The sequence below is a fragment of the Podarcis gaigeae genome (genome assembly GCF_964106915.1).
Source record: "Podarcis gaigeae genome assembly, chromosome: 17".
NCBI lineage: Eukaryota > Metazoa > Chordata > Lepidosauria > Squamata > Lacertidae > Podarcis > Podarcis gaigeae.
In genome coordinates, this window is record NC_139694.1 from 10,332,919 (window position 1) to 10,477,097 (window position 144,179).

Genomic DNA, 144,179 nt, shown 5'->3' on the forward strand with positions numbered 1-144,179 from the left:
CTCAGCGGCTTTCGATACCATCGACCATGGTATCCTTCTGGAGCGACTGTCCAAACTAGGAGTGGGTGGCACTGCTTTGTGGTGGTTCCAGTCCTACTTGGATGGTCGTTCCCAGAGGGCATTACTCGTGGAATGCTTTGCAGCCCTGTGGAACCTTCAATGTGGGGTTCTGCAGGGCTCATTCCTATCTCCTACATTGTTTAACATCTACATGAAACTGCTGGATGGGGTTATCCAGAGGTTTTGGAGTACGTTGTAAGCAGCATGCTGATGACACTCAGCTCTATTTTTCCTTTACATCTGCGGGTGAGGCAGTAGAAGTGCTGGACCAGTGTCTTGCCTCGGAAATGGACTGGATGAGAGCCAACAAACTGAAATTCAATCCAGATAAGACTGAGATACTGTTAGTGGGTGGTTCCCTAGACCAGATGGGTGGGAGATCGCCAGCTTTTGGTAGGGTTACAGTTCCTCTGAAGGAGCAGGTTCATAGCTTGGGGGTACTCCTAGATCCTTTGCTGTTGCTCAAGGCTCAGGTGGCCTTAGTGGCCTGGAGTGCCTTCCATCAGCTTCGGCTGGTGGCCCAGCTACGCCCCTATCTAGGGATAGCCTTACTACTGTTGTCTATGCTCTAGTAACCTCAGGGTTAGATTATTGCAATGAGTTATACATAGGGCTGCCTCTGAAGACGGCTCAGAAACTTCAGCGAGTGCAGAATTCAGCAGCCATGTTGCTCACTGGAGCAAGACAGTTTGAGCATATTACACCGATCCTGGTCCCACTGCACTGGCTACCAATTAGTTTCTGGGCCCAATTCAAAGTGCTGGTTGCCTCCCCCTCGAGAGGTCTGGAGGGTGGCAGCACAAGAAGGGGCCTTCTCTGCAGTGGCTCCCCGCCTGTGGAATGCTCTCCCCAGGGAAGTTCGCCTGGCACCTTCATTATACACCTTTAGGCGCAAGGCAAAAAAAAAAAAATTTTTTTTAAACCATGCCTTGGGTTGGTTATTGACATCCTATGCCCTTTTAAAATGTGTTTTTTTGGGGGAGACTATTGGATTGTTGACCCATTTTCTGTCAGTCTCGTCATTTTTTTTTGTTTGTACAAGAATGCTGGCAACGGACCATTGAAAGAACAAACTTCATCTGATTATCTCAAAACAAGTTAATGCATAAGAAAAACAAATATACAGATAACAAATATACTGTTATCTGTTCCCCTCCTCAGTCTCCCAAGTGTTGAGCAGTTTCAGGGGTCCCATAATACCGTATACATCACAGGAGGGAGCAAAGTCGGGCTCTGTTTGCAAATCTGCTTGTGTATTCATTTTGTTTAAATCAATAAAGCTACTGATGCTGTTATTTGCGTATTTAATTTCATCTATTCAATTACGCATATTGTGTAGGTTAACTAATATGAACTGTATTGCAAACACTTTAATTTGCGGTGCCGAAATTTAATTCAGTGTGCGGCCCCTCGCGGCCCACTTTACTTGAGAGCTTGGCCCGCACTGGATTATATGTGGTAAGACGCACTTTAACGCACGTAAAAGCTCCGTCGCAGTGGCTTTCTGGGAAATGTAGTCTTCCCCACCGCCCTCTTGGGATTGGCTCTTGCCTCAACGCCTTCCTTATAGGAGGTGTCTTGCGGAGAAGCCAGGCCAGCCATTGGTCAGCCGGCAGCCAATAGCTGTCGAGAGTTCCCTGCGGGCTTCCCCGATTGTTGTGGCCCGTCGGAAGCGGCGCAGGTGTGCGCAGGCGCGCCTCGCGAACTCACCTGTCTTCCGGCTCTACCTGTCCGCGCTGGAGCCGGAGGATGCGGCTGCGCTCGGGGGTCTTCGCCTCCGCCTGCCTGCTAGTGCAGGCGCTGGGCGTCGGGCTCTTCCTCAGGGGCTTCTTCCCGGTGCCGGTGAGGTCGCTGCCTCGGAGCGGGGCGCTGGCCGGGGCGCCGGCGGAGCCGCCTCCCACAGGTAAGCGCTTTGCCTCCTACCTGGCGGCGAGGGGGACGGGAAAGGTGTGGGGAGCGTCTCTTCCAGGCCTTGTGGGGGGTTGCACGCTTGAAAACAACGGGGGTCGGCCTCTTTCTCATCGCCCAAGCCGGGAGTTCGTCCCTCCACACCCCTTTTCATGGGAAAGAGACGTGGGCGTGGGCGGGGTAGCTGCCCCACCCCTAAATCAAGATAATAATCGAAAATAGCTTACAAGTAGAAATAAGTAAAAAGATTTCGACAGGTTTTCCTGAGCACTTGGGGTCAAAAGAAAGGGATTTAAAATAACTGTTGTGCAATCTAAACCAAGTCCTTATTACGGTGAGGGGCCAGCATAAAAGCACCTCCATACATAAATGTAAGGGATGCGGGTGGTGCTGTGGGTTAAACCACAGAGCTTAGGACTTGCCGATCAGAAGGTCGGCGGTTCAAATCCCCGTGATGGGGTGAGCTCCAGTTGCTCGGTCCCTTCTCCTGTCAACCTAGCAGTTCAAAAGCACATCAAAGTGCAAGTAGATAAATAAGTACCGCTCCGGCGGGAAGGTAAACGGTGTTTCCGTGCGCTGCTCTGGTTCGCCAGAAGTGGCTTAGTCATGCTGGCCACATGACCTGGAAGCTGTACGCCGGCTCCCTTGGCCAATAAAGCGAGATGAGCGTCGCAACCCCAGAGTCGGCCACAACTGGACCTAATAGTCAGGGGTCCCTTTACCTTTACCTTACATAAATGTAACATGCTAGATAGGCAATAGCGTAACTGTCAAAGTAAAAAGGAAAAGGACCCCTGAACGGTTAAGTCCAGTCAAAGGCGACTGTGGGGTTGCAGTGCTCATCTCGCTTTCAGGTCAAGGGAGCCGGCGTTTGTCCACAGACAGCTTTCCAGGTCGTGTGGCCAGCATGACTAAACTGCTTCTGGCGCAACGGGACACTGACGGAAACCAGAGCGCGCGGAAACGCTGTTTACCTTCCCGCCACAGCAGTACCTATTTATCTACTTGCACTGGTGTGCTTTTGAACTTCTAGGTTGGCGGGAGCTGGGACAGAGCAACGGGAGCTCTCTCTTTTGCAGGGATTTGAACTGCTGACCTTCCAATTAGCAAGCCCTCGAGGCTCATTGGTTTAGACCATAGCTCCACCCGTGTCCCGCAAACTGCCAAAGTAGAGGGTACATTTACTCATGCTCAAGCCTTCAGTTTTAGACGTGCCGTGTCCTACTGATGTGGAGACATTTCATTCTGAATCTGCTAGACAGAGCCAGAGAGAAGGTGATGACAGGTGGGTGTCCTGCCCCCTTCCCACCATAAATCCTGTCTATGCCCATGGAAAGAGGCTCTGCCTTGCATGCAGAAGGTCGCAGGAGCAACCTCCAAGGAGCTCTGAGATTGAGCCTTTTCTGAAACCCAGGAGAGCCACTGCCAGTCAGAGTAGGGAATACTGAGTTAGATGCACCCAGTGGTCTGACCCACTACAGTGGAACTCATGTTGCAAACGTGATCTGTGCAGGAGGCACGTTTGCAACCTGCAGCATCTGTGGACACGTGGGTTGCTATTCGGCGCTTCTGCGCATGCGCAAGCGCGATTTAGTGCTTTATGCAAGCGCTGAAACCTGGAAGTAACCTGTTCTGGTACCTCCGGGTTCAGTGCGGTGCGCAACCCAAAAACACATGACCTGAAGCGTCTGTAACCTGAGGTATGACTATATAAGGCAGTTTCCTTTGTCTCTCCACAACCACCACCCATCACGTAGCCCAGGAGAGAGGGAGGGCAAGTGAGCAGGGAGTGAGCTGGCAGGTTGCCCACTTTATGCAGCAAGGTAGACAGCTGGGGATAGTATTTACATTGAAAACCAACCCTTGACTTGATGACCTACATGTCTTAAATATATTTTAGGATTCTCTTCCAACTGGACGAAGGTGCCATCGCCTCTCTTTAAAAAAGCTGTCATAGTACTGATTGATGCCTTGAGAGATGACTTTGTGTTTGGCTCGAAAGGCAAAAGGTTCATGCCCTACACAACCCAGCTGGTGGAAAGAGGAACATCTCATAGTTTTGTAGCGGAAGCCAAGCCACCTACAGTCACCATGCCTCGAATTAAGGTAAGTTCTGATATTTGGACATGTGATTCAGAACAATGTTAGAAATTAGCTGGGTGTCAGGTGTGTTTTGCAACCAGTGCGGGTCTGATTGCGGCCATGAGGAGATCTCTGGCTGCCATGTTGACGACTGACATCTCCATCTGGCTGGCCTCTCCAGCTTTCTAAAGAGGTAAGCAGAAGGGCTTATTTATTACATTTATATCTCACCTTTTCCTTTGAGGAGTACATGGTTTACCACCTCCACAGTTAATCCCTACAACAACCCTGTGAGGTAGGTTTAAGAGGCTGTGACTGGCCCAAGGTCACCCACTGAGCTTCATGGCTTTGTGGGGATTTGAACCCTGATCTCACTGGTCCCAGTCTGACACTCTAACCACTGCACCACCCTGGCTTCCTAGAGTACTTCTGCTATGGGACAGCTATATAAGTTGTGCAAGTTAATTAATAGGGGGAATGCAGAATGTCACTTAGAGAAGGATCTGAAATCTTTCTTTGAAGCTTGAATTTCTTTTATTCTGAGTTGTTTTATTTAATGTTTTAATGTGGTATAAAGTCCTTTGAGATTCTTTTATTTAAAATATAAAGCTGTAAAGAAATGAAATTATTAATAATAAAAATATTAATACATTTCATGTAAAAAATGGCCCCTAGATATTCCATTGCTGCGACCGTAACCTAGGTTTAAGGTGCCATCTGGTGATTAGCTTACATATATGAGTTTCTAATACTGCTTCAGAATTGCTTGTACTTTTTTGAGAGGACTTTCAGGTTAGCAAGCACTGTAGGTATAGGACAGAATTTCAAGCGTTGGGTATCTTTGTGCAGGACAGAGTCTTGCTAGCTGCTTCTTCACCTTAACCTCCCACTGCTTAAGAGGCACCCTGCTTTTGAACAGAGCAGAGGCTTGTCTCTTTAACAGCAGCATCTATTGAGAGGAAAACAAGCAAAACTTTGTATATGTTTGTGGTCCTCATACATTTATGTTCCTCCTTTTGATCCTGGCCATTGGCTTTGATGTTATACTGAAGGGCAGAAAATGAAAAATCTCCTGTTGTCCCATTGAGGGTGGATGGTTTATAAAGTTTTTGAAAAAATGTTTCTTGAGCGGAACCAGTAATGACTTCTGCTAAGTGTGCATGAGATCAGGGTATAATTTTATCTATATTCTTTGCCCCAGGGAAACTTGCTTAGCAACTCCTTTGTTTTCTGAGATTATATCTACATTTCCCCAAAGACTTGCAAACATACACATGTTCACAACTATGAGGACTAGAAACTAACTTTTTTTTTTAAAAAAGGGAAACAGATTGTTTAATCTGAATTATGTGATGTATCCTGTGGCTTTTTTGGGCTGCTGTATGTAGTTCCAGCCCAACAAAGTACCTACAAACAAATTGGGATCTGGACATCCAAATTCCACAAAACAGAAGAGTATAAACCAGTTATATAAAACACCTTTATATCACAAATATGAACAAATGAAGACTGACATAACCTTTAAATACTTTAAGATTTAATATGTGTGCCAGTACATTTTAGGAAGCAACATATTACTACTAGCTGTTGCAGAAGTTTTTTTTTTTTTTTAAAAAAAACCTCTGTTCTGGAGTGTTGGGGGAATTCCTAGAACAGATGTAGGGGGTGCATAATTTACTGCTACCTTTTTATATGCCACAACAGCTGTCAGGGTAGTGATTGCCACTAAATGGAAATCTCAGGACACACCAACAAAGGAAGAGTGGATTTGTAAATTAAGTGAGTATATAGAATTGGCAAAATTAACTTCAATTATAAGATAATCAAATCAAAATACAGTGAGCTGTATTTAGTATGTTGACTGAACCCAGGGACATAATTAAGCTTTCCCATCACAAACTGCAAGAAGCAGCCCAGGTTTGGTCTTAGGTTAGCTCAGTATGGCACAGTAATGAAGAAGACCAGGGAGGAGCAAAGGGACTGCAAGTTCCTGTCTTGGAGACTGCAGATTTTCACAATCCCAGTAAGCCACAGTTTGGCTATTGGCGATGTGTAAACTGTACCATACAAGCAATTTACATTAAATATAGACACAAAATGTAAAGGACACAATCGGATATTGTTAAGGAATAATTTAGAGAAAGTCTTCCAGGTATTTTTGTAACAAATTACAGCTTAAAGACAGAAAGTCAAATTCAGTAGTACGTTGACCTTGATGGGGGCCTTATTGAGCTGTGAGAAACGTGGGAATGGGCAAAATAAAATGAACTTTTCTGTTCTAAAGACAAAATAAAACATGCAACCCTCAGGAATCTCTATAGCAAGGAATGCATACTACAGTTTTACCTTGGTTTTCGAACAGCCTAGTTCCTGAACGTTTTGGCTCCTGAACAATCAGTACCCGGAAGTGACTGTTCCGGTTTTTGAACGTTCTTTTGGAAGCCGAACGTCCGACGGGGCTTCCAATTGGCTGCAGTAGCTTCCTGCAGCCAACCAGAAGTCAAATGCTTTGGAAGTCAAACAGACTTCTGGAATGGATTCTGTTCGACTTCCAAGGTACGACTGTACTATTTTGTGCATCAGGATAATAATTCCTCAGTACTAATATTAAATGAGTTTCTAATTAAATACTCTGACAACATCAAGAACTGTATTATTAGAACTTAATGAGCCGTTGCAATTAATTCATCTTGTGCCCTTAAAACTTACTGTGAAGTTTCCAAAAAAAGACATTGCAATCTCTGTCCCAAAATAGATGCCTGTGAGGATTGATTGTCTGCTTCGGAAAGTGGCCGTCATCACAATTTGTCTTAAGTATCGGTTTCTTTTAATTTTGGTGAATGGATTCTGTAAATGATGCACAACAGCTACAGCGCAGTTGATCAACTTTGTAATTTTGTGTGTTGTGAAACGGCACTCGGTGCTTGTCGTGTCTTTTCCTTGTCTCATTTTTGCTGTACAGCTGGAATCTTTCCAGGTCCAGTATTGAGGATGGGTAGAAATCTGAGGAGAGGGGAGGAATGTGCAGGCAGAGGAGGCAGGGGAGCTGGATGATGATCTGGGGGAAGGGACCAGTGATATGTGGGGTTTTGTGCAACCCATGAGGCAGGTGCCAAGGAGATCCAAGGGGAAGAGACTGGGCACCCAGAGACAAGGGGAAAGGAGGTAGGAGGAGAGATTCAGAGAGTCTAAGAGGCAGAGGGGCTGTGCCAGTCCCAGGGAGAGTCTTGCCTTTGGTCCTCTCTTCCACTGTCTCCACGCATAAGGAGGGTCATAGTGATGGGAGCAACTAGAGTGGAGTTGTAGGGCGCTAGCCCCCATTGAGAGATTTTACTTTCTTGAGCTCCATGATCACTGCAGATGGTGACAGCAGTCACGAGATTAAAAGACACCTGCTTCTTGGGAGAAAAGCAATGACAAACCTAGACAACATCTTTAAAAGCAGAGACATCACTTTACCAACAAAGGTCCGTATATTTAAAGCCATGGTTTTCCCAGTAGTGATGTGTGGAAGTGAGAGCTGGACCATAAAGAAGGCTGATTGCCGAAGAATTGATGCTTTTGAATTATGGTGCTGGAGGAGACTCTTGAGAGTCCCATGGACTGCAAGAAGATCAAACCACTCCATTCTGAAGGAAATCAGCCCTGAGTGCTCACTGGAAGGACAGATCGTGAAGCTGAGGCTCCAATACTTTGGCCATCTCATGAGAAGAGAAGACTCCCTGGAAAAGACCCTGATGCTGGGAAAGATGGAGGGCACAAGGAGAAGGGGACGACAGAGGACGAAATGGTTGGACAGTGTTCTCGAAGCTACCAGCATGAGTTTGACCAAACTGCAGGAGGCAATGGAAGACTGGAGTGCCTGGCGTGCTCTGGTCCATGGGGTCATGAAGAGTTGGACATGACTAAGGGACTAAACAACAACAAAGCCCCCATTGCATCAGACAAGGGGTTTAAAGTTAGTTGCAAGGGCTGTGGTCCTAGAGCTGCTCCATCTGTCCGAGTTGGAGTGCAGGGCAGTAGAATTAGATTACCTAGGCAGCTACTTAGCAGGGGTGGTGTGTGTTACCATTGCGCCTTAGGAGATGATGCAACCGAGTTCTTTGCCAATAAATAAATAAACTTTGTTGGGCTGGGGTTGCTCTGGACATTCTTGATCTATCTAAACTTTCAGTGTTGGATCCTGGGAACTGGGAACATTTTTCTCCTTGTTGACGGACAGAAGTTCTGTTTTTCTTAGAAAGCAAATAATCATTTGCCTTGTTGCTGGCGGCGGCTAGGGATTGTGGGCCAGGTGAGTTCCCACCTTTCCAGGCTTAGGGCTGGTTCATAACATGGGTGAGGGTTATGTAGAGTTGACTCAGCAAACCCAAGCAAAGCATCAGGCTACTGTGCTCTGTCAGGAGGAGGACTATAGATATGGTATGGTTTATTTAGATACTGCAGTTTAGCCTGAAGGCCCCCATAGTGGTGAGCATCAGTAATACCTATCAGTGCAGAAGAAATAGGCCATAAAAGTGCAATTCATAAAAAACATCAAGAAAAGCAAAAAAATATAAAAAAATATAGGGGCAGGCTTTTGAGTGGGGGTGCGAGTGGGAAATGAAATGTTCTATTACGTGCTGGTCCAAGGAATGCACTCCATATCGGAAGATGTCTCTTAGCACTATTCCATTCCTAGAAGACTTGGGCAGTTAGAGGTTCCTGTGCACTTCTGTACAACTCAGTTGCCAGCTGTGCGCTTTGCGACGCAGGTCATGCACCCCTGAAGTCCTCCACCTTTAAGTGCCTGAGCAGAAAGGAGTGGCTGGCCAGCAGATGGCAGATGAGCAGAGAATAACAGACAGCAACTTCACCCAGTCCTCCTCTCACACTTTAGCCCAACATGGCACCCATGTGTTCTCCCTCTTCTGTTCTGTTGGGTAGAAGACTACTGCCAAGAATAACTTCCATTGAAAATAAGCTCAGCTTTGCATTGTGTGCAAACTGGGAATCCTGGCGTACAACTGAATGATGAACCCGTTGTTTCTGGGTTTGCACATAATGCTAGGCCAAGATTCCCATCACCCTTGAACATCGGCCATGCTGACTGTGGGGTGATGGGAGGGAGGAATCCAGCAACAATTGGAGGATACCACATTGGCTATCCTTGTGTACATATTTAACTGAGACTTGCTTGGCAGTTGTGTAGATGTGTTCTCTCTGGGGTTGTTTTTTTTAAAGTGTCTCAGAATTGGTTCATCAAGCCTGTTACAGATGATTGTAATAACATTTTCCCCTGTCCATGCACCCTTGTCCTAAGGCAGTCTCGTCCTCTTCTCAAACCCTATCAAGATGTTTTCCCCTCTGCTTTTGGGGCATCTGTTTGCAGGCACTTACAACGGGGAGCATCCCGGGTTTCATCGATGTCATCATGAATCTCAATTCTCCAGCCTTGCTGGAAGACAACTTGATCCAGCAGGCCAAAGCAGCTGGGAAAAGGATAATCTTCTATGGTGATGATACTTGGGTTCGATTATTTCCAAAGCAGTTTGTGGAATATGATGGAACAACATCTTTTTTTGTCTCGGACTATACTGAGGTAAGAAAATGCTCCGGTACAGTGATGTAAGAAATTGCATTGTTAGGTTAGTGTGCAAATGAATACTTTGTGAAAATTTGATTTATTTTTGCCTATATGTTCTTAAAGATCTGTGTATTAGCTCATAGTAAAAAAAGCTGGATTGATCTGTGATATTCTAAAACATGTTTTAGTTGCCACATTTCTAAAATGGGTATGTTTTTCATGTCTATGTTGTTCATTTTGGTGGTTTATTTTGCAATTGGAGGCAGTCAAAGAATTGACAGGCTCTGCTTCCCCATTGTGACGAACTACTAAAAGCTCCATATGTGGTTGTCACAAAAACCGCAGGCCAGCATTCCATACTTTAGCTCAGGAATGGAGAGCTTGTAGCCCTCTAGAAGATTCCAAACTCCAACTCCCATCATTACCGAGCAGGTGCTGACTGCATCTGATGGGGGTTGGAGTCTAACATCATCTTGAGGACCACTGATTCCTCAGCCCTGCCCTAACTTGCACAAACCCTTGAAGGCTTTGGAATTGCCATTTGCAGCAAGTACAACTGGTCCAAAAGGACGTGGGTGGCCCTGTGGTCTAAACCACTGAGCCTCTTGGGCTTGCCGGTCAGAAGGTTGGCGGTTCGAATCCCCGCGATGGAGTGAGCTCCCATTGCTCGGTCCCTGCTCCTGCCAACCTAGCAGTTCGAAAGCAATGCCAAAAGTGTAAGTAGATAAATAGGTACCGCTCTGGCGGGAAGGTAAACGGCATTTCTGTGCGCTGCTCTGGTTCACCAGAAGCGGCTTAGTCATGCTGGCCACATGACCTGGAAAAACTGTCTGCGGACTCTTTTTATATGTTGCCTTTTTATATGTTGCCTTTTTATATGTTGTCAGGGCTCTTTTTATATGTTGCCTTTTCTACCAATGAACTCAATACTATTTATTTATTTTAAAACAATGGATACATGAGATACAAGGAAGCTAGGGAGAAGAGGAAAATAACTTACTTGAATATTGCCTTTTTCATACGGTTATGTTAATGACCAGGCAGAGAAGTCTCTTCAAGAGATGGTTCTGGCAGGGAAGAAACAAAATGGCGCTTTGTTCCAGCTGAGCCAATGGAGAAAGTCTAGCTTTATCAACTCTTCCTCTACCGCATCTTTATGGAAGGGTTTTTACAAGAGCCTTCTAACTGGAGATGCCAAGGATTGAGTTCCCTCTGCGAAAACCATGCAAAGATCTTTGGCTCTTCCCAGGTTGATGCACTTGACTTATTATTATTATTATTATTCAAACAATGTTTTGAAAGGTATAGTCTCTGCTTCTATGTAGGAGTTTAAAACTTCTGCACCTGTCTTGGTAGCATGAGGATTGGCAGCTTGGTCTTGTGGATTGCAGCTGAGTGTGCTCTGATTCAGAGAACCAGTTAACCTGCACATGCTGTGCTTAGAGGCTTAGAAATTCAGTTAGGTCCACATGGTTACTTAATTCTTATTAACTGGCCATCTGCCTAAAGATCCTTCTATACCAGTGTTTCCCAAACTTGGGTTTCCAGATGGTTTTTTTTGGACTACAATTCCCACCATCCCTGATTATTGGTCTCGCTAGCTAGGGATGATGGGAGTTGTAGTCCAAAAACAGCAGGCGACCCAAGTTTGGGAAACAATGTTCTATAGTGTTTCTTGGACTCCAACACTCCAGAGGAGAGGGGCATCATGTTTGAACGCTCCCCAGATGAAAACAGCTCATTGTATGTAGAAAATGAGCGTGTCTGTGAGAGACATTCAGCCTTGACTTCTCCCTTTAGTGTGCAATTTCCCCTCTTGTGTAGGAAATGATCGGAATCACTGCAGTGTGATAAAGTCCAGGAACAGCTTTTCCCCTTGGATTCTGCCAACAGTATAAACTGCAAGCTTGAAACCTGACTTTGGTTTTCCTTTCCCTCTCAAGGTTGATGATAATGTTACCAGACACTTGGATAATGTTATGAAAAGAGAAGACTGGGATTTGCTCATCCTTCACTACTTGGGGCTGGACCATATTGGTCATCTGAGTGGACCGCACAGCCCTTTAATAGGGCCAAAGCTTTCTGAAATGGATAACATCATCAAGAAGATTCATACTTCTCTCCTCTCCAAGGTGGCATGCATATATATATTGATGTAAATTTAATCATGAGAGTAGGAACAGCATATGAAGCCTTAGGTTTTTATCCAATGTCATTTATACACTTATCAGTCTTGTCCCAATGCATGCTTACTTGCAAGAAAGTCCCACAAAATGTAGTGAGGCTTACTCTCAGGCAAATGTACATAGGTTTACTGCCTTCGTGGTGCTGTCGCCTTTGAGGTTTGGGGCAAGTTAACCTGATGCCCTTGAAAATCTTGGCCAATGTGCTAAGGATACGAGTAATCATAACAATTAAAAATGTCATCAATGCATGTAGCACAATTTCAGGCATTATGCAAAGGCTGTTTTCAGGCATTAATGACTATTTCAGGCGTTATGCAAAGGCAAATCCATGTTTGCCACCCACCTGACAACTCAACACAAAGCTACATCCGATGGCAGCTCTCTCGGCAAGGGCACCTGTGTGTAATACACACAACTGCGGTACTCAGATTGCACCTTTTTTCAGTGAAATGTGTTGAGTGACCTTAAAGCTCCATAAGGGAAACGGACCAACTGCCAACTTTTACCAGGGTGTGTGTAAAAAGAAAAAAAAAAACAGTTTGTGGCTTAGTTACTTGAAAAAGTGATGCCGGGGCTCAAATCTGAGAATGCCACCTGACCTGGAAATTATTCCATCCTCCCTCAATCCCTGATGTGTTGGGGGACTCTCTGTACAGGTGCCCTATTCCTGCTCAAACGGTTTTGACTACGACCGCCTGTGCTTTCTGAGCTTAGATGTTGCGAGTTAAGGAAACGAAATGGTTAATGGAGAATGTCAAATCGCCCCCCCCTAAGCCCTTTGCAATTTCCTTCCTTTGCAGGAGGAGGGAGAGGTGACTTCACCCCACCTGCTTGTTGTGTGTGGCGACCATGGGATGTCCGAAACGGGGAGCCACGGGGGATCCTCGGAGGGCGAAGTGCGAACGCCCTTGCTTTTCGTCAGCTCTGCTTTCGACAGGGCCGGGGGTAAGGGCTGGATTCCTCTTGCCGGTGCTGTTATTTCTGTAAAGAGATCCAGCTGCTTTTATTAAAATGTGCCGCAGAGGAGTAGCTGCTCCCTTGCGAAATGCTTGTGAAATGACGCAACTTTAGAAAGGCGTGCTTAATGTGTCCTGGTAGACAGACAGTCTTATTTCAGAAAAAAAGAGAGAGTTAAAAATGTCTCAGGTCTGTGGTAGCCCTAGCATTAATAACGTCAGGACAGCTGCACAAATTATTATAGCTAGGAAGTGGAAGGGGCAAGGTGAATATAAAATGGAAGAATGGTACTAAGAACTGTGGTATATAGCTATTAATTATCAATTAACATGTGCCATTAAGGTAAGACAAGGAATACGCAAGGAGAAATGATTTTGAGGAGATAGGGAAGGTATTTTTAGAATTTGTAGTGTTAAAATGGAAAGGGGTCAAACCATTGCGAGAGGTGATGAAATTTTGGGAGGTTGGATAGTTGCAATGGAATGGCCTCGGTTGCTGGGGTGCACATTTCCCCCCCTTATTTATTTATGATTATTACTTTGTCAAAATAATAATAAATAAAAAATGTCAGTAATCGCCCTTCCCCACTGCAGGTTTTTTCTTTTCTTTTTTCCTCGGACTACCACTCCCCTCAGCTTTAGGTATCACAGTGAAACTTCTGGGTGTAGTGATTAAAATATCTGCAGGGCACCAGGTTAGAGGAGGGTGTCATCATCATCATCATCATTATTATTATTACAGCTATGAACGGCTCCAGCACTTTACTCCCTTAGGAAGGTAATAATGGGGAGAATCTTGATCTGTTTTGGTTAAAACGTGGCTCTGATAATGCCAAGGTTGCAGGTTCGATCCCTGTATGGACGAGCTGCATATTCCTGCATTGCACGGGGTTGGACTAGATGATCCTCAGGGTCCCTTCCAACTCTACAATTCTGTGATCAGAAGGAACATGATTGTGTAGCAAATACCTCTTTGCATTTATCATATTTTTGGGAAGGCAAACCAGGGAAGTCTTAGCTGGCGTCTTTCTCCTCTCAGGTCTCCTGAAACCTCCGGAGCTTGTTCAGCAGACTGACGTAGCCGTCACGCTGGCCATAGGCCTTGGCTTGCCCATCTCAAGGAACAGCATTGGGCAGCTTTTGCTGCCTGTCGTGCTGCAGAAGACAGTGAGAGAACAGCTGCGGTACTTGCATTTAAATGGGTTCCAGCTTAGCAGACTCCTCCAGGAGAACATGGCTACCTTTGAAAAAGGCAAGTAAGTTAATGTCTGTGCTTTTTATGATAGTTGTCGAAACGTTCTTAACCCACAGGGAACCTGCTTTGAAGAAATAACAATATTCTGATTGTTAGGGGATTGAAATAGATTTTTGTAGCATGACAGGAGAGAGACAGGATCAAAAGCAACTCTTGTTCTTGTGACTCAACGGTCAGGGATGGTTCCCTCCTCCTAAGGCCGAACCTGCCGATAGTCAGTTTCTGCTATAGTGTGGACATCAGGCTGAGGCATTTAGTAATTTTCACATTTAACTCCTGCCTGTGGAGGGAAATGGCAGCTCCTCTCCCTTATTTATTTTAATTTAGTTCAAACAGTGTATAAAACAAATGAGTTGTTAGCTTTAACAGTGGTTTAAAGTGGACACGTGCTCATAAACACTCACTTGGGTTTCTTTGCAAACTGTGTTTCGGATTCTGTTTTTAAAAGCGAGTTTGCAACTCAATGGTTGCAAGGGAACCATCACAGACCTTTATGTCTCTATGCAAGTAAGAAGAATCCTTTCTGCAGATCCCTCAAATAACTTTCCGGTCTGCGTTAATGTCTCTTGTGACTAGATCCTGGATTCCAGCAGTTTAAGATGGCGGAAAAATCCCACGGAAGTTGGATCAAGCTCTATTTGGAAGGGAATACCTCGGAAGTCCTCAGAAACCTTGGCAAAAAAGTTCTCAGGCAGTATTTAGAGGCCATCAGGGTCCTGAGCTCTTCCTTAAGCAAGCAAGTGGCACAATATGACACGTATTCAATGATAGTGGGAACCATCATTGTTCTGGAGGTACGGTTGAGTGGTCTGAAGCCATCAAAATTTTCAGTTCAGTCAATAAGTCACTTACACTCTCTTTTTCAAGTTGGGTGATTAACCTACTTAGAAAGTACTTTGTTCATGCTCTGAAACAAGTTGACATAGCATCAGCCTCTTGACACAAATTTAGGTGGCAACATATCGCCCAGGAGCAGGGGATCTTTCTTCAGAAGTCGCTGACCTGGCCTTGCACCTTACATGTGTTGTCTCTGGTTTTCATATGGGCAGTATAAAAATACTGGGATGCGGGTGGCGCTGTGGGTTAAACCACTGAGCCTAGGACTTGCCAAACAGAAGGTCGGCGGTTCGAATCCCCGCAACGGGGCGAGCTCCCATTGCTCGGTCCCTGCTCCTGCCAGCCTAGCAGTTTGAAAGCATATCATAGTGCAAGTAGATCAATCGGTACCGCTCTGGCGGGAAGGTAAACGGCATTTCCGTGCGCTGCTCTGGTTCGCCAGAAGCAGCTTAGTCATGCTGGCCACATGACCTGGAAGCTGTATGCCGGCTCCCTCGGCCAATAAAGCAAGATGAGTGCTGCAACCCCAGAGTTGGTCACGACTGGACCTAATGGTCAGGGGTCCCTTTACCTTTATAAAAATACTGTTTTTCTGACAGTAGCGCAGGCTTCACTATCTAGATCCACTCTGCCTATATTTGCATCGAAAACCTTGTACGTGCAAGACGCCCCATGCTGGATTGCAGACTTTCTCTGCAGTTTCCAAAGTTTTATTTTCCTATGTGGCATTGGGAAAGGGCTGCTATTTGAGAGACCCAAGCCTGAAATTCTTACGAGCGTGGGAAAATATTTTGTGTGTGTGTTTTTCCTGTCGGATCCTGGCCATAGAGCCTGCAGTAAGACTAAAGGTAAAGGGACCCCTGACCATTAGGTCCAGTCGTGACTGACTCTGGGGTTGCGGTGCTCATCTCGCTTTATTGGCCGAGGGAGCTGGCGTACAGCTTCCGGGTCATGTGGCCAGCATGACTAAGCCGCTTCTAGCGAACCAGAGCAACGCACAGAAACACCGTTTACCTTCCCGCTGGAGCGGTACCTATTTATCTACTTGCACTTTGACGTGCTTTCGAACTGCTAGGTTGGCAGGAGCAGGGACCGAGCAACGGGAGCTCACCCTGTCATGGGGATTCGAACCGCCGACCTTCTGATCGGCAAGCCCTAGGCTCTGTGGTTTAACCCACAGCGCAAATGCTATAGCATTGGGTAAAAGTCTTGCCTTTGCTCCCAAAATGCTCCCAAAATGCTCACGAGCAGTAGATGCAGAGAAACGCTGTCTTGCTTGGCATGCTGGGTAGTTTGAGAAGTCAGCCGGTCTGGTCTGTCCCTTGTGCCACGCATAATGTGAAATAATGCAGGACCCTAACTAAATATAAAAAAGACCCAGAGTGGTATAGGGGCACGAGAGTGTTGGGCTAAGACCTTGGAGATCAGAGTTCAAATCCCCACTCAGCCGTGGCCACTGGGTGACCTTGAGCCAGTCACTATCTCTCAGCCTAGCCCAGCTCACAGGGTTGTTGAAAGGGCAAAATGGAGGTGTGCAGTGGGGAGGACCAGGTACGCCCCCTTGAGGCCATTGGAGGAAAGGCAGGATGGAAACGTAAAGTAAAAAAACACACAAAAAACTGCTTCCACCAGTTTTGAGTTCTAGACTCTCATAGGATGTTCTTGCTTGTTTTCTCCTCCTAGGTGCTGGTGCTGCTTCTCTTGAGTACTGCAAAAGCTCTAAGCAGCAGGGCGGAACTGGAAGTGCCCCTCTCCCCATTGTGCTCTCTGCTGTTCTACCTGACATGCCTGATGCTCTGTGCGGTTCATGTCGTCGTGTGCACTTCGACGGAGAGCTCGTGCTATTTCTGCAGCATCTCCTGGCTGACAGCCATTGGAGTGATCATGCTGATTTCCGGGCTTCTCTGCGTCATTCTCTCTTCCCTGGAAAAGGTGTTTGTGAACCCCAAACAAATGGCAAAGGTAATAGATACAGGAATGTAATTTAAGCTGCCGGGGAATGTGGATCTGTAGTTGTCTTGTGCCTCATTGCTTCGGAAAATCACTACACCTTTCACATGGTAACTTAAACCAGTGTTTCCCAAACACGGGTCTCCAGCTGTTTTCGGACTGCAATTCCCATAATCTCTGACCACTAGTCTTGCTAGCAAGGGATGATGGGAGTTGTAGTCCAAAAACAGCTGGAGACCCAAGGTTAGGGAACACTGCTTTAAACCTTTGCAAGGAAAAGCATACATTGTGCAGCCGCATGCTGCACATTTATGTTCAGCACCACCACTTCTGCCTGTCGGTAGCCCCTGATAGGCAGACAATCCCACAATGTTCTCCTTAATGAGACTGACCTAGCACCTACGTTGCAATCTTTTCCATGCTAAGCAAAAGCATTTCTTTTTGTCCCAGGCTTTTTAGCTTGTAGAAAGTGTGCTAACAATTGCATTGGTGTTGTTACTGTATTCGAACTGCTATACAGTTAGTTGCATACTGTCCTGGAATTCTAAATAGGATGGTCTCTCTCTCCAGACCATCCCCAGGCTGGAAATGGACATTAAACGACTCCCACTTCTTTGCTTTTCCATTGCCTGTTTAATTTTATTTTTTTAAACCCACCTACTCCTCAAGATGCTAGATTGGTGAGGTCTTGCAGTCCAAGGCTGTTACAAATGATCTTAGCGTGGCAAATTGCCAACATCGATTTGCCACAGTGGTGATATTGCTGCCTGAAAGGTAAGCTGCTCTCAGTTATAATGACTAAATTACCAGTGCCTAAGAGCAGAGTTCAGGGAGATTAGTGGTGGTGGAGCTGCTGGCTTGGCTCTTCTGCAGAGCTTCAACGGGCTTCTTTTAGTCTTTGAAAATCGCTGCATGAAAGCTGCTTCTCCCAGTAATCCATGTTATCCGATTTTTATACTGGAGCGGTAATGCAAACCCTAGTTTTGAAGTCACGTCTATAGATTTCAGTTTAACTGCTTTTTAACATGCAGTTTCTTGCAAAAGCGCTTTGGGAATACAGTAGTTTTGTATAAAAGTGGCATAAAATTGTGACGGGGAAAAACTAGCACAGAAAAAGGGGAAGCACGCGAAGGAAATTAAGGAAATTAAGTGCTTGTTTCCAAGTTCGCTGCCTGTGCATGCACGAAAGCAATCTGCGTGCTTGGTGCATGCGCAGAAGTGCTCAATCACGCTGCGCACATGCGCAGAAGAGGCACTCTAGTTGCAGACTTTTCGGGGTGTGAATGGCACCCCAAAACGGATTAAGTCCGCAAGTAGAGGTACCGCTGTATGGAAACTGAGTAGGAGAAAGGGCATACAAGCATTTTTTTAATATAATACTTTTTATTAATTTTAACATTTTGATTATCAATCATACAACAGAACTTCACTTCTTATACAGTCTTTTTGGACTTCCATCAACACCTTAACGTACATTGAATTGGTTGATTTGCCTCTGGCTGACCACTGTAATCCATGTGTTGGTAACCCCAAGGCTGGATTACTGCAGTGCGCTCCCTGGGGGCCTAGCTTGGAAGCTCCAGTTGGCAAATCTGATGGCCAGATTGCTGATGGGGGGGGGGCACATGGCCAATGACGTGGCGCCCTGGTTAAAACATCTGCACTTGGCTGCCCATTGACTCCAGAGTCATGTTCAAGATCCTAGTATTCATTTACAAAGCTCTAAACAACTTAGGTCCAGGGTAGGAACTGTTTGAAACCTTACCTTCCAGCTCAGCTGCCTAGTTCATCTGCCAGAGCATTGTTCGTCATCTCCTGAGTTGGCAAGGCTTATCTGACAGCAAATGGAAACTGAGCCTTTAGTGTCATTGGCCCTGCCTGCCCTGTGCAATGCTCTGCCAATAGAAATTCAGCAGACTTCTTCCGTGCTGATATTTATGCATCTGCTGAAAACTTTTCTATACTGCTTATGCATAGAAAACCATTGTTGTTGTTGTTTAGTTGTTTAGTCATTTCCGACTCTTCGTGACCCCATGGACCAGAGCACGCCAGGCACTCCTCTCTTCCACTGCCTCCCGCAGTTTGGTCAAACTCATGCTGGTAGCTTCAAAAACACTGTCCCACCATCTCGTCCTCTGTCGTCCCCTTCTCCTTGTGCCCTCCATCTTTCCCAACATCAGGGTCTTTTCCAGGGAGTCTTCTCTTCTCATGAGGTGGTCAAAGTATTGGAGCTTCAGCACCATAATTCAAAAGCATTCATTCTTCGGCGATCAGCCTTCTTTATGGTCTAGCTCTCAATTCTATACATCACTACTGGGGAAACCATACTGCTTAATAAATAAATAAAACTGACTTGCCATAAGTGGGAGCCCCCTCCCAAACTGAGGGATTCAAGGTTGTTGTCTCCAGTAAAAATAATTATGCTTGATGTTTCATTATGAGCTTTAAGTTTTAAAAAGGAGGGCTTCAAAGAGTTTAAGTGGTATGCCCAAAGAGCAGCCTTCAGGAACCTGGTGCCCTCAAATGTTTTGAACTACAACCATCACCATGCTAACTTGGGTCTGATGGCAACTTATGGTCCAAAACGTCTGCTTGATGAAGGCTGCTATAGACAAAGTCTGAGCGTAGGTGGCAAATATTCTTTGATATACCCATAGTTAAAGAGTTATTATTCCTGATACCTTCCGGCGGTCGATTTACATTGAATGCATAGACTAGAGCAGTAACCGAATATGCAATTCAGTCTTTTTATTTCCCATATATACATCAAGATCCTTTCAAGCACTGAGAGGCCTAACATACAGCATTGAAGTCTATGACTTTGGTCAACTGAATGGCTGGATATTTTTTATATACTTCTCTCTGCATGTCTTATTAGTGTTCAGATGATATCCCTTTATTTTACTTGACTGCACTTTTCCAGAGTTGTTTTGTTTTTTGTAGAGCTAAGCCAGTGTTTCTCAAACTTGGGACTACAACTCCCATCATCCCTAGCTAGTCAGGAACGATAGGAGTTGTAGTCCAACAATCACTGGGGACCCAAATTTGAGAAACACTGAGCTAAGTGAACTTCAGTTTGCTAAAAAAGGGTGCACTCAAGGATTTCTGAAGAGCTATCCTTAAACCGGGTTACTCTACAGCAATTAACATATAAAATAGCCATTTCCGAGGTAGCCTTGCCTGGCGGCTTCTTAGGAAATAAACCCATAGCTTTAGTATGAGAAATGTAATAACCAGCGGATCAATATTATTCTTGCTGCAGCTGCGAAGCTAAATGAACAACTGTAGATGGCTGGGTTTTTTCCCTTGCATTGCAACACGCTGGAAAATGGGTAGATTTAAAGAGATCAGAAAAACGGCTCCCTACTTACCTCCTTTAGAATTTTCTGATTGCGAAAAGGTTTTCTATTTTTAGTTCCACATCGAGGCACTTCATACTCAGTCGCGTGGCTAGAGAGACAATGCGAACTTTACATGGTAATGCCGGTTATTCAGAGAGGAGCCCTGCGCACTCCTTGAACAGGAACGCGCAGCCGTTTCAGTGGCACAATTAACCGAATGTTGACAGCAACTCTGAATTATGCCGAAATTAACCTTGTTTTGGGCTAGGAATGTAGGAGAATTACATAAAACGTAACAAAAATACCGTTGTCGTTGAAGAAGCCAATGCATGCAATTTTATATGCTGGCGGGCTCTAATGATGCGTTGGATTCTTTCCAAATTATATCGCCAACACATTTTTCTCCCTCCCCTCTTCACAGAATCCAGCTGCTGCTACTTCCAGCTGGTCTGAATTTGATGTCCTTATCCTGGCAGGCACCGTTGGCCATGTGTCAAGTCTGGGCGCTAGCAGCTTCATTGAAGAGGAGCACCAAACCTGGTACTTCCTCGTCAGTACCCTCTGCCTCGCCCTCTGCCAGGAGACCTGCAGGCACTATTTCCTGGCTAAAGACTGCGATCTTCAGCTTCCCTCTTCAGCCAAAGCAAACCCTGAAGAAGTCCAAGGAGCCCACCACCAAAGGGGTGATGCTGGCTACCTGCAGGACGCCCCGAAAATGGGCAAGGCTGCCAACTCCGAGAGCACGAGGGGCTCCGAGAAGTGGATGGTGTTGGCCACTCCATGGGTTGTCCTCGTTTGCTGCCGTCTGCTTCGCTCGCTAAATCAGACTGGGGTTCAGTGGGCTCACAAGCCAGATTTTGGCCACTGGTTGACAAGGTGCGTATTTGAATCGCTCTGTATTTGTTTTTGGCAGGATGGGTGATGAATTAAGGCTTGTACATGGCAATTCACCTGCAGGGAGGTGTAGAATGGCTGGGGAAACCCCAACAGATAGGCAGGGTATAAAATAATAATAATAATAATAATAATAATAATAATAATAATAATAATAATTTAGGGAAGCATAACAAAAGGTCTTTCTTTTGGGCCACAAGCTACTGATTCTTTATGGATCTTGCAGCTTTATTAGCTGGTATTTGTAATCGTTTGCGTTTCATGCCATGCCTTGGAAGGTTTGTTCATATTTTCTTGGTAACCTCCATAACAGTGGAACGTAGGTCAGCCATCTACCCTGCTTCACTCGAAGGCTCTGAAAAGTTTACACAGTTTTTGAAAATTTGGCAGTGGAATGTTCTTCCTCTGTTCACTTTCCCTCTTCCAGGGAGGAAGATGGCAACCCCATAGTTTTCTGGGTTAATGACAACGCGGAGGGAGAAAGATGGGAATATACCATTTGAAATATGGCTGGAGGTTCCCTTACCTCTGAAGCCATGGAGCAACAGGCTTTGGCTCTGGAGCACTGTTACTTCATCCCCCCAGCCCGCACTCTACAGACCACTTTGGAAATTGCTGCGGGTTTTGTCTCACCACTCAAAGTGCTTTTGTTCTACAAATCAAGGCACAGCTTCACCACCAGCGTCACAGTCAGAACAAGCGCCATCTTATTAAAATCCTGGCGCTCATGGCCAAAGCAGCCTCTATGCCAGTCTCTACAGCGATTCTCAACCTGTGGGTCCCCAGACGTTGGACTACAACTCCCATCATCCATGAGCTCTGGCCTTGCTAGCTAGGGGTGATGGGAGTTGTAGTTCAACAACATCTGGGGACCCACAGGTTGAGAAAGGCTGCTCTAGAATGAATGAGTTCAGGGCCTAGCAACAGCTAATCCAACAACAGCCGAGGACCCCAAATTTGAGAAACATTGGCCCAAGCTAGTCTTCCCCATGACTTTCCTTTCTATCTCCAGTTAGCCAATGAGGTGCTGAGCCTGAATAGTGCGGTGTATTACTTAAGGCCGCTAAATGAGTTCACAACAGAGGCCAGATTTGAACTGGCGGCCTCCTGGTTCACTGTTTAATCATGAAGCTGCTCTAGCTCTACTTGGTAGTTAGGTGTATAGAATTGTAGAGTTCAAAGCAACCCAAAGGATCATCTATTCCAGTGTTTCCCAAACTTGGATCGCCAGCTGTTTAGTGAACTACAGTTCCCATCATCCCTGACCATGGGTCCTACTAGCTTGGGATGATGGGAGTTGTAGTCCAAAAACCTCTTGAGATCCAAGTTTGGGAAACCCTGATCTAGTTCAGCCCCTTGCAGTGCAGTTGTATCTATTTGATGCTTTGCAAAAGACTGGAACAATCTTCCTTTGCATCTGCTTGCTTTCTTTTTAAAAAGAAAGTTTCCTTTTGCATCTAGGAAATAGTTACCTGCTCTTGGGTGGAAAAATTATGCTTTCTGAGATAATTTACCAATCCTTAACTACAGACTTATTTCCAACGGAGTCGCTTGGCCTGTGAAATAAGATTTTTAAAGCAAGCCTAAAAGTGAAGGCTTAAGTGTCAGCTGCCGTTGTGTAGCAGCCCACCCTAAATCTGCAGTGAAGCTGCCTTATACGGAGTCCGACCATTGGTTTACACAACCTCACTCCAGCTCTCCAGGTTTTTGGGCAAGGTCTATCCCAGCCCTACCTAGAGACACCACGATTGGGACCTTCTGAATGTCAAGGAGATGTTCTATCACTGAGCTATGACACTTCCCTGTTATATTCATGTGCAAAAATAAGGTAGGGGGGAGGAAGGTGCCAGGCACCCAGAATGAATGCCATGGCATAAATAGCTCTCTGTGCTCCGTGCTAAAAATACAGCGAAAACTCTGCTCCAAGGCAATCGAAATTCTCTGATGCAAAAAAAAAAAAAAAGAAAGGTGAATTATGTCGCTTGTATAAATTAGGCCAGTTTGTGAGATTTCTCTAGTTTTGCATAACACTGTGCTTGATACTATTTTAATTTATTTATTTTTGCGTTGGATATTCTGCTTCCGCTAATTGTGATGAGGGGCAAGGAGCTGGAACTCGTGACTTCTGAAATTTCACCAGGTGTTGGCACTGCACTTTGAAGAATATATTTGCAACCCTAATGGCTAGAAAGCTGCTCTTTTGCTGGAGCAGGGGTGGAGGGGGGGGAGCAAAGCCCTTTTACAAATGGTGCTTGGAACATTTGACTACCCCAAGCACAATTCCAATTTTCTCAGGGTAGTAAAATTGTCCCCAAGCAGATCCACGTGTGTGATATCAGAAGAAATGTATTAAGGCTGCAATCCTGAACCCACTTACCTGTGTGTAAACCCTATTGAGTTTAGTAGGGCTTACTTCAGAGTAGACATGGTTAGGCTTGTGCTGTAATTCTTCTTTGGATTACCTTTTGTTGGGAAAACCCCCAATGGGGCAATAAATCCCAATAATTTACACTGGCTGGGGCAAATATATCTAGTTATAATTAGCTGTATCTGTATCTATCTGTATCTAAGGTTTAGGATAGGGAGAATTCCTCTGCTGTAATCAAGAGGCAATTCCATTTTTTTAAAATAAAAAAGTGTCTGGAACAATGTGACAAAATGAAGTAATATGCAATTTAGACAAAAGCATATATATCAGGGTATGAGATTTGCTGTTTTTAGGTTGAAACTAGTTAACTCTTTAGCCTCCTTCCCAATAAACAACTTTAATACAGGTCCAACCAACCAACAATTTCAAAAAATGAACTTGCAGTAGCTAAATCTGTTAAAATGGATCTAATTGAAATTATTCTTGTGTTTTTGCAGTTCTGAACATAAAGCTGAACTTTCTCTCGTGGCATCTGTATCTCTAGTTATGATTTTTATTCTTGTGCAGCGGAGATGTTCTCTGGTTTCAAAAATAGCAATGGCACTTGGACTCTTGGGAGTGTACAGTTACCGGGCAGCCATTGGAAATGTGGAATTTCCATGGCAACGAGACAGCAAAGACATTTCAAAGTAAGTTCATTAGCAGCTATGTAAATGTACTTAACACTGCAAGGTCTAAAAGGAAATGTTATACGAGCGAGCGGTGTGTTGGTTTGGGCATGAGCCTTAAGCGCTGCTGCAGGTTGCCAGGGACCATTGCAAAATGGGAAGTCTCTGTAAGACTGTTCTGCCTTGGTCAGACCACACCTGCAATACTGTGTCCAGTTCTGGGCACCGCAATTTAAGAAGGAAATTGACAAGCTGGAATGTGTGCAGAGGAGGGTGACCAAGATGATCAAGGGTCTGGAAACCAAGCCTTATGAGCAGTAATTGAGGAACTTGGGTATGTTTAGAGGAGATGTTGTTTAGTCGTTCAGTCGTGCCCGGCTATTTGTGACCCCATGGACCAGAGCACGCCAGGCACTCCTGTCTTCCACAGCCTCCCGCAGTTTTGTCAAACTCATGCTGGTAGCTTCGAGAACACTGTCCAACCGTCTCGTCCTCTGTCCTCCCCTTCTCCTTGTGCCCTCCATCTTTCCCAACATCAGGGTCTTTTCCAGGGAGTCTTCCCTTCTCATGAGGTGACCAAAGTATTGGAGCCTCAGCTTCAGGATCTGTCCTTCCAGTGAGCACTCAGGGCTGATTTCCTTCAGAATGGAGAGGTTTGATGTTCTTGCAGTCCATGGGACTCTCAGGAGTCTCCTCCAGCACCAGAATTCAAATTAGAATTTGAATTATTATAATTCAAATAATTATTCAAATAATTCTGTTAATTCAAATAATTATTATAATAAATGAATTATTATAATTCATAATTAGAGGAGATAGCCATCTTCAAATATCTCAAGGGCTGTCACATGGAAGATGGAGCTAAGTTTGTTTTCTCCTGCTCTGGAGGGTAGGACTCAAACCAATGGCTTCATGTTTTGTTTTTTTAAAAATAATATTTATTCAAATTTTAAAGGTTACAAAAAAATATAAAAATAAAAATAAAAAATACAGAAAAAATACAATCAATTAAAAAGAAGAAAAAGAACAAATCGAACCTTTACATAGCTTTCTTTCCTTTACTTATTTCCTTGACCTCCTCACACCTCCCATTTTTGTATTCTAATTCAAATTATTTCAGCAAATCCTTCCAACCTTGTTTTAATCTTAATAATTTGTCTTAATATACTATAATTTTACGTTCTCTCTTTCATCAATTCCTTTTTACTTAATCCTTTATGTCATTTCTGCCAAAACCACATAATTTTCTTTTTCCAACATCTTTCTAACAATCCTTAATTTTACAATATTTTTAAAGACCACTTTTACTTTATCCAGTCTTAACTCTCATCCAAACCTATATATCTGTACTTATTCTTAAGACGTTTCCCTAAGGTCAAAAAAGATTCCATTCCACGAATTTCCCATCTCTCATTAAGAAAACAAAAAAAATATTATATTATATACACTTTAAATTCCCAATTTCCATTCCACCAGATCCCCTCCCCGGTTTCGGTCCCCAGCAAAAGTCCATCAATCTCGTAAAACCATCAACCCGGAGATCTTAAATCCGAGGCTCTTAAATCTCTTTCATGTCCCCTCTGCCAGTCTTTTTGATAGTCTTTGGTACTGAAAACCAGATCTCGGGGAAGCTCCAACCCAACGGCAACCACATTCCTTCCTGCCAAACCTCCATGGTTAAAAATAGGGCCTATAAGATATTCCAAATCTTGTTTCACACTCCTTTCAAATCCAAAGGCCCCCAAAACTCCAACCTCCACCTGGGTCAGATTTGTAATCCAAAGGTCATCTGATCTCCACATAAGGTGATCTCTCCATCTTTCATTTTCCAATCCAGGCCAGGCTTCCATCTTCAAAAATTTGCTTCTCCTTGTTGCCATCATAATTGTTGCAACCAATGGCTTCATGTTACAAGGAAGGAGTAAACATCAGGTCCCTCCCAACTCTACAATTCTGTGATTCTATAATGCACTGTGGTGATGAGGAGGCACCTAGTCAGCTTGGAGATACATGGTTGGCTCATTGCAGGCGACCAGCTGAGTGTTAAACGACAACGCGAGGGATAGTTGGGGATCAATTTGACAGCAAGGTTCCGCAAATCTCTCCGTTTCCTAGTTGCAGCCACCTGCTCTTTCACAAATGTCTTTGGGGGCTTCTAAGTCGGAATCATAATCCGCGGAACTTTCAAAGCTGCAGGTTCCGTGTGTGACTCTTCCTCCCTTAAAGCTGATGACTTAATATCGCCATTACAGTGTGAAGAGCAGTTTAGAGGCGTGTGATCTGAGGCTTCTGAAGTACAACAGCTCTTTTTTTAAAATGCATCTTTAACTGGGTTGATATATTATAATCATTTTGTACTGTTATTTAAAATTGTCTAGTGTTTTTTATATATATACACACTACACCCACCCACACACACATATATACATACATATACACACACACATATTTATACACACACACATATATGTACACACACACATATTTATACATATACATACACACACACACACACACACACACATATATATACATACAGTGGTACCTCAGGTTACAGACGCTTCAGGTTACAGACGCTTCAGGTTACAGACTCCACTAACCCAGAAATAGTGCTTCAGGTTAAGAACTTTGCTTCAGGATGAGAACAGAAATCGTGCTCCAGCGGCCAGTAGCAGCGGGAGGCCCCATTAGCTAAAGTGGTGCTTCAGGTTAAGAACAGTTTCAGGTTAAGAACGGACCTCCGGAACGAATTGAGTACTTAACCTGAGGTACCACTGTGTGTACACACACACACACACACACACACACACACACACACACACACATATAATAAATTGTATGCCTCCTTGACTGGACTACACCCCAAAAGTTGGCCTATAAATAAGTTCATTAAAAATACAGCAAGAAACTTCTGCTTCTGAACGTCAATGAGAGCACTCATTTTAATAGCTAGAAATCTCGAGAGTGTTTGAAGCTCCTGCAGCCCATCAGAAGCCACGGAAGCCCCGTCAGACATTTGGGTTCCAAAAGAACATTCACAATCTGGAACAATCACTTCTGGGTTTGCGGCATTCGGGAGCCAAAAGGTCCCAAGTTCCAGGGCATTTGGGATTCAAGGTACGACTGTACTGCAAAAATTTAACTATCTAAATATGCAGCAAGTCATCAACATTATGACTGTGTGAGACCATTCTTCCAAATAGTACACTTTCTTTTGTTAATAACAAAATTTCTACTTTCTGTTTTCAACATTTATTTCCCCCAACTTATTATCATTATGATTATTTATTAAATTTATTAAATCCATAGATCTCAGGGCATTCAGCTTATCAGATGACAAACACTTAAGATACGTGTACTTAAGGTAGCATAGGGCAAAGCACTTTGCAGCTTTCTCTAGTATTTGATCATATATTAGTAATTTTGCTTCTACAGAAAAGAGGCAGATTTTTTGAGTCTGCAATTCTTTGTGTGCTTATCATGGGAGAACCTCCCTAAACAGAATGGATTTTACTTCCTAGCAAGCATGCTTAGGACTGCTTTGTGAATTTCATAAACACAGCAAACGGTATACTTTATAAATAATGCATTTCAGACTGATAAAGCTATAAAATAAAGGTAGGGTTTATGAGAATGTTAAATATTGCATATATTTCAGTTCCTCCCCCAAACTTGTTTTGGCAGGGATGGGTGAAGAGAGAGAAACCAATAGGTCCTTTTAAAAAAATAATGATTTCAACATTTTCAGAAAGTTTAAGTCTCTGTTATGTAAGATTTGCAGCATATTGATAGAATAGGTATTCAGCGCTGAGAATAGAAAATGGAACTCATTTAGCTATTTAATTTAGGATTGTATCCAATATTAGTCATACTCTGAGTAAACTCATAAAAATAGGCCAATTAATTCCAGTTGGTCTACTCTGAGTAGGACTTAGTTGGATGCAACCCTTCATTTAAATGACACATTTGTTTATATGGGTTGATTTATTAGTGGCATGTTTACTTTAACTTTTTGGTGGATGTTCCTTAGGGTCAAATGTTTTTCTTTCTTTCTTGAAACAGAACAGAAACGTTATAACTGCTTCACTTGAAACGAGAGGGTATTTTTTAATGCAATTAGAGTAGTGAATAACTTCTTTTTGAAATGCCTACCAAAAACCTTCTTCTGACAGCTTAAGTGCAATCAGCATTTTAATTCCAATTATCACAGACTGAAATATCATGTTGTTTTTTTAAAAAAATCTCTTATCATAGAATTGTACAGTTGGAAAGGGACCCTTTGGTAATTTGCTTAAATTGCTGGTCTTTGGTAATACAGTGGTTTTCAAGATCTCTTTAGATAATGCCAGAGAAATGTTATGCTATCAACTGGAGATGTGAAGGTGCCTTAAAGATAATGGAGTTTGCTAACTGAGCAAGGTTCGGGATACACACACACATACATATACATATATACATATACATATACATATACATATGTATGTATGTATTCCCTACCTGGGGGACGCAGGTGGCGCTGTGGGTTAAAGCCTCAGCGCCTAGGACTTGCCGATCGAAAGGTCGGCGGTTCGAATCCCTGCGGCGGGGTGCGCTCCCGCTGCTCGGTCCCAGCGCCTGCCAACCTAGCAGTTCGAAAGCACCTCCGGGTGCAAGTAGATAAATAGGGACCGCTTACCAGCGGGAAGGTAAACGGCGTTTCCGTGTGCGGCTCTGGCTCGCCAGAGCAGCGATGTCACGCTGGCCACGTGACCCGGAAGTGTCTCCGGACAGCGCTGGCCCCTGGCCTCTTGAGTGAGATGGGCGCACAACCCCAGAGTCTGTCAAGACTGGCCCGTACGGGCAGGGGTACCTTTACCTTTACCTTTATTCCCTACCTGCCCTTCACCACCAACGTCCCAGGGGGAATTGCTATAGTATAAAAAGACAATACTAAAATCCGTTAAAGCCAACCAACCAAACAAGGAACCTTCCATTTTAACATGGAGGGAAGCTATTTAGGGGGGGAAATAAAAACAAAAACACTTCCTCCCTTTATTTTTTACCGGCAGGGAGTGCTTTCCAGTTTTTTGTTCACATTCCCTGTTCATTTTGCCTGTTAGCAGCCTCTGCATAATTAGCCGACCTCTTGAGAGTTTTTGAGAGCAGGAAGTTCTTCTTCTTGTGTGCTTGCGAGGGGTTAAAATTGGCTGCAGCCTCAGGCTTCTATCCTTATTTATCAGTGTGTGTGTGTGTGTGTGTGTGTGTGTGTTTTAGGAAGGTGGAGGGAGAGAGGAAACAAAGCCTGCAAACTCTTCAAAGTACAGTAGTTGAGCATCCATTTTGGTGAACATCTGCAGCAAACCCAGAAGTACTGGAACGGGTTACTTCCGGGTTTGCCGCACGCACAGAAGCACAAACCGCTCTGTGTGTGTGTGTGCGCGCGCGCAGAGTGTCCCTTTCGTCGAGCGTCCAGGCTCCGGAATGGATCCCGGACACAAAACAAGGTACCACTGTATCTGTAAAGTTCATCGGTGCTTACCCCCGCGAAGCTGTCCAGCTTTTGTTCACCGGTATGTTGCCTTGTTGAAACACATATCATGAAGTTATTATAATCAGTGTCGGATTTACGTATAAGTTAAACTAGCTATATCTTAGGGCCCCACTCTCTTGGGGCCCCCAAATTTTTTTAAAGAAAAAACAAGCCTGGATGTACATTTCCAAAATATAAGATAAAAAACAAATAGAACAGAACCTACATACAGTTAGAGCTTAATAATTATTTCATTATTAATATACTTCTTAATTGCATTTCACTATTAATATACTTCTTCTTAATTGTATTTCAGTTCAACACTTAATTTGATAAAATACATATTTTGTTATGTGCAAATGGCTTTAGATACCTATTAGGTCCATAAATTACCATATAGCATATATTCAACACAAAAAAGCAGCGACAATTTGTTGTTGACAAAGGACAGCTGGACATATAAAGGGCCCCATTACCTTCAGTAGCTTAGGGCCTCATCAAACCTAAATCCAGCCCTGATTATAATACTGGTATGGCAATTTATCGCACACCTCTGGTAGCAGACGAGATGCTTTGAATGTTAGCATTACTTCTACTTCCTTTCAGTGTTCAGGACGGTGCGCAGGTGAGTTCTGGACACGCCACACTGAGGCATACCAGGCCTCTTCACTGCTCCTCATGAATGCAATGGGAGCCTAGGACATGCTGGCAGCTCAATGGCAGATATACAGGTTTCCTCAGCAGATAAGCCAAAGTTTTTCTTGGCAATAAAAAGTTTGAAAGCCCCTGGGTATAATGGGTTTGGCTGCAGCCATTGTTGAAACCGGCGTGTGATTTTAAGTCTAGTTGTTTAAAGCTCCGACTTCTCTCGCCTTTTCTTGCTCCGATTCCCCAAAACCATTAGAAAGTGCAATTCATCAGGTAATGGTGGTTTACAGAATAACAGGTCCTTTATGCACCCCGGTTGTGTACAAAAATCCAATTCCTGCTGATGTTCAAAAGGCATGTGAATAGTGGAAATCAGCCCGTCAACACCTTCCCCTTATTTTTAGCCCTCCCATCCCTCTTGAGGTATTTGAAGGAGTTCAGCAGGGGTCTGATTGCCTTCAAATTCAACATCCTCCTTCAAAGTGATTTCCAGAGAAAGAAAGGGAGATAAAGGCCCTGTGAGCTTGAGTCAGCTGTTCATTTCTTTGCCTGGGTGCTGGGCGCCAACTCCAGTGAAAGACACCACTGAGAACATGGTCCTTGGATGCAGGAATTGTTATTCCATGCACTATTTTTTTGGGTTTAACTGCTAAATCACATGTTTTTATATAGATTTGATGCTAAGACTAGTACTCTTTACCTCTAATATTGTTTCTATAAATTGCTTGTCATTAGCATTCCTTGGGGCGGGGGTCCTGTATCCCAAGATTCTGCTATGAGGGGTGGGGGGGTAGACCTCCCCCCCCCAAACCCCTGGATCCAGCAAGTGTTAAGATATAAGTCAGGCTAGCTTCCTGTTGAGGCGATTGCCTGGGCGATAGTCCATTAAGGGGATCAAAGGAATGGGGCTCTGTGCTTGGTGCAGGTACCTTACCCCAGTTTGTGGGTAGTTGGAAAGACAAAGCTGGGGATGAGAGCAAAGAGTTGTCAGTGATGTGAGCTTAGAAGCAAAGCAGCAAACTGGGAACTGAGAGACAGCCAGCTGTGGCTTTGGGGGAAGCAAGGCCCTCTTGGGTGCAAATGCTGTGAACCCCTTAAACAATATAACAGAAAGACACCACAGTCTCCGCTGTGCCTCATTCCAAAGGAAACCCAGATGCTGGGTAAGTGCCTGGTACCCCTGGAATTTCGCACTGCTCGCTTGGATAGTGGGGTGGCACGCAGCAATACTTTTTGCACTGTGAGTAGGAATGGTTAGGATCGCACTATAAATTTCTAGTCCTTACCAATGGAGATGTGATGGCAGGTTATGAAATAAGAGGTGAAATGACCCCAAATCTTTTAAACACCCACTCTTTCAAAGTTTGAACAGACTTTGGACGGAGCTGTTGAAACTTTGAAAGAGTGGGTGTTCCAAAGATATGGGGTTTACTCAGAAAAAAATCCTGCTGAGTTCAGTGGCCATTGTTTTTTGGTGAATGTGCACAGGATTGCAGCATTAGGTTTCGTCATGGGAATAACATCTCCATAATGGATATAAAGGCTCCAGATTTTCATAGCTGAATAAACATACAGGGTTATGGTTGAGAGTTGTAGAACAGGAAGTTCTGAGGGGAAATTTTACTCAGCATCCCATCAGGGTTCAAAATCAGCAGGGCGCTAGGCACATTTTGTGCCTAGAGATTCTCCATTTGCGAGTACCTCACAGAGTCTGGGTGCCATTTTTTGCACCTGGCTGACACTCAAGGATTACTGAAATGTATGTGCTTTGAAGACAAAATATTAAGGGGTTTTAACAATAAATTGTAGAGTGTTTTGAAAACTGAACTATTGTACCAATATTTTTTATTGTAAACACCAAATTAACAATTTCTGTTAACAATGTGATGTTAACAATGTGTCACTTACATGAATTGCATATTAATTCTTGCTTATAATAATAAATAAAAAGTGTTGCTGACCGCCCCACCCCGTGACGACTAGACATTCTGTTTGGGTGCCCACAACCCAAGTCCCAGAAGCCATTTGGCTTCTATCCCAATTTCTAACACTGCATCCCATGGGGGTACAATCCACCAGGAAGATTTCCACAAAGAACTCTGATTTATTCCTGTCACTTCTTGTTAATGTCTTGTTCCATTGGTAATGGCACCCCAAAACCCATTGCCTTACTTTGCTTCCTGGATGGGCCTCCTTTGGACTTTTCATTCCTCCAGGAATATTTATTTATTCTAGTTTTAACAGAAGCAGATTTTTGGACCCATCAGATGCTGAATTTGTTCTATCTTTTCTCTCCCATTTTAGGGGCATAATTGAAGCACGTTTCGTCTATGTCTTCGTTCTTGGCATCGTCTTCACAGGCACCAAAGACTTGCTCAAATCTCAGGTTCTCTCGACAGACGCTAAGACAAAGTTTATAGGATTGTGGGAAATCTACAGTGGGTTGGTCCTGCTGGCTGCGCTCTTACTCAGGCCTCACAACTTGCCCGTGTTGGTCTTCTGTCTTCTCATCCAAGCCATGATGACAAAGTACGTCTGGAAGCCTCTGGAGTTTGATGCAGCTCAGGTTACCATCATGCATTACTGGTTTGGACAAGCGTTCTTCTTTTTCCAGGTAAGCGCATATTGTCTTCAGAAGGAACGTACTTCCTCGGTTGTAGCCAGTTTCTTGTTTCAGTTCAGATGCTTGCCTCTTAGGCGATAAACTCTTGACCAGGAACTAGGTCTACATTGAGAATGGAATTTGGACACAGGTTGGCAGGGCCCATTGCTGCAGCTGTTGTTATCTGCACACATGCCATTTCCCTTGTGGGAGTGGTTCAAAGAGTTAAAGAGGCCAGATTCATCTATGGTGCCTCCAGTTGATTACAGTGATACCTCGGGTTAAGTACTTAATTCATTCTGGAGGTCTGTTCTTAACCTGAAACTGTTCTTAACCTGAAGCACCACTCTAGCTAATGGGGCCTCCCGCTGCTGCTGTGCCGCCAGAGCATGATTTCTGTTCTCATCCTGAAGCAAAGTTCTTTACCCGAGGTAATATTTCTGGGTTAGCGGAGTCTATAACCTGAAGCGTATGTAACCTGAAGCGTATGTAACCCGAGGTACCACTGTATTTCTGCCCAAAAGTGATCTGGGGCCAAGATACTTCAGGGGAGTACTTCTTCCTATCTGCAGGACTCTTATGACTCGGTACATCTCAGTTTTATGTGGTGGTGGACCTTAAGAAATTTGCTTGAGGGAGACCAGAATCATCAGGTTCTTTTCCATGCAAGTCTTTGGCTTGAAAGAAACCCATGTGGTAGTCCTTTTTGGACTTCCAGAGAGGATTTAAAACCTTCCTCTTCATGTTTTTTTGTTTTTGTTTTTAATATTTTAATATTTTAGCAAGCTGATCGATGGTTCGTATTTATATTTTGTTTACTGCTTAATGCTCGTCAGAATTAAATTTTTGTTTTTCACTTGCTGGACCGAAAGGCAGTTTATGGAAATGAATTACTGGGTGTTTTGTGTAGCATTGTGGCAGCCTTGGGTTTCTAGGCAAGTTCTGTTTTCATTCAAAGCATTTAAAAAGACCTCTTGTTTCTAAAGAGACTTTAAGCCACTTACCAAGAAATTTCAGCCATGGCAACAATGGCCAGATCTTGCCAGCTTTAATTCAATTTATGAAAATTCAGATTGAGTCCTTTTCAAAGGTTAATTGTAGTTCTGCTTAAATGGATTGTTCTGCTTCTTCATATGGAAAGCAGAGAAGTGGCATGAAGAATTTCTGTAGTGGCTATTGTACCTTTGTACTACAAAAATGTTTGCCTGTGGAGACTGGCAATTAAGTTTTGAAGAACTGAAAGTCCCAAAATACAGATGATCCTCCTTTATAGTGGAGAACATACTAATGTGTGTGGAATACTTGAAGTGTATGTGGTTTTAGGGGAGGGGTAGTTCCTCTGGTGGAGGACATATTGTGCTACTTCTGGGATAGTTCTTCCACCTTTGATCCCAACCCTGCACTCACCTTTCACCTGCAGCTGCCAGAAACTGTCAGCATATGACAGCGGCCACACCTTGGGAAATTGCTTTGACTGGCTGGTTAAACCAGATGAGGTTAGCTGATAGGTCTCAAACATTTGATGATTTAGGCATGCAAAGACAGGCCTGGCAGATTGAACAGACTAGACCAAAGGTGTGGGTCGAATAGTCAAGAAAGTGGTTTCTACACTTGTAAGGGGCAGATGGGGCTTGTCAAGTTGGAAGGGTAGCCCATCAAGGAGAAGAAAAACTGACCCCCAACCTCTGCTGCCTTGTGGCTATACTCATTCATGAGATCAGCTTCAGGAGTAAACCCTGAGGAAAAATCTGAACCCACTACCTTGTGGGACATCTTCAGGAGAGGAAAAGGCAAAGGAGTTGTTGTTGTTGTTTAGTCATTTAGTCGTGTCCGACTCTTCATAACCCCATGGACCAGAGCACGCCAGGCACTCCTGTCTTCCACTGCATCAATTCTTCGGCGATCAGCCTTCTTGATGGTCCAGCTCTCACTTCCATACATCACTACTGGGAAAACCATGGCTTTTACTATACGGACCTTTGTTGGCAAGGTGATGTCTCTATTTTTTAAGATGATGTCTAGGCAGAGGAGTTAACACTACACAAATCCAGAGTGGAGTCCCTAAAGCAGTTGGATGATGTCTCGTATGCCTCCTTCCAGCAACTCCTTCAGTTAAGCTGGTACCAGATGTATTGCTCTGCTTTCCTTTGGATGACATCAACATGGTTGAGAAGGGACTTCTGAGAAAGGCAACCCAGGACTTCCATAGACACTGCCCAGGTTTGCGCGGCAGGGAGATCACTTTGGTGCTGCTAACACAGCAAAAACAACACAGAAGGCAGCAGTTGTTACCGGTCACTGCAGCTACAGCAGGCGCTGTGATTCTCCAGTCATTGGACTTCGCCCCCAGAGGCGCACTCCATTGTCTTCTTGAGACAGATGGATGCCAACAACAGCATGAGGAAACGCTCTCTGGTGAATTTCTTGCATGCAAATTCACCACTCAAGTTTTTAAAAGAGGAAATGGGGATTTGCATCCCCTCCACCTGTCCGTCAAGGCACTCAGAACACCTTCTAATAAAATACACGTTCAAGCCAATTCAGAATACTTGGTACAGGATTAGTGGTTCTGGCAACGGAAAGACACCCCTTTATTTTTTCACACCCAATACTTGTTCTTTAAAACCTGTCCTGTTTCCTACTGACACACTGCTAGGCATACAATCTCTTTTGGCTTTGCTTCACTATTAATAGAAGTCCATGCCCTGCACCCAGAAAAGTCATTAAACACTGCCCCCCCCCCCGCCTCCATGTTAAAAGAAGCTTGAGCGATTAACAGGCAGTCGGTCTTCATAAAATAGTTCATGTGATCAACCCTGTAACTGAAATTGGAAACGCTTTTAGAAGCCTCAGGAATACTATTTTTGGAATACTCTCAAATTAAACTCTGTGTTGCCATTTTCTCTTAGCTTCTTGTGTAGAACTGCTGGCAATTAAGCAATGCTGGTGAGATGCATATGGTTTCTTTGCAGACTTTCTGTTGCATTAGAGGCTATAGTATATTGGTAGAGTCTTGGTTCATACTTTGGTTTAATTGAATTATCCATCCATGCACCCCTCCTGCGACAGATTGGCTAATGATCCTGAAGTTCTGAGGCAGCAAGTACGAGTAGCTTTTAAAGATCCCATTAAAACCTAATGAAAAGTACTGCTTATATACTTCCCTCCATCTCCCTGTACTTATTTAACGCGAGCTTCCTTTTAGAAAGGAAAGCCTTAAGCTTCTGAAATATTTGGAGGCCTTGCGTTTACAGTGGGGATGTAGGTGTGTGTAGAGTTTATAGGGTAGACAGGAGGATGTCTGCACACCAGACTGCTTGGATGGGATCATGGCGGTGTTAACAGGATACGGTTAGTTCTTAGGGATTGTTTACAGCAGGACCCAAACCAATGGATTCAAGTTACAAGCATGGAGATTCTGGCTAAACACCAGGAAGAACTTTCTGAGGGTAAGAGCTGTTTGACAGTGGAACGAACTCCCTCAGAAGGCAGTGGACTCTCCTTCTTTGGAGATTCTTAAGCAGGGGTTGGCAAGGTTTACCGGCCATGGGCCAGATCACTCCGGCGGAGATCGTCCGTGGGCCGGACTGGCACAGTGCGACACCAAAAATTGCATCTGCGCATGTCTGCCATAAACCACTTCTGTGCATGCCCAGATAGCGGAAAACGTGCTTGCGCAGAAGTGATTTTTGTCATCTGGACATGCGCAGATGCGATTTTCGGTATCTGCCCGTGCGCAGACATGATTTTTAGCGCCACTTGGGGAATTCCCGCACCGTGCTGCACCACTTTAGCGCAGCGTGAGGGGGACTCGCCGAGCGGGAGGCTCGGTTCAGGGGCGGCTTGTGGGCCGCATCCAGCCCATGGGATGCACGTTGCAGACCCCTGTTTTTAAGCATAGGTCAGTTGGCCATGTGTCATGGATGCTTTAGTTGAGATTCCTTCATTGCATTCTACGATTCCCATCAAGGCCCCTCAAGGAAGCATATTTAATGTCTCAGAATATCACAAGGTTCTTCCTCTGCGGACCTCATGGACTTCGGTGCATAGCTTGTCTTTGCATTTTCCTTGGGCTCTGAGGGCCTTCTGGCAGTTCCCTCACTGCGAGATGTGAAGCTACAGGGAACCAAGCAGAGGGCCTTTTCGGTAGTGGCGCCCGCCCTGTGGAACGCCCTCCCATCACATGGCAAGGAAAGAAACAACTATCTAACTTTTAGAAGACATCTGAAGGCAGCCCTGCTTAGGGAAGTTTTTAATGTTTGGTGTTTTCCGCTTTTTATTATTAATATTTTGTCGGGAGCCGCCCAGAGTGGCTGGGGAAACCCAGCCAGATGGGCAGGGTATAAATAGAAAATTATTATTATTATTGGGGCGCATGCCATAGTCCTAAAGTGGGTAAATCTGAGGAGAAATCTGATTTAAGAGATTAAAGCTTTTCCTGGCTGCAGAGAACCTTCCAACATACACTTATTTGCCCGGGAAGCCTCTCGTATCGGCCATAGAGCCCTGGAACACTCCAGAGAATGTTCCGGTGTGTTTCAGGGCATTATTTCAGGTCCTACATTATTACAATCTGCTGGGCCTCCACAGAGCCCCAGATGAACCGAGAGTGTGCTACAATGTGCTTAACCTTTCCCCGTGGCTGCACATTGCAAGGGAAGATTAATAATAGCTGTTGGCAACCGGTGTTTCAGGAAAGATTGCCCAGCGTTATTAATCTTCTTTGAGGAGCCTCGATGAGCGTCTGAGGAATTCCGAGTTAAACATAAGGACATAAGATGAGCCTGTTGTTCAGGCCAAAGGCCCCCATCTAGTCCAACATCCTATTCTCACAGAGGCCAACCAGATGTCTCTGGGATTTCTGCAAGCAGATCCTGAGCCCAACTGCACTTAGCAACTGATATTTCAAGCATTTGGCCCTCCAGCAGAGTTAACTCTGAATTCCCTGAAATGTAGTTTGAAAGATTCTTCGCCTTCGGTCCCGTGATTCTGGTTCTTGTGCCTGAGACTGCACTTTAAATTGTTTTGCATGATGTTGCAAGAACTCCCATAAGAAATTGGAGCCTATTTCGTTACTTGATCTGAAGCTTTACCACCAAGTTTGGAAATACGTGTCTCAGAAATAGATAGCAGTTCTGTTATGTACTGAAATTCTCACCCTGGGCCAGCAGGGGGATACTGTAGATAGTTTTCACTCAGGTCCACATATGCAAATAAGGGATTGAAAGTGACGTTCAGTGATTGGATAGTTCCAGAAAGTGGTTACTGTTGCGTTGTAGTGGAGCTCTATATAAGTAGGCTGGCTGAATCCTTCAGTTCAGTTCTGTTCTGGTCTGTGAATAAACAAGAGCTGTTTGAAGAATCGCTGTGTCGTCTGATATGTTCACCCACAACTTAACAAGTTCTCTACCGTAACTTTTTTTTCAGGGCTGTGGGATGGCTTTGTATTCCTTCCATCTCTTTTGTTTTGCTCTCCAGGCAAGGAGATACAGGAGGTTTTGCCCTAGGTTGAAGAACTCTTTAACTGCCACCACGACTCAACCCTTTCGTAGATGCTTAGCACTGATAGTCCGTTGAAGTGTTTATCTCTGTTTTCCCAGCTGGCCAGGCTGCCATTTTGTATTGGGGAAGAACAAGTGAAGCTCATCGCTTCTGGGGTGTGTGAATTGGGACAGTGGCTTGTAGGGATATGCAAAGAATATTCCCTTCTAAGATTGGAACGAATCACCCTTCCATTCCTTTTCCCCACTTGTGTCGTTTGAAATTCTTTGCTACCGGGGCAAGTCTGAGGGCAAGGACTGTCTTAGGACTGATTTTTGTAAGCTGCTATGAGAGCCATTTCCAGTTAAAAGGCAGGGTATAAAGGCTGTATGTAAATAATAAACACACACACACATATATATATTAGTGGGGTAGGGTGAACTATTTATTCAGAGAAGAGTTTTTATTTTATTTTTTAGTCGTCTAGTCGTGTCCGACTCTTCGTCACCCCATGGACCAGAGCACACCAGGCACTTCTGTCTTCCACTTCCTCCCGCAGTTTGGTCAAACTCATGCTGGTAGCTTCGAGAACACTGTCCCACCATCTCGTCCTCTGTCGTCCCCTTCTCCTTGTGCCCTCCATCTTTCCCAACATCAGGGTCTTTTCCAGGGGGTCTTCTCTTCTCATGAGGTGGCCAAAGTATTGGAGCCTCAGCTTCACGATTTGTCCTTCCAGTGAGCACTCAGGGCTGATTTCCTTCAGAATGGATAGTTTTGATCTTCTTGCAGTCCACGGGACTCTCAAGAGTCTCCTCCAGCACCATAATTCAAATCATCAATTCTTCAGCAATCAGCCTTCTTTATGGTCCAGCTCTCACTTCCATACATCACTACTGGGAAAACCATAGCTTTTACTATATGGACCTTTGTTGGCAAGGTGATGTCTCTACTTTTTAAGATTTATTTTTTTTAGTGTACTGTTATATTGCCATCATGGGAAGCACCATTTGGATTTGCTGCCTTGCGTACCATAAACACTCCATCTCTGGCTCTGCCTTCTGAAAACTAACCAATGCCTGTGTTTGGCACTGTTGATCATAGGAAACTGACTCGTAGCTTGTTGGATTATATGCCCACCTAGCCCACTATTGTCAACTCCGGCAGCAGCTTTCCAGGATTCTCTGGTAGTGGCCTTTCCCGTCACCTGTGACCTGAGTGTTTTAATTGGAGGTGCCAGGGATTCAGCCTGTGACCTTCCGTACATGCTTTTTGTGTGGTTATGTGCCAGAACAAACCTCTTGTTTGTGCCACATCCACCGTGCGTAGAGGAGGAATGGAGAACCTGTGAGCCTGCAGATGCCTCATTTATGCTGTGGAGCATAATAATAATAGTAATAGTAAAAATAATAATTTATTATTTCTACCCTGCCCATCTGGCTGGGTTTCCCCAGCCACACTGGGCAGCTCCCAACAGAACTTTAAAAACAGAATAAAACTTCAAAGATTAAAAACTTCCCTAACAGGGCTGTCTTCAGATGTCTTCTAAAAGTCAGATAGTTGTTTATTTCCTGGACATCTGATGGGAGGGTGTTCCACAGGGTGGGCGCCACTACCAAGAAGGCCCTGTGCCTGGTTCCCTATAACTTTGCTTCTTGCAGTGAGGCAACCATCAGAAGGCCCTCGGCGTGGACCTCAGTGTCCAGGCTGAAAGATGGGGGTGGAGACGCTCCTTCAGGTATACTGGGCCGAGGCCGTTTAGGGCTTTAAAGATCAGCACCAACACTTTGAATTGTGCTGGTACTGGTTGACATGGACCCAATGTGTGCATGCTTGTGCTTATAAGGCAAAGGGTGGATGAATGCTGAAACAAGCCCCAAAGAGTTGGTGTGCAGGCCTGCATTTCAGGCTCTAATTGTGACTGATATTGGCATGGGTGTGTGCCAGGGCTGGGCAATACAGTGGTGCCCCGCAAGACGAATGCCTCGCAAGACGGAAAACCCGCTAGACGAAAGGGTTTTCCGTTTTGGAGGCGCTTCGCAAAACGAATTTCCCTATGGGGTTGCTTCGCAAGACGAAAAAATCTTGCGAGTCCCCGCGGTTTTTTCCTGCTTTCCCCCCCTTTTCCTAAGCTGCTAAGCCGCTTAACAGCTGATCCGCTGATAAGCCGCTTAACAGCTGATCGCTAGAAGCCGCTAGACCGCTGTAGCGCTAATCCGCTAAGCTGTCAATGGGCTTGCTTCGCAAGACGAAAAAACCGCTAGACGAAGAGAATCGCGGAATGGATTCTTTTCATCTTGCGAGGCACCACTGTATATCGTCCAAAACTTGTTTGAAGTACATATCGTGATATCGGTTTCATAGTTTTTGACCTCGCAATATACTGCAAATCATGATGTGTGTGTGTGCTATGCAAAAATCATAATGTGGGGGGAAACGTGAAGCCAGCCAATGTCTCTTTATAGCTCTATCCTAATTTCAGACATTGTGATATATCGCTTTGTGGCAATGTTTAGCTGGTGATATGTCATGAAGTTGAAAACCAGGTATCGCCTATCCCTAGTGTTTGCACAAGCTAGGAAGCCACAGATTTGTCCTCCTTCCTACTGGGTCCTTTGTGGGCTTCCTCTCAAAAAGTAACACGAAAGTAGACGTTGAGTTTTGTTACCGTACAAACATTGTTGTGTTTTGCTTTTAGCCCGTTTCTGTCTACCTCTTGATATAGAACCTAGTCGCCATTAAAAATTACTGTTCTGTTCCTTTTGTTTCTAATGCATGTTCAAAAATTTATAACGAACAAAAGAGAACATTTGTCTGGCCACTTAGGCCTCCCGTTGCAGTAGATAGATATTGTGTGGCTGCTTCCTTCGCACAATGCTTCCATTCTGGCGGTTTGTCCTCTCCCGAATACAAATTTGTATACGCCTCTGAGCACCGGGCAATGGCTTTGTGAAGCTGGCATCCTCTTGGGAACAGAATTCGCGTAGCACAGCGTAAATATTTAAAATGTAATATCTGCACAGTACACTTTACCTCAAGGTATGCCGCGCTCTAAACTGCAGAATCAAATAAGGAACGAAGAACAGATTCGCTTCGAGCCTGGGGAGTATATAAAATCTTTATATAAAGAAAACTAAAAATAAATAAGCCACTTGTTTGTGATTTATACAGAAGTGGTTCGAATGCCTCTTTTAAACACTGGAGGGATCTCATATTGTCCTTTATATCCCTGAGTTGACGACAACAACAATGGATTATCCCAGGGTTTTTTTCAGCTGGAACTCAGTTCCAGCACCTCTCAGGTAGGCACCATTGCCATTCTAAGAAAACACGGGAGGTGTTCATGGTGACTTCCAGTACCTCTTTTTCTAGAAAAATAGCACCGGATTATCCACACGGGACATTTTTTAAGCCACACGAGAGCTGAAAGGCCAGCACATGGTCTCCCGCCACTGCCTGACTCTCCCGGCAAACTGATGGGATCCATGAACTTTTTAATCCAGGCGTAGGCAAACTCGGCCCTCCAGATGTTTTGGGACTACAACTCCCATCATCCCTAGCTAACAGGACCAGTGGTCAGGGATGATGGGAGTTGTAGTCCCAAAAATATCTAGATGGCCGAGTTTGCCTATGCTTGTTTTAATCCCATAGTCCATAATATGAAGAGCAACAGTTAGTCGGTTCCCTGTGTGAGCTAGGACACTAGCAGATAAGAATGAAGAGCATGATGGAGGACTCTAGAAGGCTTAGATGTGACAGTTGTAGAGATCAGATCCAAATTATCTCCTCTCCAAGCTGCTATTTACTCCACATGGCAAAGCATTCAGGTACTCGTGATCATACATTTATGGTCTCTTCCCACCACCCCTGGTAAATAGCAAATGTGAGGGGGGATTTCAGTTGGGGAAAACTGGAAGAAAGGGTTAAAACCTCACCTTTTGCAGCACTGTGTCCATGGTCAGCATCGTCTTCACCACACACCTTCCATGTGGGTAACACATTTCCTGATACAAATGGTTTGGCCTTCAAAGGCTTCTGTTGGTGCACACACCTGAGACTTAAAGGGATCTTTGCTTATGTCTGTTTAAGAAATTGAGTGAGGTGCATAATATCTACATGGTGCCTAGGGAACAACTTGCACCCTAATATCAGCAAGACAAAGGAGATGGTGTTGGACTTTCGGAGGAAGAGAGGAGAACTAGCCCCGCTGTACATCTGGGAGGGCATTGTGGAGAGAGTCTTCTCGTTTAAATTCCTAGGAGTTTATCTCAGTGAAGAAGTGAAGACCTTACTTGGAAAATCAATACAACCCAGGTGGTTAAGAAAGCCCAACAGAGACTCCATCTCCTCAGAGTATTGCAAAAGAACGATGTCAATCAACATTTGATGATCTCCTTCTACCAGTCCACAATAGAAAGTGTCCTTTCATACTGCATCATGGTGTGGTACGCTGGTTTGACATCAACTGATAGGAAGTGCCTACAGAAGGTGGTGAATACGGCACAAGATATTATGGGCTGTCCTGTGAATCCACTGGGTGACATTGCGGAAGAACGTTGCCTCAGGAGAGTGAGGAAAATTCTCAGGGATGAGTCACACCCTGGCCAGCACTTTCTTGATCTCCTGCCCTCAGGCAGAAGATACAGAAGCATGGTTAGTTGCACCAACAGGGTAAATAACAGCTTCTATCTGTGGGCTGTTAGGCTGCTGAATGAAAAGATAACAACAGGGCAACTGACTTTTGGGTTTGGTGGGTCAGTAAATGAGACTAAGAGAGCTGAGTGGGTGGTGCTTGTGTAATCTTACTGTATACAAGTTGTACAAGTGAAATAAAGTATTTCAATTTCAATTAAAAGAAAAAGTCAATTCAATAATGGACAGCTTCCTGAGGTTGGGGGCTGATCGAGTCTCCAGGTCTCTGTTACTATTAATGGTCTTATTTCTTTAGGAAATTTATATTTTAAAAAATGCACACGCACACACATAAACGGTGTACTATAAGGGAAATAAAAAAGCATAACATATAGCAGAACATATTGCATAGTGATCAGTGGCCTTTTGTTGATGACAATAATGATCCAGGAATGCTTGGGAAACAGAAAGGTTTCTTAAGAATGCAGCAGGAAACATGATATAGTTGACACCTGTTTAATGTCTAGGGCTTGAGTGTGGAACTTCCAGTCTTGTGTAACGGGCCCTAGAGATGCTTTCCCAGGCCACCCCCTTCACTGACAATGCCACACTCCTCCTCCAATTCTTCTGCCTGGCTGGAAGGATCCTTGATCTATAATAATGCCTCTTACTGGATGGAGAGCTGTACCGTATTTTTCGCTCTATATGATGCACCCGACCATAAGACGCACCTAGTTTTAGAGGGGGCGAACAAGAAAAAAAATATTCTCTCCCTCTCTACGCAGCGCTCCTTCAGTTAAGCGGCAGGAGAAACTGAGCCCCTTCCATTTCTCCTCCCGCTTCGCTGAAGGGACGCTGCGTAGAGAGGGAAAGCTGCGCAGCACCTCTCCAGCGAAGCGAAGCCAGGAGAGCAAGAGGGATCAGTGCGCACTGACCCCTCTTGCGCTCCTGGCTTCAGCGAAAGCAATGCAAAGCCTCCGGAGCGCAGCGGGAGCTCCCGCTGCGCTCTGGAGGCTTTGCGTTGTTTTCACTGAAACCATGGAGCCTGGACTCGCTCCATAAGACACACACACATTTCCCCTTACTTTTTAGGAGGGGAAAAGTGTGTCTTATAGGGCGAAAAACACGGTGCATGTAGAAACCTCTGACTTCTCTGTGGCTGAATCACAGCCTCTGGACAGTTGCCCACTAGTCGGAGTGTTGCCCTTTGGGCTAAAAGTATTCCCTGCCCCTGGCCTGGGGGAAAGGTGTAAAGACAGAATTCTGAAAGGCCTCCTACCCCTTATGACCTCGAGATGTATCTTGGATACCTTTACCTCGCAGAATAGCTTTCAAATTTTCACTGTGTGGATCTAGCTGCTCAGTATTTTCCTTTTCTTCCAGGGCAACTCAAACAGCATTGCATCTGTGGACGTTTCGGCTGGCTTTGTCGGGCTTGATAACTACGTGGAAATCCCGGCCATCTTCCTAACTGGATTTGCGACGTACTCTGGACCTTTGTTGTGGGCCGTTCACTTGCTGTGCTATTTGAGCTCCGATGTGAGCAGGTAATTTGTGTGTTTGGTTTTTTTTTTTGCACTGACCGCAGCTTTATAAATACTGCTAAATGTTTAATTTCTTTCTGGCTGTGTGCTGAATGTCACAGTCCATGCTCCAGCGAACTTCGCAAGCCTAAGGGGTGAGCTGGAGACGTTTTGGCAAATGCGTGTTCTCAAAGTTGCGTGGGCCGAGATAATGGAACGTTTAAGAGGGCAGGACTGGCAGGCAAGCAGGAGGCTCTTTTTTGTTCTGCCCACTGATCCAGCAATTGGGCTTTTAGAGTCTGGCTGGAGAAAAGAAGTGAAAAACTACTGGTGGTTGGGGAGAGAATTCATGGGCAGGGGGGATAAACATACCTGCCTGCAGATTCTGCCTTGCAATTGTCCGCATTTCTCCCTATATTAGCATTTCAAAAAGGCTTTGTTGGCATCTGTCTGTCTCAAGAGACAATGTGTGCTGGTCCCATGGGTTATCCGTGAGGCAAGGTCCGAGTCCAGTCCGAGGTCGAGGGTGCAGTATGGAGGCAGTCCATCAAAGCTGAAGCTGGGTCCAAGGCAGGGACTCGGGGGAGGTCAGGAGCTCCCGCAACTTGGGACTGGGGCTGGCTGGCTTTTATCTGCCCTGAGGCATAGGGCGGCCCCGGTCCACAGGTGACTCACCTCTCCTGGCCTGGAGGTGAGCACTCCTCCTGCGAGAACTTAGTTCCCTCCGCCTCTCTGCCCTGAGCCTCTGCAGCTCAGGAGAGGCTTGAGGGTTACCGGACCCAGAGGCAACCTCAGCTTCCTCTGATGGGGCTGAGAGTGGAGCACCTGCAGGCAGTGGGTCCTCCATCACCTCAGGAGCCAGAGCAGACTCAGCTGGTGCCTGCACCTGAGGATCCAGTATAGGTGAGGACCCTTCAGGCTCAAGCCCCAGCCCCGGCTCAGCTGGTTCTGGAGGCGGGGAATCCTGCGCAGGCTGGGATTCCTCAGGTTCAGCCTCCGAGTCCGAATCCCAGGCCATCACACAATGGAGTGTTGACAGTGGAGTCAAACTGCTGCGCTGGCAGCACCAAAGTGACCTTTCTGGGATGCAGCCTTAGGCTGTGTGTATGGAGGTCCTGGGCTACCCAGGTGACAAAACCCCACTCCCACCCCGGCCTCACTGATGTGGTCCAAAGGAAAGCAGAGCAATACGTTTGGCACCAGCTTAGCTGCAGGAGTTGCCGGAAGGAAGCGTACAAGACACCATCCAACTGTCTTAGGGACTCCACTCTGGTTTTGTGAAGGGTTTACTCCTTAGCCTTTCCTTCTCCTGAAGAAGGCAGAGGAGGTTTAGTGTCAGAAGTCTGATCCTAAGGGTTGGAAAAGGTGTGCTTTCTTTTTCTGCTTTGGCTCAAAATAACACGAATGGGATATGGCAGGCATAGGCAAACTCGGCCCTCTGGATGTTTTGGGACTACAGCTCCCATCATCCCTGACCACTGGTTCTGTTAGTTAGGGATGATGGGAGTTGTAGTTCCAAAACATCTGGAGGGCCGAGTTTGCCTATGCCTGGGATATGGCTATGTGGTCAAGAGCATTGGAGAGCCTTGATTACGAAGATCCAACGTCTCCACACCTGTTGGCTTTTCCTGATTCAGAGTAGGAATGATGGGGAGCAGGGAGTGGGATGGCATAGCCTGAGGGCACTCGAGGTACCTTCAAGCAGCATCACCCAGTTGGCCTCTGTCCCTTCCTACCCTTCCCTGTTGGGGGTGGTGACTAGGGTTTTTGGCCTGGCCAACAAGGCCATCCAAAAATTGTAGGACCCTCCCAATATTGAGTGAATGTGTATATTCACAATATAAAGGGCTTGCGGCTGAATATGTATCAGCTTTTTAATATTGAGCACTGGTTTTGAAGCTTTCTCATTATATGTAAGCTAATTTGAAGCCGTTGGCGGGGCTTCCTGGTAAAAACTCTGGAGAATAGCAAACTCAGGAGACCTTGTCACTTTTTTTCCTTTTTAAAATATGGTAGTTAATATTATTTATATATATATATATATATATATATATATATATATATATATATATATATAAAATAAAATAATAAATAAAATCACCTTCCTCCCCTATAAGGATCGTCAAAGCTGCTTATGTTACAAGTATCAAATAAAAGCACTAATAAACTCCAAAGTAAAAACTAGACGACAATAAAAACGGCAGCTTACATGCTTAAAATGACAACATAAAAATTGCCATGTCAAACTTGCCACTACCCTGTAGCCAGCTGCAAATGCCTGGTGGGGCGTTTATAGTTTTTATTATTATTATTATATTTTATTATTTTCTATTATTTTAAAAATTAGTTGCCAAAAAGAAATAAGTACTTTGAGTTACATATTGGAAAAATGACTCAACTAAACAAATGTTTAGTTAATAACTTCATAATCTATTTTACAGCAACTTAAAACATTAACTTAAGATGACTTGACAATTAAGAGAAACGTATTTACAGTATTTTTAATTAATTTGAACTATGTTAAAATCATTTAATATCGGCTCCAGAAGTAATGTTCGGACAAGTCCTAGTGGGATGAAAGTGTTTGTTTTAAGTATATAATCTCCATTTTTTTAAAAACAACGCAAACAGTTCCTATTAAAACTTAGGACGAACAACAGCAACTGGAAAATTTGGCAAAAAGATTAATTGCATTACATCAGAATGACAAATTTTCCTGGCTGGACTGCTTGATTAAAGAGCTGCAAATACTGTTCATGTTCTTAAAATAGATTCTTAGTTTAATTGGTTGTGTTCCTTTTAGTTTCCTAAAGCCTTACTAGATGGGTGAATTTCGCCCATATGCGGTGTAGTTCAGATCCTTTAAAAGGAAAATACCCCTGTTGAGGTATTGCCACTGACTAGCTAATTCAATCCTTGCAGCGACAGTCACATTAACACCAGTTTTTAAAAAATGTGTTTTCATTCCAAAACCTTTATATAGCTAAGTAGAAAAATACCCAGGGGCAGGAGAGGTAAATGAACAACAGCCACATGGCAATGCAAAGAAGTAGACCGAGGGCCCTAAAAGGATTCTGTTAAGATGCAAGTCATAATATAGTGGTACCTCGGGTTAAGTACTTAATTCGTTCCGGAGGTCTGTACTTAACCTGAAACTGTTCTTAACCTGAAGCACCACTTTAGCTAATAGGGCCTCCTGCTGCTGCCGGAGCATGATTTCTGTTCTCATCCTGAAGCAAAGTTCTTAACCTGAAGCACTATTTCTGGGTTAGTGGAGTCTGTAACCTGAAGCGTATGTAACCCGAGGTACCACTGTAATGTGAAAATATGTGAATGGCTAGAGATGCTGTGTAGTTAAAACATGTTGGTTCCTTCCTTCCTTGGTAATTTGTGCCATTGGGATTTCACGTGGAGACTCAGAGCTCAAGCGGGGACCTTAATTCTTACACCCAGAGTATAATTTAAACCAGGGGTCAGCAAACTTTTCCAGCAGGGACCTGGTCCACTGTCCTTCAGACCTTGGGGGGGGGGTGGACTATATTTTTTTTTTGGGGGGGGGGGAATGAACAAATTCCAAAGAATGAACAGGGTGGAACTCCCTGTGTCTTTCCCAGCACAGGTTCAGCCTGACCAAGGCAGTGATCCTCTTAACAACCTGCCAGGTTGGTCGCCATTATTTCCGTATTGCCGATTCCATGGGTGGGCAGGAGGGACAACATGAGGACTGAGGTCTTCCTGATTCCACAGTTCAGCCACTTAGCCTCTCTGCCTCACTAGCACACAAGCTGGGAAAATCCTGACTTGCCAGAGGTTATATTAAGAGAACAGGACCTGCCTTTGAATTACTGCCAGGTTGCTGTGATTTTCGCTTCAAAGTAGAGATTGGCTTATCAGTCTCACTACTGCCCAATATAAAAACCAGCGTTTAGGCCTGTGACAACCATTACTTGCTCAATCCAATGGCTAGTGTGTTCAGCGGCACATCATTTTGTTTACCAAGTGCTTTGGTATTGCGTCTCTACAGACTTAGCAAGCACCTACTGTGCATCAGAGAGATTGCCTGTGTGCCTGTAATTCTGTTTTGCATTACAAAACCTACAGCACATCCCCCCCCCCACTCCTCCTCCAACCCTTTATTAAACTTAATAAGCTGTTTTTTGTGCAGTACACAATTCTAGCGCCGGCTGCAAAGCCTGCATAAATACGTCCTCCCAGGACGCAGAGGCTGTGTTGTCAGAATCCCTTAACAGCCGCCACAGAATCACAAGTGTTATTCATGGTAAGGTTCATGCTCCTCACGCAGGCAAGGAACCTGGAGAGCTTTTAGCTGACCTTGGTTCATCAATAGGCTAACATTGGAGAGGGAACAAACTCCTGATAAAGCACAGTGTTCAAGAGGATTCACTTTAGTTCTCAAATTTCCTTGTATTCTGCAGCCTCCCTCTTCTCTCCCTCCCCCCACCAAAGTGTAGGGATCTAGCTGGAATTTGCAAGGAGATTGTCCTTATGAACACTGATCAATAAAAATATGTAGAACTGTACAAGTTGGAAGGGACCCAAAGGATCATTTGGTCCAACCCCCCTGTAATGCAGGAATACGGGGATCGAACCTGCAAACGTTACCAGCACCACGCTCTAACCCACTAGGCTCTGTAATGCACTGTACTGTAAGCTTCTCTGGGAGCCTTGGCTGAACTGTGGCAAATGTCTCCAATAAACAACGGCGACACCTGCCTCCTAAAATAAACCCAGCCTATAGGTATAGGGTGGTGCTGTGGGTTAAACCACAGAGCCTAGGACTTGCTGATCAGAAGGTCGGCGTTTCGAATCCCCATGATGGGGTGATCTCCCATTGCTCGGTCCCAGCTACTGTCAACCTAGCAGCTCGAAAGCACGTCAAAGTGCAAGTAGATAAATAGGTATTACTCTGGCGGGAAGGTAAACGGCATTTACGTGCGCTGCTCTGGTTCACCAGAAGCGGCTTAGTCATGCTGGCCACATGGCCCGGAAGCTGGACGCCGGCTCCCTCGGCCAATAAAGCGAGATGAGCGCCGCAACCCCAGAGTTGGCCACGACTGGACCTAATGGTCAGGGGTCCCTTTACCTTTATAGGTATCAAACATTGAAGAAACATAGGTCTGGTTTGAGGAGTGGAGAGTAGCTGAACAAATTGATTTATTGCCCCTGTGTTGACCATACATTCATAGGCACACCTCGCTTATCTTAACTGGTTCCTAATGCATGTGACATTCAGGTGCCTCGGTGCTATTTGACGTGCACCTTAATGATAGCAGATGGACCTCTCAGCTTGATAATTGGTGATGAGCGCTAGAGATGTGTATAGAATCAAAGATTTGATGTTGCCGCCCTTTAGAACGATCATCTTGAGTGCCTTGATGCTGGCGGGTGGGGGCGCATTGTCACGTTGAGTAAATGGAAATAATTGCACCTGTATTGTGTCAAGCTTTGAAGATCAAATTGGCACAAGACCAGTGGCTAGCAGAGCCAAATAGTGGAAGCTGAAGGATAGGCTTTCTGCCAGCTAGGTGGCTCCGTTCTGGAATCTTTCGTCTTCATTAATGAAGTGGGATTGGCCTGTCACCTTTTGACAGTTTAAAGCAGGCTTTTCCTCCCATCAGATGCAGTGGGACTGTGGGGTCTTTTGCCAAAAAGAAAAAATCTGCTCTTTGCACTATTACTATTTGGCCTTGAGTATCAATCTGCAAGGGACACGGGTGGCGCTGTGGTCTAAACAGTTTCTATCCAAACACGATTTTGGTTTTAAATGCAGTGTAAGGTAGTCTCCATGGGAGTATATTGTATTTAATTACTTTATTTTAATTATTTTGTATTTTATATGTCTTGGAAGCTGCCCAGAGTGTCTGGGAAAACTCAGCCAGATGGGTGGGGTATAAATAATGAAATAATAATAATAATAATAATAATAATAATAATAATAATAATAATAATAATTGTTATGATCTTTTCTGTGAACCGCCCTAAGACCTCTGGGTATAGAGCGGTATATAAACTCAATTAATCATCATCATCATCATCATCTCAACCAGGGAGACTAATTTTCTCCCAACTGAAGAATCTGACAGGCAGCTTCTCACCTCATATCTTATAAAATAGTATTGGGGTAACAATGAGGACCTTCAGTTGAGCCATATCTGCAGTATTGTGCAGTACACGGGCCACAGCATACAATGGATCATGTTTCTTATACATACATAGGCAATAGAATTGTCTTCTGACGAGCCCCTGCTCCTCTGCCGTGAAACACCTGTGCAGTGTGCAGGGAATTCTGGGACATAGACAGAGTTCACACTGGGCCCCATCAGGCCTGTTGCAAATTACCCAGCTCTCTGTGAGAACTGATAGTCAACACATAGCACTTTCCCATGGCCCCATGTTGCCAGGGAATGCCAGTTGCGCTGGGCAAGCTGTCGTTCCAAGAAGCTTGCATGCCATTACTGATTGCCTCCGCGAGGAGCCGTTGGCATGCTTTCAAGGAAACCACAGCTCCCTGGAACACACTGGCGGAACTGCTGCTCCAAAAGCGCTATTACTGCTTGGCAGCAACAGCTCCCATTGGACATGTTTCATTTTGGTTCCTTCCCAATTACCCATTCAGCGAGAGCTGTCTTCATGTATGAGCAGTCCCATCATTTCTCTTTATTCCCTGACTGTCATGATGACAAAGCCTTCTCTTTATGACAGGGCTTACAAAAGGTCATGTGTAATAGCTCTACAAAGTTAATGGGCAATAAATCTACAGCCTTGGGAGCCACCAGTATGGCTTTTTTTTTTTTTTAGTTCTCTGTGATTGCCATGTGGTGTCTGCCAAACCATCTCTTGAACTGTTAAGTCAACATCTGGATTTCTGCCCGGCACTTAGATGGTTCCCATCGTCTTGGGCCTGCTTTGGAACTTAGCAGCGGCAAGACGCCCCCTCCGAACCATCGCTTTTCTTGTACAATAAAAAAGGGTGGGTGGGTGGGTGTCCCCAGTTGTAGGTAACAGAAAGACAAAGTCCCAGGAACACAATTTAGCAAAAGAATAAATAATGAAAGTAATATGTATGTAAACATATGCACTGCAGTAAAAGAATACAATGATCTATGAATAATACAAGCCAAAGCCATCAGGATTCCTTTTAGTTTTGCGAAGTGGGGTTGCTGTGACCCCACCCCACCCCTTATAAAACTCCTTTATTGTTGTTGGCATCTGTCTGTCTCGGGAGAAGGAGTGCACTTTTGGGGGTGGAGAGTTACAGCACCTGCTGAGGCATCTATAAGAACCATATAGAAGAGTTTGGATTTGATATCCTGCCTTTCACTCCCTTTAAGGAGTCTCAAAGCGGCTAACATTCTCCTTTCCCTTCCTCCCCCACAACAAACACTCTGTGAGGTGAGTGGGGCTGAGAGACTTCAGAGAAGTGTGACTGGCCCAAGGTCACCCAGCAGCTGCATGTGGAGGAGCGGGGATGCGAACCCGGTTCACCAGATTACGAGACTCTTAACCACTACACCACACTGGCTCTCAATGAATATATCCATTGAGACTCACGCCTCCACTCGGCATAACTCCACCTGAGTTGTTATTGGCTCTCTGCAGATCAGGCTGCAATGCTAGAAGCCGGTTGTCCCGCGTTTCCTAAATCCACTTCCATCTTTCATTTATTACAGAGGCTTTCCTATGCCAGCCCAAGGAAATTATTGGCTAGGCCATTGACACGGGCTGAGATCATGTTTCGCTTTTTTTTTATTTAAAGGAATCCTTCAGCCATGGGGCATGGCTGCTTCTGTTACGCGCTGCTGCGTTCCATCCCGGTCGCCGTGTACATCGTCTTGGTCACGGGCCTGCGGTACCACCTCTTCATCTGGAGCGTTTTTTCGCCAAAGCTTCTCTACGAGGGGGTGCATGTCTTCATCACGGCAGCCATGTGCACCTTCTTCACAGCCATGGATCACAACCACTTGCGTAAAGTCCAAGACTGAAAGCAACCGTTAAGGCAGAGTCTTGCATAATTTCGAGTGACGGACTGAATTTCTACTTTGGATTCTTGCCTTTAGATTGATATTTAAAAGTTAACTGGGTAATCTATTTTTGGCAAACATGTTTATACATGCATACATATCTACACACACACACACACACACACACACACACACAGAGGTTGCATTGCAGAGTCTCTCTTGAAGTGGTGTTCCAAGCGTAACAGGCCATGCAGTCGGGAACTGTATCTAAATTTCAGTTGGACTATAAATGGTTTGTTGGATCATGTCCCTTCCATGCCAGTTTTCATTGCCTGCCTTAACTACAGTTAAGCATCCCATTGGCATAGATTTTGATTGCAATGGAAACCAGCCAGGCTCTGTTCTCCATCTTACTAAACCAGAGTTTGAAGCTGGTTAACAGGCACTGGTCAAGTGGGCATTTGGCTTGACTTAAGTAGGATTAATACCCATTGCTGACTATTAAATGGTGGTTTTAGTAATCAGTGGCAATTGATGCTGGAAGAGGTCACAGGCTGCCCCCGATTTCTTAATTGCACCACAGTTGTCTGTGTTGTGTATTCACTATCTGGGTTTGAACATCTGAACAGGATCATCTCTTGAGAAGTTCTTACTGGTCTTCATTCCTTCATATTGGAGTTTAAATGAAAATCTACCAGGCTTTAACAGATTGCTGGGGGTAGGGTTCTCTCTATCACTGGGACTGTATGTTGAAATTTTATTTCACTCCTGCACTGCATTTCTCATTTATTAATCATAACTTGAATAAGTAAAGTTTTTATCTCCTTATCAAATTCCATGGAGTGCTGGCTGATGGACCTCACTCAAAAGGTTAAAACTGTGAAGAAGGTTCTCCAAACCAATTACTTGTATTTTTGTTGTTGTTCCTTTGATATACTCTGAACATGATTGCTCACAATGTGACAGGATGCTGTGAACTGGCGATTAGACATACACACATACATTTATACACACACGCATCACAGTTATATGAATGTAGCTCTCACAGTTTCCTGTCGTTTTCTGCGAACAGCAGTCAAAGACCATGAAAGCGCTCTGGCAGGCTTAAAAGTGCTGGCATATCTGTAAATATGTGTGTGAAATTCTTTATAAGCATTACTGGAATGGGTTTTTTTATAGGAAAAAGCAACTAATTCCATTATTTTTGATAGCTGAATTGTAGCATGGAAATGTTACAAGTTATATATGTAATTATATAAATAAGCTATCGGCGTATGTCAGTATACTTGCAGCTGACAGCAAGCTTTGCTTAAGAAATGCAAAATCTATGTTTTAAAAAAGAATTATATTTATTTATGGTAACTTTAACTCTCCTGGGCGAGACCTTATTTTTTGGTATTAGCATGTGTTCAGAGGCTACCTTTCTGAGAATCCAGCCCTTGTGGGGTGAGTGGGAGCTGGTTGTGGGTGCTTAATCACATGTTAGAAGGGGTGTGTGCTGCATTTATCTGCCTGTACTTACCCTGCGACTCATTCTCAGATCATGGAGGCAGGGAAAGCCCATAGGCACAATAGAGCCTGGCCCAAACTTCATATTCTCTGTTTATAGTGTGTCAGGCCAAAGCTCGTTCACATTCTCAAGTTACACACTCAAGTATTATCCAGGCAAGCCCCATATTATTCAAGCTTCTTCTCACGTTTGGTGAAATGGTGTCAGATCTAAACGTCTAAACGAGGTATACTTTCCTTCTCCCGTGCCGTGGAAAGACAAAACGCTTTGTGCTGTGAGCAACGGTGATTTACAAGGTGTTTTCATTCCTTCCTACAGAGATGCAAGCAAGGACCGCAGAAGCACTAACAATGGGATTTAAGCAGCTTCTCTGCATTTGCAGCTGTTGATCTCTTATTGTTTTTAGCTGCACGGTTCTGAAAGCATTTGATTATTTACATGTTATTGCAAACTCTTGGAATAGCAAGCGGGAGCAGAGCAAATAACGCTGCTGCTCTGGCAAACAGCAATGCTAATATTTTTTCCTACTTTAGAAAAAGAAATTTTCTCACTATCTTTCTAGGCGGTGTTTTCCAAGTGGAATTGCTTGCCTCCAGAGCAGGTCCTCTCTCCCCACATCTCAGTGTGAGTCACTGTTCCGGTTCAGCCCCAATTGGAAGGAGGAGAAACCGGAGGTGCAATGTGCAGACTCCTCTGAGGACAGGCAGTTTTGCTCTGTACAGGGAGGGAGGCAGTTGTCAGAGGTCCCTCTGCTGGAAGCAGGGGGTGGGTGCTCACACCTGGAGCTTACCTACATGCCGTGACATAGTAGATAAGAACATTGGGCTTACAGGAGTCTTTGATTGGTTTCTTTAAAATTTTAATACTTATATTTCTAGTGCAACAAGCTAACGTCCCCCAGTGCACAATTTGGCGAATTACTGCTCCAGGGTAAATTAACAATTGAATCTTTTTCCAATAAGAAAAAATAGCTTATAAGAAACATTTGAATCATGCCACATGTAAATACAGTTTGAGTTTATCTGAGCAACCACTCTGGCCTGTATATATGCTAATATTTAAAATAGGATGGCAGTTTTTCAGTGTTTTTCATGGGTTAGATAAGAATCTTGTTTTAGTTTCAATAACAAAGAGTCTCTCGGGGCCAAACAAGATGAGATGCAGGAGATCTGAATCTGGATTTCCTGGTGTTTTTCAGCTTTATTCCAATTCTGCAACTTTGCACGCTCAACTAGACTGTGCCCGGGGAAGAGGATTTAATTCCCAGTGTGTTTCCCTTTGCTTTGCTGGGGTGGCCTTTGTATAGGTAGCTATATCTTTTTCTTCACAGGGCAAATGACAACTTACGCATGTGCTTTTGACGAGGAAAATGACTTGGAAGGGTTGACTTTGCCTTCTCCCGTATCAGAGCCTGATCCAATTCTAGAACTCTGATCACAGATATTCCCCCATCACCTCCAGTTTGGCTATGACCCTGGTTTAAAATGCAACTTGAATGCGGTGTATACATGTTTTAAAACCTTCCCTCACAGCCTCTCATAAAACAGAGGCCATGACTGCCTATCTCACACATTGACTCAATTCAGATACTGCACTTCCCATTCGACATCCCAGGTGGAAACCTGCAAACTGATACTGCAAGCCAGGATTACCTCATGATTTGTAAGGGGGTGGGTAATCACACCGAGGGACGCGGGTGGCGCTGTGGGTTAAACCACAGAGCCTAGGACAGAAGGTTGGTGGTTCGAATCCCCGCGATGGGGTGAGTTCCTGTTGCTCGGTCCCTGCTCCTGCCAACCTAGCATTTCGAAAGCACGTCAAAGTGCAAGTAGATAAATAGGTACCGCTCCGGTGGGAAGGTAAACGGCGTTTCCTTGTGCTGCTCTGGTTCGCCAGACGTGGTTTAGTCATGCTGGCCACATGACCCGGAAGCTGTCTGCGGACAGAGCGAGATGAGCGCGCAACCCCAGAGTCGGCCACGACTGGACCTAATAGTCAGAAGTCCCTTTACCTTTTTAATCACACCAGTTTCCCAGTAAGGTGTTATAGCAAGCCAGTAACTCTTGTACTAAGATGGGCGTGTGAGGAAGGGAGGAACCACACAGGGACATGGTGCATTCCCCAATCCAGGAATGTGATGGTTGAACCAAACAATTGAACTGCTTTTCTATCTAACAGAATGACCTAAGGCAAAAAAATCTGACTTCTTAGGTCAGGCGTTATCAGAGTGGCACAAGACATTATTAGAATCACAGAACCATGCAGTTGGAAAGGCTAGTCAACCCCATGTAATACAGGAATCTCAGCTAAAGATGACAGATGGCCACCTAACTTCTGCTTGAAACCTTCCAAGGAAGAAGACTCCACAACTTCCTCAGGAAGACTGTTCCACTGTTGAACAGCTCTTACTGTCAGAAAGTTTTTCCATGTATTTAGTCGGAATCTCCTTTCTTGTAACTTGAAGCCATTGGTTCGAGTCCTACCTTCCAGAGCAGAAGAAAAGCTTGTTCCCTCTTCCATGTGACAGCCCTTAAGATATTTGTAAATGGCTATCGTATCTCCTCTCAGTCTCCTCTTCTCCAGGGTAAACATACCCAGATTAGTACATTCCTTTTTCATCTCCATAGAGGACTCTTGCCTAGTAACGACCAGTCATTGCTTCTGAAAGTTTTGAGCGCTTCAAGTAAATGATTTTGTGTCATGTCTTTGCATGGGTATGGAGAAAACCAAAAAGGAACCTTTGATTTCATAGTGGCTCCTATGTCCATTTGCCAGGAAAGATTAGGACTCCAAAAATGGATTAAGAAGAAATTAGGGAAGGCATCTTATTATTTCGCTTAAGGCCTCATTGCACAGTAGATTTTAATTTGTATGCATTAAGATGTTTTCTAAGTATGTCAAAAATATAAAGTTGCAAATTCAACAAGCATGTTCACAAAAGCACATCTCAGTCCAGTAGACGTGGCAGGGAGCTGGAATTGGCTGCATTTGAGTATCCCAGCCAGTTTCACGTAAGTACCAACATATACTAATTTTAATGATTTTTGCTTTAGCAGCATCTGTGCACTTGACTTGATGCTTTGCACAGCAACATAGACAGGCTTGTCTCTTTCCTAAATAATTTTATGTACAGATGAAATTACAAGAAATAAAGAGAGAATACCCACAGTGATCCGGGGGGCGGGGGGCGGAATTGGCTGGGGCTTTTATGCTTTAACACAGCGCTGCAAAAGTATTTTGCCGTACATACATGCTTCTTTGCGTATCCAACTTTAGATCTTAAAGGCATGAACTGTGCTTCTCATACAAGTCTAGTTTGCTGCTGCATATTGTGTGCTGTCTGTTAGGCTGTAGTGGACAGCACAGCGCTAAGTGACCTTTTCATGACAACTCCCAAAGGAAGTTATATTTCTTTTGTTCTCCAGATAGGTCACGCGTGGATGTATTGTTCAACCATCCTTTGTGCTAAACGTGGTTTGTGGTCTTAATTCTGAGCGAGACCCTAAAAATACAGTAAAAAGGTAGTTCGGCTTGTCAAGATGACGTCTGTCCACATAGGGTGTGACAGCCGCTTGCCACGTTGCAAGCGGAGAAGCTGGCGGGGCAGAGAAACTGCCTTAATCATTGCTGGTTTGGTGTAGATCCTATTCTTTACCTATGGTTTGCATGCCCACATGAAACCATGGTTTATGGCCAGTATTAACCATTGTTAAGGAAAACAAACCGTGGTATAAACTACAGTATGTGCAGCTTGTTAGTTTTGTTCCATTAGAATTCATCTCTCTTCTCAGCTAAAATATCTGTTGGATGGACTTTGCTTTATGATGAATGTCAGAAAAGAAGTGTTGCTGTTTTAACTAGCTTTTGAGCTCGTGAGACCTGCTGCTGTCCAATGGCAGCTTGCTCCCCAAGAGGTTTGTAACACATCTGTCAGGATTTTGGTCTAACAAGGAGATTCTTTTGGGGAGCAGGAAACATCAACTTTGAATTTGCTGCAAAAAGCCAGATAGGCATGCTTACTGTATACAATTGTCTCTGCTGCAGGATCTCTAATAGTTTGGATGCACAACTGCTTCTCTGACACACACACACACACACACAACCCCTGGCCACTTGACATTCAGGCGGGTAGCTGCGCCAGTTCTTCAGGTCATAACCCAGGATCCCATGCAAATCTTTCAGCTCAAGATTGTTCTAAGAACTGACCTTTATTCGGTGTCCATTTGCTTAATTAGGTAATGCATTGTAGCTCAAATTCCCTGCTGTTTTGAAAAGATTCATTTTAATGGGAAAGTTTGCCTCCCTGCGGTACGATACGAGGCCCATTGATTTGGCCAGTTTGCACAATCAGACTCATGTAGCAAATGTTTTTTTCTTCTTCTGGACTCTGGAACATCAGGGTGCAGCTGTTTGCATCTGTGTGTTGAGAGAAAACGGCATATTTGTATGCATTCTCCCCCAAGGAATATATATATAGAGAGAGAGAGAGAGAGAGCTCTTTTCCTAGGCATGGTACTTAAACCGAACCCTTATTCTGTGGCAATCTAGTTCTCTGTGTAGATAATCCCCCCCACCCCTCTTTTTTTTAGGGAGGAGCAGTTCAAACTAGCCCTAAATCATATATTTCCTGTTACAAAGCTTTCTGGAAATAGACATGGAAACCATGAGGTTAAAAACAAATACTTTTTAAAGAAAGATGCAGTGCATCTTGGGGACTTGCTGCAAGTTTATTACTTACTTGAAGTCTACCATGAAATCAAAATTAACATTGGTATTGAAAAAAAGAAAGAAAGAAGTGGTGAAGAGAATATCCAGAAATTTAGAATTCTGATTTTGGGTGGTTGTGGTGGTAGCAGATTAATGGTGATGGAGGAAAGTCTAAATCTGCAAGCTTTGAAGGAGTGAGTTGAGTGTGTGTTTAGATGTTTCCAGGCTGAAATGCCAGAAGACTGTTACTTCTAGTTTTTTGATAACAAACTGAATTAGCATTTAATAGTTTTAAAGCATTCTTGTTCCTTAAGACACCAACTTTGGACAAATTGAAACGTGGGTTAATCTTTGGGTTGACTTTCACCCCAAGTCTATGAATGTTTGCTCAGAAGTGCCCCTGTGTTCAGTAGAGCTCACTCCTGGGTCATCGTGCATGGAATTTCAACCTCAGAATTGGGAAGGTGTGGGAGAGTCTTCCAGTCTGGAAGCCGAAAGGACAAGGAATACTGCTAGGCCTGAAAGGGTAGCTTTCAGGACTGAAGTGGGCAATGATGACTGTCTAGGCAGAGGAAAGAAATATTCCAAGTCCAGGGCAGAAATTGAAGGCACTTGCAAGAGTCACTACAATGAGAATTTCAGCGTTGGCAGAGTTCCCTTGTTTTCAGCTTCTGTTGACTTCTGATTAGTCCATGCTTTAATTTCCTGTTTGTGTGTGTTCTGTACACGAGTTATTTCTCCTGTTCTGAATAAAGTTTGTTTGTTTTTCTTTTGACTAATTTGGCTCTTGATTGTGCTGTTTTTAAGCATCTTGAGCACAGCTCGGCTGGTTTTTGGAATCCATCTTGGTACGCTTCCCTCCTTGAAGTTTCTACGTCAGTACTGTATATATATTTGCAGCTCCGTTTCCCTTTTCCCCTCACAAAAATGCATCTTTGTTCCATGTCAGAAGCACAGAGGGAAAGGAAGGCTGTATTCCCACAGACCAAATATACAATAACATATATATTCAAATCCTTATTTAATGGCTGGAAGGAAATGAATGGATTAGATCTCATCAGGCAAACAGCCTTCTAAGTGGAGACAGATGAAGTAAATTCAGATGACAAAGGAGCAGAAATCCACAGTCGGTTCATCAGGGGAAAAAAACACGAGAAAAAGATTTTAGGGAATAATGTGAAAGTGAAGAAAATACAAGCGGATCATGGAATAGCTAGGAGCTTTTAATAGACCTATACTCAGTGGATTTGTCTTTTCATTTTTTTTAAAGGAAGCACAAGAAATCTACCCCAAAACAAATAACTGGAAGGCAACAAAATTAATACTAAACTGTGTAACAAATATTGACACAGCATAATTGGACTACAGTGGTGACGTGGACCCACAACTAGCCTGTACAAATGACAGGTGGAAAATGCTGAAGTGAGCCAAATTATACATGCAGGACGTGATTAGAAATATCAACACCTGCTGCCCAGCATGGGTATAAAGTTGCTCATGAACCATCGGTGCTGATGACATCTCTTAATATTCTGCCTAAAACCCTGCTGGGAGACTGGTGCGTCACTCCCAAATGGATTTACCCATTATAAGACTGATTAGTTGCATGAGAAAAACCCAAACGTGCTATGTATGGCAGACATATTTATTCAAAATGGTCTGATAGCAGACCTGCACTGTAGCAGACCTGCACTGCTGTCTCACGACTTCTAAGAGCAACCCACTGAATATACAGACTCCCCCCCCTCACAATTAAGCAGAGGTTACATTTATGCGCATAAGTGAAAATCATCATATAAGTGGGGGGTGTCAGTATTTTCATCCCTCCCATTGCAAAGATCACCAGATCATGTTTGTTTTACTTTCTGAGAGAAAGGAGGAGGTGGAAACTACTTTTCTAGACTTCCGTCCCTAGTACTGTGGTGGTTTTTCTTTGATCTGTCTAGAGACAAGATGGCAGTATGAGAGAGCTGCTTCTCTCGCACATGTTTCTTACGTTCTTCTATTTGTTTAACCAGTAGAAATAAATTAGGTATGCCACAAAACCTCCACTGCTTTGCTTCTGTTACTCGGCTGCTTTTGAGGTGCTCACATCAGCAAATGTGAGTCCACTGCACCAGGACCTATTCCTCGGGAATGCTGTGATGCTGTTCCTGCGTTCCTGTGATCGGAAGGTCGAAGAAGGTGCTCCTGACACCTAGCCCATGCAGGCGCTGAAGATGTGGGCTGTACATGGGTATATGGGGGGGGGAGCCATCCCCCCCCTGCTTTCCAGCTCTCTCCTGCTTTCTCTTCACACAACTCTTTCTTCAACTAGAGTTGAAGCTCTGGGGCTGAGTGGAGGCTGGAGAATATGTGGAAACATTGCTGTTGCTTGCGTCAGCTGCTAGGCGGGGAGGCTGAGCAGCCTAAGCCAGGCATGTCCAAAGTCCGTTTTGGGGGCGCAATCTGGCCCGCTGGTTGGTTTAATTGGGGTAAAATCATAAAACTCAACAACTTCAGTACTAAAAAAAATGGTTAACAGCTTTGGTCGGCCCTCACGGCCCTTCATTTCATCAAACGTTTGGACACCACTGGCCCTAAACAAAGCCCTGCTGTGCCTCTTTGGGGCTTCCTCGACCCACACTGAAGTCTTCAAGCTCCAGAGAGGGTCTCCTCGTGAGCCACATGGACTCCCCAGCTCTTCCGCCATTTCCTGGTTTGAATCTATCTATTTTATTTCCCGGTGCTGAGCATATATGCAGTCGCACATGAGTCAAATGTGCGTAAGTGATGGGGGGAACGCCTGTATAAAATAGACATTCTGTCCTTTGTGAATGTTGGTGATTTGTATTCTAATTGGTTGTAGCTGGACTCGGGGAATTACAGGGTTGCATTCATCTAAGACCTCCTCAGAGTAGGCCCTGTTGGAATTAATGAACCTGTTAGTCATGCCCATTAATTTCAGTGGCTCAACTCTGAGTAGGACTAACAAAAGTTACAACTCTATAGACCCTCCCCACTTGAACCTTGTGCTGTGTGTTAGTTGCAAGAAGGTGTGTTTCATTCAAAAGGCAACCCATCAGTTTATCTTAGATCCATGCTAAAGCCACTCTACCAGCAGAATTTTGCAGTTTCGCAATATATAAACTATTAAGGTCCAGTACATCGCAATTGATTTGCAAATGGATGTTTTCCTGCTGCTATCTTTCCTATGAATAAGATCGTCCGAAATAAATCAATGGACCAGCCTCCCATGGGGATTTGTTCAGAATATGAAGCGATCTCTGCATTAATGGACTTTCCAGCAACTTTACATTCATGCTGGGCTGAAGATTTTGGTATTTCTGGTAATGTGCTGGATGTTTATTTGGCATTTAGATGTCCAGCATCTTTTCTGTCTTTTGTACCTGTTACTTTCCTTACAGATTACTCTTTACATCTCTATGTTCTAATTACGCTGTGTTCATGCAATTCTAGGATTTTGTTCCCTACCGTATATTTTTGGGTACATTTATTGTGCTACCAGATTTTCTGTCTAGCTGACCTCATTCTGCCTCCCTTTTCAGTGCTTGTCCTTCACTGCATCTTGCATCTCTTAATTCCACAACTTTTTTTAATGCCTTGTGAGCAGTGCCATTTTTCTACAAGGAGGTGCTAGAACTCACCACGGACACCTCCCTCGTTCTCTTAGAATGGCAACGACACCCACCTGAGTTCAGGTGAGTTCCAGCTGAAAAAAGCCCTGATTGCGAGAAGTATTACTTCCTATGCCTGCTCTCAGCTGTGTTTTAAGGAAGAAATGCTGGGCAGCTGGAGTCTTGAGTGGGAAACACTTCTGTGCCATCATGTTTCTCTTGCCGACACAAGAGACCAGTAAAAGGAAAATGATTCCATAGGTCCAGCCTTGACTTGAACATATGTCTCTCTCAATTACTTTACATCTGCAGTTTCACAACTCCTTGTCATGGATGCCACTACTGGATGGAGCCTTGCACTTGGGTATATTAAACTACAGAGCCTAGGACTTGCCGATCAGAAGGTCGGCGGTTCGAATCCCTGCAACGAGGTGAGCTCCCGTTGCTCAGTCCCTGCTCCTGCCAACCTATCAGTTTGAAAGCACATCATAAAATCATAGAATCATAGAGTTGGAAGAGACCACAAGGGCCATCGAGTCCAACCCCCTGCCAAGCAGGAAACACCATCAGAGCACCATCAAAGTGCAAGTAGATAAATAGGTGCTGCTCTGGTTTGCCAGAAGCGGCTTAATCATGCTTGCCAGATGACCTGGAAGCTATATGCCGGCTCCCTCAGCCAATAAAGCGAGATGACTGCCGCAACCCCAGAGTCGGTCACGACTGGACCTAATGGTCAGGGGTCCCTTTACCCTTTTACTATACTAGGGCAACCTTATCTTGAAGTTGATATAAGCTTAGCCGATAGATAAACGTTGCTTGAATACAGTCATTCTTAACAGCTGATTCATGCTGGCAAGTACATCATTTGAGTCCTTGATACCTGGCAAGTTGCAGCTGAATGTTTGAACAATGCTTGGCAGGGCGATTGAGATGACATGTGATATGAAACACTCTATCCATGACCTCATCGTTGACACATGCCAGTGCCATATGAAGTGATCCAGACCCTGAGATATCATCTGAGGCCCTTCTTCATGTGCTTCCCCAGCGAGAGGTCTGGAAGGTGGCAACACAGGGACGGGCCTTTTCTGAGATGGCTCCCCATTGGTGGAATGCTCTCCCCAGGGAGGCTTGCCTGGCCCCTTCGTTACATCTCTTTTGGTGCCAGGCAAAAACATTCCTCTTCCCCTGGGCCTTTGGCTGGTTAACATTCTATGACCCTTTAAATGTGTCTATGGGATACGGTTATTGGCTGTTTTTGCTTTATTATGTCTTCATTTTGCATTTTTACATTGTGAACCACCCTGTGGTCTTTAGATAATAATAATAATAATAATAATAATAATAATAATAATAATAATAATAATAATAATAATAATTATTATTATTCTTCTGGCCGGCTTCCAAGCAAGTGTTAAAAACAATACAGCATTAAATATTAAAAACTTCCCTAAACAGGGCTGCCTTCAGATGTCTTTTAAAAAGAAGATAGCTGCTTATTTCCTTCACATGTGAAGGGAGGGCGTTCCACAGGGCGGGCGCCACTACTTAGAAGGCCCTCTGTCTGGTTCCCTGTAACCTCACTTCTTGCAATGAGGGAACCGCCAGAAGGCTCTCGGTGCTGGATCTCAGTGTCCAGGCTGAACGATGGGGGTGGAGACGCTCCTTCAGGTATACAGGACCAAGGCTGTTTAGGGCTTTAAAGGTCAGCACCAACACTTTGAATTATGTTCAGAAACGTACTGGGAGCCAATGCAGATCTCTCAGGACCGGTGTTATGTGGTCCTGGCGGCCACTCCCAGTCACCAGTCTAGCTATCACATTTTAGATTAATTGCAGTTGCTGGGTCACCTTCAAAGGTAGCCCCATGTAGAGCACATTGCAGTAGTCCAAGTGGGAGATAACTAGAGCATGCACCACTCTGGCAAGACAGTCCGCAGGCAGACAGGGTCTCAGCCTGCGTACCAGATGGAGCTGGTAGACAGCCGCCCTGGACACAGAATTAACCAAAATGACGCCCAGGCTGCGCACCTGGTCCTTCAGGGGCACAGTTACCCCATTCAGGACCAGGGAATCCTGAAGTGAAGGCCCAAGACAGATGTTGATCATGATGTGAGCTGCGCACAGGTGGTCTGAAGCGAGCGAGCTACCACCATTCCTGTGGAGCCTCCTTTTATTGAGACAAATATGCAAGCCAGGCAAATACATTTTTGGGCTGTGACCTTTACACATCTTCCGTCCCGAGATTGTGGGGTGGTACGAAGTTATTTTGGCACCTGTTTCCACAGCGTCATTTTCCCCTTGCACAGTGTATGACGAAAGGAGAACAAAAGGTCTCTAAGGGAAATGTTACAGACAGGACACTGCTGACTTCTGAGACCGCAAAAGGTCAGACATGGGTGGAACGATGTACAGACAGCTGTGGCTTGTCTGGGGGGGGGTGGTGGTTTCCCTGCACCCCAAGGTCACGCGTGCAGGCAGACTGTGGCTGCCTGCTGGCGGGGAAGTGTGCTCCCTCCGAACCCCACTCCCCACTCCGCGATATCCCTACAGAATCCCCCACACCCGCACGCCCCCTGTCCCCCCAAAAAGTACTTCTGTCTTGTCAGGATTCAACCTCAATCTGTTAGCCGCCATCCATCCTCCAGCCGCCTCCAGGCACTCACACAGGACCTTCACCACCTTCACTGGTTCTGATTTGAAAGAGAGGTAGAGCTGGGTATCATGAAGAACACTATGCAAAATAAACTAAGAAGTCAAAACCTGATGACACTGCAGTTGTCATGTACTAAAACTTGTGTGGTGGAAACCCATCCTAGCTAGCAGCAGTGCTTTGGCTCTTAGCTTGAGTTTGCTTCCTGGCAGCGACGCTATATGGACACAGGTTGGCAAAGGAAGATCTGGCTCTGTGCTTTCAGCCATCAGAACATAAAAGCTCGCTTTTAAATAGCTAAATGAAGGGATTCCTTGCACAGTGAACTCTTCATCTCAATATTTACATTGGTCTTTTCCCCGCCCCTTTACTTTTGTGTGGGATTGTTTTACTAGACACAGGCCAGTATTGTGCGTTCCTAATAGTGCACCACAGAGCTATATGGTGCAGACATGCCTGCCCTGCCTTCCCAATCTCCTGCAGACCTCAGGACCCCCGTGATAATTTTAGCTCTGCTAATAACAGCTCAGTCACACCTTGCTGATGGTGATTGTTAGAATGAGGTTGAATCATTAGGGTCTCTTGAGCTCCTCTGAAAAGGCATGTTTTACAATCTTAATGAATGCCATGAACTGATATGGAAATTGCCAAATTGCTCTTAATGAAACCACCTCTAACTTCATACTGCAACGTAATTGCTTTTAATTGCTAATTTTCTTCTGTGCCGTTGTGCAATCAGGAAGCCTTTGTGTGTGTGCTTTTGTGTTTCTAGCCTCCTTTGCCCGCTGTAAAAGGGGGAGAGAAATTAGATGCACTTGTTTTGAAGTGTTTGGAGTGCAAGGACCGGGGCTTTAACCCACATTTCATTTCTTCTGCCTCAAAGTTGAGTGTTGTGGGCTTGTTTTATTCTAGGGTGTGCTTGATTCCTTATCATTGCCTGCAGAGGGACGTGTTGGAGATAGAGGAATGTTTAGCCTTTGCCTGCTATAAAATTGAGCCAAAGTCAGACTTCAGATCAATGTCCTATAAATATTTTTTTAAAAGGCTTGTTCTGCTGTTGATCTATCTCCCTCCATATCCTGCTTATCGAATTTAATTTAGAATGTCTGAGGTAGGTTAGGCTGAGAGTGAGTGATTGGCTCAAGATCACCTAGTTAGTCAGTTTCATGGCCGAGTGGGGATTCGAACCCTGGTCTCCCAGGTCCTATTCCAACGCTCAAACCACCACACCAAACCATACTGGCTCTCCAGGAGGCTTTTCTTGTGGTTTTATGAATCAGCTGCAATATGACGTAGGAGGCCTTGCTCTGACAAGTGGCGGAAGAAAGGACAGACTTTCTCTTCTTAGTCTTCTGTACGGTTCTACTCCTCCAGCGTTGAGCTGAGGCTCTGCAGGTCTGAGATTGGCGCTTGGGTGCAATGGTTGGCTGGATGATGTTCAAGAAGCTGACATCAAAATCTGCTAAGATGGGAAACCAAGAAGCAGAACTGTGGTTTCCAACACAGCTACCTATAGTAAAAGGATCTTATACAAGATCTCAAAGTAGCTGTTTTACTACAAAGGAATTTCAGAAATAGACTGGAAAGAGAAGCTGCTGAATTACAACTTATCACCAAACTTAAAACCATGGAGAAACCTGGCCTGAACAAAGACCTTGGATTCTTATCTCATTATACATGACAAAGCCATTTTTCACCTTTTCACCCCATGCTTCTTCCTGTAAGACCCATTGCAGTCGTTAAGAGTCGTCAACAGGCTCATCACAGCTATCTGTCAATCACCCATTCCCACCAGCCTTCTGAGTAATACCCCTCCCCACCTTCTCACTATATAAAAGGGTCTGGAAACTTCTGTTTCAGTGTATCTGAAGAAGTGTGCATGCACACGAAAGCTCATACCAAGAACTGACTTAGTTGGTCTTTAAGGTGCTACTGGAAGGAATTTTTTTTTGTGGTTTCCAGCAACTGGCATTCAGAAGCTTCACTGCTTCCAGCTGTGGAGGCATTGCATATAGTCATCATGGTTGGTAGCCTCCAATATCCCTCCTCTCCATCCTTGCCTATCCTTCTGCCTGCATTCCAGCCCTACACCAGGTTTCCTCAACCTCGGCCCTCCAGATATGTTTGGCCTACAACTCCCATGATCCCTAGCTAGCAGGACCAGTGGTCAGGGATGATGGGAATTGCAGTCTCAAAACATCTGGAGGGCCGAGGTTGAGGAAGCCTGGTTTACACCAAGTTGGCTCCGCCTCCTCTGGTTCCCGCATCACTGATCTATGAAACACCCTTGTTATGTGACTCGCCTTTCAGTTCTCTCTGCATGGCTATCTGCTGGTTTCTCAGGTCTTGTTTGTTCCTCTGCCACCATAAAGGGGTGGGGAGTGCACTGGGAGACTAACCCCACCTTTATTCGTAGGAATGCTGTTTCTGACTCTCTGAAGCATTTTATTTATTGGAAACGTTACAAATGTTCCGTTTACAAAACTCCCAGGGGCCTCCGGAAAATCATTAAAATGCTATCAAATACAACATGACTTTATTAAATTAGCAAAAGCAGTAACAGCACAGCAGAGTTATTAGAACCAGCGGGACTGGTAAAAAAATAAAATAAAAAATCAATTTAAACCAGCTTTGATGACATGCTGGAAGCACTGGGCAAATTGCGATGTCTTTACCCAGCACCCAAAAGACATCAGATTTGGTAACCTGTGAGCACCCCTGGAGTAAACATTCCACATGCAAGGTGCCACAACTGAGATGGCCCTCTTTCCAATGACTACCAGCCTAACTTCAGAAGATGTTGAAGAATCACCATCAAGGTTTGGGCAGGCTCATATGGGGAGGGAGCCAGTTCTCCAGTGTCCCAAGCCATTTACAGTGTGAAAGATAATGTCCATCCCTTTGAATGGCGGCCACTGGAAATGCACCGGTGTAGCAATTAACCCACTTTGTCTCTTTTCTCACTATGCTACAGAGCATTTATCAGTAGGTTTAACCGAAGCCCTCTGCCCTTTTGCTGTGACTCTTGGAATTCCATTTTGATTTATGCGCCTTCAGGCAAGGAATTCTGATGGACGTAATCTTCTGCTTGTTGTTGTTTAGTCGTTTAGTCGTGTCCGACTCTTCGTGACCCCATGGAACAGAGCACACCAGGCACTCCTGTCTTCCACTGCCTCCCGCAGTTTGGTCAAACTCATGCTGGTAGCTTCGAGAACACTATCCAACCATCTCGTCCTCTGTCGTCCCCTTCTCCTTGTGCCCTCCATCTTTCCCAACATCAGGGTCTTTTCCAGGGAGTCTTTTTCTTCTCATGAGGTGGCCAAAGTATTGGAGCCTCAGCTTCACGATCTGTCCTTCCAGTGAGCACTCAGGGCTGATTTCCTTCAGAATGGAGAGGTTTGATCTTCTTGCAGTCCATGGGACTCTCAAGAATCTTCTGCTAGCCCATCAAAAAAAAAAAAAGTGTGAGCTACCACATTACATACAACATCTCCCCAATGAAAATAGGGATGTCCCATTCCATAATGATAATTTTACTATTTATACTCCACTCATCTGACTGGGCTGCCCCAGCCACTCTGGGTGGCTTCCTAGATATATAAAACACAATTAAACATTAAAAAAACACTTTCCGATAAAGGAATGCCTTCAGATGGTTTTTGAGTTGCTAAACCAGCCGCCTTCAGCAGACTGTTCCATCCACCCCACTGGTATCCCTTTTAATGAAGGCTACATCAGTTGCTGTCAGGAATGAGTTCTGCAAAGCCATCAAGGGCAGCCCTGGCAACAACGCATTGTAGTGGTCTAAGCAGGTGGTGATCGAAGCATAGGTAAGTGAGCCTGTTTTTCAAGTCTCAGTACTGCATGCCAACTTTTTTTGGAATGACTATAACTTCACCTGCTTCTCTCCATATTGCTTCAAGCAGGGATGAGTGGGAAACTTCAGTAGAGTGAGTCACGTCGACCGGGACTATAAACACAGCCAAGTACATAAAATCCACAACAAACCAAGTTTCTGGTGTCTGAGGCACCCTAGTCAGGCATCACCCAGTAATATTGTTGGAGAAAAGAAATAATCAGTAGGACTGCGCAGGAAAGGGCTGTCTCGATTCCCATTGAGTTGTAAGGGGCAAAGTAAATGGGCTGTACAGTGGTACCGCAGGTTACATACACTTCAGGTTACATACGCTTCAGGTTACAGACTCTGCTAACCCAGAAATATTACCTCAGGTTAAGAACTTTGCTTCAGGATGAGAACAGAAATCGTACAGCGGCGGCGCGGCGGCAGCAGGAGGCCCCATTAGCTAAAGTGGTGTTTCAGGTTAAGAACAGTTTCAGGTTAAGAACGGACCTCCGGAATGAATTAGGTACTTCACCCGAGGTACCACTGTAATTTGTAGCATAGTTGAGCACTTCCTTTCCCCAAAATACTGGTCCCAGGAATGTGGTTGCAGGTTTAGCACCCGCATCCCAATGGAACCCGGCTATACCTCTTCCCATAAAAAGAAATGGACTAGGCTGCCTATAGCTGCGCTCAGAAATCCTCATCTCCTGACAAGATTATCTTAATTTGTGCTGAGCATCTGGAGAAGATTTCATCCAAGGAGGGAACTAGTTCCTGTGTCACCATAGGATGAACTAAGCCTGCTTTGAGCTTTCTGTTTCCCCTTTTGAAACATGCATTGGGAAGGCATGTAAGGGAATAAACCTTTGGGCTCGTCAAGATTTCAGAACCAACCCCCCACTCATCTAAATTAAGATTTATTCAATCTTAATTTGTATTCCAGAGTATTCCAAAGCCTCTCATATAGGCTTTGCTTGCATCCCAGATTATTTTCCTGTCTGTGCCTTGTTTTTCATTTATTTCAAAGAATTCTTTCAATGCTTCTTTGGCTTTAATTACCCTTTTATCATCTCTCCACAATTCATCATTCATCCTCCCCCTCCCCCTTGTATGTTTTTTAAATTCCATATGTAAAGGAACCCTGACCATTAGGTCCAGTCACAGATGACTCTGGGGTTGCGCGCTCATCTCGCTCTATAGGCCGAGGGAGCCGGCGTTTGTCTGCAGACAGCTTCCAAGTCATGTGGCCAGCATGACTAAGCCGCTTCTGGCGAACCAGAGCAGCACACGGAAACGCCGTTTACCTTCCCGCCGGAGCGGTACCTATTGATCTACTTACACTTTGACGTGCTTTCGAACTGCTAGGTTGGCAGGAGCAGGGACCGAGCAACGGGAGCTCACCCCGTCGCGGGGATTCGAACAGCCAACCTTCTGATCGGCAAGTCCTAGGCTCTGTGGTTTAACCCACAGCGCCACCCGCATCCCTTAAAATTCCATATGTATCATTACTAAAGAAGAAGAAGAGGGGAGCTCCTTGAGAGTTGGCTGCTAGCACCTTTCAACAATCTAGGAATCAGAATTGTAGCTGCAAAGGTCATTCCAACCCCCCCCCCCCCTGCACTACAGGAATCTTTTGCCCAACATGGAGCTCAAAACCCGTAACCCTGGGATTAAGAATCTCATGCTTTACCATGAGTTAGCAGCCAGGGTGGTGGATGTAAAAGAGGGAGATTGGGAAATGGTTTTCAGTCTATTCCTGGTAGAGCCATTGAGTGACACTTCAACTCCTGTATCTGACATTTACTGTATTTTCTGCTCTATAAGACTCACTTTTTTCCCTCCAAAAAAGCAAGGGGAAATGTGTGTGTGTGTTATGGAGCGAATGCAGGCTGCACAGCTATCCCAGAAGCCAGAACAGCGATCCCTCTTGCTGTTTTCACTGCGCAGCGATCCCTCTTGCTGTTCTGGCTTCTGAGACGCAGAATTTTTTTTTCTTGTTTTCCTCCTCCACAAGCTTGTGGTCTGGTGCATCTTATAGAGCGAAAAATATGGTGGTATTGACCCTGTTTGGGACAGCAGGAGGAAGCCTGGGACTTGCATCACACAGCTTCTCCTGCCATGCAGATCTCTGTGTGTCCTCACGACAAAACTTGTTTAGTAAGAAATAGAGCTGTTTTTGCTGAAAGCGGCAGCTGTTGATGTGCTTTCAGATGCTGGTGTGTTTTCTTCTCCTTCTGTGGGACCCGGTCATTGGGTCACAGAATGATAAAAATGGAAAGTTAGTTCAGATAGTTTGCTGATGAAAAGGAGGTTTTGGGATGCAGTGAATCAACTAACTGTTGTGAATATGATGTGGGAAGATTTTTACCATATTGGAACAGGATGAGAATAAAGAGGGGGCATGAATAGGGAGCTGAATGAAGCAGGAAGGGAATGAGATCAGTGCAAGAGGTACTGATTGAAAGGGAGCGTCTTTCCCACTGCAGCCCTTGTGATTCTGTTCAAGCTGCCAATTGCTTCCTCTGAGTCAGCGCTTAGTCACTCCTCGTTAGGGAGCCCTTGCTGGGATTGAGCTTTCTTTAGCTGCTTTCCTCACAAGCCACTGCTCTGTTGCCCGGCCCTTGCTGCTAGGTTTGAGACACCTGGAGGAAAAACAACAGCATCCAGCTCATGCTTTTGTTTTGCTTTGTGCAACCTGGGTAGACTAAGCTGGTTTGGAAAATGGGCTAAATGCTTATGGCATTCTGCACGCTTGGAACTTTTAAGGGCTCTGCAAGAACCCAAAGCTTGGTGAGAGTGACACAATATGGTGCATTGATTATTATCTTGCTGCAATTCTAGGATTTGCATATGCTAACAACAGCTGCTTCCTTGTGGTGTAATGCCATGCTGCTAAGAGTACAGCTGTTGGAAATGGCCATACTGGTAAGGCTAAGGACGTTTCTTCTTCCTTCCTGAGCACCAATATGTTTCTAGAATAATGTGGGATAACACCACAGGGAAGTGGTTCCCACATTAATGTGGATGCATGCGAGACAGCCCACCACAAGCTCCAAAACACATTTTTGTTGTTAGTCATGTTCGACTCTTTGTGACCCCATGGACCAGATTACACCAGGCACTCCTATCTTCCACTGCCTCCCACAGCTTGCTCAAACTCATGTTGGTAGCTTCGAGAACAGTGTCCAACCATCTCATCCTCTGTCGTCTCCTTCTCTTTGTGCCCTCCATCATTCCCAACATCAGGGTCTTTTCCAGGGAGTCTTCTTTTCTCATGAGGTGGCCAAAGTATTGGAGCCTCAGCTTCACGATCTGTCCTTCCAGTGAGCACTCAGGGCTGATTTCCTTAAGAATGGATAGGTTTGATCTTCTTGCAGTCCATGGGACTCTCAAGAGTCTCCTCCAGCACCATAATTCAAAAGCATCAATTCTTCGGCGATCAGCCTTCTTTATGGTCCAGCTCTCACTTCCATACAAAACACTTATATCCTGCCATTTCCACCAAGAAGCTCCAAGCAGCATAATGGTCTTCCCCGCATTTTATCTTCACAACAGCCTTGTAAGATTGGTTAGGTTGAGAGATGGTGACAGGTCAAAGGTCACCCAGGGAGATTCTTGGCTCAGTGAGGATTTGAACCCTGGTCTTCCAGGTCCTGGTCTGTCCTTCGAGCCATTCTGCCACATCAAAACCATGTGCAATGCCTGAGACTGACCCTTGGTTCTCGAGGGAGGAAACGGGTGCAGTTGGGGGTACTGTGTTTCAGTCATTCCACTCTTCCCCTGCATGCTATTTAACATCTATATGAAGCCTCTGGGAGTTGTCACCAGGAGATTTGGAGTGAAGAGTCATCAGCATGCAGATGATACCCAGTTCTAGTTATCTTTTCCATGTGAACATGAGGGATCAAGTCACCTCGATGGACCCTGAGCATAATCAGACAGACTATGAAACATCTCAGACCAAAATGGGCAGTTTTACAAAGCACCGAATCAGGGCCCAAACCAAATCTTGCCGTTGGTACACTCTGAAACTTTCTTTTTTGGTGGAGGGCTGACATTTTCAGGAATTGTCTGCCCAATACAATCTGCATGCCAAATATCTGACTAATTCTAAACCTGCCAACCCAAGCTAGTGAAATGTTGAAAGTGACCATTAAATTGAACAACCTTTGTTTTATAAGGATATGTGAGCATTTCCTTTGATTGTTAATAACATCTGTATTTTGGATGCTCACTATACATTCTGAGCGAATAAAATAAATTGATTCATGTGCCAAAGTAACCCAAATCCTTTGGCATCAAATCATAGTATGTTTTTACATCTTTCCTGGTACTCTTGAGTGTGGTTCTTGGGAGGTAAGATGAAGTTCATATGTGAAGCGTGGAATTGTGGTGTGAACATGCACACCTCACTTAATTCTGCTTTCACAGTGGAACGGAGCTATCGTGTTACAAACACAGATGGAACGTCAGGCTCCTTTAAAAGCAAAGGCTTCGCTTTCTTGGCAAAAGGAGGAAAGATTTGCAATGTGATCTCAACCAACCTGGCACACTGTAAGATCTTCAATCAAAAGTATTGACTTTGCATGAAAATACCTTATACCAGGCATGTCCAACAGGTAGATCGTGATCTACTGGTAGATTGCGGGGAGTTCCTGGCAGATCTTTGGCCCCTCAGTGATCTCCTCACCTCCCCCAGGGGGAAAACAATAACAAACAACTTAGGCTTCCTAAAGAAAGCTTAGCAACTTTGGTCCATCCAACGACAATGGGTAGATCACTGCCAGTTTTTTTTACTGTGAGTAGATCACAGTCTATTGGGAGTTGGACGTCCCTGCCTTATACTGTAGAAACTGCCAATTAAAGAGAAGCAGTTTTCCATTTACATGAACTTTGACTAATTTGAGCCCTTAACCTGTGTACAAAAAACCCCCCTTGTCTTAGAAGAAATAATTAACTATTTAGAAAATAAGGGGAGTTGTAACAAAAATGATATTGTGCCAACACCAAAAAGAATACAATTGTTATGTTTTTCTTTAGCTAAAGATGCTTGATTACACAGCACATTAATGGCTAGAAGATACTTGCTCAATACCTTCTGTCAGCCTGCTGAAGCATCCATCCTGTTTTCTGTGGGCAGGTGGCAGAGAAGTCTATATTAAAGCAATTCTCGAAAAGGCCAAGCGAGTTTCCACCATGACTACATGTTTAAGCTGCCTGTGTATATACCCCACATTTATTGGGGGAAACAATGTTTGCTTTATATGTACAAAGAAACAGTAGAGGCTGTATATTCAAAGATGAAATATACAAAGTATGTGAATTAGTCATAAATTGTATGCTGTTTCATTTGATAACGGGTGGTAATCTTATTTGAAAATATTCATTATTTAAACAGCATGGTTATAATTAGAAGTAAGAGAGTTATGTCTGGATACTGGAAATATACATTTCTCTCTAGTTCTAAGTAAAGGTGTTGTTGTTTTTAAACAACTTATGGTGTTGTCATGAACTGCCAGGACAATGGGGAGGTGGCAGAGGATTCCAGCTATGGGTTGTAGCCAGGACTGGGGCACACCAGGGCAAGCTGGCAATGAGGAAGGAGAGGTTGGTGTAGGAAGTACTCACTGGGTGACTGAGGAGGATGAGAGGATGGGAGTCAGTGCACAGGAACGAGAGCAGCAGGACCCATCGCCAGAGCCAGAGGGGCCACTGTCCCCATGAACATGGCGGGCTCTAAGGCCTAGGGAGCAGAGGGTGACATGCTCCAGGAGGCTGAGGCAGGGCCCACAGCCCAACTCACTGCCTGGCCAGGTGAGGCTCGCTAGCTCTGGGAGGGGGTGTGTGGTTCCTCAGCTGGAGGAGGCTTGGAGCAGGTGAGGGCCATCAGCCTCATCAAGCCCACATGCTGCAATCAGCATGCAAAGTACAAAAGGGCTGAGGTGCTGTGTCTGCTCAACTTCCCATATTGATGGATCTCAGCTTGGATTCTGCAGGATCTCTGTGGAACTGTGCTGACTTTGGACCTGTGGTTTGCCCCTGGACTGGAGACTTGATATTCTGACTTGCCGCCAGGTAGGCCAGGGGTTTGGGACAGATGTGTGTTTTCTTATGTACTAGTACATTGCTGTTGCTATTTGTTGGTTTGTTTGCTTTTAATTGTTTTGCATTATCTTGAAGGAACAGAGTAGCTATAAAACAGTACATGGGTGTGGGAGTTTGGGGAGCTCTCCCTTCCCTCATGTTCCAGACCCCAGGGAAACTGGGGTGCTGTGACATGTTGTTGTTGATTAAAGTGAGGGACAGGGAGCTTTGTGGGCAGCAGACTATAAGGTATCATTTGTTAGCTGGGGCTGTGAGTGGTTTACAGAAATATTTAATTTTGCAATATTGTATCCCCCCCTTTCTTCCCCCTTTTCTTTTAATAGTTCAAATTGAGATCTACGAGAATCGGGGAGAATATTTTGCTGTGCAATCCCCCCCTCCAAGTTTCCATGTGCCTCACCCCCCAAACTATCCAGCATTAGTTGTGTTGATGTGCCCCATTTTCCGCTTACAAGCTGAGTTTGTTGTGCCCTTTTCAGCTCCGTCCAATTGCCTCTTTTGTGCACTGGTTGCCTAGTAATAGACCATTTCATGTTTCCTGACTTTGCTTACTGCAGAAAACAATGAACAAGTCGAAAGACCCTTATTGAACAGCGTTTTACATAGCCAAATAACTTTTTCTACCTTGTCATGCCGTGAGTGAATGGTAATAACCATCCACACCACTCTGATTTCTTCTCAGCACTGAACTGTCCCACAATTAAACCCCTTTAGTTTCAAATGTTATAATAAGGTGCCAGCTTTTGTAAGGTTTGGAAACAGATATACTGGTTGTGGGGCGCACAAACCTTCAGCATTACAAAAAGTATTTTTCACCTTGCAAGAACCAGTTGTTTGCTGCTGTTCTGCAATGGACCCAAAATTGTTAGAGGCAACCAGATTGTGCACACCCAGTTTGGTAAATGCCCTTGGATGCTAGCGAGAGAAAGGCAGCTAAAAAAGCTGTAAAATACAAAGTTGACTAACTAATAAGTGGGTGTCTGTATTATATGGTCCCGGCGGCTGCTCCCAGTCACCAGACTAGCTGCTGTGTTCTGGATTAGTTGTGGTTTCTGAGTCACCTTCGAAGGTAGCCCCACGTAGAGCGCATTGCAGTAGTCCAAGAAGGAGGTAACACTGAATGCATGCCTGTCAGGTGTGATCCCACTAACCCTCATGGATCATTTAATATATGTATGTGTGTGTTTTTGCAGGGACGGTCCTCATATTAAGAAGACAATTGTGTCAAGTGGCAGATGCTGGAGGGCTGATTCCCTTTCTTGAGGAATCGCCTAATCTAGTCTGTAACCTCAAGTGTAATAGAGGATGGCACCCTGTCACCATTGTTGAAGTAATATTGAACGGCCGGCCCAACTAGCTTATGTACATGGAATCTGTGCCCTTTTGTTCCTTGCCTCGGGCAGCAAAACGCCTTGGGTCAGCTATGGGTTGTGCATCTGAATAACCCCCCCGAAGATCTGACATGAATGCTGCTTCATGCACCTAGTTAATTGTTTATAATAACAGTCAAGATTGTAGAACCTATGAACTGGCTGGAGATATAGGTAATCTTGAGATCTAATTATGTGTCCCTAGATTTAATGTTGTTTCAAACGCTCATTTATGTAGCTGCTCTTTCTAAGAATTGTTGCCCTTTCTGCCCTAAATATTTTAGCTGTCTCTCAATATTGTGCTATATGACAGTCACTATTTTTACATCTGCTTCCAAACCATCTTTTTGTCTCTGGTGAACTGCCTGCTACATAACTTATTTATAGTCAACCATATCAAACATTGATGGGTTTTTATGCTTCCTTTTGAAAGCCTGCCTACCAGACCATGCTTACTATCACTGAGAGATCCTTGTAAAATTAGATTTTGGGGTCTACGTGCTGCTGCAAAATGACTCATTGTGTTGTACTGAGAGGGGGAACAGAAGGAGGGAGATAACATCGAAAGACGACTTTTTGTGCTGGGAATGGGGGTGGGGTGGGGATTTTGCTGCAAATCTTGGAATCCAGCACTGTTGTTGTGTACTATTTGTGAATCAATGAAACTGTTTACTAACAACAAGAACAGCAAAAACTCTGTGGAAGTATAAAATCACCCCAGAGGAGCACTTGTAATCTTACCTGGAGCAGTGTGAGAAATACAGCAGGATGAATTTTCCAAACGATCAGAAAACCCTCGTTTTATCCTGTACCCTTGAGTGTTAATTAGCTGCCAAACATTTGCCGAAGCTTCTTGCTTTTATCAGTATTTTTAAAGATCCTTTAAGGAACCACCGGGCAAGTTGCCTGTAAATTGAAATAGAAAAGGTTTAATCCTTCAGGTTTATCTCAGAAGTAATCATGCATTTTTGTGGACTCCAATCACATACATTTCCCCCCAGTTGTAACATTTAATGGGTATCTTGTTCTTCACTGGGAATTCCACACTGAACTTTTGTAATACACACACACACACACACACACACACACACACACACACACCACACAAAAATTGTTTCCTGCACAGAAATAAGAATTTAAGCCAAGAAGGAGTTTTCATTTTCTGCTGGATTTGAGAGAATAGTACCCTGAACACAGGATCTTCTAGACTATTCTGCAACTGGAACAAGCATATTACTTGATGGCTGGAGAGACGATATCAGTCAAAATGGGATGCCAAGAAAATTGGTGAAGTTATCAATTGACATGCATTGTTCCAAGCATCCTTTGACTCTGTAGAATTGCTAGAATTACCGTATTTTTCGCTCTATAAGACGCATCAGACCACAAGATGCACCTAGTTTTTGGAGGAGGAAAACAAGAAAAAAAATATTCTGAATCTCAGAAGCAAAAACAGCAAGAGGGATCGCTGCGCAGTGAAAGCAGCAATCCCTCTTGCTGTTCTGGCTTCTGGGATAGCTGCGCAGCCTGCATTCCCTCCATAAGACGCACACACATTTCCCCTTACTTTTTAGGAGGGAAAAAGTGTGTCTTATAGAGCAAAAAATACGGTACCTTACCCAGAAGCTTTTGGTATAGTTAGCCAGCTGGATGTACTTTTCTGAATGGCCTCGGTGGCTGGGAGCTACTAGCTATTGCACATGCCTCACCTGCTTGGGTGGAAGCTGAAGGAAACAGTTTGGCAGTTGCAGGGCTGCCAGCAAAAAAAGAACAAAGCTTGGAATTCTGCAGCAAGCAGGAAAGAGCTTTGGGGCAGGGCAGGAGGACTCCACAAGAGGCTGTTTTTCTCTTGAAGCAACTTGTGCTGTTTCATAGACTGTGAGCTTCCTTGCACCCACTCCATGCTAAATTCCTTTTGTAAGCACACAGGTATTACAAAAATGCCCTCCTGCACACCAGTGCTGGCATTTTGGCCACACTGTTCCCAGATTGAGCAATGGGAAAAGGACACGAGTGGGATCTGCAACAAAATGTTGCAGCGTGAAGTGCACCTTCTAGCTAGCCAGCCTTGCCTTCTTGCAGGAAACTCCATTCCATTCCCTTGAACCCCATGGCATCTGACATATAGGAAGTGGCCCTCATTCAGACCTTTCCAAACTGTGTGTCATGACACGTTAGTGTGTCGGCTTCAGTGTGTAGTTGTTGTGTGAATGTTTCCCACGCTCCTCATGGAGCTGGAAAGGGTTAATTTAACCTCTGGTTTGCTAGTAAAACCGAATTACTGTGTTGTGAAATGATGCGTGTCCAAAATGTGTCACCAACTTGAAAAGTTTGAAAAGCCCTGCCTTAAATGATGGATCCCACTATCATGAGATACTTCTGTGATGAGTTATAGTGAGATACAGTGGTACCTCGGGTTAAGTACTTAATTTGTTCCAGATGTCCGTACTTAACCTGAAGCACCACTTTAGCTAATGGGGCCTCTTGCTGCTGCTGCGCCTCCGGAGCACAATTTCTGTACTCATCCTGAAGCAAAGTTTTTAACCTGAAGCACTATTTTTGTGTTAGCGGAGTCTGTAACCTGAAGCATATGTAACCTGAAGCATATGTAACCCGAGGTACCACTGTACTCCTTGGTGCCTAAATCCAGAAGGCCAACTGAATTCAGCCTGGCTCAGAAGTTCCTTGGGGTAAACTGGACTCTGTAAAACGCAGGCAATTTGTGTGCTTGAGTCCTGCAGTCCCTGAGCTATTAACGCTACATTTCTGCGGTTCTTGAGTCAGGCTTCTGTGCTGAAATAGATTTAAGGTACAATAGAAAACGATCATTTTCAGTACGTCCTTGGAGATTTGAGGAACTTAATATCATCTATGTTCTTTCCCCACTTTTTATGCTTTACCTGTTGGCCCCTGTATTCTCTGTGGATTCTGTTTGTACACACACAAACCTTTGGAAGCTTGGGCTTGAGCATCCAGCCAGGAGCTTAAGCAAAGTGTCTCTACAGTGCCAGCCTTATATTGATTCCACAGGAACCATGCCAAAAAAAGAGAGCACTCCTCTCTGCCTTTGCAGTCAGTTCTCATCCCGGGGAGAGTGAGCACGTTGCTGTTTCTGAACTGAAAGGAGCAGGAATCCTCCAATACCATGTGGTGATCTTAAATCAATACACCTGCTGTCCTTTCCATTTGAGCGTTTTGTTCTTTTGGAAATAAGCTTTCACCCCATTCCTCCTCGTACTACCTTTAAATTTCTACCTGAGGATGAGGGTTTTTGTTTCATTTTGCACTCAATTGCTACGTTTTCCCGGCAGGAGTTCAAGAACTACTTTTGTGGAACAGAAACCATTGATGGTCTGCAATAGCCATGCTGAGGTTTTCACATTGCGGCCATGCCGAAGAATCAAACTGAGGACTTCCTCAAGGAGCTTGGCCTGCCTGCACATGCAACACAATGTAGATGCAGAATGGAGTGTGTCGCTTCAGATTGCAGATGGGGAAATTGTATATTTTGAATGCCCCTCCATGCTTAAAAATGTAAATAGAAAACCGATAGAGCTGGTGAAGGGCTAAGATACGATGTTTCTTCCTGTGGTGCAAGCGTTATTCATGCAGGGAGATTTTTGTTCTTGCAGTGGCGTAGCGTGGGTTGTCAGCACCCGGGGCAAGGCAAGTAATTTGCACCCCCTAACCTGTGGATTTGCACCCCCTAACCCACAGATGTTGCGCCTGGTGTGGCCGGCCCCCCCTGTACCCCCCACGCTACGCCACTGTGTTCTTGTTCTTTATAGAGAGAAATGTTCAGAAACAGAGTTTCCCTCCTTCCAGGTACAAAAGTGGTGCAATCCATCCTAACATGGCATTCTCTTGCATGTTGTGGAGAAGCACTGTAGCTTTTGGGACATGCTAGCAATTAACATGAGACAATGGCAAGCCTCGCTGGCCAGGGCACCATTCACATTAGCTGAGTATGTGTCCTAGAAAAGGGAAGTAGGCAGGCTGGTTGGTCTTGGAGTTGTGGGTGGCTAATTAGGTGTGTGGGACGCGGGTGGCGCGGTGGGTTAAACCACAGAGCCTAGGACTTGCCGATCAGAAGGTCGGTGGTTCGAATCCCTGTGACGGGGTGAGCTCCCGTTGTTCGGTCCCTGCTCCTGCCAATCTAGCAGTTCGAAAGCACATCAAAGTGCAAGTAGATAAATAGGTACCACTCTGGTGGGAAGGTAAACGACGTTTCTGTGCGCTGCTCTGGTTCACCAGAAGCGGCTTAGTCATGCTGGCCACATGACCCGGAAGCTGTACGCCAGCTCCCTCGGCCAATAAAGCGAGATGAGCGCCGCAACCCCAGAGTCGGTCACGACTGGACCTAATGGTCAGGGGTCCCTTTACCCTTTTTAATTAGGTGTGTATACAGCTTCCCAAATCAGAAGTGGGAACACGCTGGATGAAGAGTAGCAGGAATGTTTACGCATAGCCACTGTTCATTCACCCACAAATCCACTATTCCTCCCCTCCACTATTCTTTGTTTTAGTAGCCTAACTCATACCCCACAAGTGTCCTGGGGTCCTGTTTGTTTCATGCAAGAGCACGGCAGCCATTTTGGGTCCCACGGTCTCGCGTGATTTTGTGCTGCGATCTCGGCCAAAATAATCTGGGGTTTTTTTGGGGGGGGTGATATTGTGTGGTGCTCACAGATCTCTAGAAGATCCCAATCTATCTTCTTCCCACTCCTACCGTTGAACATGCCTCAGAATCCGCACCAGATTTACGTATAAGCTAAGCAAGCTATAGCTTAGGGCCCCACTCTCTTGGGGGCCCTCAAAAAAATTAAAGGAAAAAACAAACTGGATGTACATTTCTAAAATACAAGATAAAAGACAACTAAAATAAAACCTATATACAGCAACAGTGTTTTGTGTTGTGTAGGCTCCTATGATGTAAGTAATGGGCCTTGCCTGCTAGCCTGTTCCCTAAAATATCACTGGTTTGTTCATTTCTGTATATAGGGTGCCTACATTCTGCATGGACTGTTATGTGCAAATGGCTTTAGATACCTATTGGTCCATAAATTACCATATAGCATATATTCAACACAAAAAACAGCAGTCATTTGTTGACAAAGGTCAGCTGGTCATATAAAGGGCTTAGGGCCTCATCAAACCTAAATCTGGCCCTGCTCAGAATCCTCTGGAATATTCTGAGGTCCTGTTTCTTGACAGATGGATCAATATGAAAAGGAGTCCCTGGAAATATAGTTTCTAAACCAATCTCCTGATGTCCTTGGCTGCTGGAGCACTTGCTGTTGGGTTTAGGTCTTTGGGTGTGCACCAGGAAAACAAACAAACAGACCCTAACGTGTGAAGTATGCCTAAACGTCCTGGCTGGGGTAATGGGATTTGTAGTCCAAAACATTGGGGGGAGCACCAGCTTGGCCAGAGCTCTCAAAATACAAATAAGAAGGGGGAAAGGGGGAGGGGAGAGGAGAGGAGAGGAAAGAAGTGAGATGAATAAGTATTGAGCATACCGGTAAATCACACAATATTCCTGGTATTGATCTTCAGCTTTCCCGTAATCCATTTCCCATAGTATATCCATTAAGAGGATTTATGACAAGCATATTTCTTATGAAAAATGAATGAAAGTGATAATGAGGAGCACAATTCAGGCTTTGCTGCAATAAACCTAAGCATAAGAGGTGTAATATTTGCTTTCAAGGACGGTGAATTTAAACAATCTGTTTATTTTTTTCATATGAAGATACTTTTGGGAAGGATGGGGACAAAAGAATATACAATGAAAACGATGTCTGGACTCGGCTTTGAAGAAAGCAGAAACTTTTTAAAAAGTAGCAACTTAATATATATTGCGGTTCCTAATTCGAAGCCTTGGAGAAAGAGCCCAACCCCCAACCGCAGCTTCTGATGGCAGCAAATTGGCATATTTAAATGTTTATGAGCCTTAATTGCTAGTATTGATTTGGTGAGGAAGGAAATCAAGGCACAATTATGAAGTAAGTTCAGAAGAGAGCATTTAGCTTCAAATAACTTGAGACGGAAGGTTCAGACATTGTGGTGAGGTTCAACTAGCAGATTGTGTTTGCGTTGAAAGTGTGTAGCACCATGAACTAGTCCTCAGTCTGCGCCGATTTCCTCCCTTCCTAGGTTAAGGGAACCTACAGAGGATGCTTTGCCAGTAGCCCCCAAAATCCGGGGACCGGTGTTATGAAATACTATGAAAATCTGTTCCGTTCTGTGGGTTCAAGGAAGCAGAAAAGTAGATGGGGAAATGCTGGACTTGAGTAGTTCAGCCGAGTTCTCACTGAGGTTGTACCTTAGCCTGTACTAGTTGGGAGCTCATAGAGTTGAATGCTCTTCCACACAAAGCAAAAAAATAAATCTATCTACATGCCCCACCCTTAGGAAATATGTTGTTAGAGAAAAAGATTATCCTAAATTAGCCTTCTCCCTAGCATGCTTAGTTTTTTTTTTTAATATTTTTTATTAGGTTTCTTACAAATATAACACATAGTACAACAAAAAAAGAAACAGCGTCACAAATATAAACCGAAAAATAAATAAATAAATAAAAAGAAACCAAATGACAATAAACAGCTAAACAACACAAATTAATTGGTTATTTAAACTTCTAACCTCATAAACATGTTTTTGGACTTCCTCTGAGCTCTTCCATCTGAGTTTCCTTGTATTTAAATGTAGCAGTTTTCTAATATCATTAAAACACAATATTCCAATTATATAAAAAAACTTTCCTTAAGGTTCTAGATCTCATTTATTTAACTGTCTCTTACTTTAATCCTAGGCCTGTTTGGTATTTTCAAGTAATTTCAAAATTTTAATATCACAGTATTTATTCAAATAGTCTTTGAATTTCTTCCATTCTTCCTGATATTCCTCTTCTTTCTGGTCGTGGATTCTTCCAGTAAGGTCAGCCAACTCCATATAATCCATCATTTTCATCTGCCATTCTTCCACAGTTGGTTGTTCTTGTGTTTTCCATTTCTTGGCTAATAAAATTCGAGCAGCAGTTGTGGCATATAAGAATAATTTTACATCTTTCTTGGGCAATTCAAAACCTATTATTCCAAGGAGAAAGGCCTCTGGTTTCTTTTATAAATGTATATTTCATCATCTCCCTAGCATGCTTGTTTTCTGTCTGAGGGGTTATGTTTTCTGCTTGTATTGTTATAGAAATCGGGGTTCACTTTTACAGCTCAGGAACTCCCACAGCAGGGGTTTAGGATTCCCTAAGGTCCAGTCTCAGACAGAAAAATAAAAGGAGAAGCAAGGCAAGCTGCTAAGCCTGATCTTTCTTGATCTCTTGCAACCAAGTCTCCCTCTCCAAAAAAAAAAAAAAAAAAAAAAGAGCCCTGAGCAAAGTGGGGAGCAACTTTTAAAACTTCAGAAAGGGTGCAGCCCCCCCACCTTGACAGAAAGACCACACGAAAATGTCACAAAATGTCATTGAATGAGGGGAACTGGAGCATGCATAAGTTACATGGTTCCCAACTTGTCAATTGTGATACTTTGTGAATTGCCCATCTCATTCTGTCATTATACAGGGGTACCTCGGGTTACAGACGCTTCAGGTTACAGACTCCACTAACCCAGAAATAATACCTCGGGTTAAGAACTTTACCTCAGGATGAGAACAGAAATCGCACGGCAGCAGCAGCAGCAGCAGCAGGAGGCCCCATTAGCTAAAGTAGTACCTCAGGTTAAGAACAGTTTCAGGTTAAGAATGGACCTCCAGAATAAATTAAGTTCTTAACCCGAGGTACCACTGTATTCCTGACACACACCCAAGAATCCCTTTAGGTATTGTAACTATCCTGTCTCCTCCCTCTCGGATCCATTCTTCTTGCTCTCATCTGTTTGACAGGTCTCACCTTTCTATTGACAGGCAACCAATTCAATCCATTGAGGAGTTTCCAATTTTCCTGCTACATAAATAGCTGCCAGGGCCAGGTACAGTATGGGCAAATCATGGTTCCTCTGTTCCCCTTTTTCAACTCACTACTGTTTTTTGGCACAAACATCATTCATAAATCGTGTAATTCACAAATATTTTCAGAGACGAGGGTTACAAATGGATTCTCTCGGGGTGGTGTGTATGTGGCAGGTGTATTCAATTTGCAGTGGGTACAATTGCTTTCCCTGGCAGGCACCCGACAACACACATTGACAGCTCAACAACAGGGCCACAAATTCACATAACATTTGCATGTGCCAATTTATACATATAAATGCAAAATTTAGAAATAATTGTCATAATTTAAATATGAAGACCGTCTACAAGATCTGATTTTTACCCAGGTGGAAAAGCAGTGGGTGTCCACCTGCTCTCACTTTCTCTGACACTGTGGAGGTGGGGTGGGGGCTCATCTCTCTTATTTATTTTCCGTTTAAATATATATATATACATTCACATCATCATTATCCACTTTATCACCCAGGCTCTTTAGAGCCTATCGACTTCCTTCCCTCCCACCTCACGGCTATCAGAATTAACCTTTATATCATTGCATTTTGTAGGTTTTCCAATTCTAATTACACTCATTACAAAATGGCTCAAAATTTAAATAAATATAGAAGGGTAGAAAATTTCTCATTACAAGTCTTTGGACAACCCCGCTAGTGATGTTAATTGCTTACAATAATCTTTCAGATATCGTATAAATTTACCCCAGTCCTTTTGGAATACTTGGTTATGCTGGTTTAGGATTTTTCCTATCAGCTTCGCCAGTTCTGCAAAGTCCATCATCTTCATTTGCCACTCTTCTTTCGTTGGCACTTCTTGTTTCTATTTTTGGGCTAAAAGAATTCTTGCCGCAGTTGTTACATACATAAACAGTCTTTTATCTTCCCTTGGTATCTCTTCACCCACTATCCCCAATGGAAAGGCTTCTGGTTTTTTAACAAAAGTATTTTTAAACATTTTCCTTAACTCATTATATACCATTTCCCAGAAACCTTTACCTCTTTACAAGTCCACCACATGTGGTAGAAGATACCTTCCCTTTCTTTACATTTCCTTTCTTTATATATATACATTTTTATTGGTTTTTTTAACATATCATTTCCAACAATCATATAACATAACTTCTTATCTTATACAATGTTTTAGACTTCCGTCAACACCTCTGATGATTTTCCGTTCTTTATCACTTATTCTGCATTTCTCTATTACTCTTAATTATCATTAGCTAATAATTCTCCTCATAGTCTTTCTTGCAATATTTCAGATAGTCCTCCTTACAAAGCGTCTGGCAGTCCTACTAGCGTAATCTGTTCATTACAATTACTTTTCAAATAGTTCATATATTTACCCCTTTCTTTACATTTCCAACACTCGTTGGTTCTATCAAGCGAGATCTCAGCTCTTGCCAGAAATTGATGCCAGTGCCAGCAACAGGGTGAGTGGTGCAGAGTGGCTGTGGCGAGGGCAGCTCTTTGTTTTGCTTTATGTGGATGTGCCAGCCCTGCAGAGTCCTCCTGAAACAGAAAGGTTTTCAGCAGAGTACAGTCATACCTTGGGTTACAGATGCTTCCGGTCGTGTTTTTAGAGTTGCAGATCCCCAAAACCTGGAAGTACCAGAACGGGTTACTTCTGGGTTTCAGCAGTTGCGCATGCGCAGAAGGGCTAAATTGTGCTTTGCACATATGCAGAAATGCCAAATCTCAACCTGCGTGTGTGCAGACGCAGGTTGCGAACGCTGCAGATTGTGAACGTGCATCCCGCACAGATCATGTTCGCAACCCGAGCACCCACTATACTGCGATGGGGCTTGCCCAGTGTCAATCAGAATATCATTGTATAATGTACAGGTAAAGGTAAAGGGACCCCTTACCATCAGGTCCAGTCGCGGACGACTCTGGGGTTGCAGAGCTCATCTCGCTTTACTGGCCAAGGGAGCCGGAGTACAGCTTCCGGGTCATGTGGCCAGCAGGACTAAGCCTCTTCTGGCGAACCAGAGCAGTGCACGGAAACGCCATTTACCTTCCCGCCATAGCAGTACCTGTTTATCTACTTGCAATTTTGATGTGCTTTTGAACTGCTAGGTTGGCAGGAGCTGGGAGCTCACCCCATCGCGGGGATTCGATCAATAGGAGCTCACCCCATCGCGGGGATTCGAACCACCGACCTTCTCATCGGCAAGCCCTAGGCTCTGTGGTTTAACCCACAGCGCCACCCGTGTCCCTCTAATGTACAGATGCTGCCATGCTAAAGGAATGCTTCCTGACAAATGTGGAACAGACATTGCATGGCCCTTGCAGAAGTGCCAGTTGTGCAGATCTTGGTGACTTAAGTTGCCCATATAAGGCAACTTCTTAAACTACACTGGTCCCAAACCATTAAGTGCTTCATACACCTTGGCCTCAGCCCAGTAGTGAAATCGTAGCCAATGCAGATCTATGAGCACAGGTGTAATATAGTGATAAATTCTCAATCCTATTACTGCAAAACGCTGCAGCCCAATTGCTAACTACACGTGCAAAGGAAGCCTTGTGTAGCCTAGTCTGGAAGCCACCAGTGCCTAAACCTCTGAGATCGAGTCGTCATACATTCATACAATTTAAATGATTAAATTGCTCAATCCAGCCAAATTTTAAGTACTTCATACTTATTTATTTAAGTAGGTGCTTAGCTCTCCTGTTGAAAATCAATAAATAGGATTTAAAAGGGCTTAGCATTGCATGGATCATGCCCTTTCTTTTCCACCAGAATCTGTAACACTCATAATGCAAATGCCTCCTAAAAGAATGAATATCTTGCAAGCTTGGAAATAAATATACACACTAGCATGCTTGTGCACACAATCCTTCTGTAGTCCAAGATGTACGTATTCAAAATCAGTTTTAGAAATGCTGTGTAGCATTAAAAAAATAAAAATGCTTTGCATATTATTGGGACCGAGTACTGAAGAATAGATTAGGGTAGTTCATTGGGTGGAATTAATTCAACCTGACCCTTTCAGGTTTATTTAAATGTTCTGGTATTTAATTGTAGATGTTTTTAGTAGTCTGCTCTATCATGAGGCACCGTAACATCTGCATTGCAAATAAATAAGTAGGAGAGGAAACCGTCTCCTGTGTGAAATAAGCAAATATGTGCAGCAGTCTTCAACAACTCAGCCCTTGAATGCATAAGACCAGTTTAAGAAGATTCGTTTGCAGACAAATTGCTTTCTTATTTTGTTTCTGCCATTTGAGCCAAGTGGGCTTATGTTTTGGTTGAGAACATGATTTTCCTTTTTCTGTTTTCCTGACGAGGGAAGGAATTTTTGCATCAGATATGAACAAAGAAATGGAAATATGTATTGCTCTGCTTTCTTTCCCCCCTTGGTTCACATTTCCCTTCCCAGAGTATTTTGAAAATAGAGCTGTAGACAGTGCTGGTAGTGAGTTTGGACTCTGCATTCTTAGAGACGGCTGGTCTGTTTAAAGGGCCATTTGCACTTTTTTGCAGAGCCCTTGGCAAGGCCAGGTTTGTCAGCCACCAGGAGCCACAGCATATGGCATTGGCCTGGCAAGTACAGCGCTATGACACTTACCCTTTAAGTTATAGATGTATGCTTTAAAACATCTCAGCTATGCAACCAAATCAAGGTGTAATGTGAGAAGTGCCCTTTTCCTTTGTTAAGTATAATGGTCTAATTGACACAGAAATGAAAAATAGCTAAGGGTATATTGCAAAAAGGTTTGACATGGGGCTATATCGAAAGCCAAGGAGAGCACTTTGAGCTCTTGATAAATGTTTAACTGGTGGTTGTTCTCTGGTAGCTAACATGTGAGTGTTGTAACCTTAGATCATGTGAGAAGTATTGGGTTGCAAATCTCCATTTTGAAGGGGGTTGCCTTTGAGTCTTTTCTCCCAAACTATCACTTGTGAAATGAAAGGGGACACAATGGATTTCAATCCCACTACATGGGTCAATTGGCTTACCATTGCCAGGATATAAAGACAAGTGTTTTTCATGAATGTCCACCATTAATGAGGTAATTATGATCTTTTTTGCAATTCATTTCTATCTGACCTCACTGTTTACAATCTGTGTCACACCCTCCAACATTTCTCTGGTGAAAATAGGGGTGTCCTAAGGAAAAGCGGGACATTCCGGGATCAAATCCGAAACTGGGATGACTCCTGTAAATCCGGGACTGTCCCTGGAAAATAGGGACACTTGGAGGATCTGTGGCCACCATGAATGAGGTAATTATGACCGTTGTCATAGCCTGGAGCCATATAAGTCATAGCACAACAGCAAGGAATGTTAGCTTCTGAAGGGGTCTTTCTTAAATGGTGGCAGAACTTGAGAAATGGGTCTGCTCACTGTGATCTTTGACCTTGAAGAGCCAGGGGAGTATGTATATAGTGATGGTGTAGAGAGGAAGATGCTTAGGTGGCTGGGTACTCTCACCTAGGCCTCTGTGTGACTTGGGCCAGGCAGAATGGGGACAACTCAAAGTGGATGAATCCAACTCTGCAGGGCTTGATGTTCACCTCTGTAATTGTGCAGCCATCAGCTGAATTTTTCCGTCTCATTCTGGGGGAGGTGACTGGCTTCATCTCATTCCATTTGCTTCTAAATAGATCTTGCTTGCTCTGTGGCAAGGGGGTCACTCAGAGAAAATGGAAAAAGGCTGACCCGTCTGCCTCCTGGGGACTAACTTTCTAAAATGCCTGGTGCTTTCTTGATGGAAAAGTTCTGGTTTACAGCCAAAAACAAAAAAACCAAACCAAACCGAAACCCCACCAGTGAAGCACTGCAGCCTTTTGATGAGAAGCTAATTGCCAGCATCAGACACCCTCCTTTATTGAAGGACTCCTTCAGATGGACAGACCAAGGCTCTGGCCTCCAGGCCAGCTGGCAGGTCTGAGGTCCAATTTTACCTCCATACAAGAATTAATAAATACGTCTCTTTCTGCACCTATGGTTTTCATTGATAGTCAAGTGCATATTTCTTAACACTATTAGCTCGCTTTTATATTGCATCCTACATGGGTTGATAGGAAGAGGGCTGAGATGAAAACCCTCACTGTTCTTCATGAATGTATTTGTTACGAGTTGAAAGTCACGCTACCTATCCCACTTCAGGGACCTTTTGTGTAGAGGTTGCTTTAAATATACAGTAGTACCTCAGGTTAATAGCTTAATTCGTTCCGGAGGACGGCTCTTAACCTGAAACCGTTCTTAACCTGAGGTACCACTTTAGCTAATGGGCAGGCTGCCGCCACCACATGATTTCTGTTTTCATCCTGAAGCAAAGTTCTTAACTTGAGGTACTATTTCTGGGTTAGCGGAGTCTGTAACCTGAAGCGTCTGTAACCCAAGGTACCACTGTATTTAAGAAGTGTGGTCCTCATTCTGAATTGACCTGGTTTAGTCTCAGTGACATCTGCACAGTGCCTGTGTAGCTAGCTGGGATTTGCCGTGTAACTGATTCAGGAAACATTCCTGCTGCTTTGAATTAGTTGTTTTGCCTGCAGCGATTTCATGTTTGGCCCATAAGAAAAATGTCAAGCCTATGGATTCTCCAGAGCTTTTCACCAGGCCAGATGGGAAACAAAGCAGCCGTTGGGTGACATGTGCTAACTTCTAGTGACTCTAGACAAAAGTGAGCTTGATCTGCAACAGGTAAACCGAGGCAATCCAGGAGCCAGGCACTGAGAGACTCCATTTGGCAGATTTGCTATCCCAATCTCTCAAAGTGGGATCAGGAACAGAGGCAATCTCCCCTTGACAGTTATGTTGCCCATTTGCCTGTTGTGACCCTGGGATAAGAAGCATCTAAGACGCGCAGGGGCATTAAGAGTCACTGGGAAATTGCCACAACTGTTTTCATGTCATCTTTTCAATTGTGGCTAAGAACACAGGAAGAGCCTGTTGGATCAGGCCAGTGGCCCAGCTATGGAATGCTCTCCCCAGTGAGATCCACCTGGTACCTTCGTTGACATATTTTCAGCGTCGGGTAAAGACTTGCCGTTCCCCGCAGGTTGACTGAGACAATGTTGTTTTACCGTTAGTGCATAGCTGTCAACTTACAGATTTGAAAATAAGGGACCAGCAGCCAAAATAAGGGATTTTCTGAGCACAGGTATGTTCAACTTCTGAGCCCCTCCAAGCCAAAGGCAGAAAGCCCAGCCAGCAGCCAAACGAAGCCTCAAGCAGTGGTTCCCACAGCGCAGCAACCCGGCAAAGGGGATGCAGCAAGCAAAACCACCGTCACCTCTCTGCTGGGAAGTGCTGAGCAAAGGCGAGTCCCCAGGTAATGCGGCTGATTTGATTGGCACAAGGCATGCAAGCTCCACCCCCCAGTCGTTCTTAGACTCCTTACTGGGTGAGCAACGCAGCCAAGCAACACAGTTGGAGCCTCCCTCCTCCCTGGCTGGCAGGGAGGGAGGGAGGGAGGGAGGGAGGGAGAGGAGCTGCTTCCTCTGAAACCCAGGAAATTTAAGGGACATCAATAAGGGACAGCAGTGGGACATGGCACTGGGATAAGGGACTTTCCCGCCAGATAAGGGACACGTGACAGCTATGTGATACCAAAGTTTCCTGCGGCTGTCAAGGGGTGTGGGGTGGATGTGAGTGTGTGTATGACTTAATGAATTACAATGTATTTAAGTTTTTAAAGATAAGCTGCTTGAAGACTTGGTATAACAACAAATGATGATGATGATGATGATGATGATGGTGCAGCCACTCATTTGACGACAATCAAACTCATCGTGTTATTTTAAGACAAGTAGCATCCAAGCGTGTTGTTAAATTGAGGAAGTCGTCATGTGATGTCAAAGGAAAAAGAACGAGTAAACAGTGAGCTCAAGGAAAGAGCTAGGGTGATGGTGGGAGGATTGGACTATCCTAGATGGCTAAAAAACCCTCTGTGGTCATGGCATTCTTAAATCTCTAATTACTGGGAGCTACAATTCAATGAGAGGAGTCAAGCCATTCTAATTACTCTATGGACTTAGAGAGAAGTGGACCAAACTGCTCTGCCATCAAAGAACATTGGGCTGACTAGGGAGGAGGGATAGGCGCCGTAACTTCCAAACCAATCCGTTTGCAGCTCTAAAGCCGTTTGCAGCTTTAGAGTCTTAGTAGCACAAATTTTATTCCTGCTCTTTTGCTAGAAGGAAGGATACAGCTCAGTGGTGCTGATTCCTAGTTGGCTGGGAGCTAGATTCTTTTAGTCCTGTACTTCATATTATGTTGTGGAAGGCTTAGGTATATTTTAAGCTCGAGGGGATGAACACTTGCTTCAAATATGGGTTGTGACGCTTCCTTCCACAGGGCAGTGAAACTGCTAGGGTGAGGCTTTGGTGTCCGCCTGTTTGGTGTTGCGGTTGTTACTCTTCTCCGAAGGAATAATGATTCCTAATTGTGCGCTGTATGCTGCAAAGCTAGAATATCATCTATCAGGAAGTAAAAGGGTAATAACTTGTTTGACTTTGCATCTTTTTTGTAAGTGGCACCATCGTAGAGATAATTTATTGGGAGAGGGTGGGAAACAGGGGTTTTTTTATGGTGAAAGAAGATTCTCAGCATGGTTCAAAGTTCTATTGACAAACAGATTTAAGATTAAATGACAAAAAAGCAGCACTTGGTTCTGGTGATTTTGATTTTTTTTTTTAAATTCCACTTATAAGGATTTAGCTCCTCCTGAACAATAATCACATGTGACCCGGAAATCAGGCACAAAGGGGCAAGGAACTGTAGTGTCTTCCCTAAAATGGTGCTGATGCGATGACATTTGAAGTATAATTCAAGTATAAATGAAAAATGTCCAATGGTGACAAAAATGAGAACTTTCAAAGACCAGTTGTTTTACTTGGTGATGGTTAGGGGACTTCTGAGGGTAGCGCTACACAGTGACTTGCAGGGAATGCCAAGCCATGGTTTTAGTGTAAAGGCATGGGCCTGTGGATGACTGGAGAGATCAGTTTTCACACTCCTACCTTGGTTCTCCTGCTGCTATGAGCTAAGCCATGGTTTGCCTTAGCCCACAGGCAGATTTGCAAACCATGGAAACCACACATGCTAATAACATTTGGCATTCTTCCATTGCTACAGCATGGGACAGCTTTCTGATATTTTTAAATAGTTCGATCGGTTGTTTAGGCAATATTGAAATGTATGCTGTACTTGGGTATGAGCACAGCACTGAGTGGACATTAGTGAATGAAGAAAGAGATGTGTTTTCACCAGGTAGATCAGTTGAGTGGAAGGCTTGCAAGCTACACCCCATGAATCCCATGTGGATGTGTGTGGGCAATCACTGGGGGACAAATCTCCATTAGCAAGGAGGCAAGAATCAGCGTAATATAGGATGGCAACTATATTGGGATCCATCTTCCGCAGGTTCAGGATTCATGCCATGGGCTTAACCACTGTGGATATAAAACAGTCTGTCCCTGCTGGAAGAACGAATTACATTGCATACATGTGTGTTCATGCACATTTCAATGAAAATTATGGTATGTAGTCCACGCATGAAACCATGGGAATACAAAAAAAGGTGTGTTCTTCCAAATCAGATTTTACAACTGTTTAAGTCTGCATTAGGGTTGTTTACTTCATTCGTTTTGCCAATTTCAAATATTTGATATCCATCCATTACTCAAATGGCCATTTTGGAAAACAGCCACCATTGCCAAACAATGATGAATTTGAATTGATCCTATGGTCTGCTTTGATCTGCTTTAAAAAAACCACATGCATTTGGGCCTGATTTCATGCTTTTACTATGACAGGAGCAATTCTTGGTCATGTTGCACTGATCAGATTTTTCTCCAGCATGATTTTATAACAGGCCCCAGTACTACTCTGATTTTTGTCATTATCTGGTGTATATAAATAGACAATGGGAAGTATATCAGGCATGCATAATAAGTAACCTTCCAGAATATGACAACCATTAACAAAATACGTGAAAGCATCAATAGTAAAGTTCAGGTTTCATAGCCCATGAAAGAGAGGCTGTATGAACTTTTATTAAGTCTACGAAGCCACAAGCCTGAATTACCTGCAAGTTACTTTTGCAGTCCTTAGTCTCAACATCTCTTGCTTGCAGACCTACTGATGTGAACAGATCAGTATTGGGGATCACAACTAGAGATAAATCGTCCCCCCCCCCTAAAATCGAATTTCAGAACTCAAGATTGGAAATGGCACAGGATGACCTAAAGACCACATATCCCAAACCTCTTAATCCAGATGTGTTATCAATTCAACCATGTTTTTAATTTATGTGTCTTGTTTGTGGAGTGATTATTTTTTATGCTGAAGGGAGCTGAACAGTCACCACCTCCCTCATCTTCCCACACTTTGTGATTCCTAGCCTGCCTACAATACGAGAAGGGGCCCATCTTCCTCCATTTCACCCCCAAGCCCTGCACCAATGCATTGTGGGAAATGGGGTCTCCTCACAACTCTCAAGCTCAGTCTTGTTCACAGTCAAGGAACACGTTGATTCCTCCACATGTAGTGCTCTGCTTCTACATGGAAGGATTTTGCAAAAAATTATGGAGGTTTGCCAGTTGGTGTCTTAAAAACTAGGTAAAGATTAATATAGGTAGTATTGTTTGCTGCCTCTTTACCTATTTGCTTTAAGAAATCTAGCTCCAGAAGCCGAACTACACATTATATGCAGATATATACAACAATGTTGGGACACGGGTGGCGCTGTGGGTTAAACCACAGAGCCTAGGACTTGCTGATCAGAAGGTTGGCGGTTCGAATCCCCACTATGGGGTGAGCTCCCGTTGCTCGGTCCCTGCTCCTGCCCAACCTAGCAGTTCAAAAGCATGTCAAAGTGCAAGTAGATAAATAAGTACTGCTCCGGCGGGAAGGTAAACGCCGTTTTCTGTGCGCTGCTCTGGTTCGCCAGAAGTGGCTTAGTCATGCTGGCCACATGACCCAGAAACTGTACGCCGGCTCCCTCGGCCAATAAAGCGAGATGAGCACTGCAATCCCAGAGTCGGTCACGACTGGACCTAATGGTCAGGGGTCCCTTTACCTTTATATACAACAATGCCCTGGTGAGGTTTTTTATGAAAGGAAAAATAGCCTTGGGAAGATGTGATTTTTCACTGAACAATTAAGTGTTTTTGTAGGATAATGCTACGCTTTAAAATCTTTTATTGTTCCTAAAATATTGGCTTTTTAATGTATTTATTAGCACCACTCCATTATGTCTAATTTTGATTGGATCTTTTCACTGCCTGTCAGCAGTTACTCCCAATTAGAAGATGGCACCATGTTAGAGGAGTCATATTCACATTCATTCATTCTCTGTTTCTCTCTTCTCCCACTGACCCCATACACACTCAAAGACTGACTATACTAAGGGCAAGACTAGATATGGCACAAGTTATACAATTAGCAATTGTGCAAATGGATTTTTCAAAGTATATTACAGGTGCCAGGGATGGCGGCTGAAGAGGACCATGGCCTGTAGGGACAGGAAGTTTTAAACATTCTTCCCCCCCCCCCACTGCAGTCGCAGTCCACCCAGCCCCTTGCACCTGTTGGTTTGCAATGGGAGAAAGGCACTATTCCAGGCTGGGTCTTCTGGGAGGGGTAGTGATGGCAAAAGTAGCAAAGTCCCCTACCCCATGCCAGGGTCCCATACTATATCAGGCCCCTAAATACCTGCAGTTAACTTTCAAAATGCCATTCAAGCAATTGATAATTTTATGAATCACATCTAGCTTGCCTCTGGGCTCTTACAGACAACTTATTTGTTGAGTATTCATCTCCATTTGCTTGCACAAAGCTTCAGCAGAAGTGACAATTATATCCAATCTTTATTGAGCATTTGTTTCCCTTTGTTTATGGGGGAGGTATATGACTAACGACAGGGATGCAGGTGGCGCTGTGGGTTAAACCACAGAGCCTAGGGCTTGCCGATCAGAAGGTTGGCAGTTTGAATCCCTACGACGGGGTGAGCTCCCGTTGCTCAGTCCCTGCTCCTGCCAACCTAGCAGTTCAAAAGCACACAGTGCAAGTAGATAAACAGGTACCACTCCAGCGGAAAGGTAAACAGCGTTTCCGTGCGCTGCTCTGGTTTGCCAGAAGCGGCTTAGTCATGCTGGCCACATGACCCGGAAGCTGTACGCCGGCTCCCTCGGCCAGAAAAGCGAGATGAGGCCACAACCCCAGAGTCGTCCGTGGCTGGACCTAACGGTCAGGGGGCTCAGGGGGCCTTTTACCTTTACCCTTTATATGACTAATGAGCATTTGTCCTGGAGTCATCCCAATTTGCCTGTGGGATGTTTATACATCTTCCTGTTAATCATTTGTCCCTCCCACACTTCAAAATACGTTTCCCCTTCACTTTCCAAACTGCAAAAAGGCCTAATTCTTTTTAAAAGTGGTGTAGTTGCACTAGGGCAACAAAGTGCTTTAGTCAACTTTAATTGTGCAGCTCTAAACTTGCGGTATGTGCTTAAATATGTGACAGTCTGGAGACACCCGGATCCTCTTTGCAGTTCACACACACGTGTAATCTAACTAAAGGAAGTACTTTTCTTCTTTAGAATTCTTATTCTCTACATATGCAAATGTATGCCACTGTGAGTAAAACTCATACAATTATATCAGCCAAGATTTCTCTTAATTACACGAAAGCCCTAATAATTAGAGTTAGATTATGTGGTTAGTGAAGCCTTTAATGTGGTAGACTTAAAAATCTCACCAAGCTGTCTAAAAACTACGAAGGCTCAATATCTTCACAGGTTTTTAAAGGTGTGTTCACACAACTGGCAAAGGCATGGAGATTCCAGGTAGCTCTTTTATCATCAGAAGAGTTCCATGCTACTATACTGATGCCATAAGAAAACATGGTTGTGTGAATCAGCCCTAGACAATAACATTAACAGTACAATCCTATGCATGCCTGCTCAGAAGTCCCCTTGTTTTCTGTCAGGCTTACTCTCAGAGCAGTGTGCATAGGATTGCGGCCCAAAACTGCAGTCCTCATCACATTGATTTGGAGCAAGGATCCATTAACATCCATAGGATTTACTTCCACAGAGACATGCTTAGGCTTGAGGTTTTTTGGGTGTTTGCCCCCATCTCATAGGAATATTTCATTCCCTCTCTACTTCATGCACGCCAGAAGAATTGGACATCATCCTATCCTATTTTCAGTCTAATCACAGCAAGCTTTTTCACATACCCTCTAACATTATTGCTTAATGAATAGTGGTGATTTTCAAAAGCTGCCAGAAATGACTAACTGAAGCCTTAGTGATATTTTGCAATCTTCTTTCTTTGTAGTCATAAATTTCTCATTGAGAAATTATTAAATACACCTACTACACCACAAACATTAATCACCTGGAACATTTGTGTGCCTTAAGATGAAATAATAATAAAAAAGGTTCATTCATCTAATTTGCCTGCCTGATTTTTTTTATTTCTAAAATTGTATGCGTGCTTAGTCTTAGTGGACCACAAACTTTTTTTTCTTTTTTCAACACCAGTGTGGCCATTCACTGCAACATATGTCTGCAATGTACTTCTTGCATTTGAGGAAGTCTATGAAATAAACTCACTTTGCAATAAGCTTGCTACGCTTTAAGGTGCCACAATTATTTGTGTTTCTTTATTTTTTGGAATCATGTTGGTTATACTAGAAAAACCAGTGGCCTCATACTGATGAATGCAATTAATAGTCCCAGATGGCCATGCATGAGCCTCCCAACAAATGCATTCATTAAATCAATGGCACTCAGATGTACATCAGCAACAACGCCAATCTCCCTTGCTGAACTGGAACTCATACATTTTCCCATTAATGATTGCATATAGATGCTATTCAACTCTCTCGCTTTCCCCCAATAAACTGGTTGGCATGTTCCCAATGATTTTGGCAGGACTGGACTATTTTCCCTTCACTTTTCTCCTGTCATTAAAACAAGCTCCTTCAGTTATGTGTAATGCCTCAAGTGTAAGGGAGATGGGTGAGAGTCCTGGATCCAATGATTTCTTTTTAAAAAAAAAAGAATTTAAGTTAAACTTTAATTTAACAAGTTTAATACTCGAGTGTAACACACAGCTCTCATGACTTCCCATTCCCCACCCCTGAGCACTGATCTTTGGAACAACTGGAGTTTTAAGACAATTTCAAACTCCAAAACAGCCACCTAAAGCATCTATACAAATAAAATTAAACTCCCTTTGCTTACATATGGACATTTTTAAAATTTTAAGTTTGTGCCTAAGTTTTTCACAGTACAGTTGATCAGAAAACCTGCTTTATTTCCCTATTTAAAGGACAGGTGCATACCTTTTTGTTTGTTTTTTAAAGTCCCAACCATGAGAGATGTATGCATGTGCTTAACTTCCATGTGCAAATCAACGGGACTTAAAAGTGTTGAGCTTTCAGCTGGATTGTGAGGTGTGGTGCCTTTTTCTGCACTGAAAGATGCTTACCACAGAAATTTTCATGTTTGGTGTTCCACTTTAATGTGCTTAATGTAGGAGAGACATGGTGTGTGTGTGTGTGTGTGTGTGTGTGTGTGTAATGCCATCTTGCTCTGTCAAGATTCCCAGAAATACTTGCTTGGCTCTGTTGGGAAAAGAGTGTTGGACCACGTGGTCCAATCTAGCATAAGCAGTCCTTTCAATACCAGGCGCCTGTTCCATCTAAAGAGAAGGACATTTAATCCCAATGAATTCAATGGAAACATTTCCAAGCACAATTCAAAGCGCTGGTGCTGACCTTTAAAGCCCTAAACTACTTTTGCCCTGTATACCTGAAGGAGCATCTCCACCCCCATTGTTCAGCCCAGACACTGAGATCCAGCTCTGAGGGCCTTCTGGCCGTTCCCTCATTGCGAGAAGTGAGGTTACATGGAACCAGGCAGAGAGGGCCTTCTTGGTATCAAATTTCAAGGAGATAAACAACTGATTTTTAGGAGACATCTGAAGGCAGCCCTGTATTGGGAAGTTTTTAATGCTTGATGTTTTACTGTGGTTTTATAAATTGTTGGAAGCCGCCAAGATTGGCTGGGGCAACCAAGTCAGATAGGCAGAATGTTGTTGTTGTTGTTGTTGTTGTTGTTGTTGTTATTATTATTAAATTAATTAACAACAATCACTAGTTTTAACCCCTTCACAATGAATAGGACAGTAAATGCATAACTTTGGATGGACACTCTCTCTCTCTCTCTCTCTCTCTCTCTCTCTCTCTCTCACACACACACACACACACACACACACACACACACACACACACCAACAAGCACCTCAAAATATTTCTTTTAAATTAAACCTGAATAAACAGTTGTTAAAAACGTTTAACTCTGCAAATTTGAGGTTACTTAACGTGAATATATGTTTTGGTTTTCTTAATGGCCACAACAACCCAGCCAAACTGAGGTATGAGTCAATCCGATTCAAAATGGAACTCAAGTCCCATCACATCCCTTTCAATAGGGTTTGGTTGTGACTGATGTTTGCTGAATTGTGTCCACTGTACTATTCCCACAAAAAGATGCAATTCAGCACAGAAGCTTCCTGGATTACTTCTGTAAAATAGGACAATGTCCTTTACCCATAATGGCAAATTTCCATGCACACACAAGACATACAGTATAGGTCTGTGACGCTTTCGCTTACATCTGTTCTTTTGGCTTGGGGAGGGAAATTTATGTATACGTGCTGGGCTATATCCAAGTAACTTGGAGTAGACCCATTTGAAATGAATGCAACTTAGTCATAGTCACTACTTTCTATGTGTCTACTCTGAGCAGAACTAACACTGGATGCAATTTGTTATTTTAAAGGCAGGGTAGGGAGACTGATATTATGTACAGTGTATTCCCATAACTGGTAGCCTTCTCTGCCCTGGTTTTAAACTCGGAAGCATAGACCTAGCACAGTCAACCAGGGAATTATCTCATGGGACTCCCATTAAAATGAATGGGAGTTGTTCAAGAGCACAGTACTATTGAAGACTGCGGATCCCCTTCAGATCAACAATGGATTTCACAATAGAGGATTACGACTTTGGTTTGTTGTTTATTTTTTACTCTGTGGGTGGTTTTCATCCAAAATAACTTAAAATGAAAGCGCTCTGTGAAATCATGAAGTCCCAAATGATAGGGTGGGACTTTATGATACATTCTAGTGTAGAGTTTCTCCAACTTTGTTTACGCTGAGCCCTCTTAAATCTGGAAGCATGCTGCCTACAATTTTCCCAAACAAAGATATTTTTTTTTTAAAAAAAGCCCCTACAAAAACAAGCCTGTAGAACTCGTGATCCATCATGCTGAACACAGTGCAACAACTCCAAGATAGATAGCTGTAAACTTCAATGATTTAGGCTGCAGTTTGCAAAAACTAGCCTGATGGGTCCTTAGAGTTCGTTATGTCTATGGATTTTGTTTTGAGGTTTTGTGTGGCTCTCACACAAGATGGTAAAATCCCTGGCCAGACCGCACCACTTCAGCTTGCTAATGCTGGAATATATGACTAAATTCTCCTGCTCACAAACAAACAAAACAAAACCCCAGCACATAAAAACTGATTAGCGAGAAAACCCTGATTAGCATGTAGGTAGATGCTCTGCAGCCACAATTAGCCATGTGAGCCAGCATCTACATTCTGAAGTAGCATAGACCAGATACGTGCTTACCTTCTCATGCTCAGCTTGAGATAATGAGGCCTCTCTCGTTTAAGGTTTTCTTTCTTTTTCTTTTTTAAAGGATTCCAGACAGAGCATCTCAATCAGCTTATGCTCTGGCTCAGTGAGATGGTTTGAGGGCTCCTGTTTAGAAGCCAGTTCCAAAACTTATGGAAGCCACTATAACTGCATTCATGCTGAAATCAGGCTAACTGAACCGTATAGGACTACAGGGCCAGCTTAAATACGACAGCTTTCTTGGAGTGTATTGCATTTCCATGTAGGAAAGAACATGTAAAGCGCAAGTAGATTGGGACCAAACAGTCTGCATGCTCGCCCCCCATATAAATGCTGTCCATGTAGGAAATCTGTCATTATTTAAAGCATTCTCATGGTCTAAACAGCTCATCACAAACCAAACTGTTCCTGGACTGCACTACTACAGGTTTCAGTTACAGGATCAGACATTTGAACACTCCATAATAAAATAAAAAATTGGAAAGTAATAGAATGTTAGCATGCCTGCAGACATGGCTAGTCTAGGAGCCATTTCCACCCTAATGGGCTTTTAACACACACACACACACACACACACACACACACACACACACACACACGAGCAGTGCTATTTTTGTAGAAAAGAGGTGCTGGAAGTCACCCTGAAGACCTCCCTTGCTCTCTTATAATGGCAATGGCGCCCACTTAAGAGGGGCCAGAACTGAGTTCTGATGTGTTCCAGCTGGAAAAAAAGCCCTGTACTTATGCAACCCTTGCCTACAATCTAAAGTGGTCTGCCTAGCCCAGGAACAGTTTTAACCACATGATTAGCTATTTGTCTGGACCTGTTCTCATTCTACTGAAAGATGCCAATATGAATAGCGCATTGACCACACCCTTTAATGTAGGAAGAAGTATGCAATGTGAGCTTTAAAAAAAGAAATTAGGTTGTTTTTATTTAGATACTTCAATAGGGATTTCAAAACTTAATTTAGGCACCAGTTTATCTTACAAAATTCCTGGCCATATATACACCCAAAATGTGGTCTGACTGCACTGTAGTTAACGGGACACGATTTGCTAGGAACTTCTCTTCCAAATATCCCTGTGAAGAAGATGGGAGGAGTACAAGGGTACAGCCATTCTGTTCCACAACTCCTATTCATTAAAATAAAATAAAATGTGTTGGAGATGTTTCTTGTGGACTGGGCCCAAAAAGGATCCACAGAGATAGAATCTATACTAGTCTAGAGAGTAAAGAAATGAAGAAGGAAGTGCAGTACTTCAAACTAGGTCTTATGCACTAGATAAGCATTGTGCTTGTTCTCAGCAAAGGATAATCTTTTACATAATTTATAATAATAATGTTGGCTCTAACCTTTGAAAAAATGTGAAGCTACCTTGTGAACTGGATTAGTTGCTTTTGATCCAGTTACCTAGGGTGCAGGTTTTGCTTAGTTTTTAAAGGTATATAGTTTTAAATGTTCTAAGGCATTATTTTTTTTTGCATTTTAGATTATACAAAGTGTGCAAGTCGAAACAACTTCAGATAACAAAGTAGTGCAGAGAGGCTTTTACCACTGTTGGACTTTTAATCTAAGGCTGCAGATTTTAGACTTTGTTCAGATCCTTAATCAAAAAATAATCTTTTGTACATCGCAAAAATAGGACAAAAACTGTTTTCCTTTAACACTGTCTCTGTTGATAACGCTCACATTCCACAGCAGTCTCCTAAAATGAATTATTATTAATATTTATATAGCGCCATCAGTGTACACGGCACTTTACAAAGTAATATAAGCAGCAGACAGGTCCCTGCTACAAGGAGCTTAACGAAGGGGTGGAATTTTAAATGGAATTCTGTCTTAACACATAGTAGCAAGAATAATAGGTGAACAATATGAGCTGAAGTCTCTCTCTTTCATCCTTTTGAACAGCTCTAAATTAAGCCTTCCTTTTTATGCCAGTGTTCCAAAAAAATAAAATAAATTAATTGCCTTCCCTGTGCTACCTGATTCATTGACATTCTCTAGCAGACTGAGGGCTAAACCACCCACGATGCCTGAGATTTGTGACCAGATCTCACAATGCACCTTTCTTTCATTTTAAAACAGGTGCAATTGGCTCTGAATTTGATAACTGCAGCGATGCTGGTGTGTGTGTGTGTGTTTGTGTTTACCCTCTCGCCAGTTTCCAAATTTAAATTGCCCTGGAATATGCTTTTAGCCTCACAGAGGGGAATTCCAGTATTCTAGAAGGGCTACATAAGCCATTTCTAGGGGTAGGGCATTTAGATAAGAGAAATGGTAAAGATGAAAACATTAAATGCTTTCCTCTTCCAGCATTGCTATTCAGAACAAGGCTGGAGCCCCTTGCACCTGTTTAAAAGCAATTGATCACGGGTCTCCTGTGTCACTCGTGGCTTTGCCTCCAAAAGAGCATTTTTGGTGAAACTATTAAAATATCTAGACAAGAGTTTAGTCACTATAATCGGAACCTTTTTAATGCAGTATTATTATTTTCAATGCTCACCTGTTGAATTCTGTCAGAATATGTTTTTTTTTACTAAACCATACTTCAAAGGAGTTTGGGTAACTCCGCTGAAAATTGTGACCATCAGTTAAGGCTGCTTAAAGCATATATAGATATATGTATATATTATGTATTTATATTTAAATAAAAACTTATTATTCAAGCTTCTCAGATTAATTAATCGGTAACACTAAAATGAAACTACTTACAAGAATAACTGGCTGCATGTGTACAAAATAGGATTAGACTGTTTCAAAACAAAATAAAAAATAAATATAAGCCCTGCTTTGCATTAAAAACACAGAACCTGTTTACAAAAAGGAATGTATGAGACGATTTGGACTTTCCTTCTATTCAATATAGCATTTCTATTGTAGTAAAGGAACTGATTTGTTAATTCTACGTTGCAATGACTTTACCAAACATTTTCACTATAGACTTTTTGAAAGCTTTTACAGTAAGAAATTATCAACAAAAAGCAGGCACATTAGTGTACAAAAATGTTGCTGTTGATTCTCTCCCCCCCCTTTTGAAAGTGCAGGTTTATCATGTGCATCTTACAAGACCAACAATGGTTTTAACTCTCACTGAATTTTAAACTTAAAACATAAAATCTCCTAGGAATACTGTAAACATAAGAGGCTTGGATCGAAACGGCTCTCGGTCTCTCTTCATGGTTAGAAATATATTTGCTTGAGAGGGAAAGATTCATCCTTACATTTTTTGTGTGTTTTTCTTGTTCTGGCAGGCTTTCTAACGACATAATTTTGTAACTCTTAAAGCTGAGGCTATCACGAAGATTCATTTGAAGGGGGCGGGGGCAGGTGTGTGGGTAAGCCAGGCTGATTCATTAAAACAAAGCAAAAACAAATCCGAGCCAAATATGACTGTGTAAACCAACCCTGAAATGTTCGCCATTCAATCAATATCGAAGAGATGGATGAAAAGATTCCACCAGACTAGGGGGAAAAAAGGGGTAAAATTAAAAGGTAAAAGCATCACCCCCAAGTAGGCCCAGCCATCTTTAAGAAACCCAAGAGAAAAATGCACTTTGCTAAAACCTCTAGTATGTAGCTATAGATTTTAGTGATAGAACCAAAAGGAGCAGGAAAAGAGAAATCTCGACAAGGACATATTGGAGAAACCTCCAACAGGTTGCAAAACACTGGCAACTTTCTGAAACTGTTCAAGACTTCTCCATCAAAGAGGCGATGAAGAGAAAGTGTGCCTGGTCTTCAGAAAAACGAAGCCAAAGTGGTCTGGACCAATGTTTCAACTTGCCACCAGATCCGCCCCAAGAGCGTGCACCAGCCTTGTCTCATGCTAGGCATCTTACGGGCACCTGCCTCTTTAGACGGAGGGTTCTCGGAGGAGTCCGCACTACTACTACTACCTGTGGCTTTGGCCTCACCTTGTGCTACTACTGGTCCTGCCAATAAAGTGTTCCTGCTCTGCCCCAATTCGCCTCCTGCTGCCCCTTTCGGTCCAGCAGGCCGATTGTCCAAAGGGCGTTGTCCGGTGGTGCCTAGATGCGGTTGGCACAGGACTCCCTGGGATAGATTTCCTCGTAGGCCGGGGGCTGCTCGTTGGGCAGCGGGTAGCAATATGGGTAGGACACCTGGAGGTCGGGGTCCATGGGCGAGTAGCCCGGCAGCTCGACGGAAGGGTGGCCCCCGCAGTGCACCTCCACGCCCGCCTCGTCGAACACGTGGAAGACCCCGACGTTGATGTACGACACGGCCTGGAAGGTGCAATCGCCCCCGGGGGACACATCGGGGTCTTCGCTGGAGAAGATGGAGCCTTGGCTGGGGCGCTGCGGACGCCGTCCAACGCCGGCACCACCACCGCCACCGCTGCCGCCCCCGGGACCCCGGCGCCTTCTCCGCCGCCCGCCTGCCACGTGGTGGTCGTGCCGTCGGCGCCGTCGGCGCCGCAGCCCCCGCTGCTGGGCTGCCTTGTAGTTCTTGACCAGCAGCAGGTTGAGCAGTCCCAGCAGGCACTCGAGGGCGTTGAAGATGGTGGAGATGACCAAGCCCCGCTGGTAGTCGCGCAGCTTCTGGCAGCGCAGCGCCGCCGCCGAGCCGTCGGGGCTGCTGCCCGCAGGCCTGGCCCGGGCGGGCGCTGCTCCTGCTCCTCCAACTCCGGCCTGCAGGAGGCAGTAGTGCGAGTACTTCTTCTCCACCAGCGACACCGTGTCGCCGTCGATGACGGCGCCGGCGAAGGCGCTCAGCACGCCCAGCATGAAGACCAGCGCCCCCAGCAGCAGGAAGTTTTGTCGCCCGTTGGCGGGCGCCTTGGGCGGCGCCTGAGGCGGCGCTTGGGAATCCCCGCTCACCGGCACGGCCACCACCTCGCTGCCCGCGTGGCCTCGAGGGGGCGCTGCGCCCGCGCCCTCGGCTGAGGCGCCGCCGTGGTCGTCGGGCTGGCGGCAGCAGAAGAGCGCGGAGCCCAGCAGCGAGAGGCCGGTGGCCAGCAGCAGCCCCGAGTAGAAGGCTCCGGCGGCGCTGCCGAGGCGGAAGGGCTCCCCCTTGAGTTCGGAGCCCAGCGAGAAGCACTTGAGGCCCACGGCGGCGGCGCTCAGCGCGCAGGCGAGCAGGAGGCAGCTGGAGAGCGCGGCGCAGGCTCCCCGGACACTCCACTTCATCCTCCGCGTCTCCTCCGCCGCCTGCGCCTCCTCCTCCTCCTCCGCCTCCGCGCTGCCTCGCCTCGTCCGCCTCCCACCGCCTGCGCCTCCTCCTCCTCCTTCGCCTCCCTCCTGTCCTCATCCTCCCGTGTCCTCCTCGGCGCCGGCGGCCTTTGCCGGGGAGGCGGCCGCCGCGCGCTGCGGGGACATAATGCTGCTGCTGCTGCTGGCGGCGCCAAGAAGGGAGCTGTCCAAATGCTCCGACGACGACGACGACGCCGTTGCTCGGGCTCTCGCTGCTACCGCCACAGCGGCCGCCGCTACTGCTGCTGCTTGCCGCTTGCCGCCGCCTTCGCCTCTCTGCAGGCAGCCGGCAAGCACGGCTCGCGCGCACGCTTCTCCCTCCCCGCCCCGCTGCTGCCTCCCTCTCTCTTATCCAAGCGGCGGCGGCTGCTGTTGCTGCCGTCGTCGTCTCCCGCGCTCCGCCGCCGCCGCCGCTGCTGGGAGCCAATGAATTATTGATGGCAGCGAGTTCCCGCTCGGAGAGGGGCAGCCACGCGCTCGACGGCAGGGGAGGGGCCGGGCCGGCGCAAGTGGGGTGCGCTGGGATGGCATGGGGGGGGGGGGAGAAAGAGGTTTCTCTCGGTTTCTCCTCTTTGCTGATGCAGACCTCGTACCACCTCCCTCTCCCCCCACCCCCCACAAGGGCTCAGTAGCGCCGTCCATTCGCACCAAAGCGGGAGGAGCGCGTCGGTGGGCAGGTGGGCAGAAGCGGCGCGCGCGCCGGGGGGGCGCACTGGAAAGTTGGAGAAAGGTCAGCCCGAAGATATTTCCCTCGAGGGCACCACGAGTGCCGTCGTTTTTCGCGTCTTCTCCCCCTCCCCAAAAAGTGGTAGGTCCGTGCCTCACTCCCCCCCCCGCCTCTCTTCTTCCACCCCCAACTGAGGTGAGAACTTCGAAGTCTCCTGCACCTGGCAAAGTCTTTCGCGCCCGAAAGGAGGCGCCCGAGTTACCTCAGCGAGAGAGGCTTTCCGTTGGGTTGCAACGAAACGCAGCCCCGGGAGAGCGGAGTTAGCTTTGGAAAATAAAAAAAGTGGGTGGGCGCGTGGGGAAGGGGGCCTTTTCATTCATCAGTAACATGGTGATGAATCTCCGCTGCCTCCTCAGAGCTACACCTGTAAAGCGCGGAGAAGAGGAAAGATTCCCGCCCCTTCGAAGGAGCTCGTGGCATTGTCGCGAGTTATTTTGATCCGCGCCGCTGTCATTTTTAGCACCGAACTAACATGCCGGGGGAGGATGTTTTAGAAAAGGGCGAGATGGGATGTATTTTAAGCATCTGGGAAGAAGCGGAAATTGGCGAGCGGCATGAGGCGTCGGGGAAATCGGGGACGGAGACCGAAAGTGCTGGTGAAGTTTAATAATAATAATAATAATAATAATAATAATAATAATAATAATAATAATAATAATAATAATAAATTTTATTATTTATTATTAAAATTATTTTATTACTAGCCCCTAGTGCTCAGGTTGTGCTATCAATGGCTCTCTTCCGCCTCCCCTTTGCGGTGCATCTCTTTGCGCGCCTTCCTCTTGGGGTGGGGGGCACTAGCCCCCCTGAGCACTGTGGGGGTCTTTCTTCGGAGTAAGCATGCATAATATCGGGGTGCACATCTCCCTGGAGTTGCTAGTGACCAAATGATGTTTTATTTACCGTCCCTCATTCTTCCTTAAATGATGATGATGATGATGATGATGATGATGATGATGATCTTACTCTTTCCCTATAGCTAATAGCTGTTGCGAGCTCTCGGGCTGGCTGGTATTTGGCAAGAAATGGATGGAGCAGGAGCGAGTGTGGCTTTGACGACCAAGAGAAAGCGAATGCCCATGGAGGAGCCTATAAACAGGCTTCTGTCTAGGCTCTGCTGCCCCCCTGAGCATCAGGCTCCAGGGGGAGAGATGCGTGTGTTTGAAAGCAGAGGGAGGCGAGGACCAAGAACTGACTAGAAGGGGCTCTTTCCATCTCCCAAGCATCACCTGTCAATTAAAAAGGAACCGTGGAATCAACATGGGGAGGTGAGGGAAGGCTTTGCGCTCCTGACAGGGTGGCCACGTAGAATCCGCTTTTGCTGCGCTTCGGGACTTGATCTCTTTCCCCCTCCCTCCTCCCTTTGCTTCTCCAGAGATTTTGATCAGGAGCTTCTGCTGCTTAGCAGTCGGAAGAGATCAGCTCAGTCTCTTCGGCACATTCCTTTCCCTTGCTGGGATTAAAAAAAAGGAGAAGATACCAAGCGGTTTTCATACCAGCAATTACTCAGCATGCCGAAGACCTTAAACTCCCTTTAATCCAGTTTCTCGTTCACATGGAAGGCAAAACAGGAGGAAGGAATATTCCACATTAAAGAAGCGGTATATGCAGCCCCTGCTCCACAGTGGAGTCTCCCCCCCCCCCCAGCATTAACAGCTGATTTTATTTGAGGTTGATTTGTATTTCAAAGCTCACATGCAACAGAGTTGAGTATTTAATAGCTGGCTGTTTATTAGATTTCATTTTAGAAGCCTGCCAAATACTAATACAATGATGACAGACTGACTTCGAGGCTGAATTTCACATTTGGAGTTCAGTCGAAATATCTAATAAAAAAGTCCACATTCAACAGCTGAATATTACGCTTGGAATTTTTCAGACCTATAAAGAAAATACAGTATAGACTGAAGTTTTCAGTCACCAAGAGTTATGCTAAAGGTGCAGAGGGAGATATTACCCATAGAATCATAGAACTGTAGAGGGACCCCGAGGGTCATCTAGTCCCACCCCCAGCAATGCAAGATTCTCAACTAAAGCATCCATGATATGACCATCCAACCCTCCAAGGAAGGAGAGTCCACCACCTCCTGAGGGAGTCCATTTCACTGTCAAACAGCTCTTATTTTCAGAAAGTTATTCCAGATGTTTAGTTGGAATCTCCTTTCTTGCAACTTGAAGCCATTGGTTTGGGCTCTACCCTCCAGAGCAGGAGAAAACATAAGCTTACTCCATCTTCCACGTGGCAGCCCTTTAGATATTTGGGGATGGCTATCATCTCTCCACTCCGCCTCCTTTTATCCAGGCAGGGTATAAAACAAACATACCCAACTCTCTCAACTGTTCCTCATAAGGCTTGGTTTTGTTAAGTGCAAGTCAGGGTGAGTAAACCTTAAGTGAGAAGTGACAGCAGCCACGAAATTAAAAGACGCCTGCTTCTTGGGAGAAAGGCAATGACAAACCTAGACAGCATCTTTAAAAGCAGAGACATCACCTTGCCAACAAAGGTCCATATAGTTAAAGCTATGGTTTTCCCAGTAGTGATGTATGGAAGTGAGAGCTGGACCATAAAGAAGGCTGATCGCCGAAGAATTGATGCTTTTGAATTATGGTGCTGGAGGAGACTCTTGAGAGTCCCATGGACTGCAAGAAGATCAAACCTCTCCATTCTGAAGGAAATCAGCCCTGAGTGCTCACTGGAAGGACAGATCCTGAAGCTGAGGCTCCAAGACTTTGGCCACCTCATGAGAAGAGAAGACTCCCTGGAAAAGACCCTGATGTTGGGAAAGATGGAGGGCACAAGGAGAAGGGGACGACAGAGGATGAGATGGTTGGATAGTGTTCTCGAAGCTACCAGCATGAGTTTGTCCAAACTGCGGGAGGCAGTGGAAGACAGGAGTGCCTGGCGTGCTCTGGTCCATGGGGTCACAAAGAGTCGGACACGACTAAACGACTAAACAACAACAAGTGAGAAGTGTATCAATTTTCTATCCCACCTCTATAGTCACCACACTCTTTGCAATCTCTCTCTCCCTCCTGCCCCCCGCTTTTATGTAAAAGTGACCAATACTTGTAGGGGTTTTCTCATCCTTCTGTGTGGAATAAACTGTTCCTTCAAAACATGAGAATGTAGGTTTCCTTTCAGCCCACGGATTCCTCATTAGATGCCTTATTCTGTACTGTGCCAGCAGTCTCTCTTTCTTACTGCCACACTGCAAACACTTTGCGCTCACACTCTCTCTGGTGCTTTAGCAAATAGTTAAAATGCACCACCCAAATACGCTACCCCAGTCTCTGAGTGGTGTGAGATTCCAGGTGTTCCAGGAGCTTACCCAGTGTTCATTTTTCCTTTTGGGAATGAGGCATGATGGTGACTGTGATGTCTTTATGATATTTAGTTTATTTATACATATAGCCACAGCCTTGGATTCAAACAGAAATCAAATATCATGCTCTGCCTCTCTGGCTTCCCAGCTTGCTGCTTTACGTGCTAAGAGGAAGGCACGCTTGGCAAACCCTCACTGTGATCAACCAATGGCCCCACTGTGGAAGGACATGTGGTTCCAGAATTGGCCTCCACAGTCACTTACGGACTCATTGTTAAAACCGTGCTTACGGAAGACAATCTCACTCAGCTACGAGTGATCGCCAAAGAGAGAGAGACTTTCTACCTCACATAACATGGACTCTCCACTCTATACTGTGTTTTTTGTCCTTCTAACTATGAGCTGGGGGAGGAGCACCACCCATTTGCCATCTCACAGAGAGCCCCCTCTCCTTTGCTTTCTTAATGGCCCATCACCCAAGCGATTACCTGAACACAGGAAGTTAGCTTGACTTGATTAGCTTTTAACACCAGGGATTAGGGGTGTCCGGCAACCGTAGACTCACAGCAATTCATATATTCTCATGCAGCAGGATGCGTGCATGTTTCTTACTCCCATAAATGTCGGATGTCCTTGGTTGTAGCAGAGGAGTCTACACACGGCAGCTCCAGGTGACCAGATCATAATCATCATCATTATCATCACCATCACCTTAAGGTACCAGGACGGGTTTCAGCAATTAAAAGTCAAATGTTTGGCACATTTTATCACTCATGGTGGTCTTGTAGAATAATAAAATAATTATGGGAGATGGTTTATAATGAACTTAAGAAAAATGTTTAAAGGACCCTTTCCTAAAAACCCAGGAGCTTTTCTTCTGGGAATAATAATAGAAATCCCCCAAAAATCAAACGACTCTATGGATGTATCTGACTACAGCTGCCCGAATTCTGGTAGCATGAAAGTGGAGAACAGAGGCAGTACCATCAAGAGAAGAATGGCACCTTAAAATATTAGAATATATAGAACTGACCAGCATGATAAATAGATTAAGAAATAAAGATAATTTTAAAAAGGACTGGACATTACATATAGAATACATGGAAAAAATTTATAACAAGAAAATAAGGGTAACAGACTGGGGAAAAAATACTCAGCAGTACATGTGACAAGGTGGGACAGTGTAAGGTAATGAAAACAACTTAGCACAATAAGAAAACCCAGTCAAAAAGACAACAGATAGGAAACCAGAGAAAGGGGGGGGGGGAGTTAAGGCTCATAAGAATCAGGTAAATCAGAGGAATAAGTTACTATTATTATTTACAGTCGTGTGTCTGTAACATACTATGCATTGATGATATGATAAAACAGAAAAGCAAATAAACATCTATCTAGATCTATCTAACAAACAACTATTAAAAGGCAATGTTAAAAGCAGTTTAAAGCAACTTACAATCACAGAAATAGTTTGGCTCCTAAAAATATACCTCTTTAGTGTCAAAAGCCGGGGAAAAGAGGCGTTACTAAGTCATTTTGTGCATGAACCATGATAGGAACACCTGCCACTTGGGAAATGATCATCTGTATTTGAGCTAGAGCCAATATGGTATGTAAGATACAACTGCAGCACCAGCATTGTCTGTTTAGCAATAGCCAACCAAATTCCTCTAGAAGCAGGTCATGAAGCTGATTAATCTCCCTCGTTTGTCTGCTGAATCTGGAAATTTTAGAATTTACAAATGTAACCTGCAACAAAATGTTGCAGTGTGGCTTCTTTTGAGTCTTCCAGCCACGCCGTGTTCCAGGATTCTCTGCTCCATTCTGGCATTCCACGGCCACTGAACATGCTCAGTCCTCACTGGGTTGTGGTTTCTTTATGTGCATGTGTGCTAGGGTTGCCTAAATATTTTTATTTCTTTATTTTACTTCCCCAAACTTTGGGTTTCACAAAACAGCAACAAATAAATCTGCAACCTCCCTCTTATTTCTCAGTATCCCCTTTTTAGTTCTGTTGGCACTCACCACCTTGAATTCACTATTATAATTTCACTATTATAATTTTGTTTAACTATTATGGATGAAAGCTGCTGTATGCCTTTCTTCCATGAATCTGGCTAATCCATTTTTTCCTTTTCCCTTTTTAAAACTGAAGCCATTTTAAAACTGAAGCCATACACCAGCAGTAAATCCAGGAAGTCTACAAAGTGCAAAGAAATACTTTTCTTCTGTCTGGTGTCCGATGGATCAAATTCCAGTAAACTACAAGAAATGCATTTTTATCTAGATAGAATTATTATAAACCCCTGTCAATCCCTCTTTAGCCATATTACACCCCCGACTAAAAATATCCAGATCCTTTGCCACCAGCTAGAACCTTTACTTGTGGTTTTCTTTTGCTACCTTTTTATGTCTAGAAGATCCTTTTCAAAACAAATCGTTCAGAAGAGCCTTATATATAATACCCTGAATGGGGCTGGATCAAATATTGGCATAGTTTCCGTTATGGCACTTGCTGTTCTGTTTTCAGTCCCTTTCTTGACAAACCACTGGCTTTAAATTTGCTTTTTTCATTGCCAGTGCACCCAATCGCACACTCCTGGTGCGGTTTGCTGTTATAGGCACGCTCCTGGAAATCTTCCTCCATCCTCTTCCTGCACGAGCAATCAATTTGGAGACCTCATGAGATAGAGTTGTTCTCTTAGTGGCAATTCTTCAGGATATATTTTCACAGCTGATTCCAGTGGGAGGCTGCTGCTTGCCAGAGCCTTGCTGCTTGTAATCACGCCTGGGAACATATCCCCAGAGGAAAGCAAACATGCTGATTGTACTGAGGACTGTATTTGGGCGCACCTTCAGTGAATGAAAGGGCAATGAGAAAGCAGTAGAGATCTCTCCTCCCCCCCCCCCTCTCTCACACACAGCAAATTGGCTAGAGTGCTTCCTGCAACGTTTTCAGTTCAGCGATACTGATGGTGGGTGAAATAGGTTCTAACAAACTGCATATAAAATACAGCACTTAAAAGGCAGGGGTTCTTAAACTGTAGCCTCTGTGAGCTCCAGCTCACAATGAAAATAGCGGCATGGTGTGGGGGTGGTGAAGTGTAGGTGGGTTCCCACAAGGCAAGACACAGTGATAACAGCAAGAACCTTTATTGAACTACATAACTGGACACAACAGGGACAAAGCAACTGCTTATATACATTTCTGAAGGCCTGGGCCACTCCCACTCCCTACGTGATTGGCTGTCTAGACTTCCAAGCTGCAAATCATGACTCAGAGGTTAAGGGCCAATGGCAGAGTTCGAAATCCTGAAATGTTCTGTGATTGGATATCATGTATCGAATCAGAACACAGGAGCTCAGATTCCTTAGTCCAGACTCAAGCTCAGGCAAACACAGACCACTGAATACATAACAGGTGGGAAATGAAGTGTTGAGCTCCTGTTAAAGAGACACGTCACATTTCAGTTTAAACTACGCATGGCACCTCTGTTCTAGGGCAAATCCCTACTTGTGCCCCATGAGCAGAACTCACCCAACATGCTGCTGTGGTTATGCATTGTTGGGGAGAAGGGGAATGATGGACACAGAAATGTTTATCTCCCATTACTGATCTTCCTGCTGAGGAACCTCCGAGTAGCCTTAAATTGCCTTAAAGCAGGGGTCAGCAAACTTTTTCAGCAGGGGGCCGGTCCACTGTCCCTCAGACCTTGTGGGGGGCCAGACTATATTTTGAAAAAAATAGAAATGAACAAATTCCTATGCCCCACAAATAACCCAGAGATGCATTTTAAATAAAAGGACACATTCTACTCATGTAAAAGCACGCTGATTCCTGGACCGTCCGTGCGCTGGATTTAGAAGGCGATTGGGCCGATTGGGCCGGATCTGTCCCCCGGGCCTTAATTTGCCTACCCATGCCTTAAAGTGAGCTGGGCCATTGGTCCATCCCACAGAGTTTTCTTTCCTACGTGGACTCACAGTGGTAAACTTGCCCAGGATGGAACACAGGAGCTTTTGCAAGCGAAGTGTGTGCTGTGTGTCACTAAGCTATCATTCTTCCCATAGGCCAGCACACACATAGACTGCTTCCACACAACCATTGATGCCATTGGTAGTGAGGGAGCTTTGAAACGTCTCATTTTGGTTATAAATTGACCTCTGATAAGCTTCTAAGGAACCCCAGGGTTTCCTGAAACACAGGGAGAAGGGAAGCTTGGGGCTGGAAAAGAGACATGTGTCCTGGATTTCACTTCGTGTAAGTTTCTTACATGAATAGAAAGTGAAGGATTTATAAATCTTACTGATTTCAGTGAGTGAGTCTTTCCAGCATGTGTTTAAATCACTCCACCCCCAAAGCAAAAGGGAGTCCAAAGCTCTTTAATGTCTGCCTATTTTCCACCAGAATTCCCCCTCCCCCCCCGAAATAATAAGTTAAAACTGTTTATTTTTTAACATATTTCAGGTTTTCTTACTAATAAAGGAAGAAGGATACAAACGTTGATCAAAAAATCATTTCTGGTGGATTTCACTAGATTGTTCTAATCAAAATGAACTGTTTATTTGGATTGTCATTGAAATAAAGTGATCTTAGACGGCTTGTGGTAATAATGTACTGCTATGTCTTTTTTGTTTTTGTATTACTGTTGTGTTGTGAGCTGCTTTGGGTGTGTTTATATAACGTGGCATATAAATAATCAAAATCAACATCCGGAAATATCTCAAGAATATATATACGTTGCCTTTGTGGCTAGCATCCCATTCACCTCTTTTTCCCCCCAAGGGGGGTAATTTTGACATGGTGAGAGATGAAGAGTTAGAAAGAGAGGAGATAAGTGCCTTTTTATCTTCCACCCAAGCTATAAGCCTGTGTCATGCAGAATGCCACTGAGATTTGCCTTTCCTGTTAGTAACTCTTCTGCTTTCGATTGCTGAAAAGAGCTCTTTGGAAATTGCTTATACCACTTGCCAATTGTGTAAAGCTTGTCTTTGACTTATTTATTTATTTCATCTTTGTGGTGCCTTTCCTAAAAGAAAACCTTTTGTATTTGCCATATCATAGCATGTGTATTTTCTTGTATTTTTCAACTTTTGAAATGGGAGCACACCATTAATCATGCAATATTACTGCCAAATTGGGGGGGGGGGTGTTTTGTGTGTGTGAACCTGCATTAGGCGCTGTGGGTTAAACCACAGAGCCTAGGACTTGCCGATCAGAAGGTTGGCGGTTCGAATCCCCGCAACGGGGTGAGCTCCCATTGCTCGGTCCCTTCTCCTGCCAACCTAGCAGTTCGAAAACACGTCAAAGTGCAAGTAGATAAATATGTACCGCTTCAGCGGGAAGGTAAACGGCGTTTCTGTACGCTGCTCTGGTTTGCCAGAAGCGGCTTAGTCATGCTGGCCACATGACCTGAAAGCTGTACACCGGCTCCCTTGGCCAATAAAGCGAGATGAGCGCCACAACCCTAGAGTCGGTCACGACTGGACCTAATGATCAGGGGTCCCTTTACCTTTACCTTTAGGCTTTTTCCAAGATATGGATTTGGATTGGATGAACTACACTGTTGGCCAAAATTGTGGAAACCTTTTGGAAAATATGTATTTCTGAGACTCACAACATATTATTTTTTAGAATAATACCATAAAATTATATGTCATTAGAAAGATAAATTAATGCAGAATATAATTTAACAAACCATGTTGAATTATCTTTATTTCATCAAAAAGTATAGCCAAATAAAAAAGCTACACACAGAAAAACATGATAAATGGTATTTCATAACTTCTCACAATTTCTGTTAGGGTAGAAGCCTTTTGCCGCAATTATAGCCCTACAGTGGCATCCCATGGAGTGAACCAAGGGTTTTAGTTTGTCAGGTGTTATAATGTGAAACCAAGATTGTATTTTTGCTTCTCTCAATTGTGCTTTATTCCTTGGTTGCTTCTGACTAATAAGCTTCTTTAATCGGATCCACAGGTTTTCTATTGGATTCAGGCCAGGGCTTTCTAGGCAACTAGACCTCTCTTTTCACTCTGATTGTCATTGGTCAGTTGTGAGTTAAGGAAATCCGCTTCTTGTTACATAAGGCAGTTGCGCTCTTTTTTCCTAGTTGTTTGGCTATAACTTTTGATAGAACAAAGACGTTGCATTATATTCCGCATGAAACAATCTTTCTAATGATATATAATGTTATGGTATTATTTTAGAAAAGACTGACATTATGAACCATCAAACTTTAGAAGTAACAACTTTCCCTAAAGACTTCCACAATTTTGGCCACTAGTTTAGCGTCTCATACAATTTAAAAGAATCGAGATGGGTAGGTTGTGTAACATACGGCACAAACATTATTGTGAAAGTTAGGATTTATCAGAATCTCTACCAATTCTCCCTCTCTCTCTCTCTCTCTCTCTCTCTCTCTCTCTCTCTCTCACACACACACACACACACACACATTCAATTAAGCTTCACTCAGATTAAACCCATTGAAATTAATAGGCTTATGATAGTCATGCCTATTAATTTCAATGACTACTCTGAATAAGACTGGCATAATCTGGATTCAATTTATAATAAATTTGGACACCAAGGAGTCAACGTTAACTGAGAATCTCAGGGAACACCTACCCCTGAAATTAAGATTTGTTCATCTCACCTTGCTCCATGTTCTGTAAATTAAGGAGTTTATATTGTTATCAACTGGAAGCAGGGCCTTCTCTTTGATAGCCCCTAAAAGGTAGAATTTCCTCCTCCTTGAGGTTAGGTTGGCAAGTTCCTTTCCTTCCTTTACAGACTACAGTGGTACCTCGGGATGCAAACGGGATCCGTTTTGGAGCCCCGTTCGCATACCGAACGGAACGTAAGACATGACAGCGTGTCTGCGCATGCGCCGTTTTGCCGCTTCTGCGCATGCACGTGACGTCATTTTGACCGTCTGCGCATGCGCGAGTGGCGAAACCCGGAAGTAACACGCTCTGTTACTTCCGGGTCGCTGCCGAGAACAATCCGAAAATACTTATCCTGAAGCGTATTTATCCCGAGGTATGACTGTATCTCATTGTGTTATTTCTATTCTTGGAACTTTGTCACCATGCCATTGTTATCCAGCTGCTATCTGGTTTTTTTTTGGGGGGGGGTTTGCATTTCTTGTGTTACTTGCACAGTTGCAGATGGTAGTTTTAAATTAATTTCCATGCACATTTGTTTTTTTAAATAATAGAATCATAGAATTGTAGAGTTGGAAGGGACCTTGAGAGTCATCTAGTCCACTCCCTGCTTTATTATTCTTTTCAACAACTTCAAGAACCGTTGTAGTTGAAAAACAGTATTCAAAAACTGCAAATACCGTATTTTTTGCTCTATAAGACTCACTTTTCCCCTCCTAAAAAGTAAGGGGAAATGTGTGTGCGTCTTATGGAGCGAATGCAGGCTGCACAGCTATCCCAGAAGCCAGAACAGCAAGAGGGATTGCTGCTTTCACTGCGCAGTGATCCCTCTTGCTGTTCTGGCTTCTGAGATTCAGAATATTTTTTTTCTTGTTTTCCTCCTCCAAAAACTAGGTGCGTCTTGTGGTCTGGTGCGTCTTATAGAGCGAAAAATATGGTAAGTACAGTGGTACCTCTGGTTACACACTTAATTTGTTCCGGAGGTCCGTTCTTAACCTGAAACTGTTCTTAACCTGAAGCACCGCTTTAGCTAATGGGGCCTCCTGCTGCCGCCGCACAATTTCTGTTCTCATCCTGAAGCAAAGTTCTTAACCCGAGGTACTATTTCTGGGTTAGCGGAGTCTGTAACCTGAAGCATCTGTAACCTGAAGCGTATGTAACCTGAGGTACCACTGTAAGCTGTAAATAAAACAAAACACTCTGAAGTTCTACCAGGTTCATTGGGATTATGACTTCCCTTCCATTGAAATCAGTACAACTTCTCAGTGTTTAGAACTGGGCGAATGGTGCCCTGAAAGATCTACCTCATTTGTCAGACAAAACACATATCCTGTAAACAGTACACTTGCAAGACACATTCTCTTTTTTTCAGGTTGCTGTGTAATAATAATGATAATTACAATAAATAGGTTTTGCCTTGTGAATGGAGCTAAGGATGGTTCATAGCCCTTTACAACCAAAGGTTTCTGAATCAACACTCCTCTTTTTTCAGCTATTAGATAGCTTATAATTAACTTCATGCCCATGATTGGAATGGCCCAGGTGCCCTGACACCCCTGACAGTTTTGCAGAAGAAAATTTGAGCAGATGAAACTTGCATGACAAACAATATACACTTGCTCAAATTCCCTCTTCTGCAGAGCTCCAAAGCACATATTATTTAATGACTGTTTATAGAAGGCTTTGAAACAGGAAAAGAAAGGGCGTGTGGGGGGGAGCTATAAAAGTGGTAGGCTTTTTATTACTATTATTAGGAGTACAATAGTGGTAGCATTTTAGTTTCCAGACCTTTAGCCGAAAGAGAGCAGAACAAGAAAATGTTCATGTACAATATCAGTGACCTTCCTGTATGCATCGTCTCCTCTGCTTGCATGGATGTTAAATTGCAGCGTGCGACACTGCTACATGGGAAATTCTGCTAACTCAGAGTGACACTGAACCCCCAGAGAGCGGTGAATAATAAATTGAGCATTTGCTGTCTGGGCAGCAAAATGCCTATCTTTGCACACTGAATCTGGTGCTGGGAAGGCGGAATCCTCTTCTGAAGACCTTTGGGAAAGACAGCGCTTGCAGGAAAAGGTCACTGGCAATAACTGGTTATCTTGGGGGCAGCGAGCGTTGGGAAGGGAAACATGAAATAAACCAGCATGATGAACATTCAACTTGAAGGTTGCTTTCAGACACTGGTGTCGCGTCCCAGCCTCCCGACGCCTCAGACACAGAGGGTCTGTAAGGAAGATCAACAGGAGCGTACTTCAGAGACGCCATACTCCACAAGTCTGCTGGCTGCCTAGTCTGGAAAAAACAACCACCCCCAGCTGGGCCACCTGAAGAAGAGCCTAATCTTCTGACTTTGCCCCCGAAGCTGCTAACTCCTGCCAAGCAATGAGCCGGAATCTGCAGCTCTGCTGCTCTACCAATTGCCCCACGGCCCCTCACTTGCCCTTAAGGTCCCTGCTGAGAAGACAGAGGTGCACCCAGAGTGTGTGGCTCCAAGCCAGAACACTTCACCTTTAAATCCTTGGCAGCTCTCTGCTTACCACTTATACAGCAAACTATCGCTCGTATCTGGGGTACCTAACTAGATACAGGGGTCAGCAAACGTTTTCAGCAGGGGGTTGGTCCACTGTCCCTCATACCTTGTGGGGGGCTGGACTGTATTTTGAAAAATAAATAAATGAACGAATTCCTATGCCCCACAAATAACCCATAGATGCATTTTAAATAAAAGGACACATGTAAAATTATGCTGATTTCCAGACTGTAAATCTGTATTCCAGGCTGTATTTAGAAGGCGATTGGGCCGGATCCAGCCCCTGAGCCTTAGTTTGCCTACCCAAGAACTAGAAGGACACCAGGCCTGAACAGTGAATCATGCTGAGCTGCAGCAGGCAGACTCCTTTGTGAGTGGCTGTTTTGTGGTCCTGAGAGCCTTTGTTTGCTTGTTTTGGTGCACACAGTTTGGGAATTGGTGCTTTAGAGCTGAGTTGCAACTGCTGGACTAAATGAACGGTGTAAACGCATGAGCTAGCGCACGAGACGCTTAATCTTGGGGTTGTGGTTTTGAGCCTCACACCGGGCAAAAGATTCCTGCATTGGCCCCTCCCAATTTTACAATTCTGTGATTGAATCTAAGCATGGATCTATCAAAACTGTATACATTTGCAAACTGCAAGAGGAAAGAGCAAAAGCAAACAGACTTGCCCTGGGGTCTCGGACTTGCCCTGGGGTCTTGGAAGATGCTGCTATCCTGTAGCAGCTAGGACTGTTTCTGGTTTTGGTTTGTGTTGCTCTCACTTTTCAAAGAGTGTTTTGCCTCAATGAGCACCACCACGGAATTCAGTATTATACTTACCGTTCGCAGCTATCAAACCCACTTGTTTCTAGACAACTCCCCACAATATGGCATATGTATAATTAGAGTTAATTAACTCTAATTAACCACATCACTTTTCCAACACTTTCTTTCAAGCTGTGTTTAGGAGGGTTTGTGGTAAATAAGCCCACATTAAAAAGTTTGGGTGATTTTGATTATCCCTTGCTTCTGCACCCGTGGCATGTTATTATCTTGCTTTATTCAGATTCCTACTTAAAGAGATTGCTGTTTAATCCTCAGCTAGATATCTGTTTTTAAAACAACAACAGCCTTAAACTATTTTTATTTAGACTGATTTCTTGTATAAAATTGCCTGCATGTTTGTTTTAGATTCCTAGCCCACCCAGGTAACAGATTATATACATCACCTCCCAGTTCAAAGCATTACAACACAGCAATAATATATCTTCCCAGTACCCCAAATTAATACCCACCACAAAACAGCAGTTCAAATTAAAAACTAACCAAATACATTCAAAATATGCTTTGAGACCTTTTGGGGGTCGGATCAGGGCTTTCTTTTCTTTTCTTTATTAAAAAAGTTTCAACGTACAGTGGTACCTCAGGTTAAGTACTTAATTCGTTCCGGAGGTCCGTTCTTAACCTGAAACTGTTCTTAACCTGAAGCACCACTTTAGCTAATGGAACCTCCTGCTGCTGCCGCGCTGCCGGAGCCCAATTTCTGTTCTTATCCTGAAGCAAAGTTCATAACCTGAAGCACTATTTCTGGGTTAGCAGAGTCTGTAACCTGAAGCGTATGTAACCTGAAGTGTATGTAACCTGAGGTACCACTGTACAGAGGATGCCAGGCAGGTGATTTTTCCTCACCAGCAGGTTACAGGGACAGAAAAGTCCTAGGTGGATTTTCTGTGCAGTAGAGCTCAGGACCTGCTGGTGGGCCTCCATAGGTATCTGGTAGGCCACTGGAAGAACAAGATGCTAGAGTTGATGGACCTTTGACCTGATCCAGCCGGGGCCTGTTTATATTCTCACCATCTCTCCTTTGGACCCAAGGGAGGTTCATGTATATTTTACTAGCCCTGGGCAGGGAGGAAGCAGATTGGTTACAATGACTTATCCGGTCATAGTGCTGGCTGCCTCCCAACATGTCTTGTTCTTCACTACTGGACATCATCTTCAGAAGTGGGGTTTGTCTTCCTTCCTCATACTAAAGGGAGCCACCTCCTCCTATTTTTTTTTTGCTCACCCAGTTCTTCAGATTCCACAGAACACCCCCGTCCCCAAGAGAGATTCTGGCACAACTCGGAACTCCTTGTCTTGTACACTCTGCAGCTACCAGTGACATTTTCTTCTTCTCCTCCTCATTTGCCTTGGTGACCTGCCAGCTTGCTCCATGGCAGCATTCCAGGCAAACAAAACTGGCTTTGCTTCTCCAACAGCAGGAAGAAGTTGATCGGACTGCAAGCGAAGAAAGTAGTAGAGGGACCTAGCAGTGAGGATAAGGAAGAGCCCACACGAGATGCTCTGATTCACCGGAATTCTGTTTTTAATCTGGAATCAAGACATTGATTGCTTAGTTACGTGGATCAGTCAGTGAATGTTCAGAGCCATCTTCTTACTCATTTGGTTATTTTTATTGTTGTGATGCTGGGAAAAGGCACCAGGCCCCCTCCCACTGAATGAAGTGACCCGAAACTGAGGGATGATGAGTGAGTGACTGCAGTTGGGCGAGAGAAGTTGCTGAATTACTGTTTGGGTGATCCTGATTCCTCCTCTATACATTTTACTGTATTTTTCGCTCTATAAGACACACCAGACCACAAGACGCACCTAATTTTTGGAGGAGGAAAACAAGAAAAAAAAATATTCTGAATCTCAGAAGCCAGAACAGCAAGAGGGATCGCTACGCAGTGAAAGCAGCAATCCCTCTTGCTGTTCTAGCTTCTGGGATAGCTGTGCAGCCTGCATTCGCTCCATAAGACGCACACACATTCCCCCTTGCTTTTTAGGAGGGAAAAAGTGAGTCTTATAGAGCAAAAAATACGGTACTTACAAAATCATTTTAACCCAGTCGTTTGACGCAACACAGGGACCCACATGTGGCTCACAATTGCTAGTTGTTAACGTACAACAATCAAAACTGTAATGAAACGATACAGAGAGCTAAAAAAATGAAGCCAACTAAAATATGAGAGCTGGTGCCTAAATCCGTTCAAAGGCTTGACAAAAAGGAAAGATAACAGAATGCTGAAAAGCCACTGAACAACGAAGTGTCCAATCAGGGCTCCTGATTGATGTCTCCACTGAAAAGACCCTGTCCCACTTCCCCACCAACCAGACATCTGTACATGTAAAGACCATGTTGGTCATGGAATACCCTGGGATTTTGTATCAAGTCCAATACATTGTTATTAACAGAGCATATGTTTAATAAAGTATGCAGACTTGAGTCAAAGGCTTCAGCTGTTAGACAGCACTAAGGTCATGATTAACTTATGGAATTCACCTCTTGCAAGCTATTCTGATAGTTACTCACTTAAGACTGCAATCTTCAACCCACTGGTGGTGGTTTCTGATCTGCTGTGCTTGTTGCAGCAGCAGATCATAGAATCATAGTTGGAAGGGACCCTGAGGATCATCTTGTCCAACCCCCTGCAATGCAGGAATATGCAACTGTCCTGTATGAGGATGAAACCTGTAACCTTGACATTATCAGCACCACGCTCTAACCAACTGATCTATCCAGGCAAGGGGTTAGGACCATGCTCTCCATCTTCTGAATTGTCTTGCTTACGTAAACAACTACTGAAATAGAATTCTGGGAAACTTGGAAAACTTGTTCACTTCTTTGTGACGTTTTGGTTGGCCCTAATTAGGGACCATAAAGAAGGCTGATCGCCGAAGAATTGATGCTTTTGAATTATGGTGCTGGAGGAGACTCTTGGGAGTCCCATGGACTGCAAGAAGATCAAACCTATCCATTCTGAAGGAAATCAGCCCTGAGTGCTCACTGGAAGGACAGATCCTGAAGCTGAGGCTCCAGTACCTTGGCCACCTCATGAGAAGAGAAGACTCCCTGGAAGAGACCCTGAGGTTGGGAAAGATTGAGGGCTCAAGAAGAAGTGGACGATAGAGGACGAGATGGTTGGACAGTGTTCTTGAAGCTACAAACATGAGTTTGACCAAACTGCGGGATGCAGTGGAAGACAGGAGTGCCTGGCATGCTCTGGTCCATGGGGTCACGAAGAGTCGGAAATGACTAAACAACAACAACAAATGAGGGATGAGGGAGAAATGTGTTTGGCCAGATTTGCACTTCCTGAACCAATATGCAAAAGCAAAATATCACTCTCCTTTGAAATCCACACTTCTCCAAACTTTGCAATACAGTTCTCCAGCCAGAGAACATATAAACATATGTGGCAATTTGGCAAGCCAAACATAAGAATGGAAAAATGAGAACTGTTTCATGTCATAACAACCCTATAAGTTAGGTCACTTATTATTCCCCATCATAGGAAGGAGCCAACTCCTAGTGGCTGACGTCCCTACGGCCCCCCAAATAAAATATTTAAGGGCGCCACCCCCCACAAGTTGATGGACATTGCCATTCAAATGGTGTGTGTGCTGCATCATGTGATTAATTACGTGGGGTGGGTCTTGCCTCCCCCCCCATATTTTATTCCAGTTGGCACCCCTGTCCCCCATGTTGCAGATATGGAGCTGAAAGAGTGGATGAGCTCATGGTAATAGTGAGTTTTGCAATTCAAAATTCCTGACGCATAGCTCATTCATTCTCCCAGCTATTACATTATACCAGAGCTGTGGTTTCAGTGTTATAATTCCATATATGCTCTAAATGTCACTTTTATTAATGAATAAGTTGGTGTGTTCTTTCCTGCCATTTCCCTGGACACATCTGAAGATGAGATTAGCCCTCTGTGCACGTTTTACATGAATCAACCTGTAATAAAAAACAAACAGCTTTCTCATTAGCCTTGCACTGTGCAAAGGTCAAATAAACCCTCCCAAGGCTCTGCCTTTGGGGGATGCAGGAGAAGGAGCTGGGGGGGGGGGTGACGAAGAAAGTTAGGCTTCCACAAGGGACTCGTGATTCTGTGCTTTTAATAATGGGTGAAATTAGTTCTTTTGATGTCTTAGATTTGTTGTTTTTGTACGTCCGTATATACCCACGCCCACTTGCCATCGTGTTGAATCAAAGGTGAAATGTTCTGGAAGGCTTGCATCTTGGTAGTCAAAATAACCCCAAAACTGATCAAGACTCCATTTTGGTAGTCAAGATAACCCCCAAACTGATAGGAACGCATGATAACTGCACCACCTGACTATCTCACAAATCGGAAGACAAGAGAGGGTTTGGGTGCTTCAAATGCGAAGACTCCATGCTCGCTAATTGGGCAAATGTGGGCATTTCTGCTGATAAGAACCACCTCTTTAGTCTCCCGCCCCTTGCTTTTCAGCCAGTGTATTTTGTCCTTCTGTAACTGCAATCAGCTCCGTGAGTGGTGAAGATAAAAGGCTTCTAGAGGCAAGAGTTTTCAACCTCTATCAGAGAGCACTTTGGACTTTCCCAGATGGCAGCAGCCTCCCTCCAGCGTTATTCTTAGCACTGCATTAGTGCTAACTGAGATCCAGTGTCAGTGGCATCGTGACCTGCCTTTGTATAATGCATGGCATATGGGCATCCTTGGAGTGCGGAAATAGCCTTTGTTGGGGGCAGAGGTTCCAAAAAAACAAGAGTAGAGGACGCACATTTCTATGCTGGAGAGCCAGAAGTGCACAGACTACAGAGAACTAAATCAAAAGACAACCCATAATGTGCAGTGCAAGAGAGGACATTTCTTGCTCTGGGAGGTGGGAGGGAGGTGTGTTGGAAGAGAGAATGCAAGGCCTCCAGAGAAATGAAGAACTGAAAAGATTTGCAAAATAGTAGAGCCACTGCGATGGGAGGAAGGGAACAGTTTGTGAGTGCCCAGTTCTACTTTTCTGATGCTTTAGAAAGGTTTGTTGAACACCCTGGCATTTGAGTGACTGCTAAACTTCTAAAGACAACAAGCAAGTCACACAATGTCACGGATGCGATGGAGGGCATTGCATTGTCACCAGTTACCAGTACTGGCCTATGACACCAAGGCAACCATGTTCAAGGCATTTTGCTTCCTGAGTTGCCTCTCACTGCCTAATGGTTGGGCTGGCCCTGTATGCTCCATCCATATTGCTCTTTGGATCCCGGGTAATGAGATGGGCTAGCTTTGGGAAGGAGCTATTTAGATCTCCCACAACAAACAAGTGCAAATACTGGGTTGCATTCAATGTAATGTTAAGGACATCATTCCACCTGCACATTCTTCTTCTCCACTCCCAGTACCATGGGTAGACAAACTAGGGGCTGGATCCAGCCCAATCACCTTCTAAATCTGGCCCATTGACGGTCCGGGAACCAGCATGTTTTTACATGAGTAGAATGTGTCCTTTTATTTAAAATGCATCTCTGGGTTATATATAGGGCATAGAAATTCACTCATATTTTTTTCCAAAATATAGTCCGGCCCCCCACAAGGTCTGAAGGACAGTGGACCGGCCTCCTGCTGAAAAAGTTTGCTGACCCCTGCTGTATACCCTTTTTTTTGGGGGGGGGGAGGTTCTCTTGATCCTCCAGAGAGGATTTGGGGGGGGGTACATGGGGGAAGGAGGGAGAGGGAGTCATTTTGCAAAAGCAGAAATCATTGCAGGACACTTTGAATCTGGCCCTATATCTTGGGGTAGGGAATAATACAACCACGTGGAATTGCTGTTTATCACTTTACCAGTGTTGTTGACTATGAAACATTACAAGCACATCTATGCTACATACGTACCTTGGTTTTAGACTAACATGACTTCCTTCAAAGAGCCCTGGGATGTGCTGAACATTTTGGTCACTGACCCTTGGCTCCTTCCACACAAATAATTTCAAGGGCTTGCTAGGTTGAGGGAATTACTGCTACACTAGTTTTAAGTAAGCCAGGTAGACACGCCCAGTTGGGATGCTCTATTAGTTGCAGGATAGCTGACTACCTGACCCTTTCAGGTTGTCTGGATAGGCTGTCCCCATTCCAGAAGAGCAGAGGTGCTGCCAAACTTTTTAATGCATAGTTTTTGGTTTTTAGGTTATTCCATAGCAGCACAAGGAACAAGCATATACAATATCAGGGGTGGAGTGGGGGACAGAAAACAAAACATACCAGCAAAACATGTCAATTTGCAATATCTTTCTGCAGAACCAGGCACATGTGGTCAAAACCAAGAATAATAAAAGAAAAGAAAGGGCAAGGGGTGGAGTTAGATAAAGAAAGCAAAGTGAAGGCTCTGGCAGAGCCCATACAACGTGCATATCATGCAAATAGCTCTAAATAAGGACCCCAGATCTCAGAATAGTTGTGCCCTTTGTGACTCTGGTCAAAACTGGCTTTTTCATAGCCTGCAAAAGAGAAGTCCTCTGACCAAACTGTTAGACGAACTGTTCAGTCCTACCAATGCTGTAAAACAAGTTGCTTAGCCACCAATAAATGTGCAGGGTCCCAGTTCCAAGGTCCTTCCTTCCGGTTTCAGGGCACTGGGATATCATGGAGTATAACTTAAGTCATATATAATTATTGCCTGGGATAGCACAAAACATGGCTTTTTGTTGTTGTTATGGAGTGCACATGGAGTGGAAAATAAACAGAGTGCAAGTCTGACAATTCCACACCATAGCAGAAGAGACAAACGGTATACTCGGTATATATATAATCACAGGAAAGCGATGTTTTAAACAAGTCACTTTTTGCATTGGTTAGACCTCAAAGAGAATTCATTTGCAGGCAACACTTGTTAGGAAAGAGGCAAAAAGCGGGGGAAGAGTTCAGAGGGGGAGCAATGAAAGCGATAGATGGCTGGACAATGAGGCTGGCTACACCAAGAAAAGGTGAAGGGAGCTGGAAATGTTTTGTCAGGGGGAAAGGGAGTTGAGAAGTAAAAAAGAAATACATATAAACGCCAAAATGGTTGCTTCTGAGATGAAAGGCATGGGGACCAATTATTTTCAGCAGCCAGCGAAGATGGCAACAGAGTGTGTCTTAGGTTTCAGGAAGGAAAATGTGATAGAATGTGAACTCAGTCATTTGAATCGCAAAGTATCAGATTGGCTGGATCCTTCATGGGACATTTGTCAGTGCCTCAAGTGGCCTAACAAAGGGCCCCTTGTTTGTGGCTCTAGGCTTGTGCAGACAATTAAAGGTGGGCAGGTGGAATATGGTATAGTTAGCCAGTGATCTCTCTCTCTCTCTCTCTCTCTCTCTCTCTTGTTGGCATCCATCTGTCTCAGGAGACAATGAAGGAGTGCACCTTTGGGGGTGGAGTCAAACTATTGGAAGGTTGCAGAGCCTGTTGTGCCTGTAGAGATCAATGTGGGAGAGACATGTTTTGTTGCAATTGGACCAGATGAAGGTGTCCACTGGTTCAGCTGCAGATGCACCATGGCATTTCTTTGCACTCCTCCCAGCAGTCATTCCTCCTTTGGTTCAGTGCTGCGGATACGCAATCTGACTGTTTGTCTCCAGACCTTTGTGTCTCATTTGCAAAGGTCTCCAGACCTCTGTGTCTCATGGTCTACCAACGGGCCTGGTGCCTTGAGCCAGCTCCCCATAGAGCATGTTCTTGGGGATCCTGCCATCTTCCATTCTGTGGGCGTGACCAAGTCAGTGTAGACGTTGCATGCAGTACCCCAAATCCTCCAGACACAGTGCGTGTGGAAGGAGTTGAGGTGTTGCTTCCGATGGTTGTAAGTTGCCCAGGACTCACTTCCATAAAGCAGTATGCTCAACATTCCCTCTCTGTATATTTGTTGTACACCGCTTTGATATTTGCAAATGAAATTATGGTTTATAAGTATGCTTGCTCCAGTCAACAATGCCTCGTCTCTCCTCAACCTCTCTCACTCCATTCTGAAAAGCAAAGGTAAAGGACCCCATGAGGGTTAAGTCCAGTCATAGGCGACTGGGGTTGCGGCGCTCATCTCGCTTTCAGACCGAGGGAGCCGGCGTTGTCCACAGACAGCTTTTTGGGTCATCTGGCCAGCATGACTAAGCCGCTTCTGGCACAACGGAACACCGTGACGGAAACCAGAGTGCATGGAAACACTGTTTACCTTCCCGCTACAGCGGTACCTATTTATCTACTTGCACTGGTGTGCTTTCAAACTGCTAGGTTGGCAGGAGCTGGGGCAGAGCAATGGGAGCTTGCTCCGTCGCGGGAATTTGAACCGCCAACCTTCCGATCAGCAAGCCCAAGAGGCTCAGTGGTTTAGACCACAGCGCCACCCGCATCTAAACCTACCTCCCCCCCCCCACTCCAGGCTAACTCCTTAGACCTTCCCCTTTCCACCTCGTGCCACTGCAGATACTGGCGCTTCTGGGTGGTTTCCTCTTCCCTGAGCTCCTTCTCCTGTTGCTTGGGCCAACCCCTTATGCTAAGTGGACAGTAAGTAGCATCAGTGGATTCAGTTTCTGGGGCAAGGCCCCTGAGGCTGGCAGACGGAGGATTTATCAGTGCTAGCCGTCCCTCTTCGGCTCACCTGGGCTGCCCATCCCACCTGTCTCATCCCTCTGTGGCTCACGGCACCTTTTGTTGAAGGCCATGCAAACTGCTGCAGGATGATGGATGAGAGAGAAAAACTGCCAAGACAGGTCTTGCTTTGTATGGACCATGGAATAAAACCCCATTTGTTCAGGCAGATAATCAGTCTGGCTTTTTTTTTTTTTTTTGCTGGCTTTTGAGGAGTTTCAGAGTGCTAAAGTTCTGCTTATGATATCCAACTGTGCTTCCCCCTCCTCCTTTTTTTTTTTTTTAACAGGCTCTGATCTCATCAAAGAGTAACTGCAGGGTTTATTCCAGGGGAACTTACTAAAGCTTGCAGTCAAAGCGATAATGCCACTGCAGACACCTTTTGAAAATGGTGTATAAAAGAGCTGACATCCACTTTGCCTGACCTCAGGAGAGTAAGTCTCTGTGTCAGTGCTCCTTAGTGCCTTTTGTCATCCCCCGCCACACCTTTTCTGCCTTGCAAATGTGCCACTTTCCGACTTGCTCAAGTCCCTGCTGGCGACAAATCTTATGTCCACATTCCAGCTACTGTCACACCATTCTAGTACTATCTGCCATGTGACAAGCAGACATTCTTGGAACAAGACACGCAGTTCCCTTGGGAGTGTCTGTGGTGATACATGCCCCAGCATCCATTTTGATCTGTCACTGTAGCTGCCTGCCTAGACCTACCGGCGTGATTCTTGTGTAATCTGCAGCAAATGGCTGTCCGTGTGTTGCTGAAACTACCATCCCCGCCATCCTATCTTTGGCAAATCACTCAGGTGCAATAGGCAATATGAGGGAAATTGTCCGTAGTGACATACCTGCTTGGCTTGTTATAAGGACTAGTAAACGAATGCGGGTGAAGTTTTTGAAATCTGCCATGTGCTGTATGCAGGGAGGGTCCTACTATTAGGCTGGGTGAGACGATTGCCTCAGGTGGCATATGGTGGAAGACAGGGGCAGCAGGGCAAGACTATAGCAAGCAGCAACAGCCCACTCCTCTCTTTCGTGATCAGGAAGCTTAAAGACTAACTTTGCCGCCCACCCTCAGAAAAAGAAGAATAAAGTGTTAACCTCTTTTTCCACTCACAACTCCAATCTTGCTGGGCTGAAGCCCTATTGCGCTCTTCTCCCTGAAGGCTGGGGTGAGTCAGGTGAGGCCTGAGTCAGGTGAGGCCTGACAAAACTCTCCAAAGCAGAGGGACAGATGATGGAGACAGGCAGCCCCAGTGTCCGTAGCCCCCTTGGCTAGCAGCCAAGCCTCTCGCTTACTTGGCCAGACTCGGTTCCTGCAGTATCTTTTTACAGTGGTACCTCGGGTTACAGATGCTTCAGGTTACAGACTTCACTAACGCAGAAATAGTACCTCAGGTTAAAAACTTTACCTCAGGATGAGAACAGAAATCATGCAGCGGTGGCAGCGGGAGGCCCCATTAGCTAAAGTGGCACCTCAGGTTAAGAACAGTTTCAGGTTAAGAACGGGAACTCCCGTTGAGAGCCAGTGTGGTGTAGTGGTTAAGAGCGATAGACCCGTAATCTGGTGAACCGGGTTCGCTTCCCCGCTCCTCCACCTGCAGCTGCTGGGTGACCTTGGGCTAGTCACACTTCTCTGAAGTCTCTCAGCCCCACTCACCTCACAGAGTGTTTGTTGTGGGGGAGGAAGGGAAAGGAGAATGTTAGCCGCTTTGAGACTCCTGAAGGGGAGTGAAAGGCGGGATATCAAATCCAAACTACTCTTCTTCTTCTTCTTCTTCTTCTTCTTCTTCTTCTTCTTCTTCTTCTTCTCCAGAACGAATTAAGTTCTTAACCTGAGGTACCACAGTATTTTGGATGACATTTCCAGATAGCTGGTCCCTTTTTAATTTTCAAGAGTGTTTTTTTTCTTCTTCCGTTAGTTTTTAAGGCTGTTCTTTTTGTCCAGTCATTTAAATTATTATTTTTTTTATCCAGTTTTATTATGCATTTTAATTATAGGGTTTTCCCTTCTTGTTTTCTGGTCACTTTTAAAATAACAACAGCAGATAGGCTACTCAGAAGCCTATAACTGATTTCTCCTGATATTATCCACAAGGATGTCGGGACAGAAGGTTTATTTAAGTCTGCCGGAAGACTCACCACGATGCAGGGCCATCACTGAGGACATGGGTTTACTTTATGGGAAGAGGAGTGCCATCCAGCTAATTCTGTCACGCTCTTCTATTGATCCCAGACTGGCTATTTGTCAGGTTTCTTGTTTACTTTGCTGCTGGAGGCCATTCTCTTAAGCTGGGAAATTGAAAATAAAGCATAAAAGTGTGTGCAGTCCCACCTAGAGGGAATGCTGTGGTTATTTTATACTTGGTACTTAAATGCTAAAGTGAGAAATGTCAACAGCTCTTCCTAGACTCCATGCCCTGTGAGTTATTATTCTGGACTTTCCTTCTCCTGGATTTCCCCCTTTGCTTAGCAAATGTACACAATAGCCTCTCGTCATTAGGTTGTGAAGGGGAGGGACAGGGCAGGCTCACAGTCCTCTCTGGGTCTGAGACAATCTTTAATGTCCAAGATCTAACTATTTCATTGAGAGATGATGATGGTGAAATTTATATACCACCCTTCATCAATAGATCCCAGGACAGATCACAGAATAAAACACAAGATAAAACACAAGTAAATAATTAAATCAAAACAACAAAACAATAACCCCCCACTCCCTTCCCACAGATAGATTTAAAAGGCTGTAGGATATTAATCAGCCCAAGGCCTGGTTGAAGAGTAACGTTTTTGCCTGTTTCTTAAAAATATACAGTGGTACCTTGGTTCCCAAACGCCTCCATCATTGTATGTTTTGGTTCTCAAATGCTGAAAACCTGGAAAGAAATGCTTCCATTTTTGAACATTTTTCGGAACCCGAACATGCGATGCTGTTCTTCTGAGTGCAGGAAGCTCTTGCAACCAATGGGAAGCCGTGCCTCAGTTTTCGAACGTTTCAGAAGCCGAACAGGCTTCTGGAATGGATTCACTTTGAGAACCAAGGTACCACTGTATAATGAAGGCGTCTGGTGAACCTCCCTGGGGAGAGCATTGCACAAATGGGGAGCCACCGCAGAAAAGGCCTGTTCTCATGTTGGCGCCTTCGTGTTTAAAGGTACAGGGTAAAGGGACTCCTGACCATTAGGTCCAGTCGTGACCAACTCTGGGGTTGCGGCACTCATCTCGCTGTATTGGACGAGGAAGCCGGCATACAGCTTCCAGGTCATGTGGCCAGCATGACTAAGCCGCTTCTGGTGAACCAGAGCAGCACACAGAAGCACCGTTTACCTTCCCGCCGGAGCGGTACCTATTTATCTACTTGCACTTTGACATGCTTTCGAACAGCTAGGTTGGCAGGAGCAGGGACCAAGCAATGGGAGCTCACTCCGTCACGGGGATTCGAACCGCTGACCTTCTGATCAGCAAGTCCTAGGCTCCTAGTTTTAACCCACAGCGCCACCTTCGTCCCATTGGTGCAACTCTATGCTCTGTACTAATAGTGAACACATACACCAAACAAAAACCCGATACCATGTTTAAATCATGGTAAATTCAGAAGTTATGTGTAGGATCATAGGAAGATGACTTAGTTTGAGGGAAACCATGGGTCCATATAGCTCAGTAATGTCTACACAGGCTGGCAGCATCTCTCCAAGTTTCCAGGCAGGGAGCATTTCCAGCCCTGCCAGGAGCTGTTGGAGAGTAAATATGGGACTTCTGCATGCAATGCAGATGCTCTTGCACTGAGCTGTGATGCTAGAACAGGAGCTTTGTTGAATAAACTGTGCTCTAGGCTACAGGGTTCAGCTGCTAATATTTTTCTCATTATATCTTATTAATTTACATTCTATTTTTTTAAAAAGAAGAATAACAACTATTCCTTTGTGGTGACAACTTATTTTTAACAACAAGGCATGTTATTTTAGCTTCAAGGACCTAATATTTTAATAGGCCCTTCAGTGAACGGTGCAAGAAGCCCAATTTTTCAAATCAACCGTAAATTAATAGCAAATTCCCAGCAGTACTTAGCAATGTAAGCAAAAGAAATAAGCACCCGAGGTTCTGTACTGCTCTGTGGAGATTGCAGTCTAAAGGATAAGCTCACCAGCAAGAGCAATCCTAGGCTCACATTGTACTGTGGGACGTAAGAAGCCCAGTTGCTACACCTGTTGAACAGCTAATGTATCTTATGTGTGCTGAGCCTGGGAGGAAAGGGGCAACAGCAGAAAAACCAAGCAGAAAAACCAAAAAGGACACACACAAACAGACCCCACATTCCTGAAAACACCGCTACAATACACCAGTCAGAGATTGGGCACTTGTGATGCCCACATGCCACTCATGCAGAGGGAGCCAATGGATTCACAATAATACAGTGGTACCTCAGGTTAAGAAATTAATTTGTTCTGTTTTTTTTATTATTCAAAGTTATAACAAGACATAGTATCCAAAAACATATCCTTATTTCCACCACCCCCATTTTTCCTCCCCCCTCCCCCCCAGAACTCCCCTCACCCCACCTCTCGACTTCCCTCAGTTCCAGTCTTTGGTTTCTCTAATATTGCTATTTTCTGCATGTTACAAAGTTGTATAGATCCCCAAACTGTTTAGCTGATTATTATCAGTAAAAAAAATTGTGGATGTTTATTCAAAATCTGCCAAGGAGTCCAATTCGCTTTGTTGTGTCTTCAGATACTTTGTGAAAGGTTCCAATTCATCCTTAAAGTTACAGTTATCCTTGTCCCGTAGCTTATATGTCAATAAGAACTTAATTTGTTCTGGAGGTCCGTTCTTAACCTGAAACTGTTCTTAACCTGAAGCACCACTTTAGCTAATGGGGCCTCCTGCTGCCGCCGCGCCGCCAGAGCACGATTCCTGTTCTCATCCTGAAGCAAAGTTCTTAACCTGAGGTACTATTTCTGGGTTAGCGGAGTCTGTAACCTGAAGCGTATGTAACCCGAGGTACCACTGTAGTGTGCTTCACTGCTTCAGCACACCTGCAACTCCCAGGACCAGGGGCGGAGGAAGGGGGGTGCAGTAAGTGCGGGCTGCTCTGGGTGTCACCACCGAGGGGGGTGACAAAATGCCGGGCGACACTCACCGCAGGCCTGCAGCGCGCCCGAGCCACGTGTCTCTCCTGGGAGAGATTTGGTAGCTTGCACACGGGCAGACTCCACACTGCCCAAACGGTCCCCCCACTGCATTCCCCTCAGCTGTAGGGCAGCTGAGTGGGAGAAGGCAGGCAGACTCCGGGGGCCCCACAGTGCACCCCACCCCTATGGGCGGCTCACCTGCTCCTGGGTGCACTGCCCCAGGCGCCCGAGTGGCTTCTGAGCGGAGGCCAGTGCTGTGTAGTGGTTAAGAGCAGTAGACTCGTAATCTGGTGAACCGGGTTCGCTTCCCCGCTCCTCCACATGCAGCTGCTGGGTGACCTTGGGCCAGTCACACTTCTTTGAAGTCTCTCAGCCCCACTCACCTCACAGAGTGTTTGTTGTGGGGGAGGAAAGGAAAGGAGAATGTTAGCCGCTTTGAGACTCCTGAAGGGGAGTGATAAAGCAGGATATCAAATCCAAACTCTTCTTCTTCTTCTTCCTCCATTGCTGCTCAGGACAACACCCTCAGCCTCAGTAACACTGCCAGCAATGACCATGCCTTCAGCAGCCTTGAAGGCAGAGCTCCCCCCGCAGCTGGAACTCTCCGGAACTCAGTTCCAGCACCTGTCAGGTGTGCGCCATTGTCATTATAAGACAACGAGGGAGCCATTCATGGTAGGTTCTGGCACCTCTTTTTCTAGAAAAACAGCCCTGCTCCAAGCATTCCTAAAAAGCAAGGGTTCAAATTACCTTTCCTTGTCTTTGGGCACAAAACACAAAGAGGAAGAAGGAAGGGGGTGTACAACACAGCACTCATATAACTCCCTGGGCTGTGTTTTGTCCAACTGCTGGTGCGGCTTCCAGACACAGAAAAATTGTGTGCCCTCAGATGAGACCTCGCATGAGCCTCTCCAGATTTTATTCCTCCTGACCAAGAGGCACATCCAGGGTAATGACTTCTACAAAGACAGTGGGTGGACCTGGGGCCCACCTTACCCTCAGATACAGCGAGGCAAAAAATTCTGGGTGTCACAAAAGGGGGCAGCAAATTCTTAAGCTATTTAAATTACTTCAATTATATTTTTATTCCCAGGAAAAATAACTTGTGTGGTTTTCTGCCCCCTCCCATATAACTTGGCCAGTCTTGAGTAACATGCACCTTGACTTGAGAAAGAGGATTCCCTTTTCTGTGTCTCAGAGAAGCCCCACATGGGTTTTTCTGAAGACTGGTAGTTCTTTCCCAGTTTTTATTGAGGACAATCTTATGCACATTCATACATTTACTCAGAAGGGAGGTCCATTGAGTCATAGGGAAGTGGATAGAGGATTGCAACCTTAGCCCTTGGAAGTTTGGAAAAGACTCTGCTAGCATTTATCTGTGAAACAGAAATACTTAAGGATTATTCCTGCCAAATGTCTTGTGCTTTGAAGGCAGGAGGAGGAGCTCAGAAAGAAGGGTTCTGTGTGTTCCCTCATATGCATGGAAATAATTGAATCCCAAACTGTTCAGTCATCAGAATTTAAATAAACAGAGCTTCATTTATTCATGAGGCCAAAGCTGAAATATAATGTTATTTCTGTCTAGTAATCAAAGTGCAAATATCTTTTAAATCAAATTTAAGATTAATGAACCCTCCAGGAAAAAAAGAACAGTTGTTCTCCAGCACTGAGGGAGAAATAAACACAGATGGAGAATGTGGATTAATTTCTGTGCCAGCCCCTTCCCTGCAACTTCACTTAAATATGTATTGTTGCAGCATTGAGCAAAACAAACTCTTTGGGGCTGGGGAATTTGAAATAATAATCATTTCTTGAGAGGATTAATAATGAATAGGAAATGCATTCTGTAAGCCTAATTGAACTACATGAGAATCATCAAAAGAATCACTATTTTTCATGTTCTGGATGATCAAGGTAGGCTCACACAAGAATTTAAAGTTCTTATAAATGTGACCAATGAATTAAACATGGGGGTGGTGGTTTCTTGGTTTGGTTCAACAGGCTTCTATATGTCATTTCTACCATCACAACAACCCTGTGACCTAACATAGGTAAAGAAAAAAGATTTTCCCAAGCTACTCAGTGGGCATTGTGGTTGAGCAGGGATTTGAACTTGGGCTTCTTGCAAGGAGGCTGCCATCCTATACTTTCGCTTTAAAGTAAGATGCAATGAATACGGTAGGACTTACTTCTGAGTAGGCACACACAGGATTGGACAAAATGGACACAGAACTGTGAATGCCATTCATTCATTTGAGAAGTCATTGGAAAAGAAAACTATTCCGATGTAACCTTATCATATTATATTCCTATTTGTATACTGCCTTTCATATAGCTTCCCAAGGCAGTGCAGAACATGAGAAATGCAGCAATCCATTAAAATAACAATAAAATCTTCCGAAGAGAAAATGCAGCAGCAATCCTGGTCAAATAAATATAATGCCTCTTTTAAGACATCAGCAAAAGCCTAGAAATACAGATAAGTCTTCAAAAATCTCTTCCCAGGGAATCTTTGCTGTAGGCAGATCCCATGGCTGATCATATTATTTTTACAGGCATTACATATGGCATTTTGGACTGTAAGTGTGTTTGATCAACTGTATGCCTGCTCATGAAGACCTGGAATGGATACAGGAAGTAGTTCTTTCAGGCTGGTTCTGTTAATGTTGATGTCTCCAGTGAAAGCTAGAAAATCCAGCAAGTGAAAATAGAGTATGGGGATAAGTTATTGAATTAGGTATAGGTCAGTTCTCAGTGAGCAGTTGTACATCAGTAGCCTTCAACATGTTAAGACTTGGCACCCACCTTTAGACCAAGCATGCATTTGTGAACCCACTTAATTAATTTAAAACCACACATTGATATGGCAATAGTGCTGCTGTTGTGACCCACACCTTAGGGTCAGTTGCGGGCCAGTAATAGGTCCAGGCTCATTAGCTGAAGACCAAAGATGTCCAGGTTGTTGTCATGTACAGCACTATGGCCTCTCAAGCACAGAAAGATCACAGAGCTTTGTTTAAGAGTAGCAAAAAACCCAGAGAAGCCATTATTTTTTTAGAGAGTTCAAGGCTGCAGGATATTGTGGCCTCATTTTCTGTGTATATAGCAACATTCATTGATTTTTGTCTTGCTACCCTCTCTTGCAAAATGGCTTTGCAGGTTTGTGAAGCATTACACAACCTCTGCAGAACTTATCTGGCCAGGATGATAGTGGACTGGCCATACATATAATATATGTGTACATTTACAATTGTCTGTCCCTCTCCAGCCTCAAGTTGCTGGCTGCTGTTAGTTGCATAAGGTAGTAAAGGTAAAGGTACCCCTGCCCGTATGGGCCAGTCTTGCCAGACTCTGGGGTTGTGCGCCCATCTCACTTAAGAGGCCAGGGGCCAGCGCTGTCCGGAGACACTTCCGGGTCACGTGGCCAGCGTGACATCGCTGCTCTGGCCAGAGCCAGAGCCGCACACGGAAACGCCGTTTACCTTCCCGCTGGTAAGCGGTCCCTATTTATCTACTTGCACCCGGAGGTGCTTTCGAACTGCTAGGTTGGCAGGCGCTGGGACCGAGCAGCGGGAGCGCACCCCGCCGCAGGGATTCGAACCGCCGACCTTTCGATCGGCAAGTCCTAGGCGCTGAGGCTTTAACCCACAGCGCCACCTGCGTCCCCTTGCATAAGGTACATCAGCTTATTAGCTGAAGCTTCTGTGTTACTAGCATCTGAGAGCAGGGAGCTGTCCACAGAGCCTATGCAATTGATGGTGCTGAAATGAATCTCTAACAAGCCTAGTGGGGTATCATTTCAGATTTGTGGGAAAGGGCTTGGGCAGCTTTGAGGAGACATGTATTTCCAACATGAGTTACAGAGGCTTGGTGCAAATGATGTGTCTGAAACATTCAGCGTATTTTAGAAATGTGATTATTCAATATTTTCTCTGGACTTTGAGATTTCAAGATGCAAACCCACAATATTGCTTATTTTTGCAACGTTGTGGATGTGAAGTTGGGTGTTTTGATATAATCAAGAGCCATCAAGTTGGATTAAAACTAATGCAAATCTCCTTTCATTTCAACATTAAAAAAACTCCTATTGTTTCATTTGAATTTGTCAACATTTCCTCAGTTACCTTCCAGATTCAGAAGTAATGGTTGTGTGAAGTTACTGAACATCCAAAGTCAGTCTTTGAGGTGATTGTGAGAGATGTCACAGAATGGTGAGACACCTCACCCTTCAGATCTCCCAACTGCTTACAAGGTCCTGTTGTTTGTCTCACCTTGAGGAATAGCTTGTGTTTGTGGACTTCAGTCCCTGGTCTGAGCTGTGGAGAAGACCACCTGGTTCACAGTCTAGCATCATGTTCTTACCATGTTGTAAGCCACCCAAAGTGGATGGGGAAACCCAGCCAGATGGGCAGGCTATAAATAAATAAAACCATTATTAATATTATTATGGGCAACTAGAGGTCTATGGGAAGGTCACATGCAGGACATGGGTGCAATAGCCTTCGCCTACTAGGGATCATCAGTAAGTGGTATACAGAGGCAGACTGTCTCTGATATAGGAGGTAATGTATAGCCATTGTGGTTAGAAGCCTTATTGGGCTACTAACAAGCTGCCCTGACCGGTCATAAAAGAAGAATTTCTTCAACATTATAGAAAATCAGCTTGCCTCTGAATCGCTGGGTGGTGTTGGTGTTTGGCTTTGGCTTCCAGCGCTGCTCCCACATTCTGTTTGGGGTATTGTTACAGCCCTGACTGCTGAGATCATTCTGGAGTTTTCCTTCTTCAGTGCTAATTCCTGTTTCTCACTCTAGTGCAATAATAAATCCATTAGTGCAACAATATAAATTCTCTCTAATGCATCTTTCCCTCTGGGCTTTAGGCTCTAGGCTGACTCATATTGGGAGACCACTTATCAACAACAAGAACAAAAAAATGTTCTCGTCGTTCCCCCCTCCCTCAAAATGAGTACTTTCAATTGAAGCAGAATACACTGGCATTGACCTTGATTTTTCAGAAATCAGGTTTATCCCCCCTCCCCCTGCACACACACACACACACACACACACCTGAGTTTTTGTGAATTCTTTGTGAGGTTAAAAACAAGGCAAAAATTCTGGAAAAGCTTCTCATTTGCGCTGATCTCTGAGCTGATGTATTAAATCAGGAGCAGGGAAGCTTTTTTTCCTGTCAATAGTCATGTTGTCTCAAGGGGTTAATCTGCTGCTGGTTGCATGGTGGTGGTCAGAGCCAAAAGTGGGCAGGGTTGCCCCTTTCTCTCCCCACTCCCTCTGCTCCCACTTCCACTCTCCTCGCTACCTGCATGAAATTAAGTTGAAGGACCCACAAAATTAGGACAAGGGCTGTAGGCTGCCCACCTCATCTTAAATGAAGATCAACTCCCAGGGGGCTGCCTCTTCCCACTTCAGCCCTGTCATCAGAACTGAGATAACCCACCCCGAGGCCATGCAAGGTGAATAGGGAATGTGTTGCTCTCCTGATGTTGGTGGACTCTAACTCCCATCAGCCCCAGCCAGCCAGGGATGATGGGAGTTCTAGTCCCAAAACATCTGGAGGGCGACAAATTGCCTGTCCCTGCTATAGAACAACTCTGCACAGCTCTGATTGCCTTTGGACAGGGTGAGTGTGTTTCAAAAGGACTTTGCAAGCATGTCTCTGAAGGCCTTTGGACCGGCAGTGTGGGCATTCTGTACAGTAAACTCTGTGGGTTGAATATTTGTATTTATATACCTGATGTTTTAGGGTGGAACTATATGCTACAAGGAGAGCCTGAGGTCAGGAACCTTGGATTTTCCTTCTAAGGCAAATACAGGTTTGGTGAGGCATAAATAAGGGAGCATTAATTAACTTTTTTCTGTTTTGTTTAGCTTTTAGCCATTGATTTTATGCTGGTTTGGTATTTTAATTGCTGCTGCTAATTATTTTAGTTCTCAGTCTATTTTTTAAAGATACATGTGGTGGTGTCCTGTAAGCCATCTTTTGAGGGTGATGGAGCACATTGCCATGTTCTCACAGTTTGGAAACATACTTTTGTCAAGACAACATCTAGTTAGAGTGAGTTTAGGTTTTCTTTGCTTGTTTTGTTGATATATTTGTATCTTGAGTTTAATCTCGTTATGGTACCTTGAGAGGCAGGGGAGGGAAGGAAGGGAGGAAAGAAAGAAGGTCATTGTGTCCAATTTCATCCCCTGAGAAAAAATTTTCTACAGATCACCACCCCAACAGATAAACTGTGATGCTTGCAAAGGGAATATTCCTTGCCCTGAACCAAAAGAGAAGGATGTTATATAAATCTGTAATAACAAGTACTGCTGTCCTCCAAGTGTGATATTCTTTTCTTGCTGATCTGTTAAATCTGTTTCACTGCTGAGTATCAGTTGCCGGCTTGGAGGGCACTGTTGGTGAAAAGTATTCGAAGTGCTGACTCAACAAAGCTCTCAGATACTTCAGAAACAGCAGCAGCAGAATCATCATCTAGCCTGGCTCTCATTTTGCCCTTGTTTGAGAAGATCCCTTTCCATCCCCCCCCCCCCGCGTGCCGGAAAGCATTTCCAAATGCAGGAGTGCATATTGATTCCTAGGAAAGTACAAAAGTATTTTGGCGACGTGGGACGCTTTCCATTTGCTGTTCTTTGAGACAAAACTTTCCCAAGGTCAACTTATACTTCTGCTCCACCTCTCTGCGTGTGGAAAGGGCAGTGGCAGAGGGCATACTTTGCATGCAGAAAATCCCAGGTTTAGTCTCATGTAGTTCCAGCTTGATCTCAGCAGGATTGGGCAATGCCTCTGCCTGAGATCATGAAGAGCTGGTGGTGGTCAGAGCACGTAGTCCTATTTTAATGGTGCAGCCTGGTACATCGTATTTGATGTGTGACTTCGCACTGTTCTCACATAATAATAATAATAATAATAATAATAATAATAATAATAATAATTTTATTTATACCCCACCCTCCCCAGCCAAGACCGGGCTCAGGGCGGCTAACAACTAATAATAAAAACAAGTTGATTAAAATACAATTTAAAAGATTAAGGTACAACATTAAAACATTAGGGTGCAATTTCTTCATAGGAGGAGAAAGGAAAAAGAAAGAGGGGGAGACAATCAAACTGATTCTAAGCCAAAGGCCAGGTGGAACAACTCTGTCTTACAGGCCCTGTGGAAAGAAATCAGATCCCGCAGGACCCTGGTCTCATGAGACAGGGCATTCCACCAGGCCGGAGCCAGTGTTGAGAAGGCCCTGGCTCTGGTTGAAGCTAATCTAACTTTCTTAGGGCTTGGGACCTCTAGGGTGTTGCTATATATAGACCTTAAGGTCCTCTGTGGGGCATAATGATGAAACATTGGTAGTGATAGTCCATTGGACTCCTTTTTCAGCATGAGTTGCTTTGAGTAGGAAACCACCCGGTACCATTCACATTTTTCTGCTTCTAACTGTTGTTTCCCCCAACAATTTCCTTTGTTGTGTGGATAGACGTTTCAGAATAATCTCTGTGTTTGCAATCATAGTTCAGTGGTTCAACTAACACGTAGATAATGGGAAGTAAAGGAAGTTTCCATTTCTCAAGCAGAAGATGCAGAGCAAAGGTGCTTTTTTCAAGGAAGGGGGAATACTGAGCATCCATACCTGATACTCAGTAAATAAGGGAAATGCCTGCTTATATTTTAAGTGCAATAGTCTTTTGCGCTACCTGTGTGCAAAGCTCAACTCAGCCATGAACTCATCATGGCTGTAATCTTGTTTGTACTTACTTGGTGATATGCCCAGTTGAACCACTTACTTCTGAGTAGGGATGGCTGAATTTGTCAATTTCAGTTTCTCTTCCCCACAGCCCAATCTCATATTCAGTTGGCCCCATTTCTGCATTTGTTTCTGTATTTCTGTTTAATAGTTCTGTATGAAAATCCATACATATTTCACACAATATATGCGTTATTGTAAATGATTTTCATAAGGCAATGAATTTCTTTCTTTGCATTTTTCATTAATATGAACGTTTCCATACATTTTTTTTTTGGGGGGGGGGGGTTGGAGAACTGCATAGCAAAATTCAGAGGCAGGCAAATTTAGAAAATTTGCTTTCTTCAATGTACATGTTCAGGAAGTACAAAACAGCACCTTTGTACTTCCTGAACCAAAACATGCTTGGCAGGGGGTTGGACTCAATGGCCCTTGTGGTCTCTTCCAACTCTATGATTCTATGATTCTATGATTCCATGCTCTCTAAACCAATCCTACTTATGAATAAGCATGCACACGATTTGGTCTTAAGCAAGTAATCATGCCAAAACTCACCCCATATCTTCAATATAAGTACTATTCTGACTGTTGTAAGAATTACCAAAAAGTGTTTGCGAGAAGTATTGTTGAGATTTTAAAATGATACACAAATGCTGCATTTGTCAATTATTAAATTATTGGGCTATAAGCAACCCAGATTCTGCAACCAGCAAAACAGTGCTGGAATAATAGGGAGCCAGAGAGAGCCTTCTCCTCTTTTCCATTGTTACTGGTCTTATTTCATAAATCCTCAACATTTTACAAAACAAAACAGTACTAGCTTTAGAATAGCCCCCCCCCCCAAAAAAAACATGCAACTCCATGGCTGTAGGACAGCTGACAGAAAGAAGAACAGCCACAACTCACACAAAGTCATCAGTAAAAACTGACATCAGTAACAGAACTGGTAAGTAGAGGTCAAGGTCCAAATTCAACTTCAAGCATTCCCAATTCTAGCACATTGTATCAGACATTAGATAAGGTAATCAAATCTTACCATATGTGAAGGGATCTGATTCTGTATGTCCTTCCAAAAGCAGAGCTTACAGTAGATATCAGTTTCTCTGCAAGTGGGATATGCCATATTGCCTCATCCCAATAAGAGATTTTCTAAATCTTTCCAAATTCTGGCTCTTTGCAGTCAGAAGATGTCCTACAATGCAAACTCTCATTTGCACAATCAAAGAAGATCTAAAGTGCCAGTGAAGTGTTCTGTTAATTATGAAATTACCTAACGGGCTGCTGTTTGAGAAGCTCAACCACAAAGGTCGCTTGGTTGCATCATGGAACGAAGCATATGATTATCTTGGTCCTGACAATTTTGAAATTTTGGGCTATCATCATGAGTTCTGGTATCTACTTCTTTTTATTATTATTTAAATGGTGTGGTGTTTGGTTTTTACTTGGAAAATGAAGTGAACTTTTGTTTATTGTGCTAGCACTTTACAATCTGGCTTCTTCAGTGCTTGAAGAATGAGGGGCAAAAGGCCCTTGGGCAGTGGCATAGCGTGGGCTGTCAGCACCGGGGGCAAGGCAAGTAATTTGCACCCCCTAACCCGTGGATTTGCGCCCCCTAACCCGTGGATTTGCACCCCCTAACCCCCAGATGTTGCGCCCGGTGCGGCCGGGCCCCCCTGCACCCCCCCCACTCTACGCCACTGCCCTTGGGGAAATCTGCCTGTTCCACTCTGTAAATATCTCTGCTGGATTTTAGTCACATCTAGTCCTCCTGTAACTACCTAAGACAATGACTAAGAGAGCCACTACAAACTGCAATAGAGCTACCTCACTTTGCCCTCCCATAATTCAAGCACTGCCTGCAATGTGCAGCCCCAGGAATACTGGTGTTTTAGCACTTGCATATAATTTGATGGGTGTGTGTGTGTGTGTTAAAGTCCAACATGCCAGATCACTTCTCTGTGTAAGCTCTGTGTCCTCTAGAACAACCACCACAGTTCCCTGCAATGTGGCAGGTGCCCAGAGGTTCCATGGAATACAGGTGAATGCGGAAAGAGTTTTCTGCAGGTAAAAAACAACAACACCTTGGATATATAATTGCACACGGCTGGAGAAAATGAAAGCGTGTGACGTTTCGTTTTCTGGATTTCAGATGGTAGTGCAATGTGAGGGCAATGAAGGATAATGTTAGACACTTGTAACTAACATTCAGGAGGTGAAATACTCTCCTTTTCTTTTTAGTAGTATAGGCAGCAGGGAGAGCACAGAAAGCTGCTGTGAATATCGTACAACCCTGGAATATCAGAGTTCTAAGATCCACAGGGAGTCTGCATAAATAGAGTAAGTTTCCTCCTTCAGAAAGCTGACCTCCAGCTCATGGACAGTGGATTAGTGGTTAAGAGCAGTGGACTCGTAATCTGGGGAACCGGGTTCGCGTCTCCACTCCTCCACATGCAGCTGCTGGGTCACCTTGGGCTAGTCACACTCCTTTGAAGTCTCTCAGCCTCGCTCACCTCACAGAGTGTTTGTTGTGGGGGTGGAAGGGAAAAGGAGCTTGTTAGCCGCTTTGAGACTCCTTAGGGTAGTGTTAAAGCGGGATAGCAAATCCAAACTCTTCTTCTATGCATTTTCAAGTAAATATCTGGCACATGGCTCTTTTGAGACAAAAGGCTGTGACCCAGGAGGACATCTTCTGGAGAATTGACTCAGGGCTCTTCCAAAACTCCATTTGTCCCCATGCCTAGAAATGTTGGATCTGAGAGGTTTTCCACTTGTCCCTGCTTTCTACACATGGATTCCAGCGATTGCCACACCACTTTCCCAGGGCAAGCTGTTTACTGCTGAATCAAAACAAAGGTCAGTCCACGGAAAACCTGATTGATGTTTGTTCCGATTCAGCAGTAAAGTGACCAGGCAAACAAAAAACCACCTCATAGAAAACGTGGAACAAGTGGAAGTGTGGACCCAGCCCTCAGAGGTGTGGCCTGGCTGAAGACTCTTTAGTTACTACTCTGTGCAGACTCCCAGGCTTCCTCAAGAATGAACTTAGTTTTATCTTTAACTTGACTTGCAGCCAGTTCATGTACAAACAGCAGAAGACAGGGGCAGTGACAAAAATTGCGAGGGAATGTCTCTCCCCCCCAATGGTCCTCCTTCAAATATTTCCTTAGTATGCATTTGGCATGTCTGGTTAGGTCATGTGTAGCTTTGCCATTCAAAACGAACTGTTCAAAAATTCCACTGGGTGTGCTGAAGATTTTGGACTTAAATATCTCATAAGTATAAGGGACGCGAGTGGCACTGTGGGTTAAACCACAGAGTCTAGGACTTGCTGATCAGAAGGTCAGCTGTTTGAATCCCTGTGACTGGGTGAGCTCCCGTTGCTCAGTCCCTGCTCCTGCCAACCTAGCAGTTCAAAAGCACATCAAAGTGCAAGTAGATAAATAGGTACCACTCCGACGGGAAGGTAAACAGCATTTCCATGCGCTGCTTTGGTTCA

General features: G+C 44.4%; 2 protein-coding genes across 5 annotated transcripts; one reads left to right on the top strand and one right to left on the bottom strand.

The window, feature by feature from the left end:
* The first annotated feature begins 1,690 nt into the window (after nt 1-1,690).
* On the top strand, nt 1,691-59,441 carry PIGG (phosphatidylinositol glycan anchor biosynthesis class G (EMM blood group)). Of its 2 annotated transcripts, none has more exons than XM_083719032.1 (13): nt 1,691-1,963; nt 3,869-4,074; nt 9,422-9,631; nt 11,560-11,748; nt 12,603-12,747; nt 13,798-14,014; nt 14,590-14,807; nt 16,534-16,812; nt 20,563-21,017; nt 23,901-24,092; nt 32,533-32,842; nt 44,324-44,487; nt 52,241-59,441. In XM_083719032.1, the coding sequence occupies exons 6-13, from the start codon at nt 13,957-13,959 to the stop codon at nt 52,464-52,466; spliced, it is 1,902 nt and encodes a 633-aa protein (XP_083575158.1). In that variant the 5' UTR covers nt 1,691-1,963; nt 3,869-4,074; nt 9,422-9,631; nt 11,560-11,748; nt 12,603-12,747; nt 13,798-13,956; the 3' UTR covers nt 52,467-59,441. The 2 variants fall into 2 exon arrangements, with proteins under 2 accessions (XP_083575158.1, XP_083575159.1); XM_083719033.1 differs by having other exon boundaries at nt 1,697-1,963; nt 13,798-14,010.
* A 36,028-nt stretch (nt 59,442-95,469) lies between these two features.
* Nucleotides 95,470-105,942, bottom strand: TMEM271 (transmembrane protein 271). 3 transcript variants are annotated; one of them, XR_014559377.1, is made up of 2 exons: nt 103,841-105,942; nt 95,470-97,259 (listed from the first exon to the last, which is right to left on the bottom strand). XR_014559377.1 is itself a non-coding variant. In XM_083719533.1 (1 exon), exon 1 carries the CDS (start codon nt 105,071-105,073, stop codon nt 103,955-103,957), a length of 1,119 nt encoding a protein of 372 aa, XP_083575659.1. In that variant the 5' UTR covers nt 105,074-105,942; the 3' UTR covers nt 102,866-103,954. The 3 variants fall into 3 exon arrangements, 1 of the variants encoding a protein (XP_083575659.1); XR_014559378.1 differs by lacking the exon at nt 95,470-97,259 and adding an exon at nt 97,824-97,842; XM_083719533.1 differs by lacking the exon at nt 95,470-97,259 and having other exon boundaries at nt 102,866-105,942.
* Nucleotides 105,943-144,179: the final 38,237 nt, after the last annotated feature.

What these genes read in the sequence shown, in the direction of transcription:
- PIGG (XM_083719033.1), top strand. Translation starts at nt 1,810, where the DNA reads ATGCGGCTGCGCTCGGGGGTCTTCGCCTCCGCCTGCCTGCTAGTGCAG. An exon ending in ATACTTCTCTCCTCTCCAAG is followed by an intron (nt 11,749 to 12,602) that starts GTGGCATGCATA and finishes CTTCCTTTGCAG; the next exon opens with GAGGAGGGAGAGGTGACTTC. An exon ending in TTGAGCTCCGATGTGAGCAG is followed by an intron (nt 44,488 to 52,240) that starts GTAATTTGTGTG and finishes TTTTATTTAAAG; the next exon opens with GAATCCTTCAGCCATGGGGC.
- TMEM271 (XM_083719533.1), bottom strand. Translation starts at nt 105,073, where the DNA reads ATGAAGTGGAGTGTCCGGGGAGCCTGCGCCGCGCTCTCCAGCTGCCTC.